At 38.1% G+C, this 144,179-nt stretch overlaps 1 protein-coding gene and 2 pseudogenes across 1 annotated transcript; 2 read left to right on the top strand and 1 right to left on the bottom strand.

The window, feature by feature from the left end:
• Positions 1 to 61,018: 61,018 nt before the first annotated feature.
• Positions 61,019 to 118,508, bottom strand: LOC129774553 (uncharacterized). Its single transcript, XM_055778313.1, has 5 exons — positions 118,396 to 118,508; positions 74,177 to 74,448; positions 64,804 to 64,809; positions 64,551 to 64,736; positions 61,019 to 63,138 (listed from the first exon to the last, which is right to left on the bottom strand). The coding sequence occupies exons 1-5, from the start codon at positions 118,506 to 118,508 to the stop codon at positions 61,019 to 61,021; spliced, it is 2,697 nt and encodes an 898-aa protein (XP_055634288.1).
• Positions 117,439 to 117,568, top strand: LOC129780769 (U4 spliceosomal RNA; annotated as a pseudogene).
• Positions 118,509 to 123,528: 5,020 nt separating the features above from the next.
• Positions 123,529 to 123,658, top strand: LOC129780768 (U4 spliceosomal RNA; annotated as a pseudogene).
• The last annotated feature ends 20,521 nt before the right edge of the window (positions 123,659 to 144,179 follow it).

Below are 144,179 nucleotides of genomic sequence, written 5' to 3'. Positions count from 1 at the left end.
TTTTGGATTTTTGGCATTACTAGAACACTTTTTTTTATTCACCACCATAGTGCGCTCATTACCGCCGGAGATTCGGATGGGTACCAAATTACCCACGGGGTACCGAATTTGTACCAGTTCCTCTACTAATATGTTCTCCCAGCGGACTCGCAACGATGTGCTTGAAGATGTTGCTTCCAATTTGCACGCACATGCTTGTCGGCGTTAAACAATTTCATCATACCAACAGCCTTCTTCATCCTTATCAGGCTCCCCCCGCTACCACTAAGCGAGCACTTTTGCTCTCTGCGTGTTGGGGCTCGCTAGCCACTTTGGTTCATGTGCTGTCAACCGCCCTCCCACGCAGGCAATCAACAATTTGCTGCCCTCCACGCAATTATCACGTCGCAATATGTGTGTAATGTTATGGGGGTCACAAATTGATGCGTTGAATAAATCTGATGCCACCTTATCGAGGGTTGTGTATACATGAGATTGAAGAATTTAGTAGCTGATGTGATACTAATAAAAAAAATGAACGGAATTTTTAAATTTAAGAAAATATCAGAAAGTGTAGATTATTAGGATTACAATTACAATCTTGATACTTTACATTATTGATTCTTATATACACCATTCCACAACAAGGGATTTGGCTTTCTCTTTGACTTCATTCTTAACACATTGACTGCCACGTCAGTCACCGGTGACTGACAGTATAACATATGATAATAAAGGTAACTAATATAAGTATATAAGTTTATAAGCATTTCCTTTCGAACAAAGAAGTCTTCCACTACTATAAGAAATGATGGCCCTAATACGTTTAAAAATTTCCATAGAGTCGCTATAAAATCGTGGCACTCAACGTGTTAAACAGAACTCCATTGTGAAGCTCATATATTTTGACGCACCAAAAGAAAGCAAAGTCATTACGATCCGAAGAATTATTTCCTTCCACACTTTCTCTTCGTTAACAATGATGTTTTATTTATATCTGTACCGAACTAGACAGCTTTTTCATTTGTGGTGTCGTCACAAAAAACGGAGGTGCTCATAGGATTCAACAAACACAAGTTGGTCTATGTTTTCACACCCAAACATTAAGACAACACGCGTTTTTTCCATTTCTACCGCCGCCCTCTCGAAGCCACTCTAAATTATCATTAAGATCCGCCCGCCAGCGGCGACAGTTATCAAAAGAACTGGCCGGCCATCCATGAAGTCATGAAGTTGAAAAATACTGCCAGTCCCTAAAGTTTTAATGAGTTTTTTTTTGCAGCTCCTTGCCATGATAAATGTTCACCCATTAAGTTGTTTTTGTCGAGATGGGTTTGGGATTGTTTAGCTTCCGGTTGTTGTTGTTATTGTTCTGTGAAATATGCTTTTCAACGGTCTGTCCGGAAGGATTTAATTTTTTGCACTCGTTCGGAAGATGGCTATAATTTTGACGAGCTTCGAATGAACTTTTACACTGCCTTCGGCAATTACCTAGTTGGAAGCACTTGTGAACTCTTATTTACAACCTACAGAGGCTGAGTCATGAAAGAAGCAGTTTTAATTTCTAGGATGTTGGGATTTCCTACAAGTAATTAAACAACTGCAGCCGTACGAACGCCACAATTGAAAAACAACCAAGAGATAAGTCACGTTTTTCATCAATTCTGATGCCATCGATGCCAACGTTTCCAGAAAAAAAAGTTATTTTCCTCTGCTTTATCTTTAGTAAGCTTGCATACTCCAACATCCGCATTTTGAGGGAAGTTTAGTTTGAGTGAGATTCCGAATTTTTTATTTCTCAAAATTCTTTTTTAAATTTTTTATGACATTCTTGCTAGTTAAATCCATTTCCGGTGCATAGATTTGTATGAAATAACTTAAAACCAATTCAGTCATTCTAGAATTGATCTTTTTCCAATCGAATTCTATTTTTGAAAAAGATTTTTCTAGCGTAATAATGATAATCTTCAACTGTATTTTTTTTCAAATATTTGATTCAAATTGAAAAAACTTTATTGAAATTACTCTGGTACACAGTTTGTTGTAGTTGCTGTTTCAAAAAGTTTTAATGAATCCTGAGAGGGTGGCGGAAAATTCATCATATACCATCCAAACCGGCTTAGGGGGGTAATCGAATGTAGGGGAAGTGGGGGCATAGTGGTCACCCTAAGGAATAATCCCATTTCCAGCGTCCACATACCGCTTCAATTCATGCTTCTCGAAGAATATTACAGTTCAACTCACGGTTTTTACTATAAAAATTCAAAATAGTACACTTTTCATCATTAGAAAAAAAAGGTAAAAAATCAAAAAAAAATTCGAGATAACACCAGACCTCGACGTTTTATGCATTTTCAAATCATTTGGCATCGAAAAAAAATCTGAAACTTTGCACATATCATTTTTTTTTGTGCCAATAAACAAAATGTACATAGTCGGTTTTTGAAATTTGGCATGACCGAGGCATACCATATACCACCAAAAATATGGAATATATGATGCTGTAAATACGCTGCTTATATTATACGATTCAATGTTTGCTGGGTTGTGCCTATTTTGAGAACCTAAAAGTAGAATAAATTGTGGAGAAACTAATTGAAAAGGTTCAAGTTGTAAGCAGATTAGTAATGACTTTGAAAACTGGACTAAAAGATATAATTTGTTTACATATGTAGAGCGATGAAATCATAGAATTAGGTAAAGTGGTACAAACACGGTTGAAAAATACAAGAGGGCTTTTTTAAATTTAGGTCATCAAATTTATTGAAAAACCATTAGTTTATGAATATAATACCGTTGGATCTTCTGCTACAAATAATTGGTTTTTCGGGCTACTTCAAATAACTTGCTGACCCGGCTAAATTTGTTCCGCCCATAATTTTGTTATGTTTTCATAAATTCATAACTTTTGAACTACTGAACCGATTTAGATGTTCGATATATCAAATTAATGAAGCCAATGGAGGAAAACGTCGATTTTTTGAACCACCTTAAAATGGAAACGGGCACCCTGATAAAAAATTTCATAAATACGGGTCTAATGTTTTACGATAAAGAAAAAAAAAATCTTTCTTTTGACGAAAATCTGAGAACCACTACTTCGGTTTGGGAAGGAACGACTGATAATTCGTATAAAACGCACAAATCAATCAATCGAATGAAAGTCGATCTATTTCAACTACTTATCCCACTTTATCTAACTTATTGGCAGATATCGAATGTCCGCGCTGAGTAATATTATACAGGGGAACTTCGATATAACGTACCCTCGTTATAACTGAGGTTAAAGGTATTGATATAATGAACGAAAACTTCAACCAAAGTCCATATGCGGAGAATCCATATGCAAGAAGGTCATTGTAATTTTTGTGCCTGCAAGCGAAAAAACAAGAGGCCAAAGGAGCACATGTACCTCGCATGTTATACAACAAGGTTTTGACGAAGTACAAAGGATGCACGCTGATGAATGACGAAATGTACGTAATGGCCTGAAATTCTAGATGGACACTGCCAGACGAGACATTCCCAGCAAGTTCATTTTCGCTGATAAATTTACCAGGAAGTTCTTAATTTGACAAAGGATTCGCTACTGTTGACAGAAAATTAAGGTTTTCGCCACAAACAAGACAATCGACTCGAAAATGTATAGGGAAGAGTGCCTGCAGAAACGTCCAGTTAAGTTTTGGCCAGAATTGGTAAGCTGCCACTGCAGTCGAGGGGTGCTTCAGTGGTCCCCCATGACAATGGGATCAATTTCATTGATTCCGCTCAGTCGAAAAATATTGGGCAATTGTGAGGCGGTATTGCACAATTTGTGCCAATGTGACTCGGATGCTGCAGACATGAAGAGATCGTGGAATCAAAAGGCCGCTGAAGTTGACCAATAGAGGGTTCAGACATTGATGGGAGGTATCCGATGAAAAGTACGCAAATTGATCAAAACTGTAGAGGAATAATTTATACAATATTGTTTCTGAACGAAGGATAATTCATCTATATGTTGATATAAAAACATGTTTTGTACTTTAAAGCTTCCCAAGATTGATTCTATGTTTCCGGATTCTAAATGAATCCAGCTTCAATCGACAGTATGATCATAATGAAGATTGGCTTCATCTTTTTGTTGATCTGTTTCATCATTAATTACTTATCTTACCCAAATAGCAACACGGAAAAGTAATATAAGCTACTAGCTGACCCGGCAAACGCTGTTTTGCCATAAACATTATTTGGTGAAAAATATACATTTGCTTTTTTCAAGATGGACGGCTAAATTTATAACTGCTAGAACCCGTTTATAAATTGGAAAACCAAAGATACGCCAGACAACTTCATTGGAGGTGATGTACCGACGAATTTGGTAGCGCATTATTCCGTCGTTGTCATTTAGTCGAGGAGAATTCACATCGGTATTCTCAATTTAAAAACAGCCATATTGCTTCATTTGTTCACGGACTTGCAATTGTATTTATTGCTCTTCATTGATTTGCAGAACTCAACATTAGTATGAGCATTGAATGTCTTGCTCAGCTGAGGCGAGTATGGTACTACCCAACGATTGTGAATGTCAGTGCTGCGTTGTTGATATTTGTGAATGGTTGTCCGCCATTATCAGTACTTCTTCGTTGGTATATTGGACATCCGTCTACGCTTGCGTTCGTGACGTTGGGAAAACGCTTTGCACATTTCTCATCAAGGCGATAAAAGTTTTAGATCAACATCGGGCCATGAATCATGTTTGTAGTGACAGCATCGTACAGTCACTCATAATCCATCATTAGCAGATTCGGAAATAATTTGAAATTGTTAAAAATTGAATGGAAATTATTACTCGATGTTGTTTACATACTATAGAGACATAGTCCTGATGCTAACTTAACTATTTTTCTATAAATTTCCTTGCATTTCTGCAAAAACTTTATTCATAATGTGAAATCATTATCAAAGACAATTTTCGTTCAAGATTTTTCCCCATTTTCAGAAAATGTGTTATTCTGTTACATAGAATTCATATTAGTGCATATTTTCCTTTTTTTCGGTAGGATCTATTTTCATTGTAATTGTTGTTTTAAAAGCGTGTTTATTTCACCCGGAATTTCTCTTCCTTTTTCGCACGGAACACGAAACACGAAACTCAATGATATCTATATCGAATTGCGTTTCAAGGTTGCTATATTTGCACAGCCTGATTATATAATATGGCGATCGGGTTGATGTTGTAACTGGTCATCGAAGGCTTCAGTTTTTATTTGAACAAACATGATGGTGATAGCGAAGGCAGGGTCGGCGTTGCTCATGATAGCGTCTCGCAAGTGAATGTATTTTTCCTCACTATTTATTGTGTCGTAGGAATCGCAGTCGTTCGCTCTCTACCTCTCTACCGTTCGATCAACAACATGCGCATTGGATCTACACACAAGTTCTTCAGTTGTTATATCAGAATTGATGATTGGTTGTCACCTTGGAATCCGAGCATGTATGATATGAAGAATTTAAATAATTGATTGTGCTCATTCAAAAAGGCATCCAGTTCGCCGACGATGCACCTGGTTTTAGCCGAACTGATGTTACTGGAACATGTATGGATGATAGTTCGATGAAGCGGACGTAGCCATCTGTCATTGAACAACGTAAGTATATATTTGTTCTGTTTGGAAAACTACGGGTCAATTATTTGGACATACTTTATACCAAAATACTAAAATCGCTATTGAAAATAGGTGATGACAGTGAAAATTGAAGGTTACATGCATTTTTATAACAAGCTTAGGAATACAAAAAAAAATATTCAGAAAAATCTTTTTTTTCTACATAGGGCAACCTTATTTGATAATCAACATACGGTAATCGGTATCCTAGCGGTATCATATATAGTTTACGACCTATTCTCATCCTTACCAAGTTTATTGAGCATAATTTCCCCACGAACATCGTGACACGAGATTTTTATATATATAGATGATCCTTAGTTCTTTATTATGCTTCGATACAACGTACATTTTGGAATGTAAAATGTACGTTAAATCGATGTTTCTCTGTATTTATATTATAAAGAGGTCACGATGCCAATAAATCCAAGAAATCACTGTCGTACGACATTACATTTTCGGAAGTTTGTTTTGATTTGTTTCCGTTCTGGAAGTCTTTCTATCGCTTCGGGATTAGCTACCACTACAGATTTGGTAAGGTGCCACTACATTCAAGGGAAAGTCCAGGAAAGATAACTAAATATTAATTTACATTTGGTCGACCGCAAGCGCTTCGAAGCGATGCGACAGTTTATCCGACAGTTCATTTTACCATATCAAAAAGAGAATGAAGCCTTGTGTATTATAAAAGAGCGTTCCTTCGTAGTACCTTCCACCTTCTCTATTAGGAACCGATATGATAGTGTACATGGTTGGAATAAATGCCTATTAAGTTAAGTGGTTTCGCAACCTTCTAGTTCGATCAAATGTCAAAAAATGTCAAAAGCACATCTCCAAATGAAGCATGAACCTATGAAAATTTGTGGCCCCCAGAGAAAAAGCCATACTATGATGTAATTTTATATTCTCTGCGATGACAGGAAGTATAAAATGTTTCCTACCGTTGTTCGCCTCAGTACGAAGCATGTTGAATTCGGTCTAATCTCTCGGGTATAATTTACAAATTTGTCCCGAGGACTGCTCTCTCAAACTGCACAAGTGTGAAACTGTGTACATATCGACAGACAGACAGTGCAACAATTCCCCAAGGACTGAGGAAGTGTTATCAATTACATCGCCTTCTTTGGACCTTTTTTTGTAAATTGCTAGGAAAATTGAAATAAGTACATGTTTTCTTCGAAGGTAAAAACCCTCTAACAGGAGTAAGAGGTGTGTTAGGAAACAAAGATACACAAAAATAGCGTGTTTTGTGTGTTTTTTATTACTCCTTCAAAAGAGGCACTTCTTAAAAGGAAACCTTTTATGTTCATACACATTGATGTTATAGCACCATTAGCAGGAGAAATCGAGAGTATAATTGTTCACAATCATCATATAAGAGATATTTGGAAAATAATTCATTTAACTGTTGTTCACAAATTATATAGTTACCCAAGATATTTCTGTGCTCCCAATAATTATCAAGTAAAAATAAAGAAGCAAGTTTTCATAAATTAAGGTTTTTCTGTCATGCAATGTCATACTACCCATCAATGTCAGTTGTTTGCTTGTGATAGTGAGGGGTACGCTATCCTTCGGATACGGTATAATACAATCCGCAAGGTACACCGTTAACATCGACTTGTTCAGAGGCGAATGAACTTTTACGTTTTAATTTGGTTCCTACCATCTTGCACAAACAGTCAATTAATAGCTAGTTTCAATGAGTTCAACATAGACCGCATTGTGCTCTTTTCCTCGGAGGTCAGATTTTAATTACCCTCATTAGCCAGTACTTGACACCACAAGCATCTCTTCGTTCATTTTCATCGCTGCTAAGTTTGCCGGCTGTGAACAGATGACCTAACAGCATTTTAATTACCAGGAGGGCCCTCCATTTTAATTTGACACGAAAGGGCAACACCCCACACTGCTGTTCTGCAATCAATCACCTGATTCATTTATATTTCGCCTACATTTATCTTCATTTTCTTTTGAACGGGCAGACGGAAAAATCGAAACCAGTCCAATCATTCAATTATTCATTTCTCCAGCTCTGCCACCTACTGGAAATCATCCTGCTATAATAATCATAACATCACCCCCATGGACACCCAATGTCCACCGCCCACCGAATATTAAATTGCTCATCGACGAAACATGGCTCTTCATGAGACACGACCCCCAGCATTCCGCCCCCTACGAACCCATTCGTTGCAGTAGCAGCAGGAGTTCATTGTACTTCGGGGCAATCCAGTTATCCTTTCGCACCATTTTTTTGCCTGCACTGACCATCCATCGCTTTATCTTCCACAGTTTTTTTTTATTCTTTCCTTCTGGCACTCAAGCACCAATTGATTCGGGTCTGGACCGGCCGGATGAATAATAAAAAATATTATACTAATCCTCCTGAATCAGGCCGTAGCCAGATTTATATGTTATTTATTTCTCGTTTCGTTTGCTTGTGTCGGCCTTCGGGAGACGCAAGGCTTGTGATATAAAATCGATAAGAGCGGTGGAATTTTATCTTGCAGATAAGGTTGCCAAACTGGATCTAGTTCTTAATTTTTGAGTATCAGTTCAGTTTGATGGTGTCCAATAAAGAATGAGAATTTCCACAGTGATATAGAAAAAAATATATATATCTAGCAATTCAGTATTTTTTGACGTAGGACTACGTCTTTCATTTCTATACTGGGGTGTAAAATCAAAGTTTCGAAAACGAAAACGTTACGCCGGAGACCGAGATTTTGAATGTTAATAGCTCCTAAACAACTGAACGAAATGGTATGATAAACACTTCGTTCGAAAGATAAAATGTCTACGCGTTATGTACTTGTTACTTTTAGATCCAAAAACTTGTTTCAATAGCTTTAAAATTGCTTTCAAAACAGGCTATTGGAATCGCCAATCGGTATATAAGCGAGTGCCGTTTGGAAATCCACTCAGTTATAAATGAACAGCGATTGGAGCATGTTGTCGCTGTTGTGGTGAAGCTAACTTCGTTTTTCATGAAAGCGCTGATGAACGGTGTCACCAAGAGGAAGAAGATAATCTGTTTGTGCACCTTAGGCCAGAAGGGAATCCATCAGAAGGAGAGTGATGCCACTGAAAAGGCGACCAAGAAAGTGCCAGCATCGAAAATTGGTTCCGCTTGAGGCAACAGAGCAGCCGCCACACACACATACACGCGCGCAACTCTTTTCGTTTGCATGCTTATCGAGCAGAATCCAGAAAGATGTGATCGTTGCTGAAAAATAATCTGCCAGTTCCCCTTGGAATTGAACATTATATTCAAGCGAAAGAGTTTATTTTAATGTTTTCTATCCATATGATACTGCGACCAAATACATTAGGTTTTGTGATTTTTCAATCAAGTGCAGTTAGCAGGAAAGCTTCTGAAAATTATTCTTCCCTATCAGTAGCATATTTTCGTATCCTATATAGGATGCGCGCGCAACGGAAAATGTTTAGAAAATCATATCATTTTCAATCGGTTATTACTCAGTCGCTGAAAGTTTCAAACTCAGAGAGTTCATTCGCCTCTAGTTTGCCACGGACAAAAAGCATACTTGAGCGATATTCTGGCGGTGAAACGCATTCAGTATGTTTCGAACTGCGAGGGGGGCAGAAGAGCCGATTATGAGGAGGAGAAGAGAACCATCCCCGACTAAGAGAGTATCAGCATCGAAAATTGGTTCCGTTTGATGCATCGAAGCAGCCGCCACACACACACATATACGCGCGCAACTCTTCGTTTGCTGGTTATCGAGAAGAATCCGGAAAGAAGTGATCGTTGCTGCAAAATAATCTGCCAGTTCCCCTTGGAATTGAAAATTACATTCAAGCGAAAGAGTTTATTTTAATGTTTTCTATCCATATAATACTGCGACCAAATACATTTGGTTTTGTGATTTGTCAATGAAGTGCATTTAGCATGAAAGCTTCTGAAGATTATTCTTCTCCATCAGTAGAATATTTTCGTATCTAATATTGGATGCATAAAACCTTGTGCCTCCAACTTAATGCTGTCGTTTTCGAAGTCCCCCAAGTATTCATTTATTCATTCATTCAGAATTGATTCAGATTCAACTTCAATCAAATGATCACTAAATCATCGATAGTCCTCCGTCACCCTTGCGGTTATACCATAGATATAACCCACTTCCTGTTTTTTATTTTTTTATTACCTTGGACTAGAGGGCGCTATATATTTTTTATATTTTTTCTTGAAAGCTGAGGATTTTTTACATAACATGTCGACGATATGAATCGGTCCAATAGTTCAAAAGTTATGAATTTTTATAGTGGGAAACATGGGAAAAAGTTGTTTTTCGAACCATCGATTAATTTAAAAAAATAATATCTCAAAAACGAAAAAAAGCATCTCTGATATCAAGATATTTTATGTAAAAAATTCCCAGCCTTCAAGAAAAAATATAAAAATATAGTGCCCCCTTGGACTAGGGGGAAACATTAAAAAACGACAACAATCAATAATTACGAAATTTTGGAAAAAGTCATTTTTGGGAAAAATGGAAAAAATGATTCTTTGGATCACCCTAAAATGGAAAAGGGCACCCTAATGAAAAAATAAAAAAACGGGTCTAATGTTTTGTGATAAAGAACAAAATTACTACTTCTGACGAAAATTTGAGAACCACTATGTCAATCTTACATCGCGATATGTACAAAGTATTAATGATCGAATATTTTCAAATCGCAAGAGTTAACATTCACGTGACTCTGACTTCGTTTGTTTTTATTTCGTTCGGAAAAACGTTATGAGGACATTAAAAACATTAAGACAATAAAAATGCATTGCTCAGTGAAAGGCTGAGATGCTCTTTCAGAGATGCAATGGTCAATTGAACAATTGACGGAAAAATGTAGTTCGTTCGTTTTATAACTTTTATTATTTTTGCCCTTGATGAAAACACCCTTTTTATAATGTTGATGATCATAAGAAAAATAACACTCTTGATCGTTGGATCTCTTTTGACATTTCAATTGGATCTTTTTTTTTTTGACAGCCGTTTTGATACAGTCCGCACTACCTAGGTTTGGTAGTTTGGCAATGACAGCTAAAATTGCAACACATCTTGGCTCGCGGATCATATCCTCTTGGCAGGGGTCTGATTGCTACCGACTCGCTGTTTAATCGTCGTTATCTGTCAATTCATTTGCTTTGTTTTTGTTTACATGATTTCGTTCGGCCAATCCGTTTAGTTCTTTGAAGTGTGGAATAAAAGTGTTCACAATCTAGTGAAACGCCCTCAGTTGAATTTATTTTTTCGTCCTAGAACTCGCTGGTTTTTGTTATCATAACCTGATAGAACTAGAAACTTTTGTAAAGGAATCCATCAAGGTAAGGAACCTGCATTCATGTGTAAAGAAAGTGCTTATAATATGAATTTTATTAATAGATCTTGAGCAGCTTTGCATTTTAGTTGGACGATGGCGATGCATTTTAGAATTATGAACCGGATGCAGCCATCGTACGAATGAAACGACGGATGGCCAGGTGTTGTTCGAACGCATTAGAAATACCCCTTCATGCGTAAATTTACTTTCGTCGGAATAAATGAATCGAAGTTTCGAAAAACACTTCTTTCTATTGTAGATTTTTGAGGTATTTTCGAGTATCGAAGGATCCGCCTTCTGAACACCGTTGAGAACGAACTGGGATCGACAGTAAATTCAGCATCTGTTCTTCCAATTATAAAGCTCGCTGTCACATAAGACTCTTAGCTGAAGGGAGCTATCGGTTAGGTGCTGCGAACAACCTTTTTTTGAGGGAATAGTACAATCTACTATTTGCAAGGCACTAACAAAAGTGATTGACATATTTATGACTAAACTATGCTCAGATGTAATAGAGTTTCATGTGGAAAAAAAGTCACAGGAGGGTTGTGTCCGAGCTATGACCGCATAGTTGACGTAGGATTCCGTTATGACATCTGTTGATTTTGGATATGTTTGAAGAATTACATCGTTACACACTTTGATAATGATTTGGTGGCTCTGAAAAGGGCCGTTTTGTTTTGTTGTTGGGTATTGTTTGTCCACTCCACCAGTGTTTACCGAGTAATTATGACAAAAGGATAGTGAACAGTCGTTGAATGGTTCGTATCAGATAAAAGATACCGAAGTGGAACGAGATATGATGAAAACCGCCCTCTGTGATCTTAGACGAGATGCCTGCTGTGTTATGTATGGATGAAATAAAGAAAAAAAACTCACCAATGTAATATAAGATAATTACCAATACCGAACACAATTCTCTTTTTTTCTCATCAGTAAAAACATGTTACTTTAATAAAGAAAAAAAAACATATTTGAAATGGAAAAGGTAATTTTCTTTTATAATTTTTACTTTCTGAGTGTTTATTCAACCCAATGCGAATTTTAATTGGACTAACAACGTCTAATACTATATGTAGAGAATATGGGAAATCAGTTTTTCTAATATTTCTTCATTTTTACAATTTTTCTCGCGGTATAAACTTTTTTTGAGTGAAAACGAACACAACAAAACAGACAGCTTAAACAGAACGACCCGTTCTCGAGCGGGAACACACCTTGGTTTTTATTTATGGAAATTGAAATAAATCGTTTCATATATCAAGTCATTTTTAACACAACTGCTACCATATACAATTTCACACTTACACTTGTGCTAAATTTTTCACAATACACGATCGATCATTGATATGAAATTTCACTTAGCAACCAACATTAGAGTTCCAAATTTAAATTTTATTTGCTAGAATTAATCGTATCACTCATCTTACTTTCAATATGAAAATGCCCCCGGCTTGCATATGTTCGCAATGCCGATTTCCTCCGGTCACCTTAGTTTAGATGTCTCTGTTAGAGACCACTTTTCGGTGGGAGCAAATACTCCCCCTACCTTCATGAATTTGCAATGTCGATTTCCCTCAGGCAGCATGTTTTTGATGTCTCTCTTAGGGACCCGCCGCATGTGTCGTCAATTCCGACCAATCAGAAGTGAGTATTTCCGTTAGGACAGGGGTTGAGATTTTTGAATTGTTCGATAGTGAGTTTCATGACATAAATAATTTTCCTCAATATAAAAAAATATTATGAAGGGCCGAAATCGATTGACGCAAAAATTTCATCAATCCATCATGAAATGACTGAAATTGGACAATTTTCATGATGTACTCGATTTTAGATATTCAATTTGTACCCCAATATGTTCCCGAAAGACGTCAGAAAGCAATAAAAAACGCGATTAAATTGGCATTAATCCAGAAGTCAGATTTTCCTGCGTCGATGGGACGCATTTAAGGTTATTCAGTCCAGCTTATGATATTCAACATTTGTATTTCAATCGGAAAGGATATCATAGTCTCTATGTATTGATTGTAAGTATAGTAATGATAAGTATAAGTATGTTAATGTATAAGTGTGTATAAGTTAATGGTATGGTATGTTGATGCAAACTAGCCAACATCTAGTAACGATAGTTTTATTTGGATTTTTTTTTAGATTTTCAAACATTCGTGATGATTATGATTGTAATGGAATAAGGAAAGAAATTATGCTTTCAGTTGTATGAACAATAAAAAAAAATATATGATAGTTTTTTTATTCGCATCCAGATTGCCCATCTTTTCCGTTTTATTGTCGAAGTTTTCTACAAATTCGGCTTTCTTTTCTTACATATATGAAAGTATCGAAGGATTTTAGAATGGAATTTAATAAAATTTATATTTATTGCTGTAGCTAGTATGCTCAATGATGAATATAATTTTTCACGATAGCTATCTTAATCTTGAGTGCTGGGTAGGTAGACGAAAAAAAAAATTAATTAATCATGCTAATAAAAATGTAAAAAATTGTTTTTATTCGTTTTCGGGTCCACTATCGTTAGACGCTATTACAAATCCATATTTTTCTACTTATACTTTAAAGCAGAGAGCCAGCTGCTTCCTTAGCATATTCGGAGCATTCAGCGGAATTGGCAGATAACTGCTTCAAATAATCGGTTTGTTGTCCAAGCATCCCAATTGTTTCATTTTATAAGAAGGTTTGAAAGCAAGATTATCGATATACTTGGGCTAGCATGTTGTAAGTTCTCAAAATTGTCCACTTCACGCTCCGTATTGGGTTCTGAAGGAGACGCCATCGGCTGACCGAAAACCTGTACCTTTAAGTACCAATCGGACTTCATTTACTAGTGTCGCAAAAACGTCATATTTAATTTTTTTTTTGGAAAACCGAGAAATCGCAGAAGTCGATTGACAAAAAAAAACATTTTGAGATGATCTCGACGCTTCATGCAATTTGAAGACATTTGGCATATTTTTGCTAAACTCCTGTTTCATATACTTTCCCCTTGGGTGATTTTTCTGGTTTTCCAAAAAACTCCAACTTACAACAGTTGTAAATAAAGTCCGATTGAGCTGAAATTTGACATACGGTGTTTTTTTCGCAGGAGATAAACATTTTACAGGAAGTGCCATTCGAAAGTCACTTTGTTCAATGCTTACATGATATGAAACCTGAAATGAAATTTATGTAAATATGTATATACTCACCTACACGATACACTCACCATATATCTAGAAAATAAAAACACAATTTCATACTTACCATTTTTGCACACCACATCCACTGTGCGAGACTCTGGACAGGAGATGACACACGCCTTGTTGACAATACACAGCCACAACAAAACAATCTTTTGTAAATAGAAACACAAGATAAAAACTGTAGACAAATAGAAACGAAACAAGTTGGATTATCAATAGTGAACGGAAAGTTTTTTGAGAAGTTTATTTAACGCGAAATAATTTTTTCGGAAATTAACTGGAGGTGTTTTAAGTTTGCCGAAAAGTGGTTAAAATTCTGAGAGAAGAAGGTGCCGCAATTTGATAAAGTGTACTGCGGCAATCAGTGCTTAAACACACTTTTTTCACATACATTCATTGTGACCCTAATGGATAGCACCAATGTTATGATTCAGCTACACTAATCAGAATGTAAAAGATTCTTTTCAGAACCAGCAAAATTTACATGAAGAATTAATTTTCCGAGACAACCTTTTCATTTTCGGGGTAGATTACTTCACACAAGTGTCACATGTCATCAAAAATAATGCCCCAAAATTGAACATTTTGGTATGGAAGAGATAAAGACATTTTTCCAAACTTTATTTTATAAGTAGCTGACCCGGCGAACTTCGTACCGCCCAAATTTACGTTTTCTTACTAAGCTGTTGAACCCATGAACTCAGTTCACAAACTATTCGTTAATAAATCTATGGTTGTTCCAACTGGAAATACGTTTCCACTTTCAAACAAAGATCAATTTCTTTAACCCAAATATCGAATGGACTAAAAGCGTTTTTCACGATGTGATTTTGGAATATATGTAAATTAACCCTTTCACGTACAACATCGAGTCTCACTAGATATGGGATGATTGTGCCAAAACGTACAACCTCGAGTCTCTCTCGTGGCGCGCTTGCATATCACAAGGCGCTAAGACGCTCAGCAGAGTAGTGAAATTACTCGATGCGTGGCCCATCGAAGCGTTTGCATTTGGTCCGCTCTTTTGAAAATTAACTCGCACGGGAAGGGGTTGAATTTTCCGTTTTTTCCGCCTTCATATATTTTGAATTTTCCAATTTTGTTTTCATTTTTTTTTTTCTCCGCTATATTGATCTATAAGGAGAAACGAATACAACAAAATGAAATCGCTTGAAATCGGACCATCCCTTCCTAGGGTTTGGCGCTTACCAACACAGTTTTACCTTCCATTTTTATTCATACAGATAGATAGAAGATATAAGAGTGCGTTATTTCGCCTGAAAACCCATTTCCACTTTTGAACAAAGATTATTTTGGTTAACGCAAACGTCGAATGGACTAACAGCACTTATCATGATGTAATTCTAAAACACATGGGAATCAATCATCCGAACTTTCGATCTTACTTCTAAGTTTTCCGATGTAAAAAAAAAAAATCTCTCCTCTATATTGATCTACAGGAAGAGACGAATACAACAAACTAAAAGCCAACATATTTGGCCTTCCATTTCAATTTATATAGATAATTTTCTCCACAACGATAATCACAACTATTAATGTTTCAGACTCAGAGATGCCAACCAAATTTTTGAAAAAGCTGGAAAAATTAGAAAAAAAACCGGAGAAAGCTGGAAAAAATTGAAAAAAACTGAAAAACAATGGAAGAATTATTTTTTTAAATTTTTTCTCAATTTTTTTATATTAACAGTGACAGTGTCATTATGTAGCATTAGTACCTACGTATTACTGTCACCGGAGCATTATTTTCAATATGACTTTTTTTTTTCTTAGTGAAATTTATTGTTCACAATTTGGGGAAACAGGTTTGCTTTCGAGAGGCCGCCGCTTCTGACAGCGAGTCGGCGGTCGACTCGAATTGCGTCACCTCGATGAATTGGGACCGTCTCTGTTCCTTATCCTCGTTAAATGGGAGCTTCACCACCCTATTACTTTACCCTCAGAATAAATTTTATAGCAAAAAATAGACTCATAAAAAACATTTTTAAATTTCCTCAATCTGTTTGAGCATTATTAACATTATACTTTTGTTTTACATTCTGTGTGATTCTTACCAACCCTGACTGTTCTTTATGCACGCTACATAATTTTTGGAAGCTAGAATTCCGCGCATAGTTTTTGTTCCTAATCTATTTCTTAGTTTTGTTTTGTTCAAATTGTATTCTGAAAACAATCGTTCAACGATTGCTGAGTAATGCGGTAAAATCAGAAATATTGAAATAATATTTTTCAACTCAGGATAAGCAAAACGATTTTCATTCCTTTTCAGTGACAAAACTTTACCCCAAAAGAAAGAAGCATCCTTGCGTTCGTTTACAGTGAAGTCAGTAAAATCCAGGTTTCCGATCTCCCCAAACTCGTTATCAATATCCTGAATTTTTCGATTTCGATCGCAAATATTCGGAAGACTTTGTAGAAGGAGAACAATTGACATATGCTTCCATTTTATGACATTAATTGGGTCTATATTCATCATGTTGATAATCAAAGGATCATTGAAATTAAATACAAGATTTTACATGCGACCAAATATTCATTGATCAACAATTCAATCGCGGCACCTACTTAAACGTCCAAAACCAAACTGACATAATTTTCCTGATCGAATTGCACGTTGTTCAGATTGACTATATTTTTCATATATGTCTCAAAAAAGTGTCCAACAGTGTCCTGAACAATCTTGAAATGCTCGAATACAAAGTAAATAGCTCCGAACATCCGCTTTGAAATATTCTGGTAATATTGTTTACCATGCTTAGAGTATGAGATAAGAAAGTTGAAAAAATTATCGTGGTAGGATTATTTAAACCGTCATAGATCGATCTTACTCGGATCTTCTCTACTTTATCACCATTCAAAATAAATCCAAAATAAATTCGGAGCGGTTCGTAACGTTCCAATATATGAATAATAAAACATGTTCTAATGAAATCCACAGCGTGGCTGACGGAGGCAGCATTTTCAACGGTTTCAACTCTAAAGGCGCGTCCACATTATGCCGAATGATGCCGACCGGCCTGTACCAGGCGGCATATTCGGTTCGTTATGTAATGTGGGGCGTCCACATCGGATGCACGAAGCCGTCACGAACACACGAAGCACAATGTCGTCAACGCTAATTCACTTCGTTTTGTTTGGTTCCACTTTCTCGAACCGGACCCACTTGTTTCGGGTTGGGTTCGGTTTGATTCGAGTCGGTTTTCGGCACGCTGGCAAGCCCGGGCGGTACGTCCACATTTAGTCGGCTTTACAGGGCGGCCGATTGGCGTAATGTGGACGCGTCTTAAGAGAGTTAGAATTTCAGCAAACTTACTGCATCGTAAAGGACTACAGCTAAGATAGGAGTAGTTATCCTTACACAGCTGCTCAATTCTCTCAGGCATGTGTTTACATGCATATATTGCACACAGAACCAATCTATGGCAAACACATTTTAGTGTGAACGAACTTGGGCAGTACTTTTCTAGATACGCTCTTTATGACTTCTCGGTACCGGTCATGGTATTAGCCCCTTCGGCAGAATATTCTACAAGAACATCCTGCTTGTATGGTATTCCGTCTCTATTAAAACAGGCAACCACTGTTTCGTAAAACGTTTCTGAGTCAGTTTCGATAACCTCAATCAAGCCGTGGAAGCAGTCTCAAGAATAAGGAGTAGAAAACTTGAAAAAATGAAAAAGCTGGATAAAACTGTGAAAATTAAAAAAAAAACTGTAGATTTGTGGCCTTTGGCTGTTTCACTGGCATGCTCAAAAAAACTGGCAATATACAGGAAAAACTGGAAGGTTGGCAACTCTGGTCAGACTTATCTATAGGCAGTTAAATACTACAGGACCAATTATAACAACAAAGGAATAATACCAATGTGATAACACGATCAAAGGAACGATTACTATATGCTATACAAATACTATTAAAATGATCATAGTGTGAATCTTTTAACACGTTGAGTGCCACGGTTTTATAGCAACTCTACGGAACTTTTTAAACGTATTAGGGCCGTAGTGGAGGGTATTTTTGTTCGAAAGGGAATGCTTATATGCTCATATGCTTATATTTATTACCTTTATTATCATATGTTATACTGTCAGTCGTGGCAGTCAACGTGTTAATATTCTCTCTCGTGCTGGAAAATGTGATTTAGCATGCATTTTCACAGTGCATCACGATTTTCATACCGATCATCATAACGATGTGTCGATTAATCAGCACATATAACACACATCGCTGATGATCGGGACAGATTCGAGCCAATATATGAAAAAAATAAACAGCAACACTCAAACCAGAATAAAAATGCCGCTCAAGTGGCTGCAGAGGAACGCAGGTGCTTCCGTTGCTGACCGAGCGGCCGAAAATTATACCTTTCGAAGGTATCGATTCCACTGGGTTGAGCAAATAAATCAAAATCGGATGGGAGATACAGGAAAATGCGTGCTTGGTCCCCAAGCGCGAGATCAAAATTATAAGTTAGCTTGACGGAAGATTATCTCTCGTCTCCATTGTGCGCTGTCAAATTTCTGTGGGGCATCTATTACATCAGATTGAATTACAAGGTGTTCGAAATGCCAGACGATAAATGACAAAGTGCGGCATGTCCACAAATTAACTGAGCTATGCCTTCAACAAGTGTTGTACAGCGATCAGAAATTACTATCGGTTTAGAGAACTGAGTAAAACACAAATTAAAGCTGCATAGAATTTCATTTCCTTCAAGTGTATCCGCCCTAGCCGGAAGCGGACTTCAACTGTTAATTTTCAGAGTTGCACACCCAATCCCAAATTGTCGTAAATGTAATACCGTTTCCTCTACTTTTTTTTGGGAGGAAAGAAAGTGAACTTCAGTTCTATCGTCAACCGCGAACTTGATACCGAAAACTAAAGTTTGTTTCATTGGTAATGGGCTTCAATAGTGGTGGTGTTATGCAATTCGTTTCCTTGACAACTCTAGATTTTTTTCAACGTTTCAAAATAAAATTAAATGTGTAAAGTAAAATAATACTTCATGGACATTCAACAAACTTTAATTTTCAGCTTTCAATACAGAATTGTTAATGGTATGGGGAAAATGAAAAATCGACATTTGAATTCCATGAACCAAAATCAGAGCAAAATTTTCTATCGATCAATCGATTGTGAAAAGTTGATTACAGTTTCGTTACAGTTTTGTGTACACATCAGTTAATTACAGCGCTCGAGGAAGTTTATGCTGCAATCGTTCGAACGGAAATCGAGCGATGAAATTTCATCAACATTGCAGTGAAAGAGAAAGTAAATAAATTTTCAGATCGCTAAAAACCAGAAGCGAAATTATTTATTATTTGAATTTCACCCCCAGGGTGAAATATAATTTTTCTAGTAATCTGATGTGAATTTTATGTTAACGTGTACTCGATAAATCACTCAGCAACGTAATATTCAGCTCAGCTGAATGACTTTAGCGCATCTAGTATTTACGTCAGACAGTCATCTTGTGGTTAACTACGTAGTGCATCGAAAGTTGGAGGGTTTCACCTTGAAATTTGAACCTGACCTGTGACAAAGTTTTTCCGTATCGACTCCGTCTTAGAGCACATTCCAGTGAAAAGGTCAGACTTGAAGTTTTTCAGCTATTTCGAGCTTAGGAACTTCAAAAATAGCGGAAGGCAGTCTGAAAGTATAAGATCGTCCCGCAAATATTCTTAGTTTATCCACACAAATTGTGCGTTAAACTGTGTTTATGGGGGAAAAAATGAACCCATCATTACTGGAAATTATGGGAGGCAACTGACTTTTAATTAAAACTTTTTTTCTCGTTGGCTATCATATTTTTGGTTTTTTTTTTCAAATCTTCCTAGAAAGGGGGAGCTCAAGTTTGTCTATAAATATTTAAGCACTTTCTCCCCCCTTGAACGCAGTCGTGTCTGCTCTCTACTGCTCACATGTTTTTTTTTCTTCAGCACACTTTACTGAGTGATTTTCTCCATTTAAATTAATACAGTGGATATTCGAGGCGGAAGGATCTCTAAAGGTGAGTTTCTCTTTTGGTTCTGCTTCCGCTCAGAAGATAACTTTCGCCGAGATCACCGAACATCCGCGAAAAACTTGCTACAGTCGAAGTTTCCAAGTGGCGTGCCGAGAAATAATTTCGAGAGCAAAATTTGAAAACTTTTTTATGCGCATATAAAATGGGACGCTTTGGAAGAAAAAAAAATCCGACCCTCCGGAAGCTGTGTTTTGACGATGCACAGCAGATAAGTACAAAGTGATGAAAAAAAATTTCTCTCTATTTCAGCAGCCAGGCTGACGTTTTTAGTTGAAAATATAATTGGTTCTTTGCACGTCCTATTCGAACAATTATGATCTTTTCATTTACCATATTTGAAAACGCAAGTTTCTGTTTCGAGCGATCGATATTGAATTTTTCATCACACGAAAATTGGTCGACAATGTTGTGGGAAGCCCATAAATTCGGCGGGTTCCTTTGAACACAGATCGGTGTTGATTTATCCAAGCGTAACAATGTCTTATTCCTCCAACGGGCACTCAGAAATAGCTAGAAATAAAATACCGGTGTTATTTGGTTCCTGAATGTTCAGTATGGGTCAAGTCTGATTCTATTTGTTTTTATTCTTTTCCCAGAGAATATCGGATGGCGCATGGTGTAATGAAAAATTGTTCATACACTTATACTGCCGTTCTACGCATATTACTTTTTGACAGTTTTCACTTTTCTTCATAAAACAATGTTTTTTATGCCTAATCTTCCAGAAAGCCACAAAAAACTAATTGTTTGATCCCAGTATTTCAATAAAAAACGACATCCAATTCTATTCTTTCATGTTGTTATTCCAGGCATAACAATCCAACCATGTATTTTTGAACCGTAATCAAGCTTGATTGATTCTAGTGAGGGGAACTTTTCAAATTTCATTAAAAAATAGTTTACTGCTTATAAAAAAAGACGGGTGGGTAATGTCGGGGACATAACCGGAGTGACGTAGGACTAGGGGGACAGCTTTCGCTAAATATATATTTTAAATATATTGTTTTATTTTCCTACGTGAATACCTACCTATCTACCTGAAAAATGGATTGGTCTACTGTTTACTCTTTATGAACATGTTGGGGGTCTGAAAAGAACCTTCGGTGTTGTGTTTTTGCTTTTCTTTACAAACTTTCTCAATTTTTTCTTACTATCTTATAGTTGATTCTAGATTTTTTGTCTGAAAGCTTTTGGCGTATGCACATATCGTACAATCAAAAAGATGGCTGTGATTGGGAATGCATAGGTGGTCATCAGCTCATTCACTATCATATATTTCACTATTGTGCACATTACCGTATCTTAAAATGTGGTTTCGGAGACGAATGAAATGTAAGATTTGTAGTCTCAGCAAACAAAGTAAATAAAAATGAAAAATAACTGAGGTTTGGAGACGAACTCTATGATCTGTCGAGAAATAAACGAGCAATAAGCGTTCTGAAAAACCAACAGTAAATACAGGGACGGATGACCTTCGGATTAAAGTCCTTTAAAATAAGAACAGAGCAGCAGGAAATACATAACTCATCATGTTGCTCCTTAGTTAATTTTCTATACAATGCGAATGTAACGTCAGTCAATTTTCAACATCAGTTATCAACCAAAGAAAGCAGTTCTTGCTACCGAGAAAATTCGTTAATGCCATCCTGCATACAATGTGTTGTAATTTGAAGCTACTTTAAATTCGGAAACCATGCATGGGTTTGTGAAAACTGAATGATCAATTTAAAAGACCCCAACCACCAATAAGTTCAAGAACAAGCATAAACAAAATAAATCAGTTTATATTATATGTCATATTATGTCACTTTAGAATGCATTGATATTGTGAAAAACGTTTAATAACTCTTATTTGAAAGTTTTAATGGCCCTGAAAAGCGCCGTGTTTTATGGAATGGTTCCAATTTAGAAAACTTAGTACTCGTGGTTTTGGAAAAAAAAACCATTTCGAACGCCCTTGATGCCGCCTTGTTCTGGATTTGCCACCAAAGCAGTTTGTATAAAGAACAAACTTTTTCCTTTTGCTACCTGCTGCCGTTTTGCGATTGCGTTTGCCACTCGCCACTCGCTGCAACTGCCTGTTGTCTTGATGTCAACCGAACCGAATGTGTTCTGTTCCGAATGCGGGTTTTCTTATCGTCGCGAGCAGCTTTGCCAGATAACTCGATCACTTCGGCGGCCGAAACTATCTAAAGGCGGCTAGGTGGACTGGTGCACTGGTACTAACGCGCTCGGCCTAGCTACCCTTGCGGAGCAATTGGCAGACCAACACGGTTCGAGCGGGATTTTGCCTCTCCCTTCACTTTTCCTCCTTTGCCATGTCCAGACATGGCTGCTTGTGTTGGTTTGTTGATGTGGTGTGATGCGAAACGATGTGGTGTACGGTTTGGATGAGAATGATCGTTACGGAAGGAAGGTAGGTATTGTATTATAGAGACTTTAAACTTTTGCAGTTCATTCGTCTCTAGCCTTGAGAAAGGCCCTTTGAAAACTCTACTCTACTCTACTCCAGCGCTACCACCTCCGCCCTCTTGTCTTGAGAAAGGCACTCGATCTCTCGCCGTCCAGCTCGTCCAGCAACGATGTTGTCCAGTCGGTGTCCACACAAAGAATGATCGTTACGGCAGCTGACTGGCTGGCTCGAGTAGTACGCATGTGTGAGACTGCGACCAATGTTTCGTTCATATTTTTTCTTTTTCCTTTCCAATCGTGCTTCATTGTATTTCGCTGCTGCTCTGGTTGCCCGTTTTGGTCGGTACGATTTGAGGAGCACAAAATGGACTAATCTAAAATTGGCACATAGTGCATTTGGACATTGCTTGATATTTCACAATTATTCAAGAAAAATGAAATGTTATTCGTTATGATAGATGCGTGGATATATTTCCTATCAATTGATGCAAAAACCTTTGCGATCTATTGAGAAATGCTCGAGTTATAAGCGTTCCAAATCTTGCATTTTTTCCTACTTGTTCAGCGACTAGATTTTCATTTCACCCCATATATATTCTGGTTAGACGTAGTCCTACGTCAAAACCCGGTGTATTGGCAAACTGAGATGTTTAAAGCTTCTGATATACAAATATGCTAGAAAACCGTTATATGATTGGTTTTTCTCAGCTGCTGATTTTGGAACATGGGACAACTATGCGTAGAACGGCAGTATAGGATAATGAGATTCAGTTAGGAGTCTTACAAATATAAAGGTATCCTTATGCCCCACTCGCAACGATCGTTGGGTATGATAATATGCTAGTTATCGATTTGTGTTTTAATTACAGACCACTTATCAGAAATAAGCCTTTCCGTTCTGGTGCCGTAATTTCGGTCGTCTTTTTCCAACAGAATTCTGTGATGAAGCAAAACCCTTTGTTGCATAAAAATAAGCATTTTCAAGTGAGAAAAATTTACTGTAACAACGCTATGAAATACAATAAATATAGTGCAATTATAGAAGTCGATGGCGATACATATAATAAAATTATGGAAGCCAAATCAGTATTTTGTGGTTTCGAAAAATGTCGGGTAGTTGATGGGTCGATGGTTCTTAGATGTTTCAAGTGTTATGGCTATAAAATTGTCGATTGCAAATCAGAGCTTAGTGTATGCCCAAAATGCGGTATAAATCATCAATTCATAGATTGTAAATCCGAAGAAATTCAATGTTCCAATTGCACCAAAATTAAAAATGAGCGAAGATTAGACATAGATACAAAGCATTTTGCTTGGAGTACTAATTGCCCTATGTTCCTCCGTAACTACGAAAGGAAAAAAGGGCAGGTGGATTTCTCCATCTAAAGGGTATGTCACATCAAATTGCATTACGGAAAAAACGCTGTAGAAATTCGCCCAGTAGACCGATCCTTTTGAAAATTTTAGACAGTAAAATAAAAACTATTAAACAACTTTTGGCATTTTCTTTTTATTCATACTTCGAGCCCAAGCCCGTATGCTCGCACCTTCCTCTTTACCCCGTCCATAAGGTTCTGTACAACGTCAGGTTGTAGTTTTTTTTAACAGAAATCCATTTTCTCTTGAAGTCCGCCTCCGATTTGACAACTTTTGGGTTCTTCCGGAGGGCCTGCTTCATAATCGCCCAATATTTCTCTATTGGGCGAAGCTCCGGCGCGTTGGGCGGGTTCATTTCCTTTGGCACGAAGGTGACCCCGTTGGCTTCGTACCACTCCAACACGTCCTTTGAATAGTGGCACGAAGCGAGATCCGGCCAGAAGATGGTCGGGCCCTCGTGCTGCTTCAATAGTGGTAGTAAGCGCTTCTGTAGGCACTCCTTAAGGTAAACCTGCCCGTTTACCGTGCCGGTCATCACGAAGGGGGCGCTCCGCTCTCCGCAAGAGCAGATCGCTTGCCACACCATGTACTTTTTGGCAAACTTGGATAGTTTCTGCTTGCGAATCTCCTCCGGAACGCTGAATTTGTCCTTTGCGGAGAAGAACAACAGGCCCAGCAGCTGACGAAAGTCCGCTTTGACGTAGGTTTCGTCGTCCATTACCAGGCAATGTGGCTTCGTCAGCATTTCGGTGTACAGTTTCCGGGATCGCGTCTTCCCCACCATGTTTTGCCTTTCGTCGCGGTTAGGAGCCTTCTGAACCTTGTATGTACGCAGGCCCTCCCGCTGCTTGGTCCGCTGGACGAATGAACTTGACAAATTCAGCTTATTGGCGACATCCCGGACTGAACTTCTCGGATCACGTCTAAACTGCTTAACTACGCGCTTGTGATCTTTTTCACCGACGGAGCATCCATTTTTGCCGTTCTTCACCTTCCGGTCGATGGTTAGGTTCTCGAAGTATCGTTTTAGTACTCTGCTGACCGTGGATTGGCCGATTCCCAGCATCTTGGTTTCTAGCTGTGGAAGTCAGAGGATGCAAAATGGCTGGGATATACGCTGGCATATACCATTCGCCTAGTAGTAGCGATAGGGACTTTTTAGAATTTCTGGAAGATTTGTGGCTGTAACACATACAAATTCCCGAACAAAAGAGAATAATCATCACTGGTGATTTTAATATTGATTGGGCCGAACGTAGGAAATCTCATGAATTGAAAGCAATCACCCAAGCCGCTGGATTCAGACAGAGAATTAATGATCACACCAAAATAACAAGGACAACTTCGACGACTATTGATTTATCTCGGATCATGAAACAATTGGTATGATCTATAACTTCTCTGATGTTGAGTTTATCGAAATAAAGGACAAGTTATATAAGTGCTGGAATAATTATTCGAAAAGCAAATTGGAATCTGTTTTACAGAACAAAATAATGTCGATTGGAGAACGATCCTCTCTTCATGATGTTTCAAAAAATCTCGAGGAAGCACTTTGCTCTTCAATGAAAAAGATATTAACCCCTAGAGGATCGGGCATTCCAGCACAATCACAAAGCGGAGACTAAGTATACCACTACGCTAGCTTCCATCAGAAGAAAACGGGATCATTACCTAATAATAGCTAAACGTACAAACAATATTGAATATTGGGACATGTACAAAGTATGGAGAAATATTTATGTACGTGAACTAAAGAATTCCAAACATAAATTAATTCAAATTGAAGTAATGGCAGTTCAACATGATCCAAACATTTGTGTAATCAAGGCGGAAGTAAAGATATCGACATTGAATTCGACGGTAATACAGAAAGTAATTTCATAACAGCTGAAAAATTGAACAAATTTTTCACGTCAAGTGTGGAGGAAATCCACAATGGTATTGTGCCTCCTACAAATCGACTAAATCTTGCTTTTCCTAGTTTGTCTTCGCAATGGAGATGCTTTAGAACCATCAGTATGGAAACACTGAGGAAGGTTGTGATGGATTTAAGAAACCGTGCGGGTGTTGATGATATCAATAAAACGGTATTAGTAGATGCATTTGATTTAATCAAAGAGAATCTACTATATATAGTAAATGAGTCGATGAATCGTGGTGAATGCCCACATAGCTGGAAGACCAAACCAGAAGACCGTAGACCAGTTAATATGTTACTAATGTACGAAAAAATCATAGAAATCGTTGTCAAAGATCAACTGTTGGAACATATAACGGAAATTGAAATACTGGTAGATGAACAGTCTGGATTTAGGAAAAACCACTCTTGTTAAACGGCTCTTAATTTGTTGCTTCTAAAATGGAAACAGGCTATAGAGGAGAAGAAAGTTATTTTGACGGTATTTATTGATTTGAGAAGGGCCTTCGAGACAGTAGACCGGTGTAAGTTGGTAAAGCTGCTTTCCAGTTATGATGTAACTAGACCTGTATTGACGTGGTTTGAAAGCTACTTAAGCGAGCGAACACAAATCACTATTTATAGGGACAGTAAATCATTGGCGGGATCAGTGAATCTGGGTGTGCCTCAAGGAAGTGTTCTGGGGCCGTTACTTTTCTTGCTTTATATCAATGACATCAAATAGGTGTTAAATGACAGCGACGTGAATTTGTTCGCTGACGACACAGCGATATTTGTTGTGGCAGATACATTGCAAGACTGTTACAGAAAAATGAATCTTGAACTACAAAACTTAGATGACTGGTTAAAATGGAAAAAAATTGAAATGAAATAAGTTAAACGAAATACATGGTAGTATCGACACGCAGTCTCGATAGTGGCAGTCTAAGTATAATTATATATGGGCAACCTGTGGAAAGAGTATCATCAATCAAATATCTTGGCGTTATTCTAGACGAAACGCTGCTTTTTGAAGAGGACAATTATACTATAAAGAAGGCAGCTCAAAAATATGGATTGCTTTGTAGAATAAATCGTTTCTTGACTTTTGAAAGCAAAATAACGATCTACAAAGCGCTGATCGCTCCACATTTTGATTATTGTGCATCTGTGCTATTTTTTGCAAATAAGAGACAGATGCAAAGAATGCAAATGTTGCAAAACAAGGCACCTGAGATTCATGCTAGAATGCCTACAATGGATGTCAGTCAGTCAGCGTATTAAATATTGCACGCTCACGTTTATATACAAAATGACTAATAATATGACGCCGAATTACCTAGGAAATACTATAATGTATGGAAGAGACATGCAACGATATAATACAAAACAAGCAAGCGACCTCAGGACCATGAACTTCCGAATGTCGTGTACCCAAAATTCAATTTTTTATAAGGGATATCGACTGTATAATACTTTACCCAATGAGGCAAAGACAGCAACAAGCCTTCGAATGTTTCGTAGTATTTGTAAAGAGTTTTTGAAGCATGATTTTTGACCTGGTGTATAATCAATGTTAGTATGTAAGATGATGAAGCTATGACGGATTATTTTTTTTGTGCTTTTGTCTTTCTTATCATTAGACTATGATGATGGTGGTATTTTATTTGTTTGTACTCGTTTTTAAATTATTTATTTTTTTTATACATTTCGAGTAGTCTACAACAGTTTGAGCATCGTGCACGTGAAACGGCATAGAGAAGCTTAAAATTGAACATTGGCTAAAAATAATGGTTCTGTTTTTAAAAAAATCATATCATTCTAAGGGATTGAAAGTGGAAATTGCGAACAAGCTAGGGATAGCTCAACCGGAATTCTTTCTGTGTTGTGGCAGATCTCATTGTAGATTCAGATTGAAGCGATTATGAATGAAGGGCCTGAAGTATCGGCTGGAATTGAGCTTAGGTTTGCTCAGTTGTCTGGTCTCGAAAACGATTAACAGATCGTTGTCGGGTATCCAGTAAAGCGGGATTTCCTTTGTAAATTCAAAGCTGATATAGATATAGGTATTAGGTTCAATTCCTGATCGGTCAAGGGTCTTCCCGGATTGGAAATTCTCTTGACATGCCTTGGAATATCTAGCGTTCATATAATGCCTTTATTTGCTCTTTCGAATGACAATCTATGTCTATGCTCTTAACTAATCTACTGGTTTTGTTTGTATTATAAAAGAAATCCATATAAATAGTTATCAAAGAAAATTCGTTCAGCTCAAATCGTTGTAGGAAAATAAAGTGGGACCGTCATCATTATTATATAATGAATAGAGTACTGTTTTAGGTGTAGGTGCATGTGTGTGTGTTTTTTTTATCTTAAGACTATGATGATGATGGTATGTTGTTTTTATTATTTTTTTTAAATTTTTAATAATTTTAGTTGTTAGATTAGTTTAAAAATAATTGTGAAGTCTACAAGAGTTTGAGCATCGCGCGCGTGGACCGGCATAGTAAAATTTGAAATTGAACATTGGCAAAAGTGAATTGTTTTTCTTTGTTTTTGTTTTGTTTAAAAAGATCGATCCATTCCATGGGGTTGAATGTGGAAACTGAAAAGAAGCTAGGGATAGCTCAACCGAAATTTTTTCTGTGTTGTGGCAGATCTCATTGCAGATTCAGATTGACGCGATTATATCCCAGGTTGAATGAAGGGCCTGAAGTATCGGCTGGAATTAGGCTTAGGTTTGCTCAGTTGTCTGGTCTCGAAAACGATTAACAGATCGTTGTCGGGTATCCAGTAAAGCGGGATTTCCTTGGTAAATTCAAGGCTGGTACTGACATAGGTATTAGGTTCAATTCCTGATCGGTCAAGGGTCTTTCCGGGTTGGAAATTCTCTTGACATGCCTTGGGAGAGTTACTGGGCCTGAAGTGTCGGCTAGAATTAGGCTTAGGGTTGCTCAGCTGTCTGGACTCGAAAGCGATCGCATTAGTAGATCGTCCTCGGGAATCTAGTAAAGCGGGAAATCCCTTGTAAATTCATGGCTAATGCTGATATAGGCATTGGGTTCGATTCCCGATTGGTCTTTCCGGATTGGAAATTCTCTTGACATGCCATGGAATATTTAGCGTTCAGATAATGCCCTTACTTGTTCTTTTGATAAACAATCTATGCCAGTGGTACAACCGGACCTTTTTTATTTTTGTTTTTAACTTGCTTACTGGTTGATTTGATATTACAAAGAAATTCCTCCATATAATTATCCACAAGATAACTCGTCCAGCTCAAACCTATGTAGGGGAAAGAGGTGGGACCATCATCATTTAAAAAAAAAAGTCTGATAAGGGCTAGTAACCCTCCTTATGGATACATTATAACGATGACCTGATTTTAAAAAAGCGCAAGAGTAGTAATTTATGGAAATATCGCCACTGTTTCCAGGAAAAACACAAATTGGTGCTCATCTCAGTATATGACCGTTTATAGCAACTGAACAGAAAGTGACCGAAATAGTGAATTAGTATCATTACGTCAAACATTCTAAATTTCTAAATAGTCGATATTATTTAAAATTCTTGAAAGAGTTTTCGCAAAACTGTTCAGAATAATTTTGGTAATAAACAAATAGATTCATCAGTAAGGATATTTTGGGCACGATTTTTATGTGCGAATAATCCAATTTCCTTGAAACAGTTATCAGTAAAACGCAAAAGTATTAAACAGAAAACTCAGGCGCACAACGCAAATGTTTGAAGCAGATTGGCGGCATCCCACGAAAAATGATACATCACCAATGGAGCTTTGCCTTGATGTGATGCATCAGGAGTCGCTAAATGCGACATCTGATTTACGACTTCACACGCAATTCGGTGGCCTGGAGTGTCACATAATTAACCCGCAATATGTTCCAAAGTTTATAGTCTCCGTGTGTGCTGCCACGAGAGCTAGCCATCCCGTCATTAGGTGAATAAAGCAATACTTATTCTTGCTTTCACTTTTATTTGACTTTTAAAAGTAATAAAAATCGAATAAAAGTTGGACCTGGAATAAAAATTGAGCTTTCGCAACTGAAATTCCAATGTTTCTTCAACAGATCATATGAAGCTAAGCTCATTAGAAGGAATGGTAAACCATTTGTTGTTGCTCTACAAACAACTTATGAAAGGGTTCCGAAAACTTGTCAATTTTTTTAATGTTTTTTTTTATTTCTTTTTAATGTTTGTTTATTTCTTTCATCCATTCACTTCTATTTGTTTGTTTTAAATATTCGACTACATAAATAAATTTTATGTATATGCTGGTCTTGGGCATCACCCGACTCAGCTGTTCCATGAGCTTCACTCGGCGAATTTTGTTTGTTTTATTTTATTCATTTATTTTTAGTATAAGTTGGCCTTGAGCTTGACCCGACTCAACTGTCCCTTGAGTTTCACTCGACGAATTTTGATTGTTTTATTTATTTATTTTTAGTATAAATTGGCCTTAGGCTTTACCCGACTCAACTGTTTTGGCCTGGAGCTAAACTCGACTCAAAACTTTTAGTACAAGTTGGCCTTGGGCTTGACCCGACTCAACTGTTTTGACCGTGATTTAAATTCAGTGTGAAACTTTTTATTTATGTGTTGGCCTTGGGCTTAACCCGACTCAACTGTTTTTCTGTTTCACGTTCCTAGCAACCTTTCTCGTCGGTCACATTAGAACCTTCAAGGCTCTTAGTGTCGGTGTATGATGTGGGGAAAAAGTCTACGATCAAGCAACGCCACTGCCTCCGAGGACTGAGAATATGACTACTTTCTGGACCTTCGCACCAGACAAATAATAACAATATAACTGTCATCCGTTGAGAAAAAATAACCAACAGTTGCAAGATTTCATGGGAAACCTGACTCAAATCAACATGAAACCGTGAGTACCTTGAACATTGCCCTGTTTCATCCATATAAAATTCACACAGAACCCAAATAATGACGACATAATATGTTGTCTACCAATACCAATATATATCGCATACTACTCCACCTCGATATATATCTGATTGATTGCATCTGTTTCTCTAATCCAGAAAAAAAATATGATTCACTTTCTTCTCTTGTTATTACTCACCAGTCTGAGAATTTGATTAAATTCATTCTCCTATCCAGCGAATCTTGTATGGCAAGATCGCCAATGTGATAACCCGTCAAACAGCCACACACAACACTCAATTCCTCAAAAACCGACATCCATCTCTCTCTGAATGTAGTAATCAATCGACTTGAACTGTCATTCCAACTACACACTAAATCTAGAATACCACAGTGACTTCTGGTTCATTTCAAACGACACTAATAAACCGGAAATGAAGTTAGGAGAGTGGAGTTAGACAAACAAAGAAAGTGTTAGAGCGTAATAGCGATAGTGAAAGAACTCGTGACAAACGGAAACGGAAACGGAAACGGAAACGGAAACCGAAACAGAAACGGAAACGGAAACGAGAACGAAAATAAATTCAACGTCAACTTAAAGGAATGAATATGATTTCGCAATAATTTATGCAGATCGCTAGTTGTTCAGTCCCTGAAAAGAAGTACAAATACAAACAGCACAAAGCAACCATACGAATAATATCAGCATCAGCAGCGACAACATCCACGGCGGCAGCATAAGCTAAAAAGGTGTTTCAATTTCCAGTCATAATGTGTTAAAAAAGTCACAGGAGGATTATGTCCGAGACACGACCGTTAGGCTATCTGTTGATTACGGATATGTTTGAAGAATTACATCGTTAAACTCTTTGATAATGATTTGATGGACCTGAAAAGATCAATTTTGTTTGGTTGTTGGGTATTGTTTGTTCAATCCACCAGTGTTTATCGAGTGATGATGACAGAAGTATGGTAACCAGTCGTTAGGTGGTGCCTATCAGATAGAAGATACCGAAGTGGAACGAGATATGATGAAAACCGTTCTCTGTGACCCTAGACGAGATGCCTCATGTGTTATGTTTGGATGAAATAAATAAAAAAAAACTCACTAATGTAATATAAGAAAATTACCAACACCGAACACAATTATCAATTTTTCTCATCAGTAAAAACATGTCGGGTCAATATAGAGAAAACATGTTTGAAATGGAAAAGATAATTTTGTTTTAAAATTTTTACTTTCAGTGTGCTTATTCAACCCAATAAAACAGATAGCTTAAACCGAACTACCCGTTCTCGAGCGGGAACATACCTTGGTTTTTATTTATGAAAATTGAAATGAATCGTTCCATGTATCAAGTCATTTTTAACACCGTTGCTACCATATACAATTTTACAATTACTCATGTGCTAAATTTTTCACAACACCATTAATATGAAATTTCACGAAGCAACCAACATTAAAGTTTCAAATTTAAATTTTATTTGCTAGAATTAATCGTAGAACTCACCCTACTTGCAATATAAAAATACCCCCGACTTGCATATATTTGCAATGCCGATTTCCCTCGGGAACCTTGGTTTTGATGTCTCTGTTAGGGAACGCGTTTCGGTGGGAACAAAAGCTCCCCCTACTTTCATGTACTTGCAATGTTGATTTCCTCCAGGCAGCTTGGTTTAGATGGCTCTGTTAGGGAACCGCCGCATGTGTCGTCAATTTCGACCAATTAGAAGTGGATATTTCCGTTAAGATAGGGGTTGAGATTTTTCGATTGTTCGATAAAGGATGTGTCACATCAAATTGCATCACGGGAAAAACGCTTTAGAAATTATTTTTTTAGGAATTATATCTTCAGCTTTCGCTTATAATCAGATAAGAGTGTATAGATCACGTTGGCCATGCTTCACTGTCAATTTTTCGTAAATTTGGAAAAATGTCGTCGAACGAAAAAGAGCGTCGTGAATTAATCCTGCGCACTCATTTCGAGAATCCGGAGTTGTCACATCGGAACATCGGTAAGATGCTGGGAATCGTCCAATCCACGGTCAGCAGAGTACTAAAACGATACTTCGAGAACCTAACCATCGACCGGAAGGTGAAGAACGGCAAAAATGGATGCTCCGTCAGTGAAAAAGATCACAAGCGCGTAGTTAAGCAGTTTAGACGTGATCCGAGAAGTTCGGTCCGGGATGTCGCCAATAAGCTGAATTTGTCAAGTTCATTCGTCCAGCGGACCAAGCAGCGGGAGGGCCTGCGTACATACAAGGTTCAGAAGGCTCCTAACCGCGACGAAAGGCAAAACATGGTGGGGAAGACGCGAGCCCGGAAGCTGTACACCGAAATGCTGACGAAGCCGCATTGCCTGGTAATGGACGACGAAACCTACGTCAAAGCGGACTTTCGTCAGCTGCCGGGCCTGTTGTTCTTCTCCGCAGAGGACAAATTCAGCGTTCCGGAGGAGATTCGCAAGCAGAAACTATCCAAGTTTGCCAAAAAGTACGAGGGCCCGACCATGTGTGGCAAGCGATCTGCTCTTAAGGAAAGCGGAGCTCCCCCTTCGTGATGACCGGCACGGTAAACGGGCAGGTTTACCTTAAGGAGTGCCTACAGAAGCGCTTACTACCACTATTGAAGCAGCACGAGGGCCCGACCATCTTCTGGCCCGATCTCGCTTCGTGCCACTATTCAGAGGACGTGTTGGAGTGGTACGAAGCCAACGGGGTCACCTTCGTGCCATAGGAAATGAACCCGCCCAACGCGCCGGAGCTTCGCCCAATAGAGAAATATTGGGCGATTATGAAGCAGGCCCTCCGGAAGAACCCAAAAGTTGTCAAATCGGAGGCGGACTTCAAGAGAAAATGGATTTCTGTTCAAAAAAAACTACAACCTGACGTTGTACAGAACCTTATGGACGGGGTAAAGAGGAAGGTGGGAGCATACGGGCTTGGGCTCGAAGTATGAATAAAAAGAAAATGCCAAAAGTTGTTTAATAGTTTTTATTTTACTGTCTAAAATTTTCAAAAGGATCGGTCTACTGGGCGAATTTCTACAGCGTTTTTTCCGTGATGCAATTTGATGTGACACACCCTTTAGTTAGTTTCATGATATATATTATTTTCTACAATATAAAAAAATGTTATGGAGTGCCGAAATCGATTGACGCAAAAATTTCTTCAATACAACATGAAATGACTGAGCAGTAAGCGTTTGAAATTGGACAATTTTCACGATGTGCTCGATTTTCGATTTTTAATTTGTACCCTAATATGTTCCAGAAAGATGTAATCCTATGTCAATAACACCACCCGTGTGTTTTATGTTCACTCGAGTTCCAACGTATTTTTTCTATCGTGTTCCGAACAATTAATTACTTTAAGAATTAGCTTCTCAGAATTAATTCCTAAATGAGTTTTATCGAAGGATTTTCAAGCGTTCATATGCAATATTTGACGAATTTCATCCCGACTCGACTGGTCAGTGGCAACATCATCTAAGATTGCAGTGTAACGTTGTGGGTGTAAAGACATAGGTCATTCAAGCAATTTCGCATACTTGAAATCTTTGAAAGAGAATTAGACAACTTTTTGAAAAAGGACAACTTTTTTTTTCTTTATTTTTAAACTCAAAAACTGTAATATCTACAAAATTCTGGTCAAAGAATAAAACGTAGAAAATTATAAAAATATTTCATTAAGAGATATTTAAAGAAAAATTCTAGTCCTCTGCAACCGATCATACATTGCAAAACGTTGAACATACATGTAAGTTACGTCCATAGTTCTTCTCTGAATTCTAATCTATATAAAGTTTCCCATTTCAGTGAGAAAAATACACATTTAATAAAGTAATTCTCCGAACATATCGAAAATCATTATGCAAAAAATAGCCTTAAATCATCTTACGTCAACTATGTGGTAGTGTCTAGGACACAACCCTCCTCTAATGTTTTATTTAAGAAACTTTTGTACAATCACTGAAATGAAATAATTTATAACAATTAAAATGGTACCTTAAAGATACCTGACTTCAGGTACAATCTAGGCATAACGTAAACAAGTTAATTATTTGTGTACCCATAACGTCCGGTCAACGTCAACGAGGTGTATTTGTATTGTTGGGATTTCAATACTACTTTTAAAACTATTCGTGTTTTGAATGTGCAACACGGATAATATATTAGGCTGTCAAAAAAGTCCTGCGGTATTTTTTTTGAATTTTCATTTGTTCATAAAATTAGTTACAATCATCTGTTTTAGGTCAAATATGCGCCGTTTTGTTCGATGTTCCCAACGAGATGCCAACTTCATAATACCCTCGCTTCCTTATTGGCAAAAAACTCGGATAGCCAATTTTCACAGGCCTCTTTTGTGGCTAACTTCTGACTACCTAGCTCATTCGCCATGGACAAAAACAGGTGGTAGTCACTTGGTGCAAGGTCCGGACTATACGGCGGATGCAAAAGAACCTCCCATCCGAGCTCCCGGAGCTTCTGGCGCGTCACCAAAGAAGTGTGTGGCCTGGCGTTGTCCTGATGGAAGACAGTGCGGCCTCTGTTTATCAAAGATGGCCTCTTCTTCATGAGATGTTTTTTTGGGTCAACGTGTGTGGCACCCATACATCGAGCTTCTTTGTGAATCCGAGCTTCTTCAAATGGTTAATAACGGTTTGATGACCTATCCCCAGCTCTTGGCCGATGCTACGGCTGCTACTATGCCGGTCTTTCTCGGATAATTCCGCGATTTTGTCGCAATTTTCGACGACAGGCCTTCCGGAGCGTGGCGCATCTTCGACGACCTCTACACCAGAACGAAAACGCTGAAACCATCGTTGTGCGGTGGAAATAGAAACTGTATCGGGTCCATAAACAGCACAAATTTTATTGGCAGCTTGAGTTGCATTTTTGCCTTTGTCATAGTAGTACTGTAAAATATGTCGGATTTTCTCTTTATTTTGCTCCATATTTGCGACACTATAACTCACGAACGACTTAACCAAACAAAACACTGTCAAGGACTATATTATACCTTTCCAACAAGCTATTGTATGACTCGATACAATGAATACAACTAGAACTACGCGCTTACAACGACACCTCGCAGAAATACCGCAGGACTTTTTTGACAGCCTAATATTTAAAGTTTGTATTAAGATAAAAAAAAATTTAATATCGCTATGCTTTGTATCAACCCACATGTCTTCAAATGTTTTTCAACGTAACTCCTAAACATATATTTTTACCATAATGATGTATTTAGAAAAGTTGTTAAAAATTATAGGCGAAATCAATAAAATTTCATGAACATGGCGGTATAACACGACAAACATATCAAAAGGGCCTATTTACCATAATAAAGGCAATAAATTAGAAATATTTTATAAATATCTCGAGAATACCTGCATTTAGAAGGAGATTGATAATGAGCTTTTTTTTAAATCACATCAGGATTCATAATTTATGGCTAAAATTGATTGTTAACATACATAAATTCTATGTTTCAAAAATTCATAAAAATTCAAAGTTCCACAAAGTTTGTCAAAAATAGTTTTACCATCTTGGGCTTATTATCTGCAATTAGCAAATTAAAGTATTTTAATAAAAAGTAAATACTAAAAATATAAAAAGGAGAGTATCAATTTTTCTTTTTCAGTGTATATTTTTTTCACGTTCAAACATTAATACCCTATGACCCTTTCTAAGACACTATTACGGTACGACTCATAATTTTTGAGATACAAATCATCAAAGTTCTTACTAAAATCGATACGCCCTTTTCAAAAGTTACACTTGAGTCAAAAAATTCCCAATTGCTATGGAAAACTCATATTCCCTCCAACCCAAACGGAATACAAACTTTCATTCGAACCAAAAATACATATGTTTTGTCATTTGTCGATTTCATTTGGAATTGCTCCAATGCCTCAGCTTCGATAATTTTCATCTTAAAAACATCGCCAAATGAACTGAAATACAGTTGTGTTGCGATGTAAACAATTCCCTGCCCATTGTTAACGTATCTTCTAGGTCCTCGTCAAGAATGGTATCGTTTAGTGTAGTATTGTTCATAGTTTTTGTGGCGCTAGTCATTCTGATGTGGTAAGTGGCCACAACCGAGCTGTTGCACAATAATCTGCTGCCATTTCGATGGTTCCTTTTTTCAGGTGGAATGATCGCCTCATGCTTCCAGTTACAGAGTAGAATCGAAACCCTGTTGCGTCCGAGAGTTTCATGTGATGGTACTTTCTGTGGATGTTGGATGAACAGTGCTTCATCTGTCTTCTGTGTTCATGATGTTTGTTGTGGAAACGGTTGAGAAACAAATTCATCGGATAATGGAAGTGCTTAATAGGAAACGGTTTTTGTGGCAATAAATCAACAATTAACTAACAATCTGTTGAACTTTTGTCGATTGTATTGTGATGATCTTTCGTTTAAAAATAATTCATTTATATTATGACATTTAAATTGTGATCCTTACATGTACATGGCACATCAGAATAACCTGTAAATGTGTAGTTGATAGAATACCATAATTTGAGAAAATCGATGAGGATGTTAAATCCATAAATCTTATCTAGGTAAATCTATAGATTGAATTACAGTTGAAGCTCTCTATATCGACGTCTCAAGAAACTGTCGTTATAGAGGATTATGACTTTTAAATCTGTCATTATAAAGAATTTTAATGTCGTAACATGGAGAGACTCAGAGGCGAATGCCAAATCAGGCATTTTTTATAAAAATTAATTATATAAAATATGGAGAGACACTCTTAGTTACCTGCGAAACAATCAAGTTATAGTCTACAGTATAATGCAAATGATTTCTAACGAGTTAAAGCATGAAAAGCATTGAATAGTAAATTGAAATATCTGCTCATTATTCCCATAAAACATTCATATTCAAATGAAAATATATATAGTAATGCTATCCTTCGGTAGATTTTATTAATCTAATAAATCAGAAAATATTGTCAGGAAAGCATCTGTTAGCTAGTTTTAAGATGGTTGGCTTATATTGTTCAAATTCCGTTTTGGTAATTATTTATGATTCTTTCCATGATGCATAGCTATACAAACTAGGTATTTTGTAATTCGCACATGTAACGATTTGCACGTGGGGTCTCGTGCAAGTGTAGCGTTTTTTTTATCTCTTCCGACATTCTCTTATGCAGAATTAAAAAATGGTTTGCGTGGTTTTTTTCGCAATTTCCTCGTAGTCTTTAAAAAGTAAATTTGATAACTTAAACTCCTCTACTTTAATTTTCGATTCTAATATTCAACTTTCCAGAGCAGTATCCCCTCTTGAATATCACAAAGTTTGTAGCGAGGATTGTTTCATAAATTTAGGTAAAATAGAAAAAAAAATCAATATTGTATTTTAATTCGTTTTTAAGACATAACTTTTCTTGTTTTAGATTGTGTCACATTTACCCGAAACCCACTCACCCGAATGACAGTTACCCGAAAGACATTCAACCGAATTCCACTCATCCGAATGTAACAAATACCCGAAAGCGACAGCTACCCGAATGTAACATCTAATCGAATTGACACTTACCCGAATGCGACATCTATCCGAATGCACCAAATTACCCAAATGTAACATTTACCCGAATGCGACAGTTACCCTAATGTAACAATTACCCGAATGTAACATCTACCCGAAAGCGACACTTACCCAAAAGAAGGATATATTCAAATAATACATAAATTTTACTATATTTGTATTTGTATTTGTATATTTAATTCTTTGTATATTTAATTTCCATACAATTCGAGAAATACTGGCATTGAATAAAATCTTTTTCAAAATAATGAAAAGTGAAAGAATGCAGCTTTATAACGTATTATTAAGTCCATCCAGCCCGTTTACGAGCGTCGGACGCCATACGTTTATCTGGTGCATTACGTTTGCCACCAGGCAATCAAAATGCATGACATGCATAATTAACCGGGCAAACGTAGTGCACCAGGTAAACGTATGCAGACTAAAGGATCGTTTCCTATGTTTCAAACAAACCGGGCAATCGGTGGAACACAGGTTTGCTTGCGAGAGGCCGCCGCTTCCGACGGTCTACTCGGATTGCGTCACCTCGGCGGATTGGTGCCGCCTCGATTCCTTATCCTCGTTAAATGGGGACTTCGCCCCCATTACATTGATCTCAAAATAAATTTCATCACGAAATAATAAACTCTATAAATCTATTCTTTTCACATTTTCATAAAAAAAATTATGTTAAATTTACCTGTTTAATTTTCGGAATATTTCATAACCCATGCTCATTTCTGAATGATCTCTTGGTCTTAAAGAGTAATACGGATAGGAAAGAACACAGCATGTCAGTTGTTCCTACACTAATTTCTAAAAATGACACAGCGAAGTCTTCAACATCTTTTTCGAATTTCCTCATTACAATTTCTCAGTTTACTTCGTAACTTCCTAACAGCAGACACGACGAAACTCATAAACTGATTTGTCCGAATTTTTCCTTCTTCATTCGGGTAAACATCCCATTCGGGTAAATGTCGCATTCGGGTAAACGTTGCATTCGGGTAAATGTCCGTTCGGGTGTATGTTGCATTCGGGTATTTGTTACATTCGGGTGAATGTCATTCGATTATGCGTTACATTCGGGTAAATGTGCTTCTGGTAAACGTGTTTCGGGTGAATGGGACACAACCCTTGTTTTAACCATTATTTTCTTCTTCGAGGGTGATTCTTTCATAAACTCTTTGTCTACATACTGTGGATTTGAGTGGTGCGTATTTTTTTTATAAATCGTTCATTTGTACAAGCTCAGTTACATAAGTTTAAAGGAGCCAAATTCTACACTCTGTCCAACTTCTATAAGACCAGATGATGATCTTGCTGCTTTGTGTCATTGTAAACAAACAATTATTCAACTTGTATTCTAGTGTGTAAGTATTGGTGACCATCTTACACTGCATGATTTTCATATGTGTGTATGCAAGCGCTGAGGGTAAACGAATGTTTTCGTATTTTTCAACTGTCAAGTTTCTATAAGACCAGTTACATTTTCCGTTTTCCGAAAATGCCGAAGGGAAAAGTGTTCACGGAGAGAGAAGAGAGACAAATCGATGCATTTCACTAAGAAAATGTTGATATCAGAGAAATTGCTTGTCGGATTGGGCGATCTCATCTAGTAGAGTTCAATTATTTGGCGAATTCTCGAGGATACGGATAAGAAGAAGAGAGCTCCACGTAAATCGAAGCTCTCTGACCGGGATAAGCGGGAAATAGTTAGTATCGCTTCGAATACCTCAAAATCACTTATGCAAATAAGGCAATATTTCAACTTCTCTACTACTCGAGTGAGAACTCGTCAAATTTTGGTAAAAAATCCTTATATGAAGAGGGTTTAAATGGGTAAAGCTCCTCATTTAACACCATCTCACATCGGAAGACGTCTGAGTTTTGCCAAAACACACATGAACCGACAGTGGGTCATGGTATGTTGTGACGAAGAATGTTTCCAAAAGAATACATTTTGCTATATACCATAACGAAAAGTTCTTCAATGTATAGGCTATCTTCACTGACGAAAAAAAATAAATTTGGATGGTCTTCATGGTTTCAACGAGTAACGGCGTGGTTTACGGAAAAGGGAACAGTATTTTTCAACCCTGAATTTTGGTGGAGGCTCGTGCATGGTTTGGGCGGGGTTCTGTGGAATCGAAAAGTTCAAGATAACTTTCACATCATTCAAGGATTACACACATGTTCTGAAATCTTCTCTCCTACCGTTTTTGCGTGGATATATCGGATATATCGGGATAATCAAGTGAAACCATCGGCCCAATTTATCTTCGTTCCATTTGCGTTGCCAATCGGCGATGGTGTTTTTACGGACTAAAAATATAATACGTTGAAATCGATTTGACGCTGATAAATTCAATAGTAGCTACCTTTACTGATCAGTCAGTCTTCTCATTACCCGGAATCGAGTAATGTGAAAGGACCCAGACAAAGAAATTTTGAGTGTTTTATCCAGACGCTGTTATCTGGATAAAACACTCAAAATTTCTTGTATTCTCTCAAGGAAATACGGTGAATGATTTTCCGGCCTCACTGAACGGATAGCTTCGACAGATCTAAGACTATCCGTTACAATGTGATACTGTTCAACAGATCGTGAGGCGACGCTGTCCAGCGCCCAATGAATTGCTGCCAATTCAGCAATATACACTGAGCAAGGATACAGAATACTGTGGGAGGTGCTAAAAATTCGTTGAACGCTCCAAATCCTGAGGACTCGTTCAGAGAGGACTAGAGTGTTGTGTTATTTGGGCCAAAAAAATCACCTAAGCATATGTTAACCATTTTAAAGAGATTACTGGTGTGAATATTCTTCCGCCGGATCCGGTGGTCGATCTCGCTGATGAAAAGAATTTAGTTGACGATTATGATTCACTGAATAACAATCTCCAAGCTCTCAATGTCATTTTTTTTGAGATGGGTAATCGAAAAAAAGATAGTTCATGAGAATTTACATTTCTCCGCCGTCAACAATAAAAATAATAGCAATAGTTTTCGTCTGAATGAAAAAGCTGGGCGTAATAAGTAAAATAATATAAAATACGGAAGGTCACATCCCACCAAAGCTGGATGAATTCATGTTTTTTTTTCATCGATACTATCATCCTCTTGTGTTTATCTATCTGTGAGTGTGAAATCAATTTCGTCAATATTTTTTCTATGATTGATCGCTAATGGGTTAATGTCTCGTCCGACAGTGATTCCATCTTCATTTCTTTATTTAAGTATGATTTTAATTTGTTAATAATGGCCAATTGAAAATCAACTTTCTTTTCAATCAACAACGTTTCACACATAAAATTGATTTTGAGGTCGAATTGACCATCGTATCGACTGATTCCACCAGGTGTTAATTCATCCATAATGCATTGGGGAGCACTTTTTACCATCATATGCTCAGATCACGCCAATTACCATAATTGTATGTATCGCTGATGACACTGACAAGCATTCCTGTATGCTCCTTTAGGGCACACGCAAGCATCCGCTCAAATTTGCTGCTGGGTGACCCATTTATGTTCACCGCATGCGATTCTTAAGGTAATATTATACTATCAGGCACGTAACGTAACCGGCACGGCACGTTTCAGGCAAGACAAATATTATTGCGTGTGTTTTAAGTGTGTATGCGTACATATAGCGGATCGGTGCCGGGCATACACAGCGCGTTTCAGACAAATGCATGAAGGAATTCTCGAAAAGAATATTTTGCCGGTGCCGGGTACGAACTACACGGGCGAGTAGCACCATACATACAAATCAAACGTCGAAGTTCGTGGTATAGGTGCGTTCGTCGCTCTTCGGTACCGCATCGGTTCAATCACCAGTAGCTACGCTTGGCTACAGTGTTGACATCTGGTGACAATATTCATTTAGGGAGGTAGATTAATCTAAATCTAATCAGAAGGCCCGAAGGCAGTTTTAAACTGTTGAATTTTGAATGAAAATTCTTTCTTCATATTGTTTGATTTTTCAAAACATATAGTACTAAGCTTTACTCGATCATTTTTATGTACATTGGAAAATGATGTTTCAATTGAAACACATGAACAAAATTTTCTTCATACGTAATTTTGTAGAAGATTTTTCCCCACCTGCAACAAAATGTGGTTTTCGTGTAAACAAAATACATATTCGATATAAAAAAGGATTTTTTCATTCATAATTTGAATTTTGAAGCATGTTCATTCCACATCGAAATCCATTATAGTAATTGTCGCTTCCCAAAATCGTGATACGAAACTCAATTCCGTCAACGCGAATTTACTCTCCCGCCCCGAAAACAAATTCCTCCGCTCCGTCTGCGCTGCCGGTCCGTACAGAGTTGCCGCTATGCCTGATAATATAAATACATCACGTATTTGTCTGTCCGTGTCGGTACGTGCCGTTTACGCTACATGCTGTCTAATATAAAACGACCTTTATAATCAAATTGGTTCCGTATGTAAAGTTGTTCTCACATTCCTTCCACACGGCATGGGCTCTGGAGATTACGGTATAATGGTGAGAGGGAGACCTTGTTTGGGATGAAGCTTGGCTGAGACAAGTAGTGGCTTCTGCGGTGAGAATCGCATATGTACACCGTTCTGTAAGTTATGATAGGTGTACCACTTGAAGTAGCAAAAGGAGAAGGAAGTGAATTTCGAAACAAGACTGACAGCCAAGGACTGTTGTATCTTATCAGTTGGAGATCATCTGTTTGCTCTGATTGATAATGCGACACAAATCGATAGTTGTGATTTGTTTTGTGATGTTACAATGCTCATCAGTTTTAGAGTGTATAATTCAACCGATAATGTTTCCTTGTTCAGTAAATTCAAGCATTTTTGACGTAGGATTACGTCTTTCGGGAACATATTGGGGTACAAATTGAAAAACTAAAATCGAGCACATTGTGAAAATTGTCCAATTTCGAAAGCTTATTGCTCAGTCATTTCATGATGGATTGATACAATTTTTGCATCAATTGATTTCGGCACTCCATACCTTTTTTTTATATTGAAGAAAATAATATATGTCATGAAACTAATTATCGAACAATTGAAAATTCTCAACCCCTTTCCTTAAGAAAATACCCACTTCTGATTGGTCGAAATTGACGACACATGCGGCGGGTCCCTAACAGAGACATCAAAATCAAGCAGCCTGGGGGAATTTATTTAAATTTTCATAAATAAGAACCAAGGTCCCGCTCGAGAACGGGTCGTTCGATTTAAGCTTTCTGTTTTGTTGTGTTCATTTTCACCCAAGGAAAGTTCATGCAGCGAGAAAAAATTGGAAAAGTGAAGAAATATTCGAAAAAGTGATTTTCTATATGCTCTACATATAGTATTAGGTGTTGTTAGTCCAATTAAAATTCGCATTGGGTTGAATAAACGCTCAGAAAGTAAAAATTATAAAACAAAATTACCTTTTCCATTTCAAATATGTTTTCTCTATATTAGAGTAACATGTTTTAATGATGAGAAAAAATGATAATTGTGTTCGGTATTGGTAATTATCTTATATTACATTGGTGAGTATTTTTTTTCTTTATTTCATCCATACATAACATAGGAGGCATCTCGTCTAGGGTCACAGAAGGCGGCTTTCATCATATCTCATTCCACTTCGGCATCTTCTATCTGATACGCATCACCCAACGACTATTTACCATACTTCTGTCATCATCACTCGGTAAACACTGGTGGAGTGAATAAGCAATACTCAACTACCAAACAAAATTGCCCTTCTCATGGCCACAAAATCAATTAGTTAACAAAGAGTTAACGATGTAATTCTTTAAACATTTTCAAAATCAACAGATAGTCTGACGGAATCCTACGTCAACTAAGCGGTCGTGTCTCGGATACAACCCTCCTGTGACTTTTTTGACGTAGGACTACGTGTTTCATTTCTATACCGGGGTGTAAAATCAAAGTTTCGAAAACGAAAACGTTACGCCGGAGACCGAGATTTTGAGCGTTAATAGCTCCTAAACAACTGAACGAAATGGTATGATAAACACTTCATTCGAAAGATAAAATGTCTACGCGTTCTATACTTGTTACTTTTTGATCCAAAAACTTGTTTCAATAGTCTTAAAATTGCTTTCAAAACAGGCTATTGAAATCACCAATCGGTATATAAGCGAGCGCCGCTGGGAAATCCACTCAGTTCTAATTGAACAGCGATTGGAGCATGTTGTCGCTGTTGTGGTGAAGCTCTTCGTTTATCATGAAAGCGCGGATGAACGGTGTCACCAAGAGCCTGTTTGTGCACCTTAGGCCAGACATGAATCCATCAGGAATTCTTTCCGTTTGGATACCATTCAGCATCGAGAAATATCCGGAAAATAATCTGCCAGTTCCTCTGGGAATTTAAAAATACATTCATGTGGAAGAGTTTATTTGAATGTTTTCTATCCATGTAACACTGTGACCAAATACATTTGGTTTTGTGATTTTTCAATCAATCGCAATTAACAGGATAGCTTCTGAAGATTATTCTTCCCCATCAGTAGGATATTTTCGTATCCAATATTGGATGCATAAAACCTTGTACCTCCAACGTAACGCTCTCGTTTTCGATGTCCCCCAAATATTCATTTATTCATTCATTCAGAATGGATTCAGATTCAACTTCAAACAAAGGATCACTGAATCAACGATAGTCCTACATCACCATTGCGGTTATACCATAGATATAACCCACTTTCTGTTTTTTGACGTGGGACTACGTCTAACCGGAGTATATGGGGGGTAAAAAGAAAACCTAAACACAGAACATGCAAGAAAAAATGAAAGATTCCGAATGCTTATAACTCGAACATTTCTTACTGGATCGGAAAGATGTTTGCATCAATTGATAGGGAATATTTCTACGCTTCTATCGCAATTAATAAAATGTTATTTTTCATTAGATAAACAATTGAATAACTGTAAAATGTTAAGCGTTATCTAAACGGCATAACTGCCTCATTTTGATTGGCCCGATCTACGATTTCCCTAACACAGCCATCAAAACCAAGCAGCCTTGGGTAAATCAGCATTGCAAATACATGAAAGTCGGGGGTATTTTTGTTCCGACTGAAATGTGTTTCCCTAACACAAACTTTAAAACATGGAGCTTAGGGAAATTGGCATTGCAAATACATGTAAGTCGGGGGTATTTTTGGTCCGACTGAAATGTGTTTCCCTAACACAGAGTTCAAATCCATGTAGCGTGGGGAAATCAACATTGCAAATACATGAAAGTCGGTGGAATTTTTGTTCCGACTGAAATGTGTTTCCCCAACACAGACTTCAGAACCAAGGTGTCTGAGGAAATTGGCATTGTAAATTCATGCAAGTCAGTGGCATTTTTGTTCCGACTGAAATGTGTTTGCTTAACACAGACTTAAAAACCAAAATGTCTGGGAAAATCGGCTCTGCAAATAAATACAAGCTTCGAGTACTTTTGTACTCGCTTGCCTTTGTGCAAACTAGAATATGTTTCTTTAACACGGTCTCCTAAACTTAGGAACCTGGGAAAATCGTGCAGACACTAGAGACGAATGAACTTTCAAGTTTAAATCCTTTATAGTATAAAAAGTAGAAGTTGAAGTTTTTGATTCATGCAAGTCGGGGGTATCTCTGCACCCGCATTTTTTTGCACTCCGCAAAGTGTTTTCCTAGCACGGATTACAAAAGCGGGTACGAACACAATGCTTTGGCTCGGTTATTCATTATTGTAATGAAGAATATAGCTTCATATATTCCGCTCATTGAATTTCTACGCATACCATTTGATGATTAGGCAAAATGTTGTTAACCATTTGCTGCAATAACGCCTATTCATTAAACAATATGCGTTCGACATACATGTCAAAATCGGAACTGAGTGCCTGAGGTTCATATAATCAAGCGAATTCGCGGTTCAATAAGTACGTACACTTGAGAGAAGCAAACTTCAGAAGCAAATGTAAAATAAAATAATCGTTTGAAAATTCTCCCGTTCACAAACCGTAAAAGGACTGTCATTAAATTTACTATCACAATGCATGAATTGACCTTACATGACATTTCACAATCTTTTTACTTACAAATCAAATATATTGAATTCAATTGAATTCGGGAATTGTTGCATTCCATCAAAAATTTAATCAATACAAACAAATGATTGATAAGCTAAGGTAGTCCCACGTCAACCTTGCGGTTATATCATAGATATAACCCACCCATTTTTTTCATTGACTCGTTGCTGGACTATAAAGAATTGCACAGCAATATTTGCCAGTATCAAACTAGCTGCTCTTATAAATACAAATTAACAATGTTCTGGAGTGTGTACAAACACGGTTTGTTTAATGTGTTTGCTTTACTCACAAAAAGTTCTGGATTCCAACCTCGATGCTCCTTCTTCCCTCGTAAATTATGCAATAAAACATACACAAGCTCCCAGTCCTGTCTTTGCAAAGGACAGTCCACGTCTGACCCACATTCGTTATCTGGCGATAACTATCATCAATCACGGGTTGAAGCAGTATAAAGACAGCCCATCAGTGAAAGCCTTTTCCCGGGGATCCTTTTTTGGGAGGGAAATTATTAATGAATTTTTATGTTATGTCCGGTGCCGTTTTGGGTTACCATAAACATCTGAAGTATGCACGACAGAAATAGATATAATGTACATTTGCTGAAAATGAAGACTTATGCACTTATGTACAGACACAGCACTCACATCGATCCAGAATAGGGGGAAAACTTCTGCTTCTGATATGGTACGAACCAACCTAGGGAAACTCCGTCTTTTTTATGTAGTGTTATGATCCATCAATCGGTTCCCTTCATTTTTGGACAATAATTTTATATAATTTTGAAACCTCATATTTGCAAACGAGAAAAACTAAACTTGGCAAAAAAAAAGTTTTTAGTTTGGACATAACCTTCTCCCATTTTATTTTTGTTTGTTCATGTTAATAATTTTTCTTTTTTCATAGTTTTCTTCGACTCATACTATATAATTCTAATCAAATCAAAACGAAACGAATAACCCCAATTATCTATCTATATTTGCCTAGAATTTTTCAGTAGGAAACCATTCTTTCGCCACTCAGTAATATATAGTGGAACTTACTCTGACTTATTTATTCTTTACTCTGATTGTGATTGTGATTCTCGTTGCCAGCTCATGTGATTGTCTCTATCAAAGTCACTTCCATCGCAATCACACTCAAACATCAGGTGAGACGTTCTATTCAGTGAACATTTCCGCGAGTTCTACGTCCGTTTCTGAATATTGTTGACTGCAGTTTTACAACAACGAGCCCCGAAACACCAGCAATCGATGTTCCGATTCAAGTCCACACACCTCCGTAACCAGCTTTCATAACTCGATGAATTATTCATGACCATCCTCGTCGACTGCTAATTGTATCGGTCCATATGCTGACGCTTGGTTTACGATCGTGACGTTTGGCCTGGATATGACTGCACTCAATTTGCTGTCCAAACTAATTACTCCCACATACCATGGTTCCCGCGTTCGGCCGAGGGTCGGATGTGATGTGTTGTATCCAGAAATTGACGGAATTGAATGTCGTGCTCATTTGAAGTTGGCATACCATTGTCGCGTTTCAATTCGCTTTCCAACATGGTAAACATGGTCGATTCGTACCTGTGTCACTGTTCGTGCTTCAGTCCTCCAATACTGTAATGACAATAGCAACTGCATTGCCATCCAAAGGCCTGACTTGAAATGTCACATCTGATCCCAAAGCCGCGTGAATAAATAATGAGTTCATACCATAAATAGGTTCTGGGTTGCACGATTTCTGGTAAAAAATTCGTTCGCACGCCTGGAAGCGTTAACATGTTGTGGGTGTTCATTAACGTGGATAACAGCGGACAGCGATGATCGAGAGGATGTGTAAATTAATTTTTCAAAAACGGTGTAAAAGTTTGATTCGATGCCAACGGGTTATGTAGGTAGCTGGAATAGTTGGTAGCTGCTGGACGTGTGATAGTGGTAAACGTTATCTGTGAATTCTCTATGGTTGCATTTTTGGATTGAACTTTTGTCATATGCGTTTTATGTTTTTTTTTTCTTCCTATTATTGTAATAATTATATTATTGTATTATCCAGAGGATAACTAATTCAAAATACTTGGTTTGATGAGAATATGACAATGCAGGGTTCATTACCAAATAAAATTGAGGGGCTCAGAAGGAAAGGAGTATAAGTACCATGATCGATTTCGCTTCATCAACTTTTTCTTTAGTTTATAACTCATCCGCAAAACGTTCCAATTTGAGTTTGCTATAGAATCCGATAGAAGAGATTCTGACCTATCTTCCACATTGTCAAATACAGCTGGTGATGTGTTTGCAGCAGGGCTTGGAAAAATAGAGCTTGTTAAGTAATATTGAAAATATATTTGTATTTCGTGTATTTAGCTTGTCGATGCTGCTGTCATTCATTCGACGGCAAACAAATTTACAACTGTGTTCATTCATATTCAATCTGTGCTATCTGAGCATTCCTTAAAGCTCGAGTCATGAGAATTCATTCACATTTATTCATTACCATTGAATTGTCAGGAATGTTGTGACTGTTCATTTTCAATATCCCGACTTGTGTGTGATTTTCTCATTGAGTCAGTGCCTTGCTTATTCAGTTATTTTTGAAGTTACTCCGAAAGGGCAACGCAAATCGGTGCCAAATGTGGATGCCAAATGTTATGCCAATGCCGACAGTTATCTCGAAAAAAAAATTTCGTCAAAAAAATGTTTTTTTTTGCACTTGGTCGTTTTTCCGTCTGAAAAATTGATTTTTGAAAAAAAAATGTTTGAGATAACTGTAGATCTCGAAGAGTAAATGCAATAATCGTTTTCTAAAAAAACTAAATTTTTTGCGTCTCTGACACTAATAAATGAAATTCGAATGAACTAATATTTTGTATAGGGTATATTATTGTGCAAATCAACATTTCATAGCAAGTTTCGAATGAAAAATCGAGATAACTATTTTTATTGGCACCCAAAGCCATACTTCTCGTTTCGCATGCCGAAAAAAGTCCCAGAGCGCCGATTTTTGACAAAAAAAATTTTTTTTTCGAGATGACACTAGATCTCAACGTTTTATCCAATTTTAAGACATTTGGCATCAACAATTTTTTTTCGAAAACCCCGATTTCCTTTATTCCCCCCTTGGGTGATTTTTCGATTTTCAAAAAACTCAAATTTTGACCGCTTTGCGCCACTCTCCCTTAAGTCCGATTGAGCTGAAATTTAGCATAGGGTGTTTTTTCAAGGTGGCAACATTTTGTATAGGGTAACTTTTTGAAATTTTAGGGTCGATTTTTTCCATACATTCATTGGCACCCTAATGCACACTCACAGCTAAGGATTGCATGGACTTGGACGGCGAGGAGTTTGCAAAAGGAAGCACGAAATATTCCCATTGCGGTCGTGTCTTGGACACCACCATTTTATGTTCGTCTGTTCGGAATTTGACTCAAAAACTAAATGTTTGAAATTTGAGTCAAGACATCGAAATTGAAGTCTTTTGAAGCATTTCAGACAAATGGAATGGGAAGTGAATATTCTGTATGTAAAATGAAAGCATTTTAACTGAGACGGAAACCTTGCATGCTTGAACAATTTAATTTCTTGCCACTATTATGAGCATTCTGTACTTCATTATCTTCCTCAATGAATTTCTTCGTTTCGTCAGTGTCCGAGACGATGCTGATAGTGAATAAACTGGTATATTAATATCAATGAATGACGAAACTAGGGATATTTTCTTTTGCTCACATTCCGTGAACGCAGAACAGTACGAAGAGGAGAATGAACATAACTGGATGAATCAACTGTGAGGAGCTTGCTGTGATTGTGAGGTTTAGCGTTGGTTCATTTTCGGTATCCCGAATGCAATGGTATAATGATCGAATGTGGTCGGAAATTCAGCTGAAAAGATTGATGTGATACAGATATTTCCAAGCACTGGTTTGCAGCTAATTTATGATCAAAAGAGAGAGAGTCGATGTGAAGAAATCACATCATCGATTTCTTTACATCGACTTTACATCGACTCTTACACCTCTTTCATTTCGAGCCACTCAATTATATTCCAAACCATTTTGAAAGTCCATTAGATCGGGCGGAAACATGAGGACTAATTCTAAATTGATTAACATCAGATTGAGGATAAATATACATTGTGTTTCCGGTAGGCTTACGTATTTCTTGTTAAGTATTGATCAACAATTTCAGATTGAAGCTCCTTATTCAAACAATACTTTGATCGTTTCTTTTTGGTCCATTCAGTTGTAATTACCAGGGTAAAAATTGAAATCAACAAAGAGAAAATTAGAAATATTTCACAGTTTATCTCTGATAGTGGCGAAAATGAAAACCTGGCGGCTGAAATCATGAATTATGTTAATGTTTTTTTTTTTTATTTAAATCGTTTATTTTTACAGGCTCAGTATAGCTCACATAGGTTTAAAGGAGCCGAACTCCTTACTGTATTGTTACTAGTATATATACATTTTTCCTTAATTCTAATGTTAATAATATAGGAAACCGATTACTCGCGGTCAACTCGAGTTTAGAAGGGTGACATATTTTCTTCAGGAAAAGGAGGGGATATGAGGATATGTTGACAATGATCACACTCACACTCTCAATCACACTCATCACACTCAATTCTTAAACCTATCTTATATCTAATATGTATTTACATTTCATCTTATTCTTAAGAAGGGATCCGATCTCTCACAAAGGAAAAGGAAAAGGAAAAACTAAGGGTATAAGGACAATCACACACGAAGATCGATAGCTTTAAGGAATACATATATTTGGGACATGTAATCAAGGTCTAACCGAGCCAACACGTCTCTCACCGGCATCATGGGCTGCCTTCCTCGGGCCCGAAGGGAGTTTTCTAAATTCGATCTGGCGACAAGATACAACTCGCACGACCAAACAACGTGCTCGATGTCGTGGTAACCTTGGCCACAAACACAAAGATTGCTGTCGGCAAGATTAATACGAAAGAGTAGCGCATCTAACGAACAGTGATTGGACATGAGTCGGGAGAAGGAGCGAATAAAGTCCCGACTCAAGACCAGACTTTTGAACCATGGTTTGAGGCTAACCTTAGGGATAATCGAGTGGAGCCACCGGCCCAATTCATCTTCGTTCCATTTGCGTTGCCAGTTAACTATGGTATTTTTGCGGACTAAAGAATAAAATTCATTGAAGGCGATTTGACGCTGATAAATATCGCCTTCAATTGCACCTACCTTTGCTAATGAGTCAGCCCTCTCATTACCCGGAATTGAGCAATGTGAAGGGACCCAGACAAAGGTAATGACATAACAGCGTCTGGATAAAGCACTCAAAATTTCTCGTATTCTCTCAAGGAAGTACGGCGAGTGCTTTTCCGGCCTCACTGAACGGATAGCTTCGACAGAGCTAAGACTATCCGTTACAATGTAATAGTGTTCAACAGGTCGTGAGGCGACGCTGTCCAGCGCCCAATGAATTGCTGCCAATTCAGCAATATACACTGAGCAAGGATTCTGAAGACTGTGTGAGGTGCTAAAAAATTCGTTGAACACTCCAAATCCTGTGGACTCATTCATAGAGGACCCATCAGTAAAGTACATATTATCACAATTGATATCCCCATACTTTGCATCGAAGATCGTTGGAACGATCCTCGATCGAAGATAGTCTGATGTTCCATGGATATCCTGCTTCATGGACAGATCAAAATGCATAGAGGAATTGATGTAGTCAGGAAAACAAACACGGTTGGGAATATACGAAGAAGGAACAACCTGCATAGAGGTGAATTCATGATATGAATTCATGAATCCAGAATGAAAATTGCTCAAAATTTCCGATCACCAATGGATTCATAACCTTACACCGGATGAGGAACCGAAGAGATAATAAATTGAAGCGATCTTTTAGTGGGAGTACGCCTGCCAAAACCTCGAGACTCATGGTATGCGTTGAGGGCATACATCCCAACGTAATACGGAGACAAAGATACTGAATTCGCTCGAGTTTAATGAGGTGTGTTTTGGCAGCTGATTGAAAACAGAAACTGCCATACTCCATCACTGAGAAAATAGTTGTTCGATACAACATTATAAGATCTTCGGGATGGGCTCCCCACCAGGTGCCGGTAATTGTACGGAGAAAGTTTATTCTTTGTTGACATTTTTTACTCAGATACCTAATATGGGCCCCCCAAGTACATTTAGAGTCGAACCAGACCCCAAGATACTTGAATGACATAGCATGAGTGATCGGTTCACCCAAAAGTTGAAGCTTTGGTTTTGCTGGTTTATGCTTCCTAGAAAAAACCACCATCTCTGTTTTCTCCGTGGAGAATTCGATCCCTAGCCCAATGGCCCAGGTTGAAAAATTGTTCAAAGTATCTTGTAAGGGTCCTTGCAGGTCGGATTCGTTTGATCCTACGACAGACACCACTCCATCATCTGCAAGTTGTCTTAGGCTGCAATTTTGTGTAAGGCAATTGTCGATGTCGCTTACATAGAAGTTGTACAAAAGGGGGCTTAAACATGAGCCCTGGGGGAGGCCCATGTAAGAGACTCGACTTACTGACGAATCTCCGTGAGAAAAGTTCAAATGTTTCTCACAAAGCAAGTTATATAACATATTATTCAATAGAGGCGGCAGACCCCGAGAGTGTAATTTGTCTGACAAAACCTCTATCAAAGAATCAAAGGCCCCCTTTATGTCCAAGAATACTGAAGCCATTTGTTTTTTTTCGGCGTAAGTCATTTGAATTTCTGAAGAAAGCAACGCAAGACAATCATTCGTCCCCTTGCCCCTGCGGAACCCATATTGTGTATCTGAGAGTAGGCCATTCGTTTCAACCCATCGATCAAGGCGAAACAAGATCATTTTCTCCAACAATTTCCGTATACAAGACAGCATTGCTATTGGGCGGTACGAATTGAAGTCGGACGCGGGTTTTCCGGGTTTTTGAATAGCTATAACTCGTACTTGTCTCCAATCATCTGGAACAATATTATGCTCCAGAAACCGATTGAATATGTTCAACAAGCGATGTTTCGCCACATCAGGGAGATTTTTCAGCAAGTTGAACTTAATTCTATCCGATCCCGGAGCAGAATTGTTACATGAAAGGAGAGCAAGAGAGAATTCTACCATCGAAAACTCGGAATCAAGATCGCACCTATCTTGTGGTATATCTCGAACAATTCTTTGCACTGGAGCGGAATCGGGACAAACCTTTCGTGCAAAATTGAAAATCCATCGATGTGAATATTCCTCGCTTTCATTGGATGAAGAGCGATTTCTCATGTTTCGAGCCACTTTCCATAATTTTTAATTGACGTTTCTCGTGATAAACCTCCCACGAAATTTCGCCAATAAGCACGTTTTTTCCCTTTGATCAAGTTTTTAAATTGATTTTCAAGGTCCAAATACGTTTGAAAATTCTCAATGGTTCCACGTTTCCGAAAAGCTTTAAATGCATTCGATTTATCTCCATAAAGCTTGGAACACTGGCCATCCCACCATGGATTGGGAGGCTTTCGACGAATAGTGGAACCTGGGATGGGTTTCGTTTGAGCGCGAACCGCGCTGTCATAGATCAAACGAGAAATGAAGTTATACTCCTCCAATGGAGGCAAACCATCTCTGGAATTGATGGCTAGAGCAATCGCGTCCGCATATTTTTTCCAGTCAATGTGTCTTGTGAGGTCGTATGCCATGTTTATTGATTCAGAAGAATTCAACCCATTGGTGATAGAAATTTTGATTGGCAAGTGGTCACTACCGTTGGGATCCTGGATTACATTCCACTTGCAATCTAACGATAGTGAATTCGAGCAAAGCGAGAGGTCAAGAGCACTTGGGTTAGCAGGAGGTTTAGGTACACGTGTTGTTTCCCCAGTGTTCAAAACGGTCATATTGAAGCTGTTACAAAGGTCATATATCAACGATGAACGATTATCGTCGTACGGTTCCCCCCAGGCAGTTCCGTGAGAGTTGAAGTCTCCCAAGATTAATCGTGGCTCAGGAAGGAGTGAGCACATGTCAACAAGTTGCTTGCGGCTAACCGCAGCTCTCGGAGGCCAATACAAGCTGACTATACAGAGGTCTTTGCCTCTGATGTTTGCATGACAAGCAACAGCTTCGATCCCTCCAATAGGTGGAAGGTCAATTCTAAAAAATGAGTGACACTTATTGATCCCCAATAGTAGCCCTCCGTATCTGTCATCGCGGTCCAAGCGTATTATATTAAAATCGTGGAAAGAGAGATCATTTTGCGAAGAGAGCCAGGTTTCGGACAGAGCAAAAACATCACAATTGAGTTTATGAATTAGAAATTTGAATGTATCCAATTTAGGCATAAGACTACGACAATTCCACTGTAAAACAGTGATATCTCCGACCTCTCTATTTAAATTAGACATCAAGAGAGATAATCATTGCAATGAGGGGCCATGTTTGCATCAATTGTTGCAAAATTGTCTTTAATACTGGAAGCATTGAAATGACAATGGTTCTGATGGAGTCGGAAACATTAAAACACGTGAAGATTTGATCCACAAGGTCAGACAACTTTATAAATCCCGATTGGGAAGTTGAACTTGACGGAAAAACAGGGACAGTTGGGGTTTTTGATGTCCCCTCGAGTGCTGGGTCGTTCGAAGGTGAACTATTACCACGGAGGCCAGGAGGGACCTGATTTTGCTTATCCGCTGCACTCGATTTTTTGGGCAAGCTAACAGGGGGTATCACCGGAGGGACTTGTCCTTGAACTTTGGGAGTGGTCACATTTTTGCGCCGGGGATTCCCTTGAGAAATAAACGGCGTGCCCCCGTTAGCTGTATCCGCTTCCATTTCGTAAACTGGCAACGTAGCGAAGACATTGTGTGTATTGATTGGTTGTTGTTCTTGAGCCAGTGGAGAAGCGCCCTTCAAAATTTTTGCGAAAGTGCGTTTAGAGCGTTCCCTCAAAGAGCGCTTCTGTTTCTCCCAGCGAGCCTTGTATGTTTCACAAGCTGAGAGCACGTGTGGTGATCCCCCGCAATATGGACACTTATGCTCAGTCGCACTGCAGGATTTCCCCTCATGTTGTTCTCCGCAAGTGGCACATCGTTCTTTATTGGCACAATAAGCAGCCGTGTGACCAACTGACTTGCACTTTAGACAAGTCATTGACTTTGGAATAAAAAGTCGCACGGCTAACCTCAATTTATCTACCATCACGTAGTCAGGGAGAGCTGAACCAGCGAAGGTGACTCGAAACGAGTTGGACGGCGTAAATTTCTTTTCTTCTCCTTCATGGGAGACTGTTCCGAGCTGGCGGCAACCCAAGATCTTAACAGTCGTCGAGGGCAGTTTTTTAAAACGGCCGGTACCTTCACTCGTAATGTATTCGCACGTCAAGCCCGTTTCGGTTATCACACCCTCAATTTCGACTATGTGAGAGGGAATGTAGACCCGATACTCAATTGTAAAATGCTGATCGACAACAATCTTGTTTGCGTCTTTTCGATCATTCACGACAACTCGCAATTTGTTTGGTCTAACCTTCGAAATTTCCGAAACGGAGGTATACCTTGCCAGATCTTTCGCGATCTGCATGACTCTCAACGCCTTTCCATTTGGCTTAGGCCTGAAGAAAACAACCCAGGGACCAGTTCCGGGCGCATCTTCTGGATAGACCTTTACACGGGGAGTGGGAATAACAGGGGGGGAAGGCGTGGACGGGGATTGAGAGTGGGAAGACGAAGGTTGAGAAGGAGCGGGAAGAACAGAGGGAGAAGACGAGGTTGAAGGTAGAGTGGGATCGTTAAGGGCAGATGGGAGATTTGCTAGTTTTTTGGAGGGAGGCTTGGTAGGGTTAGCTGACTCGTCCCCAGAAGAATTATCTTCCGTATTTGGTACGCGTTTGAGTGACTTTTTTTTATCCGTTAGGAGGGAACTAGAGTCAGAGACCTCCATATCCGAAGGTCCCCCACTCTCTGCCATTTTAAATTTTCACTTATATTCTAAGTATTTTTTTAAACAATATTTCACAATAAAATAATTCACAAAAACAAAAAAAAAATAAACTTATAATTATTAAATATTTTCTCTCAGTATATTTAATGTTATTCACCTATGAACGCACTCCAGTGCAGATGAACGGGAGCGTGCTGAAAGCTCGTTGGTGGTGGTAATGTGCCTACGACACCACTACACACAGTCGTCGGTGAAAGCTTACCCGCACTGTCACTGTTGGCTCGGCGATGACTCGGCGAAATCTCCAATGTCGGCGAAGCAGCGACAAAACAAAAACCAAAGCTTGGCTTTCCGAGGATGAAAGCCTCTATCCACTTGCAGGCAGGGCACTTCACTCACTATCCAGATAGCGAAATGAACTCTTCAGCGGCAAAAAAAACATCAATCACGCGGTAACCGATAACGGAACTTGGACGCGACTTTCCTTCGTCTGGTTACTTCGGGCAATCGGCGAAGAATGTATGTTAATGTTGTAACAACCAATTTTTAATTTCGAGTTTGTAGATTCTGTACCGGTATTTTTCATGTTAAAGACGCGCTCAAGACGCTCATGTAGACTAGTACTTGGAAATGCGATAACTTTACAAGAATGATCCAAGTTGACCGACGGTCGGATTAGACTACATTTTGAAAAGAGCCAAAGTTTTTTTTTTAATTTTTTATAAACGTTTATAACTGAAAAACTATAATACCTACAAAGTTCTGGTCGAAATAGAAATGCAGGAAGTTGTATGGAAAGAAAAAAATTGTAAAATATAGCAAACTTTTTTAAACTCATTTTTCATGAAAACGTGTTTTTATGAAATCACCAAAATAACCCTTACAGTTTCCAACAAGTCACCCATACTTCGGAAGATGGACACTTTTACAAGAAAAAAGATTTCCTAACAAAAACTTTTTCATGTTTTCCTCGAAAAATTACCACTAATGTTTAACTCGTAACATTTTTGTGTGTATATCATGGCGATTGACATGTTCTGTAAACTTTTTTCTATTTAAAAACATGTCAAGAGCATGTCAAACGCGAAAATTCACACACAAAAATATTACGAGTGAACCATATTCATTTCAGGAGTCTCCATACAAACAAAACTATAAAAGATTGAAAAAGTTAATATTTTAATAAGATCAAAAACATTGTCGAATACACTGAATCGCTATCTTGGCTTTGCACAAATGAATTGAATTTAAACAATTTCCTACATTTCATCCTTTGACCTGTATTTTATGGATACTATAGTTTTTGAACTAGATTTTTTTTTGAAAAATAAGAAAAAAAAACATTTCAAATCCCTTCCCACTCCCTTTTCAAAAAGTAATCTAATTCTTTTTGAAGATTTCAAATATGTTAAATTGCTTAAATGGAAAATGTCTTTACACAAGGGAAATGCATTTTGCATTTCCCCGGAGAAGCGCAACATGATCGTGCAAAATGGTGTAAAAATTTTAAAAATATACTGAAGGTGCATCATATTATTGTGTATCGTGAAATATCGTCAATAAAAATTTTCATCGATTTTTTTTCCGGATTTTGTGATCCAGTACTGCTCTATTGTGCACTCCAATGTTTTCCTACGTATTGTTTTTTTTTATTGTTCGGTACAATTTTTAACATTTTTTGGCGTTTCGAAATTTAGAAAAAAAAAAAGAATTTAGCCAGTAGAGCTCTAACTTATATTTAAGTTTGCTCGTTCGTTTTTTTTTCCGATATGTAAAAATGTTTTCAGAATTTTTAAGAGGTACAAATGGCATTTACAAGAAGTACAAGAATATTTTTTCCATTTGTTCACTGTCTGCATTTTTTTCCAAAACATATGGTTTTATTCTTTTCATGCATTTCAAGACCTGGGTGGGTAAGCATGTAAGAAGTGCCCCCAAACCTTACAAAATCCTCATCCCTATCTATATATGTTCCAAAATAAGAGCTATGGTGAAAACGTTTTTTTTTGTTTTTTCACTCCATTTTCAATAAATTGGAAATCAAAATGTGGAAAAATAATCTCAGTGCTTCTTATTATACTGTATCGCGCCAAATCGTTTGAAAAAACTATCAAAATTTCAATTTCTTAATGTTTTGAACTTAATGTCACTTTTCACGCGGGGAAAACCGCATGAATTCCAAAATCCGCGTAAAAACAAACTGCGTAAATTTCAAAATCCGTGTAAAAATCTAACAAACAGTGAATGTTTCATCAGGTTACAATTTATTACGGGCTTAAGAATTCACATAATCACGACAGTTTGTAATTTTTCACAATTTAATTCACTAGTATATTTCCTTCAACAATTCCAAATTTATTTAAATAGGCGACCGGTTCGTCCACCATAATTCCTTTCACGAAGTAAAAGCTACGTGTACTTCCTTCGATTGTTCAAAGCCAAGAGAGCCTTTTTTATATTCAATGCTATAACAACTCTTTCTAAACTCAACTATAATCATACTCTTTTTCGATCATTACACGGTTTAACGTAAGACAGGCATAATATTCAGCGTTGCCAGACTTCTACCTTCCTACTTCTAACTATAACATAAACCGGCCACCTGAAATAGCTATTTCACTACTACATAAAGCTAAATTCATATACAAGGTATTTCACACAAATTCATCAATTAGTAAATATTGGTTTAGGCTGACGGTAGAAGGCACAACTTCGTCGCTGGTCGCTTCAAGAATCCAGTGGACGTCCGTAGTGTCACAACACGCACGATATTGTCAGGTCCGGGATGCAGTTCTACAATTCGTGCGAGAGGCCAGCGAGTAGGTGGTAGCGATTGGTCCTGCAGAACAACTATTTGACCAACGTGGAGGTCGGTTTTCGATGGATTAACTGCTGCCTGACGTTGAAGCTCCTTGAGATACTCGTTCTTCCACTGTTGCCAAAATTGTTGAACCTGAGAAGTATGTATCACTAAGCTATGCGTTTTACGTTCCAGCTCTTCATCGGAGGCTTCAATGTTTATGTCATTCTTCGGCCAATCATCCTCTCCCTTCCTCAACCAATAAGGACCGCGTTTCCACAGATCGCTTGTCAGTAACTGTTCTACTGTCATACCTCTGGAAAGCAGATCTGCAGGGTTACTTGCTCCTGGTACATGTTTCCAACTTCCGTGATGCGTCAACATTTGAATATCGGCTACCCGATTCGCTATAAATGTCCTCCAGTTTTGTGACGAGGAACGAAGCCAATGAATTACCACCATTGAGTCAGACCAGAAATGAATTGATGAAAACTCCATATCTAGTGCGGCTTCAACTTTGGTGAACAGATGCGCAGCTATTTGAGCAGCACATAATTCCAATCTGGGGATGCTGCGTTTTTTGAGCGGTGCCACTCTTGATTTAGACGTCAATAATTCAATCCTTATGCTACCATCCATTGCTTCCGATTGGGCATAAACACATGCGCCATTCTCTGTATCAGCTGAAATCTGTTCAGCCGGTTGAGTGGTACTTCTCCTTCATCAGAATCGGGAACGGCTTGCAAAGATGATCCCACAATAAAGTGCCCTGGTGTGAGAGCTTGCAAATCATTGGGATCCTCCGAAAGAGGAACTAACGGACGAGAATTCATACAACCTTCTATCTGTGCCAGAATGGTTTCAAGATCTTCCCTCAGTAGTATTGTGCTTCCAAGTTGGCGTACAAGGTGACGTTTAGCCACCTTGACTGCGGACTCCCACAATCCGCCAAAATTAGGTGCGCGTGGCGGTATTGTGTGCCATTGAATTCCCTCCGTTGCGAGGCTAGTTGCAATACGTACGTTTTCATTGCGGTCGTTCAGCATTCGATAAAGTGCATTTAATTCGTTCTTCGCACCGATAAAATTCGTGCCGTTATCGGAATAGATGTGTTCCGAGCATCCTCTCCTAGCCACGAAACGACGTAGTGCACTTAGAAATGAGAAAGTCGATAAATCTCCTACTAACTCTATGTGTACCGCTTTTGTGCAGAAACACACAAACAGTGCAATGTACGCCTTCGTGGGAGCTGTTCGACGATTCGGAGACTTCACAAAAATCGGCCCACAATAATCAATTCCCGTAGTTGAAAAAGGTCGACTCGGGGAGATGTGGGCGGGGGGAAGTTGACCAACTGGCTGGTTGACTAGTTTCGGGTCAACGCGAAAACATCGATAGCATGTTCGGATTACGCTTCGAACAGCTCTTCTGCCGTTTAATGGCCAATACTCGTTACGAACTGTTGCGAGTGTAAGTGATATTCCTCCATGGATAAGCTTTAGATATGTGGATATCAAGAGCAATCGTGTAAAGTGGTGGAAATCTGGTATCAAAATAGGATGTTTCAAAGTGTATGGTTGACTTGACAGTCTTAGCCGACCACCGACTCTTATAATGCCAGTAGAATCTAGGAAAGGATTCAACAGTTTCAGAGATGATCGATTCGATACCGCATTATCCCTTTCCAGTTGCCGAATTTCCGTACTAAAACATTCACACTGTACTGATTTGATCAGAGTTATCTTCGATGTGTGTAATTCTCGGAGTGAGAGTACATCAGTTGTTTCCCTTTCCTTTCCTCGTGCATTATTTATGAATCGTAAACAATATGCAATCGTGCGAATCATTTTTTGATACGATGAAAATCGAGTTATCAGTGGATTTGGTGGCTGAGAAGTATCACTAAGCTATGCGTTTTACGTTCCAGCTCTTCATCGGAGGCTTCAATGTTTATGTCATTCTTCGGCCAATCATCCTCTCCCTTCCTCAACCAATAAGGACCGCGTTTCCACAGATCGCTTGTCAGTAACTGTTCTACTGTCATACTTCTGGAAAGCAGATCTGCAGGGTTACTTGCTCCTGGTACATGTTTCCAACTTCCGTGATGCGTCAACATTTGAATATCGGCTACCCGATTCGCTATAAATGTCCTCCAGTTTTGTGACGGGGAACGAAGCCAATGAAGTACCACCATTGAGTCAGACCAGAAATGAATTGATGAAAACTCCATATCTAGTGCGGCTTTAACTTTGGTGAACAGATGCGCAGCTATTTGAGCAGCACATAATTCCAATCTGGGGATGCTGCGTTTTTTGAGCGGTGCCACTCTTGATTTAGACATCAATAATTCAATCCTTATGCTACCATCCATTGCTTCCGATCGGGCATAAACACATGCGCCATAGGCAAGTTCTGATGCATCTGCAAAGCAGTGTAATTGCACCTTTCCGGGCATAAATGCATATCGGTCGATACGAAAATTTGTCAAGTTTGGAAATTCTTCAATTAATCTTCTCCACTTCTTTCGGATTTCAAGTGGAACCTCTTCATCCCAACACAGTGAAATCGCCCATAGTTGTTGTAGCAATATTTTTGCACGTACTAATATTGGTGCAATCAATCCTAGAGGATCATACAAGCGTGCGATACTCGACAGTATTTTGCGTTTCGTTATTGGTTCATTGTTAACGCTTGGATCAATGTCAAATTGAAATTGGTCGGACTTTGGATCCCAACATATCCCCAGAGTTTTTATCATTTCCTTCGAATCGAACGTTTGGCAAGATTGTGTAGCCAGATTCTCTTCTGGGATGCCATCCACAACCTCCGGATGATTAGAACACCATTTCCTCAAAGTGAAACCACCATGCTTAAGAAGATCATCCATTTGTTCGCGAAGTTTGATAGCATTCTCTATACTGTCTTCGCCTCGAATAAAGTCGTCTACGTAAAAATCTCTTTTCAAGGCTCTCGCAGCGAGAGTAAACAATTCGCCCTCATCTTCGGCTAGCTGGTGTAGTGTTCGTGTCGCTAGAAATGATGATGACGACAGGCCATACGTCACAGTGGTCAGTTCATATTCACTGATCGGATCATCTTTATTAAACCGCCACAACAAACGCTGTAGAGGACGATCATCTGGATGTATAGAAATTTGGCGATACATCTTCTCGATGTCTGCTGTTAGTGCCACTTTATATTTGCGGAATCTGAGGATTAAACTCAATAATTCGTGCTGGACTACAGGACCGACTAACAGTGCGTCGTTTAAGGCATAACCTGTGCTAGTTTTCATTGAAGCATCGAATACGCTGCGTACCTTCGTTGTGGTACTAGAATCCTTCAGTACAGGATGGTGCGGGAGATAATAGACCACCGGTGGAATCGTTTCGTTCGTTGATACCTTTCGCATATGTCCCAACTCGATAAATTCAGCGATAAAATTATGATAATTCGTCTTCAGTTCGTGAGTTTTATCCAACCTTCGCTCAAGGCCTTCCATTCGTTGCAGGGCGTGGGAATATGATTCACCAATCAATTTGGTTATATTGTCTTTCTTAGGATATTTGACTATATATCTACCAGTAGTATCTCTGGTGGTTGTTTCTCGGTAAAACTGCTCACAAATTTGTTCGTTCGGGGATGGGATAGTAGCATCAATGTCCTCAATCTGCCAGAATTTCTCTAAATTGCTGGCAATTGATTCGATCGTGGAAAAACAAAATGTTTGGCATGCGACAACAGGATTGGGATTTGCATTAACATTTCCTGTAGCAAACCATCCGAACACGCTTTCAACTAATACGGGTGAAGGATTACCAATTTGTATCCGGCCACCTTTCAGGAACGAGAAAAAATGTTCGGCTCCGAGGATAAGTTCAATGCCTTTGGACACGTGGAATTCGGGATCGGCCAGGTTAATATTCCTTGGGATCATCCACTCATTCGATGGTATAGTATGAGTGGGTAAATTCGTGGTGATTTGGCGTAGTACTAAAAACTCAAGTGGGATAGAGAAATTGCTACATCTTGAACGTATGTTGGTGGATACACTTCCGAGAGTTTGTGTTTGTGACGCTCCGATACCGAAAATAGGTTGATTTGTTCGTTTTCGAGCTAATCGTAATCTTCGACAAAGTTGCTCGCTCATCAGGTTGCATTGCGAACCCGAGTCCAGTAGTGCCCGAGCCAAATGTTCTTTACCATAACCGTCTTGTATCATTAGTAGAACTGTTGATAGCAGTACATTAGCGCCAGTTGATATCGTCTCGGGATTAGTTGATCGGATAGAATTCGCTGTCATGACATTCAAATCATCATTGAAACATGTCACATTAGAGCTTGTGTTATGTGTCATTTGGGGCATTGTCGGCTCAAACCCAGGATGGAGCATAGAATGATGTCGTTTTTGACAGATTCGACAAGTGAATTTTGACGTGCATTTTCGAGCAAAATTATCATTTCTGAAACAATTGCTGCATATTTTCTTCACGTTAACTAGGTTGAGACGATCATTCAGTTGCATCTTCTCGAAAGTGGGACATTTTACTAAAAGGTGACGTTGATTACAAGCCAAACACTCTGGCGGAGTGTAGTCTGTTGATGCATAACTATTCACTCGTGAATTTGTAGGTGTGGAAATCCGCTTCAGTTGATTAGATTGTTTGATAGGCGACGACAGCTGCGCACGTTCCGAAGTTATTGATAACGATTCGAGTGTGCGTATTTTCCTGGTTAAATATTTAATTAGATTTTCGTAGGAGGGCTCTTCATCTCGGACAAAAAATCTTCCCACTCTTTCAGAGTTATTTAATCGATTCGACTGCTGAGTAATTGCACAAGCAAGCTACTCCATTGGTGGGTAGGTTCACATAGTATTTTGACGTGGCGTTGGAAATCATCTACTATGTTCCTTATCATCAGTACGAACTTTGCGGCATATTTTGGAGGAGTTATCAATGCTTGTAAATGTTTCTTCTTGAGAATGTATTTATTAGCATATCTGTTCAATAAAGCTTCCCATGCAACAGGATAATTGTTGGAAGTAATTGTCAATGATTCTATGACCTTCAGGGCTTCACCCTTCAAAGCAGATCGTAAGTATTGAAACTTTTGGATATTGGGAATTTCCCTCGATGTGTGAATGAGAGAGGTAAACGAATCATGGAAAGTTAGCCATTCATTGAGATCACCATCAAAATGGGGTAACGCTATTGTTGGGAGTTTTATTCCAGGGTTGGGAATAGCCGCCGATGGTGATTGAGGTTGTATTGGAATTGGATTGGAGGGAGGGATTTTCGAAACCAGACCACTTTTAACACGATAAAATTGCTCTTCCACTCTTGCTCTGATATCCAGATTAGCAGCGACAAATGCTTCGGTATCATCGAATGTTTCATATTCACCTTGTATTGATTCGAAGTTTTCCATCAGTAAATCCAGTCTACTCATACGTATCGCTACCTCGTTTATGTCTCGATTTGGATCGTAGTTCTCGATGAAATCCTCGATGCGTTGGATTGAATCGATTATATTGCGTCGCTTGAGCTCCTTCTGTCGAATCTTTTTCTCCGACATTTCGACACGGATTGCTGAAAGAATCGAAGAGACCCAGGAAGCACCACTTGTTGAATTTGAGGGGATTGGAAAGACACTCACCTGTGCCTACCAATAAATAGGCCTTGTATAAATGTAACAGCTTCACCGATTGAATGCAGTCGCTTTCGATATCATCAATCGATAACCTTTAATCCTTGGTCGAATGGGAAATGTGCCCTTGATGCAGGATGAGAATCCGGGAATCTATGTTAGTCCTGGATATGGATGCGTCCCTCGATTTGGCCAGTATGTCGTCGGTATTGGGAACCGAGTCGATTTTTCCACATGTATTTTCAGCGGTAACAGGGAATTTCCGTTCTCTTCGAATCCAATATGGAGTTAGATTTCACATAAAACGTCGCGATGGCTACCAGTGAAATTATCAGCACCCGCAATCCTGGTCACGGCACCATGTTTCATCAGGTTACAATTTATTACGGGCTTAAGAATTCACATAATCACGACAGTTTGTAATTTTTCACAATTTAATTCACTAGTATATTTCCTTCAACAATTCCAAATTTATTTAAATAGGCGACCGGTTCGTCCACCATAATTCCTTTCACGAAGTAAAAGCTACGTGTACTTCCTTCGATTGTTCAAAGCCAAGAGAGCCTTTTTTATATTCAATGCTATAACAACTCTTTCTAAACTCAACTATAATCATACTCTTTTTCGATCATTACACGGTTTAACGTAAGACAGGCATAATATTCAGCGTTGCCAGACTTCTACCTTTGTGCTCCCGTGGCCGAGTGGTTAGCGTCAAACCTAACATGCCGGGGGTTCGGGTTCGATTCCCGTTCTGGTCGGGGAAATTTTTCTTCAAAGAAATTTCCTCTGACTTGCACTGTGATCACGCGTATTCTAGAGCTTGCCACTCAGAATGCATTCAAGGCGTGTTATTTGGCATAAAAATCTTAACTAAGTACTAATAAAAATGACGCAAGTAATACTACGTTGAGACGGCGGAGTTCCTCTAGGAACGTTAGTGCCATATAAGAAGAAGAAGAAGACTTCTACCTTCCTACTTCTAACTATAACAGTGAAAATTTAAAATTCAACTCATATTCTAACAATTAATTAACTGAATTGATTACATTAAATGAGCCTAAAAAGTAACAAAAAAATGTGCTACAATCCCATACTGGTACAGCATTTGTATAATATATATGTTATAGCAATATAAGAGCAATATTATCGGGCGAAACAAGAGACACATTACAAATAATCACGTATTAAAGCTTTTCGCATACTTTACAACATGCACGGCCTAGACCGTAAAGCTTTATGTTCTGCTTTTTACTCTTAGAAAAAAAATTCCAACTTCATTTTATAATGTGGTGTAATTTTCACGATTGTTTCTGCCGAAGATGAAATGTTTTCTGCCAACACTAGTTTGGGTGTATTGAAAATGACCTAAAAAAGATGCAAAAGTGCAGGGAACGTTTATGTAAAGGTAGTCTGGACTGACTAGTGCATCGGTAACGTTGAGGCTGTGACGTGTTAGATTTGCAAGTATCATGGAGCGGCATAATAAATTTGTCTAAACAAGTTTATTTCTATTGTAGTTTAGCTTAATGTACACATTTATTCATTGCAGCGTAAAGATATTCTATTTAGATTTTCTTCCTAATCAAAACCTAGAGGAAATTGTGGACGGTAATTCGGATTTTAGCTTCCTGAAGCTCTTGGTTCAACTCGTGGTTGATGTCAATCAAGACCTTTCGGCGAGCCATTCGGTTTTGATTTCCTGAGGCATGAGAATCGTTTGCCTTTCTGACACTGGGAACAGCTAAAGATGAACTGTTTTGTGTACTATATGTATAATTTGGATTTGTTCAAATTCACCTATTGGTATCAGTTTTCGACGATGTTGTATGGTCCAACGCTCACGCTTCCGGGTGCCACACATCGAGCCATAAAGTTGTCTGAAAATGGAAATATTTTATATATATATATATATATATATATATATATATATATATATATATATATATATATATATATATATATATATATATATATATATATATATATATATATATATATATATATATATATATATATATATATATATATATATATATATATATATATATATATATATATATATATATATATATATATATATATATATATATATATATATATATATTCCTTCGCGGTCAAGCCGCCGTGAAAATACCAGTTTCAAAAAGCAGCACAGAAACAACACATCCTGGGTACTAGTTCCGTTATTTTGACTTTAATGGTTCACTAACTCCTTCATCTCACTTATTATTGACATATTTTCAGAAAAAAAGTAGCAGAGCACGTAATATTCGCAACAAAAAAAAACAATTGTAATGAATTGCTTTGCGATCGCTGCTTTCCGTCAAAGCTAAGATGTCATAGTTGAGAGTGTATAAGTGAATCGTGTCGTTGTGTGTTTTTCACCATAGATCCTATAAAATGCCAAAAAAATTATCACGAAATAATAAATTCATAATTTTTATGTTAAAATTACCTGCTTAATTTTCGAAATAATTCATAACCCATGCTCATTTTTTGAATGATCTCAGGGCCTTAAAGATCAATACGGAAATGAAGACGGCATTTCAATTGTGCCTACACTTGTTTGAAAAAATGACACCGCGAAGTCTTCAAAATCATTTCCTAATTTCCTCATTACAATTTTTCATTTCACTTCGTATTTTTGTTGCGTTTTCATGTTGTTTTGATTTAATCTTATTTGTCAACGGGAGATTCGACGAAGCTCATAATCTGATTTGTCGGAATCTTTCCTTCTCATTCGGGTAAACATTTCATAAATGTCACATTCGAGTAAATGTCGCATTGTTACATTCGAGTATTGAGTGTGTTTCGGGTAAACTTGTTTCGGGTGAATGGGACACAAACCCTTGAATGGAATCAATTTTGGTGTGAAATACAAAATTCGCTCTCGTTCAATTGGATTGGAAGTCATTCTCTCATTCTAATGTATTGCAACCATAAAATAGCTGATACCGTAAAATAGTATGAAATAATTGGACCCACAGTAAACATTATATTTGCGCTAACCAATTCATTATTACACGAATTCGAAATCAGCAGAGTGCTGCCCCCGCATGCAGGTTATGCCATAGAGTCATAATTTCGGATTAGCGTTTCAGTTTGCGGCGCCTCCACAGCCGTACCGAATGGTAATGTGGCGATAATTACGGCGCGATATCATTAGTCCAAGTCCTTCCGCCCTTGGAGCGTTCGAATCGTTTGGCAAACAAATAACAGTGGGCAGAACGCGTTGTTTTTTTTGTTTTTTTGTCCAAAATATATATTTTATTAAGGCACATGTGGCGTTAGCCTGACGGGGCCGGGAGTCCAATATTTTGACAATTTTTATCTTACAACTATGTTAGTAATATGTAACCGATTATTCGCGGTTGGCTCGAGGTTAGTATTACAAGTGTTCACATAATTGGTATGTTGCAGTCTTCGATGCTCTGTACGTGTGCCCGACACGGGCTACTTCCTATTGGGATGCAGCTGGCCATTAATCAGCAACGCTCCCTAGTCTGTACCCCATATCTAGCGTGGTGCGTCTTTCTCGACTCGAGGAATCCAGGATAGAATGGTCACTAGCCGGCGCAATCATCAGCTCGTGTAGAGTTGTCATGAGCGGTACAACCTTTGGCTCTTGATGAATGATCAGTGGACTGCACAACCTTCGGCCCGTGCATCTGTAAATAGTGTGTGTATGTATTGCCGCGACTAAGTAAAAGTTTATCGATCGGATAGGAGGGATATGAAACGGGGACACAACGAAGGAAACATCATTAAACGTTGACATCGGCGTTTCTGAGGAACAGGTATAGATGAAACAGAAGATCAGGATCCCGGCTACCTAAGATATCCCGGACGGGGATATCCGATTGTCTGCCTTGTGCTCTCAGTGCTCTAGAGAGCTGAGAGCGAGCAGCATGGAACCGGATACACGACCAGACAACATGCTCGATGTCGTGGTAGCCATCGCCACAATCACAAAGATTTATTTTTTTTATCCCATCCGTTTATTAGGCTCATTTAGCAATTCAGCTGTCACAGAGCCGAATTTATTCGTATACATTTTTATGTTAAGATAACTATTGTTGTATATTATTTAGGCTTAAGATTCCTATCCATCGATAAACATTTGTTTTTTTTTATGTATAACACAGTAGCTGTTTAGGCCTAAGAATATTCCAATTCTATCGATACACAACACATGCCGCCTTTTTCGGCGTTAGAATATTCCTATTGTTCGAATGTTCACAGTTGGACTGTTCACAACGGGACTGCTGATATGAGGCTTCCATTGCTGTGTTAGAATTAGCACCAATTACCGATGCAGCAGATCGTAATGTGAGCGGTAAGGGACTGGGATTACCGACACATGATGATTGTTGCGTGGACGTAGTAGCTAGAATAACACACAAAGATGGTCAGTTGAGGGGCCCTGAGTTATTAGCTCATGATCGTTCGCTTAGTAGCGGACACGCAACCAATTAGGCTACGAAGACCCCCAATCACAAAGATTGTTTGCTGCGAGCCCAATGCGATAGAGTTGCGCGTTTATGTTGTAGTGATTGGACATAAGCCGAGATATCACGCGAATGAAATCACGACCTACATTCAATCCCTTGAACCATGCACTCGTCGAGACCTTAGGGATAATCGTGTGTAACCAACGACGATGGGCAATGTTTCAATGATCCCTAATGCGTAATATATCGCACCCAGTTCAGCGACATACACGGAACAAGGATCTTTGAGTTTGAAAGAGGCACTGGAATTTTCATTGAAGATGCCGAAGCCAGTGGACCCGTTTATGAATGAACCGTCAGTAAAGAACATTTTATCAGATCTAACTTTCCCATATTCTGCCAAAAATATCGGCGGAATAGAATCGGAGCGTAGGTGATCTGGGATTCCATGGATTTTTTGTCGCATGGACAGATCAAAAATGACAGAGGAATTGCAGAAGTAAGGGAAGCAAACTTGGTTGGAGATGCCTGGGGAAGGGTGCACGTCGTGGGTAAGGTACTCATGGTATAAAGACATAAAACTTGACTGAGGAGTCAGTTGGAGTAGATTTTCGAAGTTATCAATCACCAATGGATTCATGATCTTGCAACGGATGAGAAATCTGTAGAATAATTCTGTGAACCGAAGAGTAAGCTGGGGTACTCCTGCCAAAACTTCGAGACTCATCGTATGTGTCGAATGCAAACACCCCATGGCTAAACGCAAGCAACGATATTGTATTCTCTCCAGCTTGAGTATATGAATCCTGGCAGCTGATCGGAAGCAAAAACTGCCATATTCTAACACTGATAATATCGTTGTTTTGTACAACTGGATGAGGTCTCCTGGATGGGCACCCCACCATGTTCCGGTAATTGTTTGGAGAAAATTGATTCTTTGCTGGCATTTCTGTTTCAAATACGCAATGTGTCTCCCCCAGGTACATTTAGAATCAAAATATACACCCAGGTATTTGAAAAACATAGAGTGTTGGATCGTTTTGCCGGATAGGTAAAGCTGGAATTGGGCGGGTTCGTGCTTCCTAGAAAAAACGACCATTTCAGTTTTCTCCGTAGAGAATTCGATACCCAGCTTGAGGGCCCACGTGAACAGATTGTTCAGGGTATCTTGCAACGACTTTTGCAGAACGACGGGATTAGTACCCGTGATGTAAATAACTCCATCGTCTGCAAGTTGTCTCAGCGTGCAGTCTCTAGTTAGACAATCATCCATATCATTGACGTAAAAACTGTACAAGAGGGGGCTTAGGCAGGAGCCTTGCGGTAGGCCCATAAAACTGTAACGAGAAGATTTTGAGTTGCCATGAGAGAAATTCATGTGCTTTTCTGACAGTAAATTGTACAGGAAATTATTCTGAATTGGTGAAAGTCCACGATTATGAAGTTTCTCTGAGAGAATTTCCATGGAAACTGAATCAAATGCCCCTTTGATATCGAGAAAAACGGAAGTTATTTGTTCTTTGCGAGCAAATGCGATTTGGATTTCAGAAGATAGCAGCGCGAGACAATCATTCGTCCCTTTACCTCGGCGGAAGCCAAACTGCGTATTTGACAGCAAATTGTTCGTTTCGACCCACTTGTCTAAACGAAGTAGAATCATTTTCTCTAACAATTTGCGAATACAGGATAACATTGCAATCGGCCTATACGAGTTGTGATCGCAAGCCGGCTTGTTGGGTTTTCGTATGGCTATCACTCTCACTTGTCTCCAGTCATGCGGGACAATATTCAGCTCCAGAAACTTGTTGAACAAGTTCAGCAAACGCTGTTTTGCCAAGTCGGGAAGATTCTTCAACAAGTTGAATTTAATTGCGAACGCGTTGCTTTAGTTGGGATTAATCTTGGCTTTGTTCTTCATCCGGCTGATCCGGTACAATCATTTTTTTTTATCCCATTTATTTATTTAAGGCTCATTAGCATTTCAGCTGTTACAGAGCCGAATTTTAATCGTGTACATGTCACATGGTTATTATATCTATAATTAGCACATTACACAGTAGTTGTCATTCGCCAGTATTCCTTCTATACCATTACATATGGTACATTCACACAGTAGCCATTTAGGCGTAAGAGTATTCTTTCTGTTCTTCCATTATCCAGTTAGACCGGACAGCGGAGACAGTTGATTGTTCATTGTTGAGTTATTTATAGAACAGCAGCCCGATGTGTCTTGCAGAGCAGAGCAGTTGTATGGATGAATCGATCTTATTTCGACCGTGGATCGATCTCCATCGCTGATGATTGTTGCGTGGACGAAGCTATTCTGTAACAACACAAAGATAGTCAATGAGGGTCCTGAGTTTTGAACTCAGGATCGATCGCTTACTAAGCGATCGCGCAACCAATGTGGCTACGGAGACCCCCCCCTACAATCATTGATTGTAATGATTTTGTGGTCGGAAACGGCTGTCCTTGTGCAACATTTCGAATGTTGCCGAGAGATATATTAGGCTGTCAAAAAAGTCCTGCGGTATTTCCGCGAGGTGTCGTTGTAAGCGCGTAGTTCTAGTTGTATTCATTGTATCGAGTCATACTATAGCTTGTTGGAAAGGTATTTTAATATAGCGCTATAATATAGTCCTTGACAGTGTTTTGTTTGGTTAAGTCGTTCGTGAGTTATAGTGTCGCAAATATGGAGCAAAATAAAGAAAAAATCAGACATATTTTACAGTACTACTATGACAAAGGCAAAAATGCATCTCAAGCTGCCAATAAAATTTGTGCAGTTTATGGACCCGATACAGCTTCCATTTCCACCGCACAACGATGGTTTCAACGTTTTCGTTCTGGTGTAGAGGTCGTCGAAGATGCGCCACGCTCCGGAAGGCCTGTCGTTGAAAATTGCGACAAAATCGCTGAATTAGCCGAGAAAGACCGGCATAGTAGCAGCCGTAGCATCGGCCAAGAGCTGGGGATAAATCATCAAACCGTTATTAACCATTTGAAGAAGCTTTGATTCACAAAGAAGCTCGATGTATGGGTGCCACACACGTTGACGCAAAAAAACATCTTTGACCGTATCGACGCATGTGAATCGCTGCTGAATCGCAACAAAATCGACCCGTTTGCGTGAAGCGGATGGTGACTGGCGATGAAAAGTGGATCACTTACGACAACGTGAAGCGCAAACGGTCGTGGTCGAAGACCGCTGAAGCGGCTCAGACGGTGGCCAAGCCCTCATTAACGGCCAGGAAGGTTCTGCTGTGTGTTTGGTGGGATTGTCAAGGAATAATCTATTATGAGCTGCTTCCCTATGGCCAAACGCTCAATTCGGACCTGTACTGCCAACAACTGGACCGCTTGAAGGTAGCACTCATGAAGAAGAGGCCATCTTTGATAAACAGAGGCCGCATCGTCTGCCATCAGGACAACGCCAGGCCACACACTTCTTTGGTGACGCGACAGAAGCTCCGGGAGCTCGGATGGGAGGTTCTTTTGCATCCGCCGTATAGTCCGGACCTTGCACCAAGTGACTACCACCTGTGTTTGTCCATGGCGAACGAGCTAGGTAGTCAAAAGTTAGCCACAAAAGAGGCCTGTGAAAATTGGCTATCCGAGTTTTTTGCCAATAAGGAAGCGAGCTTCTATAACAGGGGTATTATGAAGTTGGCATCTCGTTGGGAACAAGTCATCGAACAAAACGGCGCATATTTGACTTAAAACAGATGATTGTAATTAATTTTATGAACAAATGAAAATTCAAAAAAAAACCGTAGGACTTTTTTGACAGCCTAATATTTGCATTGATAACATTGATAACAATATAAAAGCAGGTTCTAATTCCGGTTTAACTATTGAAACATAATTTAAGCAAATGGGTCTTTGTCGCTAATTTTTACCTCGTGTATAGTCTCAATTGTCATTACAAGACAGATGGAGCAGCCTTGAACAATTTATACTCTGCAATATAATGAACCACCATATCTCATTGACATTCTCCGCCTAATTTTCCATTGTACTCATCTCCACCCATTGCTTGACGCTCCCCCGAAGCCGAAATGTCGACGCGTTGAACACTTTTAATCAACCCGTTTAACAATTCGAATGAGCTTACAATGGAAAGAAACGATAAGATTCTGAGTCTTGTTAATTATGCATGGCAAGTTAGTCTCGCATCTGTCTCCTCCGGGTAAGTCCAGAATTAACGATAGCGCTTCAACTTGCGCGAGTTTTTGAGCCTTCGCACGGCAATGAATGAGTGGAGATTTCTGAAAAGACCCCACGGATAAGATGTGCGATAATTATATGGAAGTTTATGATCCGTTTCGCGAATTGAAGCTGAAACGTCAGCAATATTCAACCTTAGCTTGAAGGCATGTTAGACAAATCAGCCTTTAAAGAAAAGAATTAAAAAAAATCAGGCATGTTTTGACACCTTGTTACAATACATTCTCATTTTTCTATTTTCAAATTCACATATAATTTTTTTTTTTCATTCGAAGAATTGAAATGAAGAATTTTTCCCATCGAGATGTGATGGATAAGCAAGTCATTAAAGGGGTGAGATACAACTGTAGTTATAAATATTTTGAAGGTTGATTTTTAATACCCAGAAATTACAAAATTATGAAGTATTTCTCAAAAACCAAAGTGAAGTGTGCCCAAAACGCTACTTCCAAAACTCTTCCGAGATTCCCACCATCTCCATTCCGGTTATCAAGCATTAAGATAAGCTATGCTTAATTCAACCTTTTGCGTGCAACATGCTATCGCATACCTCCCAAAGGCTCGCAACCAACAAGAAAGCACCGACTTCATAAATTAAGTGCAAGTGAAACCAAAAGGCACCGCGCTTCCCCGACTTCGAAACAAGACAACGCTGGTTCACTTCTTCGCTAGCCGCACAGTCCGCCCCGAAACGCACCCACCCGTGGGCAAACGCGACTTGGCAGGCCGAACAACATGGAGCTGTTTTTCGTAAACCACAGCCCACAGTAAGTCCATCAGTGGATACAAGACTCTCGGAAAAGAACCGCCCGGCACTGCTTTAATTCTCCAAACTGACACCCGTCTTGGCGGATGCCTGTGGAAACCGCAGATGTAGTTGAGCCGGGATAATTTATCTTCCGGCCGCACAGAAACACTGGGTGGGACCGATCGGAGTTTCGGTATCAGATACACAATCTCTTCAGAGCGGAAGCTGCCGAGGGCAGATATGATGAATGCAGAAGAATGATCGGCTCGATCGAGGAAAAAAGACACAGATGCGATAACTGGTATTCTTAACCCGGATGCACAAAAAATGTTTCATGCGGTACACTGAAATCCAATCTCGTGACATTCCTCATTGTTACTTCCATCAATATCTTGGAGAAAACGAATGGATGGATAGAAACCGTTCATTTGAAAAATTTAATTATGATAATTTCATCGATTCCAATATGAATCCGCCATTTGTTGACGGTATCCGATATAGTACCGATATGGCTTTCTCGAGGCGATGGAAAGCCTAGGTATTAATTTCCATTTAAAAATCCTTCCGCGAAAAGCCTTCATTACTACTCAATAATTATTCGGTTGGGGAGGAAAGTAGCGAATAGAAAAGCTCGTTATCAAGTCGCATATTAAATGCTCATTTTCCAATTTTACAAATTCGGCTGTTTGGTACAGTTCTGTTTCCTTTCTCGACTGGTGTCAAGAGTTTATAGAATGGTCAGCTATTAAAAATTAAAGAAATCATTAAACTCCCAACTAATTTATTTAGAAAAAGAGTTTTCCCCAAACCAACCAGAAAACGAATTGCGTTTCGTTTGTCGGTATATTGCTCTGTCAACAATTTGTTATGAAATGAAAATTATACATGAAAATCTATTTCACACAGATCAACAGACCGAGCAGGAGGAAGAGGAGTTGATAAGCTATGTTTGTAACGCTTTCGTAAGCGTCATTGTCTCGTCTCAAATAATCCTAGCTACTTTATTCGGAGGAACATATTTTCACTGTACGGAACAACAATTTCTCTTTGGATCTTTTTTTTTGTTCGATTTCTTTGCTCCGTGGCACTGAAATACCGACAAAAATCTTACACGTAAATACAATAAATTCGTGGCACACCTCCACATCGAACGGATGCATATACAGTTTCTCATCGGAAAACGAATAATGTCAATTGAGATTTAGTGGTTAGTGGGAAAACTTGGAAGCTGCGTGCTACAGATGATTTCCTAACGACGGCGTTCATATGAATGTGATTTTTCATATCGATCATTCAGGGCACACAAAATCAATCTATAACAAATTTGGGTTTGAAATTGGTAAACCTCAACCCATAGCATAATGAAAAATTGAATACAACGTATATTCAAACCCTCCTAAACTAAGTATAGCGAAGCAAAAGCTTTTAGAAATTAGATGTTTTAGATACAAATTATGATGGAAATTCGTTTAAACTCATTGTGATATTTGGACTCTATTCTACACTCGACAAAAAAATTACAGGAACAGAATGTGAAGTCAAAAATTTTAAGTGATTTTTGGCATTCTGTAACTTTGTGAAAAATGAACGCATATCGATGGGATGCACATCATTTTGAAGCTACAACTTTCAGGTATTAGAGTATTTGTCGTACATACTTTTATCTTGGGGTGTGTAGGTGTAGTGGGGTTCCAAGAACGTTCCTGTAGGACCTTCCCACACCGAGATATTTCAGTTTGAATGAAAAATTGCCCCTTGTTTTTGATTATGAATAATTCAATAAACAATCATCGTACCGTAAATCAAAAGGCAGTTTTGAAATCTCCAATAAATTCTGCACAAGGATATTTTGTTACTTTGACGGAAAAAAAAATATTTCAATTTTTTACATTGACTTCCAAAAAGTGCCAAAAACAGGATTTTCATAGTGCTTTACAAAATCCACTGTAGTTCTGCAAATATCGCAGTAAGTTCTAATGTTTCCAGGTTAATTTTTAGCCTAGTGTATACGCTAAACATCTGTGAATGTTTCATATTGATACGTTCAGCCGTTTTTTCTAGCCGATTTTTTAAAGTTTGGAATAAATTAGAGGAGCATTTAATCGCAAATCGTACCAGAAGTATAAAATCATACGCGACTCTCAGATTGAACAATTCGTAACTTTCGTCTTTATGAGTTTGTGGATAAAGAGAGCGTGTATGTGTGGAAATGCGTATGAATATATGTCAGCTTCATCACTCCTTACAATATTTGTACCTACAAACTCATGAAAACGAATGTTACGAATCGTTTGTTCTGAGAGTCGCGTAGGATTTTGTACTTCTGATACGATTGCGGTTAAACGCTCCTCTAATTTACTCCAAACTTTGAAAAATCGGCTGGAAAAAACGGTTCAACGTATCAATATGAAACATTCACAGATGTTTAGCGAATACACTAGGCTTAAAATTTGCCTGGAAACATTAGAACTTACTGCGATATTTGCAGAACTACAGTGGATTTTGTAAAGCACTATGAAAATCCTGTTTATGGCACTTTTTTGAAATCAATGTAAAAAATTTAATTTTTTTTTTTTCGTCAAAGTAACAAACTATCCTTGTGCAGAATTTATTGGAGTTTTCAAAACTGCCTTTCGATTTGCGGTGTGATGGTTGTTATATTCATTGAATTATTCATCATCAAAGACGAAGCGATAATTTTTCATTCAATCTGAAATATCTCGGTGTGGGAAAGTCCTACATGAACGAACCAAAAAAAAAAAGCTGATTGATAAGGTTATATGGATTTGCTGTTGAGTTGGTTGTCAAAAAATTGTGTTTGTTGAAAAACAAAGAAAAAATGATTTTTCATTTCTTCCCAATATTATTGCCTACTACACCTACACACACCAAAATAAAAATACGTACGTAGAATATTCCAATACCTGAAAGTTGTAGCTTCAAAATGATGCGCCTCCCATCGATATGCGTTGATTCACTTAAAATTTCCGACTTCGCACTCTGTTCCTCTAATTTTTTTATCGAGTGTATATCAGAAGCTGAGCAAGCTAATTCGAATCCATCCTTTGTTTATATTGAACGGAAACCGGCATAACGAAAAACAACTGTCATGAAAAGATGTGAAAACTCCATCAAATTCCAATCAATCTATAGCTTTTTCTCAGTGAAAAATATTGAGAGCACAGCAAAAGACAAAATTATAGGTGGTTCCCGTATTTTTTTATTTTTTCATTAGGGTGTCCATTTCCATTTTAGGGTGTTTCGAAAAATAATTTTTGTCCCGGACCGATTCAACATGACGATGATTGACATATCAAATTGAACCCAATGCGAAATTTTATTACACCTTTGAAAAGTCGTAATTCAAAAACGAAAGAAACACAACTCTGATTGGATATGTTATGTAAAAAAAAAACTCAGCTCTCAATGAAAAAATAAAAGATATAGCGCCCTCTATCATTAGCTATGTAAACTATAAAAAAAACATTAATTACGATAAAAAAACCAATTGCAATTATAATTTTTTTCAAAAAATACCAGCTTATTGGCTTCAATTTGATATGTTGAATCAGTCCAGCAGTTCAAAAGTTATGAATCATAAAAAAAGTCATTTTTAGAAAAAAAAAAAAAGGAAAACAAATTTTTCGCGCTACCCTAAAATTGAAATGGGCACCCTAATGAAAAAATAAAAAAAGTCAAACATTTTGCGATAAGTTACAAAACTTTTTTTACCATATCGGTTTGACATGGAATGGCTGGAATGGAATAATCAAAACCATGAAAACTTGGCTTTTATCCAACACTTTTTGTTAATTTTTATTTCGGATGGTTTGTACTAATGTTCCTTACTAAAACTAGTTTTACTATTATTATCTTACTAAAAATATTATCTCTATTAAATTATAATCAAACTCCAGCTTTTTCTCAGTGAAAAAATATTGAGAGCACAGCAAAGACAATATTGCACGTGGTTCACGTATTTATTTATTTATTAACATTTTAGGGTGTTCCGAAAAATCATTTTTGGCCCATTTTTCCAAAAATGTCTTTTTTCGAAAATTCGCCACTTTTGAACTTCGACATGACGATGAGCGACACATCAAATTGAAGCCAATGCGAAATGTTATTACACCTTTGAAAAGTCATAAATCAAAAACGAGAAAAAAACACATCTCTGATTGGATATGTCATGTTAAAAAAAAATCAGCACTCAATAAAAAAATAAAAGATATAACGCCCTCTATCATTAACTATGTAAACTATAAAAAAAATCAATGATTACGATAAAAAACCAATTGCAATTATAATTAAAAAAAAAAAAAAGACTAGCTCATTTACCTCAATTTGATATGTCGAATCGGTCCAGCAGTTCAAAAGTTATGAACTACTAAAAAAAGTCATTTTTAGAAAAAAAAAAAAAACGGAAAACAAGTTTTTCGCGCTACCCTAAAATTGAAATGGGCACTCGAATGAAAAAAAATTAAAAAATACAGGTCTAACATTTCGCTATAAGGAACAAAACTACAAATTTTCACGAAAATCTGAGAATTACCACATCGGTTTGGTATGGAATGGCTGGAATGGAATAATCATGGTTTTTGGTTTTTATCCAACACTTTTTATTAATTTTTATTTCGGATGGTTTGTACTAATGTTTCTTGCTAAAACTATTTTTACTATTATTATCTAACTAAAATATTATGTGACGAAAGGCGTAGTATATGAAATTGTGTTTGTGTCAGTTTCAATTATGTAAAAAGTCACAGGAGGGTTGTGCCTGAGACACGACTGCATAGTTGACGTAGGATTCCGTTAGACTATCTGTTGATTTTGGATATGTTTAAAGAATTGAACTCTTTGATAATGATTTGGTGGCCCTGAAAAGGGCCGTTTTGTTTGGTTGTTGGGTATTGTTTGTTGACTCCACCAGTGTTTGCAAACGAGTGATGAAAGAAAGATGGTAACTAGTCGTTAGATAGTGCGTATCAGATAGAAGATGCCGAAGTGGATACCGAATACAATTATCAATTTTTCTCATCGGTAAAAACATGTTACTTTAATATAAAGAATACATATTTGAAATGGAGAAGGTATTATAATTTTTACTTTCTGAGTGTTTATTCAACCCAATGTGAATTTTAATTGGACTAACAAAACGAAATACTATATGTAGAGAACATGGGAAATCACTTTTTTGAATATTTCTTCACTTTTCCAACTTTTCTCGCCGTATAAACATTCCTTGGGTGAAAATGAACACAACAAAACAGACAACTTGAACCGAACGACCCGTTCTCGAGCGGGAATACACCTTGGATTTTATTTATGAAAATAGAAATAAAAAGTTTCATATATCAAGTCATTTTTAACACAACTGCTACCATATACACTTTTACACTTACACTTGTGCTAAATTTTTCACAATAGACGATCGGTCATTGATATGAAATTTAACGGAGCAATCAACATTAACATTAACATTAAAGTTCCAAATTTAAATTTCATTTCAATTAATCGTATCACTCACCTTACTTGCAATATAAAAATGACTCCGACTTGCATATATTTGCAATGCCGATTTCCTCCGAGCACCTTGGTTTTGATGTCTCTATTAGGGAACACATTTCGGTGAGAACAAAAGCTCCCCCTGCTTTCATGTATTTGCAATGCTGATTTCCCCCAGACAGCTTGGTTTTGATGTCTCTGCTAGGGAACACATTTCGATTAGAGCAAAAGCTCCCTCTACTTTCAAGTATTTGCAATGTAGATTTCCCCCTGGTAGCTTGGTTTTGACGTCTCTGTGATTCTGTGATTTTGTGAAATCGATTGACGCAAAAATTGTATCGATCCATCATGAAATGAATAAGCAATAAGCGTTTGTCCCATTTATTTATTTTATGCTCATTGGCATTTTAGCTGTAATAGAGCCAAATTTTAATGGTGTACATGTCACATATTTATCATATCTATAATTAGCACATTACATAGTTGCCATTTTTCGGCGTTAGAGTATTTCCTTCTATACCATTCCATATGGTACACATTTACACAGTAGCAGCCATTTAGGCGTAAGAGTTTTCTATCTGTTCTTCCATTTATCCAGTTAGACCGGACAGCGGAGACAGTTGATTGATCATTGTTGAGTTATTTATAGAACAGCAGCCCGATGTGTCTTGCAGAGCAGAGCAGTTGTATGGATGAATCGATCTTATTTCGACATTGGATCGATCTCCATCGCTGATGATTGTTGCGTGGACGTAGTTATTCTGTAACAACACAAATATGGTCAATGAGGGCCCTGAGTTTCGAACTCACGATCGATCGCTTACTAAGCGAACGCGCAACCAATGTGACTACGGAGGCCCCCCCCAATAAGCGTTTGAAATTGGACAATTTTCACGATATGCTCGATTTTACGATTTTCAATTTGTATCCCAATATGTTCCCGAAAGACGTAATCCTACGTCAAAACAAAATATCGATAGAACATGAAAAAATTGCCTACTAAGTTAGATTTTCATTTGACCCGCAAGCTATGCCCCGTAAGAAACTCAGCCTGATCTACCGAAGGTTATTTGTGGCTATATTGAGGTCAAATTTTGATAGAGGCGTGATTTTTTTTATTTAAAAAGAGAAAATTATACCTAGTTTTGTTCGGAGGCTGTCCTCCCATTTCTGATACGCTTTTGAATAGCTCTAATGTGTAAGGAACTTGTATGTCAAGTTTGGTGAATATCGGTCAAGGCGTACGTCAGTATTGGGATTTGGTATCGGGATGGGGAAGGGAAGGGGGAGACATATTTTTCTTATCCTTTATCTTCTTGTTTTTACTTAATCACAAGTTTTTCGGAAAGCATAATCAATAATCTTTATAACAATATAACATACTTATAGATTTTTCTGTTATTATTATAAAAAAAATGTTGAGAGCGTCACACGGTGGTGATTCCGGGAACTTTTTGATCAAGGTAATGACCGGTAATTTGAAGTAAAAGTTTTTAAAGAAAATACTTTATTTATCATTTAAATTTATATGATCGCCTTCAAAATAGGCCCCTTTTGAAGCAATATACTTTTTCCAACGAACAATCCAGTTATCGAAACACTTTTCATAGTTGTATCGATAGCCTTTCGGCCGCAGTTCTGTCCGCATGGTATCTTAGGAATTTCTCGTGAAATTAAGTTTATTCAATCTGATATGTTGGACAAATCATCAGTTTGGACGACTGTTTTAATTAGCGATAAATTAGCATAGAAATCACCTTGATGTTTGGGGGCAAAGTGGTCATAGGTGAATAACGACTTACAATGTTCTGTTTACTAAAGCTGGTATACCTCATCACATTCTGCTCTTGAAGAGGTTCCTTTTGTGGCTTTGACTCTAGGAAAATATGCCACTCCAACTAAAGCAAGACTAATTATGCGGAATATTATGTGTTTCTTACTACGTTTTTGTATGTATGAGAAAATTTAAATGGAGACTCTAGGTGAATAGGCCAAGCTTATTTCATACATGTATCTACTATATCAAATATGTTTTGAACAAATTTGGACGAAAAAAACGCATAACTCTATCCTATTTTGCTTGATATGTACGAGTGACCACTTTACCTCCAAGCAAAAAAAAAAGTTCGATTTTTCCCCTTTTTTTCAAATGATGAAAAGTGTACTATTTTGAATTTTTATAGTTAAAGCCGTTTGCTATCTTGGAGAACAATGAGTTGAACTACAATATTCTTCGAGAAACGGGAATTGAATCGATATGTGGACGCTGGAAATGGACATATTCCTTAGGGTGACCACTATGCCCCCACTTCCTCTACTGGTTAGCCTAACTTTTTTCAAGACGCATTTTCATTGGCAGAGTAGCGGAAGCATCAGAAAACGAAAACGCATTGAAGCTGATTTTCCTCACTGCATAATTGAAATTAGGGATTGCATTACCGAGCCAAAATTTCAACAACCGGTAATGAAAATTTCATTACAAAAAAAAACTGGTAAATTACCGGTAAAAAACATACTTAAAAATAAACCATTTTCTTGTACAAACGGCTTTTATTTATAATGATTGGTTTACAAAAAAACATTTTGCAAGTTTTTGCTGGTTAAAGTCATATACTTAGGGACACAGAGAATGTTCATTTTGTCGTAGATCGGATCTCATTAACAAAATTTCCAGAAGAGGAAAACGCTTGGTTGGTTGATGGTTTTTATCAATGCGTTTATAGACGTTGAGCTTGGGCTGGACGTTGATATCTTTGACTGTTGCAATTGTCGTTCAAGTTTGATGCTCCTGCAGGTTTCCCATCGTCCAGTGAATTTTTTTTCCTCCTGTTGTCCTCCTACTGAATCAATATCATCATCGTCAAAGTTGATCAAGTCAGGAACAATTTCAAATGCCTGCTTGATCAATGCAGTCCGCGACGTTTGATAGAAAACACCAAAGCCTCCATAATTGTGTCACGACCGCAAGCCGAGTGATTATTCATATACGGGAACAAATCTGCATGTACGAAACGTCCTTCTGCAATCTTTCCAATCAGGCCTTTAAGCAGCAGATTCGAAATTTTAAATGGTTACTCCGATAGCTGTTCTAGCATAGATTTCAATCTGACGTCAGCTTCGAAAAGGGCCAATGCCAGTTCATCAGCGACCAGAATTGGTTCGAAGGCATCAACCAATTCCTTTATTGCTGTCAGTTCTTCATCGCTGAAGCTTATCTTGTGTTTCGTTTTCAGGTCTAGCAGCGATTTTTGAAGTGAAGTTTTGAGGTCGTAGAATCGGCGCTACACTACCAGTTATGTTTTTTCGATCTTATTTGATTTTCGAGCAATATTTCAAAGCGGCATAAAGGCAAATATTATTTATGGTGTAAAAATAAAAATTACCGAAATTACCGGTTATTGATTGTAAACATACCGGTGATTCGGTAATGGAAAATGGCCCGGTATTACCGGTAAAACCGATAACGGTAAAATCGGTTAACAATCCCTAATTGAAATGTTTCATTTGGTTTCTGAATTTGAAGCAAATACTAATGAGAATGAGCCAAATAATATTACCTTGAAGAGACAAATTTTATGTATATGAAATAAATAAATAAATAATAAGTTTTTATTTTTGTCTATTTAATTTCCATTCTAATTTTCTTAAAGGTTGTGCGTTTCGTACTCTCGAATAACTACCGAGAAAATAGAAAAAAAAATGCTCCTGTTGCCTTCATGAATGAAGCTGCCAGATATGTTTGTGGCATGAATCACTAATCTAAAGCAAGCACCACCTACCAGGGAGGTAGATTCTTCATTCCTTTTATGGCGCCATTTTTTCTATCCTTCCGTTCAAGCAAATGCAACTTACTAATTCTTGAAGTTTACTAATTACTGTAGAAGAGCATCATTATGTTAACGTGTGAGCAGAACGGTTCTCGTTTTTGGACACTCTCTTGGCGTGATACAATGTTTTCGTTTTACCATTTCTCAAAACTGTCCCGAATCTTCAAAAAGGGACCCTCGTCTCTGCTGCTTGCAAAATTAACGCAAACTCACTTTCCATAATAATTCCAGCAGAGTATTCATCAACCTAATCAAGCTTCATTAGTCGAAAATTTTTGCGCTACCATAATGCTGCTGATGTCAATCACATCAGGCGACATGTTTCTCTTTTTGTATCCACGGACTGACGATGCATTGAGGTGTTGCATAACTCAACAGCGTCTAATTTGCGGTTGACTGACGTGTCTATTTTCTTTGAGTGTTTGCTGTTTTCCTTGATATGGGATAATGCCGACGACAGTTTTAATTGGCCAAGCGCAATCCCAGCGATTCTTTCAAACGTGCCGTTAACTCGGAAGTCAAACATTACAGATCCAACAAACTACTGGGAAATAAATAAATTAGGTCCAAACGTCCAAAAAGGTCGGCAGCATTCTTTTTCTCTTAACTTTCGTTGATGAGATATGAAAACAGTACCCTGTTTCCATCGGACAGATAAAGCAAAACTTCCAATCCCATTCCAAATCCGCAAAACCAAAAATAATTGTGTTTCCTGAAAATAACTAGCCAACTTTTTATCGCTAATTTGTTCGTTCCCAACTCTGACAAACAAACTGAGACAGACGACGTTTGAGTGACATGGAACATAAATTAATATACACGTGGGAGTTGGGAATAAACTCTGTACAAAATGATTGATTAACATACTTTCCACTGTTCTCTAATCGATCGTGGATCGGCGTTGATTATAATCAAACTTCGAACGTGACACATTCGCAAACAGCAGAACCCCAAATGCAAAGGATAAGTTGATTAGTGGAAACCAAACGTGAAGACGAGCGCTCGTGATTAGTTTGACTTGTTCCGGAACCCGTCGGAGTGACAAACAAGTCAAAATTTCGTCGTATATCCAATGCGGCAGGTCTTACGGACACAGATGCAGAGGACAATGTTTATTCGACATTCAATGGCGATCAGAGTAGAGAGAAAATGTAAATCAGCAGCAGTATGATAAACTGTTTAATGAAATTGTGGAATTGTTACATAAGTTTGCTGCAGACAAACAAACGTGATTTTGAAACACTTGAACCACGTGAATACTGTTTCGATGTGACACAATGAATCACCGAGGACTTTCATCAACAAAATGAGCAATACAACTATAACCTAACAAAATGAAATGCAAATTGCCGAAATATTGTATTTCGGAGCCTTTTGGGTTACGGCTTGAAATAATTGAATGAGAGTCTTTAACCCCCTTCTGCAAAAGGGAATCCATTTTAGGTTATATCAAAACATACTTTTTCACAACATTCGGAAAATATCACTGCATCGACGCTTGTCGTGAAAGATATAGCTCAGGATACTTCGACAAACACATAAAGCCACAGTTCGGAACTTCCCCAGGCCAGTTTCCAAAAAAACTTTTCGCACGGTGATGAATTAAATATTTTCTACAAGCAGGAGAAAATTACGCCCTTTTTACCTTTCCAGTTGCCTCGTAGCCCACAATGATGATGACGATAATGCAAAGACGGGAAAAGCTATGGTGTAACTTTTGCGCTACACATTTTTCAGACAATTAGTGCCAACTGTTACGATATAAGTTGGTGACTTTGTAGACACCATCCAATTAGTGTTTGACTGTGTAATTCGAATTCGAAGGTTTTCTTCCAGAGGGAGAAAGGGAAGATGTGTGGAATATAAACTTTGAACGGAATGTTTCAGAGGACTTCTTGTTATATGTTACTAGAAGATTTACCATAGATAACAGATTTTGTAGTTTTAGTATTGTTTATGTTATGGTTTTGCCGGTTGATTCACTTCGTCGATTTTTAAAATTTCACAATTGTTTTTAAAATTTGGTATCCGTGTAAACATATTGAAATATGGGATCTGAAATCGGGAATAGGCAATGGAATTTTTACATTAGGGAATCACATATTGCTATCGAAGTTTTACAACCTGAATATGTTTAAGTTGATAATCATTTATCTAACTGCAGATGAGACAAAGTCCGACAGACAATGTAGAAAACTTTTTTTTTTTTAATAATTCGTTTATTTTTACAGGCTCATTTAATGCAGACATCTCACAACAACTAATTTTCGATTAAACGTGAATCTAATTTATTTGTATTCATCATCCACTTCAGGTGCATCACGAGAACTTAGGATGAAAATGGTAAGTTCTTCTTACCTAACGGTACATTTATCTTGTTAAGCAAGCTGGCGAGGTTTCTTTAATGTGGCCCCAGAAGCTGCTGCTAAAGGTAAGCACACACGCACAAAACTAATTTCGGGAGCAAAGCCGTTTCAATAATGATGTGGGAAATTCGCAGTGCGTGATGAACGTGCCTAATTCGAGTTTCCGGTAAACAGACGACAGAAAGACGCTCAGATGGAATACTTACATCAGTCAGTGCTCCAGTCGAACCGATAAGATAAACATTACCCGAAGAATCTGCGCCAAGGAAACGTTTCCAGTTCGTGGTAAAGTTTACCATCTAAACATACTCTGAGGGCGAATCATTTGGGCTTCCTACAACTACTTCGGGCATGTTTGATGAGCGCAAGACTTTCACTGTAAACTATAAGCATCAACATACAGCATTCGTGCGTTAATAACACTGAATGCAGTATCTGATCAAAAGTTCATGGAGCGCTTGATGTTTCTGCCTGTCTGAATTTCAACAATCGCCCAAACTAATGAACATCCGGGGAAGCCCCCGTTCTCTGGATGAGGAAGTCTTTTTCGCTTGTTCGTGAAACATGCATAACGATGGTTACATTTCATCACTCGCAATCGTTTATCACCGCATCACTGGTAGAACAAATATCCCGAGGTCACTCTTTAAAATGTTCTCTGTTTGTACCTGTTATATATATATTTTTTACATTTTCCATCCATTTTCGCTGCATTATTGTGTTTATTTTTCGTTGCTTTGAATTCTTGGTTAATGTGTGCTCGCCGAACAAACAAAAAAATACATAACACCTATTAGGGTGGTGGCGAATAATTATTGCAATTTGCACGTATCAGAAGCCTCTATTCGATGGACCATTATCGTGTTTGAATCGATTAAATGCACGCAGATGATGGCCAATGATTGTACTAATAGAGGGGAAGTCCCAGGACCTATTTTTTTCAAAGTGATTCAATTTCTTCGTTCGCCCTTGGGCTGACATTTGTATCGAGATTCCCAGGATTTTGTCAAACAAATTGAAATGCAATATTTTGTGGTGATAGCTATTGGAAAACTTTCTCAATAATTTAACCAGAATAGTTGGGGTTACGAGAAAACTGACAAAATGGTTTAATACCATTACTTCCCTTATTCTACCTTCCATAACATAATAAATAAAAACTGTCAAATTTGTGAGAAAAAGACAAATAACAGGGTTTTTATTATTGATCTTTGTGATCTGGCTTGAAGCATCAATGATACGTTTGCGTTCACGATTAGGAAAAGTTTTTTTAGTTGTTGAATATAAATAAGAAATATAAATTTATATGAATGAATTCAATTCAATTTTAATAGGAGAAATATTGATACCCTTGAAAAAAAAGGTATTTGTGAAAATATTCGATATTAAAAAAGTAACGTTCCTTTTTTTTTATCCAGGAGAATGTTTTCTCAGTGCTATTTTCAATTATCATCGCGAACAACTAAATTCAACGAATTAAAAACAATTCATTTACAAGGCAACTACACGTTGCAAGCTTCTATAAATGTTGTAAAATGGGCAATCGATGTGATCTTATTGCAGAGGCATATCAGATTTTGAGGGATGCTATACAACTTGAAAACAGGAAAGATATTTATGACACTCCTACCAATCGTTAGACTGCGTTAAAGATACAATACACTGGAGTCGCTTTTTACGCGGGAGATACGTGCCGCGGAAAAGAAAACCGCGTAAATTCCGAAATCCGCATAAAAAAAACCGCGTAAATTCCAAAATCCGCGTAAAAATAAACCGGGTAAATTTCAAAATCAGAATAAAAATCTAACATCTTCTTCTATTTCTCAGCTACTAATCAGAGATACAATACCAAGTTATTTCGTGAAAAGTCTCATTGAATTTGTTGGCGGTTGATACGTGTTGCGTAAAAAAAACCGCGTAAATTTCGAAATCCACGTAAATTCCGAAATCCGCGTAAAAAAAACCGCGTAAATTCCGAAATACGCGTAAAAATAAACCGCGTAAATTCCAGAAACCACGTAAAAAAAAGCAGCGTAAAATAAAACCGCATAAAAACCGACTTCGGTGTACAGTGTACATTCAAATACTACAAATACTGTCCATAATCGATCAGCTCTTTCAACTGTTTCCATAGAAATTTTTGAAGATCCATACGGATTTTTATAAATGAGAAACAGAAATGATTGGCAGGTTTGCTATGGATTATTTACACAAACCGTTTGAAGCTGGTCAAAAAAGTTAAAGGCGGTGTTATACCGAGACATATGCTGTAATGATGAACATAATATTATTTTCCATCCAAGCAATGACAAATAATATCCTAATGTGCTATGTAAAATAATCGTAGTTTGAATTTGTATGAGAATATATTGGACACGGCGTAATACAGTTTGAATAATGAACATTACTATGAATAAATTAATAAAATATCCACATATTGACTATTTTTTCCTCTGCAATTTTTTCCGTTTTTTCTTATATTCTTTCATCTTATTGTTATCATGAAGTAATACTCTTTTGGACTTTGCTGTACTTTCCGTACGATAGAATCATTTTATCTTTATCGAATATGTTGAGAAGAAAGTTTGATCTCTTTGTGGGATAAGTCGTAGGGTAAGTCATTTGGTATCAAGCAGAATTATTTTAAAATTTTATTTTGCTCACATCCACTCGTGCCTGAACTACCTCGTTATAGCCTGGGGTCGAGCTTGCAAATCTCACTTGAGAAAACATCAGAATCTTCAAAATAGATGCTTGAAAACAATATTAAAAAACCAGCTTTGTTCCGTACTCTGCAATTATCTTCAGACTGTTCCCATAATCAGGTTTGTCAACTATAATTTTGAAAAATCAGGGAGAATGAAAATAAAAATCAGTATAACTCAGGATAGCTCATATTGGGTTGTCCGAAAAGTTAATGTCGATTTTCGGGGAAATAAAAACATCAGTTTCAATCAAAGCATTATAATTTAATTTTATATCCTCAGTTCTGTTTCACAATATTTCGCCATCTTTCACACAGTTTAAACATTCTATCCTCCCAGAACATGTTTGCTCCCTCGTCGAAGACTGCTACGAGTCATACTTATGAGAAACAGGTTGTTTGGTAGTAGCTCATAAGACACAATTCATTCCAAATCTCACCAGAAACAGAGTATATATTCCTTCGGACGAAGACCGGCTATGTAAAAGAATTGATAATCATGGTATAAATCCTCGCATAAGCGGAAATGCTAGTGTTGCACCTTACTTTTTGATCGTTTATATTTTTTCCGAAAATCCTACAGCATCACTTCCGTCAATTGCAGAGAAATCAAAATTAAAATTTTCACTGAATTCATCATCCATGCTTTGGAATGAATCTTTACTCAACAAATGAGGAAAGCATATCAGCAGTGGAAGACTTGTTGATTTTTTCCTAATTTTTATGATATTTAGTACTGTTATAGATATATTTACCATAGTCCCATCATGAAAGTTGATTTTACTTCGAATCAGACGAACAAATTATATATAAAATCTTTTTATATTGACAGTGGATTCAAAATTTTTCTCTTGAGTAATTTTGGAAAACCACGAAACAATTGAGGGTAGAGATAAAACAAGTTAATTATAGATTTGCGCCTAGAGAATTTAAATTAATGTATGATATATACAAGTGCGAACCGGAGAACTATCATGACAAAAATCTTTGGCATGGAAACCAGTATATTTATTACGAATAATGTAAGGAGTACAAAAATCAGGAAAAATCAGGATCATTTAAAAAAAATCAGGATAAATTGAGTGTTCGTCAGGATATCAAGGAGCGTGCTAAAAAGTCTGGGAAATCCTGAAAAATCAGGAAGGTAGGCATCTCTGCCCATAATATTCTTCCAATAACCAGTCTTGACGACATGAAAACAATCATTTTTGTTCACGACACTCTTCATAATAATAATTTCCATTACTCTATCCAACTACCTTCCAGTAACCATAACTATCCGACCAGGATTAGTAGGATTTCAATCGTTGGTGCCAAAAATTATAACCTAGTGCCTACTGGATTAAAACAAATTAGCAATCGCAGCATATTTGAAATTAAACTTTAAAAAATTCTTATGGAAAATTTACACGACATTCTTGGTTGAGTGACATTAGTGTGATCTACCAGAAAACTTGACAAGTTAATAAAATAAATGCAAATTTAGAGCTTTTATTATGTTTTATAGCAACGAGTCCCTTCAAAGAAATTTTATTCCACTAAGACTTCACACCCATTTCAATTTGATCATTTTAGCTGTCAAATATATATATATATATATATATATATATATATATATATATATATATATATATATATATATATATATATATATATATATATATATATATATATATACATATCTTTTTGTTTTATATTCTTAGCTCATTTTTATTAGTATACATATTGACTTTTTCCTAAATGTTTAGCTTCCACTACCAGGGGGCTCTTTCAAGCTCTTTGGTTTGGGGGATAGCCGTGTGTAAACAAAATGATTTCAGCGTTTAAATGTCCATTATTGTTTCTAGAAATTTCATCATCATTGCCATATAATATTGCATCCTCTTCAAATTTCTTGAAATGATGTGTTTTTGCTCTTACTATTGCTTTTTGGAATTTATTTTATCATCATTAGATTTTTGAGACTTCTTGCAGTCAATGTTGAGTTTCCATTATTTTTCTGTAACCTATTCTCTTTTCTACTTTTTAAAAGATTCATTTAATGTTTGTTTTATTATTTCGTACTTTGCCTTTTTTCATTCAGTTTTTTTTCAACTTCTCTTTGTTTTTTTTTTATTTCTGCTCTTGCTTTTGCTGAAACACAATACAAAAAGGAGAAATGAAAAACAGAAGGAAAAAACATCAAAACAATCAGTGAGCGTAAACAGCGCGAACTCGATTATATACAGTCTCGGATTTCTTTTTTTTTTAATTTTGTTTCGTTTTTTATGCATATATGTTACGTTTTTTAATATGTTCTTTTCTCGTTTTCATGCTTCCTTGAATTTTCTTTTTTCGTTTTCTTTATGCATTATCTCTTCGGTTGTTTTCTTCTGTTTTTGTTTTATCTTTCTTATTTTCGAAGAATTAGTATCGTTTTCATATTTCGATTTTTTTTTCGAATTTTAATTTTTTCGATTTCAATAACATATTTGTGAACTAAATTAATCTATTCTGTTGTTCTCTGTATTTTGTACATGCTTCGTCGTGTTAATTTTTCATGTTCCTTTTCCTTGTTATTTCATTGGTCATTTATTTGGTGCCAATGCCAATGAATTTGGTCATTTATTTGGTGCCAATGAAAATTCAGTTTCTATATTAAATTCCTTTTCAATGTCAATTCTTTTCTTGACACTTTCTACATTCACAATTATTATCTACAAATTATACACATCATACAGAAACAAATCAAAAAACATCCAATACTGTCAAACGAAGAAAACTTAAAAAAAAGCTCACACGTTCTAGAATTCGTACAGTCATTCAGAGTCATTCATTTAACCTCAAAGACATTTGGCATCAAGAATTTTATTTTCAGAAAATTTAAATTTTGACATTTGCGACAACAGTAAATGAAATCCGAATGAGCTAATATTTTGCATAGGGTATTTTATCGTGCAAATCAACATTTCGCAGGAAGTCCCGTATGAAAAATCAATATGACGATTTTCATTGGCACCCTGAACCATGCGTTTTTCAGCGTAGTGTCACTAGATCTCGACGTTTCATGCAATTTTAAGACATTTAGCATCTTTTTTTTTAAACCCCGATTTCCCCCCTTGGATGATATTTCAATTTTCAAATAACTCAAATCAGGACCGCTTTGCGCCACTTTTCTTGAAGTCCGATTGAGCTAATATTTTGCATAGGGTGTTTTTTGGAGGTGGTGAACATTTTTTATGGGGTAACCTTTCGGAATTCGAGATGACCATTTTCATTGACACCCTAGTGTACATGTTACATATTTTAATGGTTTCTTTGAATTTTCAATTACACAGTAGTAGCCACTTAGGCGTAGGAGTATTCTTTCTGTTCTTCCATTATTCAGCAGACCGAACAGCGATCTGCTGAACCGATCATGATTGTTGCGTGGACGTAGTTATTCAATAACAACACAAAGATGGTCCATTGAGAGCCCTGAGTTTTGAACTCACGATCGATCGCTTAGTAAGCGAACGCGCAACCAGTGTGGCTACGAAGACCCCTATGTGGGTTCGTTTCTAATAAAACTTTTTTTAGTATTTTAGTATTTTAGTATTTTAGTATTTTAGTATTTTAGTATTTTAGTATTTTAGTATTTTAGTATTTTAGTATTTTAGTATTTTAGTATTTTAGTATTTTAGTATTTTAGTATTTTAGTATTTTAGTATTTTAGTATTTTAGTATTTTAGTATTTTAGTATTTTAGTATTTTAGTATTTTAGTATTTTAGTATTTTAGTATTTTAGTATTTTAGTATTTTAGTATTTTAGTATTTTAGTATTTTAGTATTTTAGTATTTTAGTTTTTATGTACTTTTGTGAAAGTTTAAAGTTTCATAAGCAAGAGCGTTACGTTTGAGGTTCAAGGTTTTTTTTCATGACTTAAAACATTGTCCTTCTGATATTTTTTTTATTTCCTCATTATTAGAAAACTCATTCAATTTGACAACAAAATACAAATACGTCAATAGTGGTGTCTTATTGGACACATCAAAATGCAGTTACACACTTTCAAAAAAATATGAAATTTCATTATATTGGCAAAAAGTTACCAATTAAGAAAAGAAATGTAAAATGGAATATAAGTGCGATTCTACAGCACTTTAAGTCCAAATTTTTTGTAAGATTATTTAATGTTGTACTTAAAATGATATTTTCAAGAAATGGGTTATTTTTATTCCAACAAATTTGCTACGCATCATACTTTGATCAGAAATCTGAATCTGAAGTTACGATTTTTCGAAAAAAAAGCTAAATGATTTTGAACAAGCCTTCATTAAAAATCAATCGTAATTTAAATTGGTGGAATTCCTCCACATGTAAATAAAATATTTATATTTTGAAAATGTACGCATTTGTATTTTTTAAATCAAATCATCGTGCATTAAGTTACTTTCAACGTGGGACTTTTTTTTATGCGGCCTCTGTTCACCGCATTTTTGGACGATTTTTTTATTTTTTTTTTTATTAAATTCGTTTATTTTTACAGGCTCAGTTACATAAGTTTAAAAGAACCGAATTCTTAACTTTATTTTTATAACTATACATAAACATTTCATTAAATCTAAGGCTAGTAAGGTAGAAAACTGATTACTCGCGATCTATTCGAGTTCAGAAGGGTGACAAATTTTTTTCAGGAAAAGGATGGGATATAAGGAAATAGTTACAATAATGATAATCTCACACGCTCAATTCTTAAATCTATTTGTATATCTATTGTACGTATATATATTGTAACATTTCAACTTATTCAATTTTTTTTATTCTATTTTCTTTGTTTATGGCAAGGGGACCAATTGATTGTACGATTTTGTATGCGTTTATTTTTGTGTATTTTTTATCCACCGCACAAAAACAGGTTCACTTGTGATTGGTTGAATCAACAGAAAATAATATTCCATGTGCAGCAAAAAAAAATTTTAATAAACGGTGTGTCACATCAAATTGCATCACGGAAAAAACGCTGTAGAAATTTAATTTTTAGGAATTATATCTTCAGCTTTCGCTTATAATCAGATAAGAGTGTATAGATCACGTTGGCCATGCTTCACTGTCAATTTTTCGTAAATTTGGAAAAATGTCGTCGAACGAAAAAGAGCGTCGTGAATTAATCCTGTGCACTCATTTCGAGAATCCGGAGTTGTCACATCGGGACATCGGTAAGATGCTGGGAATCGTCCAATCCACGGTCAGCAGAGTACTAAAACGATACTTCGAGAACCTAACCATCGACCGAGCCATCGAAGAACGGCAAAAATGGATGCTCCGTCAGTGAAAAAGATCACAAGCGCGTAGTTAAGCAGTTTAGACGTGATCCGAGAAGTTCGGTCCGGGATGTCGCCAATAAGCTGAATTTGTCAATTTCATTCGTCCAGCGGACCAAGAAGCGGGAGGGCCTGCTTACATACAAGGTTCAGAAGGCTCCTAACCGCGACGAAAGGCAAAACATGGTGGGGAAGACGCGAGCCCGGAAGCTGTACACCGAAATGCTGACGAAGCCGCATTGCCTGGTAATGGACGACGAAACCTACGTCAAAGCGGACTTTCGTCAGCTGCCGGGCCTGTTGTTCTTCTCCGCAGAGGACAAATTCAGCGTTCCGGAGGAGATTCGCAAGCAGAAACTATCCAAGTTTGCCAAAAAGTACATGGTGTGGCAAGCGATCTGCTCTTGCGGAAAGCGGAGCGCCCCCTTCGTGATGACCGGCACGGTAAACGGGCAGGTTTACCTTAAGGAGTGCCTACAGAAGCGCTTACTACCACTATTGAAGCAGCACGAGGGCCCGACCATCTTCTGGCCGGATCTCGCTTCGTGCCACTATTCAAAGGACGTGTTGGAGTGGTACGAAGCCAACGAGTTCACCTTCGTGCCAAAGGAAATGAACCCGCCCAACGCGCCGGAGCTTCGCCCAATAGAGAAATATTGGGCGATTATGAAGCAGGCCCTCCGGAAGAACCCAAAAGTTGTCAAATCAGAGGCGGACTTCAAGAGAAAATGGATTTCTAAAATTTTCAAAAGGATCGGTCTACTGGGCAAATTTCTACAGCGTTTTTTCCGTGATGCAATTTGATGTGACACACCCTTTATAGTTGACGTGGCCTTTTGAAGGGTTAAAATCAGCTGTTGACTGTTCCCTATCTAGAGCGAACAATGCAATGAAAATTACAGAAAAATATATGTTAAATACTCGTGACATTACTTGATCGTTTTTTGAATGTGGAGCTGTTGAAGCACAAGTTGGCATCGGAACCATCAGAGCGTGGAATTTTCGTTTGAATAATGCTAGACATTTTTCATTTGTTCAACCGTTAGTTTTAACCCTTCATAAGGCCGTGGCAACAATATTGCCACCCACAAAAAATATTTTTTTCGCTGCACTTGGAATATTAGTTCAATATATTGATTTTAACCAAAGATTTCTAGATGGCAATTCTCCATTTTTGTTGGATGATAAAATGTAGGATATTAATTTGGGGATCATTTTCATGTAAAAAACCGCGATTTTAGAGCACCGACAGAAAATTCTGTTTAATTTCGTTGAAAAAGCAACAATCTATGATCTACTGTGTAAGATCATGCGGTTTTTAAAAAAAAAGTAAATAGTGAATTTGACGGAAAATCCTAATTTTCAATTCTCCTTTTGTAGGTCTATATAAAATTTGCTTTGTTTTTTTTTATTTTTTGTTCGAAAGGTAAATATGTGTTCTTCCTCACGTAAGGGCTTTGTTCTCTAAAGTTGGAATTAATTACTTGCTTAGTTTACACGGCCTTATAAAGGGTTAACGAACATATATTATTCTACATTTTTATAGGTGCGTAGAAATATTTCCAATCGATTGATGCAAGTAGCATCCCTGCGATTCGTCAAGAAATGTCGAATTATAAGCGTTCGAAATCTTTCTTTTTTCGTTATATGCTTAAATGTTCTAGTTTTAATTATTCACCCTACAAGTATCTGTTGAACGTTGTACTACATAAAAAAATCTTCACCTTAATTCTCCTGAAAAGGACATCTTTTCTGAAAACAGAAAAAACCCCGAGCACTCATCAGATTCGCTCTTCTAAGGAAAAGAAGAGCAAACAGAACCAAATTTTCTTTACTTTCACTGTAAACATCCGCACAACGGGTTGTGATTGGCCAGCTGGAAACAATGGCGTGGAACGAAATTTCAATCTGAAAGGAAGCTTGTGCTCGTCACGGTTCAACGCGTGGGGGATTCCCACTTACACAAAGGCTGCTCAAAAAGGGCGGACCAGAGGACCATGCCGTTGATGACTTGCATTGGAGCGCCGTTGCGTTTGCCTTTCATCATCGGGTGTTCAAACATACAGCGAGTGCCGGATCACGTCTGCTTCTTGAAATTCAGTAAAATTGGAACGGTTTGCCCTCTAGAAAACTATTGCTTTAATGGAGCTTATGGAGAAGAAGGAACAGCGTTTCTTTGTGTACCGCCTGGATGTTATCGTACTCGGAAGATTGGAAAAGTTCTAATTTCAGAAAGTATTTATTAAAATAAGTAAACTTCCGAGCACTTGCTCTGACTAAATTGTACGAAATTAATAAGAAAAACATCATCTTCAGGACGAATAAATAAATATGCCAAACACCATATTGTTCAAATAGAAATTTATGTAACAAAACCAAAGATAATTAACATTGGCTGAAAATCAACAGTTGTGCACACCGAATTTGTTTTTGTGGCAAAATCAAATTCCAATTTCAATTCAAGAAAAAAATTAACATTAAAAGGCCAACATATATAGGCAAGTGTAGACTGTCGTAAGTGGGACATTGAAGGCTTTGATGAGGATAAACAAATTTTATTCGCAAGCTGTTGTTAGTCAACTTATTTAATATGTAACAATATCTACAAATAACACCATGGTGAATGCATACTCTTGTCCAACCCGAGCCAAAGCAGTGCTCTCTCAGTATGATCTATTTTGAGATCTCCATCGGTTTTGTTATCCCCAGCGTGCATTCGTAAAAAAAGGAGTTTTACATGATCTGAGTGTGAATCTTAAGGCTACTTCTTAAGTTCGCGCTCGAACTCAAACATGTGCTGAATGCAATCCAACTTCAGGTTATTTTCCCGATGTGATTCCCTTCTTAGATGAGAGATCTCTAAAAAGCAATCATTTCACATCAATTTGACTCCAGACAAGCAAAAAGAGCACTCGCAGAATACGGCATAATTGAGGCAAATCTTGATAAATTGAGGATCGCTGATTCGTACCACACTATCGAAACTGATTCTCGAGGGAAAGTGGTTAAGGAGTCTGGCGTTTAGGAAATCCACTTGAAAAAGGAAGATCCTTATCATCAAGATGTTCTGGAAAAATCTTTTTTCAGCTCACCACCGAACACGGTTACGAATTTCATGAAAATGACTTTCCGGGAGTCAATAAGGAGCCGAAGGAGTTCGTTCTGAGTGGCTCGAGATAGGGATACGTGTCGCTGCTGCCATCGCAGAAGTGGGAAAGTGGAGAAATATCATAATATTTTATGGACATCTGAAACGGTTACAAAGGAATCGTCCACTGACGGTGCTTCATTGATCGTGTTTGAACGGAAGTGTGGGTTTTTTTGTGTCATCTGAAATGATTGGAAATTGCGAAAAGATACCCTTCAGCGGTATGTCGAAGCCGCAATGTCTGTTTACATTATTTGAAAATATTGTTGCTATTAAAAGATGATTGAAATTTTTTGCAGATGATAACATATTCACTCTTTGAGTTAATTGCTATCATTATTTTTTTGGAGTTTTTTGATGATTTTGACTCCACGAGGACTATTGAAAATAACAATTCACCTTTCCCAACCAAACTTACCCTTGGATTTTTCGTTATATCGAAGATTCAGACATAACACACGCAAACCCAATGAATTCGATCACCTGTCCTCTACTAAATAGTATTGAAACCTAGTTTAGAACAAAAACCCAACGAATCCTCACAACAAACATCCACTGCCAATTTATTTATTTTGCATTTATAAAGTCAACAATCCAACAACACTGCAGCTGCAAAATGGAATTTTCAACTAAGTCCCTGATTCGATGTTGAGCAATCCGTAGCTCCGCCTTCGCCAGGGCACCCTTCCCATCTGCCTTCATCGTATTTTATTTGCACATAAACGGGAAAATAATTGAATTTTAGATTATTCTCAAATTTCGCTCGCCCCGCTTGGTTGCGACTCTGCTGGTGCTGGTAACTGGTGCGGTTTTTGTACCAATTTGGCAAACTGGTTCATGTGTTGTGGGTGTCAGAGAGCAACAGGCGAGGTTTGCTTCCTATGCTGCCTTCGCCTCTGCTTGGCCATCCTGATTTCCATAACCAACTATTTGCATAAATGTTTTGAACATGTTCGATGATGGCTCTCTGGCAAGCCAGGCTAACACTAATAATTGCACGGGTTAAATAGACAGAAGGACTGACGCAGCTTAAATCGGGACAAATTTGGAGATTATATTTAATTTTATTAGCGCTGGGATTAATTTCTTAGGATGCGAAAACATTGTCGTGAGAGCAGTGGGAAACCGTTCCAAAAGCTATTGTTTCTGTATGGGGCATAAGTTTCATAATCAATAAAGCAAATTCGATTTCGCGTATACTTCAATATCTATACTATGACCAATCAAATGTATCGTTATTCTAGTTGAGAAAAAAATCTTTCACACCACACTTGCAAACGATTTTGTATTAAATTACCACTCTTGACGTGATGAAACGAATCTGTCCCGCATAAAGAACTGAATCACGGATGATTTTCTAATCTAACCTTTAAAATTACCTATTACTATAAAATTCTTAGTAATTCTACCAAAACTCGTTATTATTATATCAGATTATTTTCAGACACAGTCTCGTTCAAGATTTTTGAACCAGTTGCAAATAACATGTTTTTACGTTACATGGAATAAATGTTTTATACAGAAAATATAATAGAATGAAGACAGCCCTAAATCGGACAATTCCTTTCTCGAGTTTTGCTTTCATCAAAACATTTGGTGACTCATTTTTATTAATATAGATAGAAGAAGATAAAGGAGTACGTTTTATCACATAAAAAAAATCAATTGTCATGTTTGGTTGGAATATATTTGGTTGAAATATGTGTATTATTTTAACTGGACCCCACTCCATTTAAGAGGAGAGAGGTGTTCAAAATATATATATTCAAAAACCTTCACATGCCAAATTTGATTGATTAGTTTTGAAGTTATGTAGAAATTGGTGTTTCATTTGTATGGTAGCCTCCCCTTAGCGAGGTGGGAGGAGTGTTGAACCACCTTAGAAACGTTTCTTGCCCCCTAAAACCTCCACATTCCAAATTTAGTTAATTCATTTTAACATACTGATAAAAAATTCCAGCCGAATCGGTCGAGTAGATCCGAAGATATTGATACCACCAGTTGAAAAAACAGAGTTTCGAGAAAAACGCGTTCAGAAATTCGTACAGCAGTACTATATCCCTTGAGGTGACTTCATACTTTTGGCTGTAACTTTGGTCTGCCAAGAATCTAACAAGGCCTACCAATGGCTCGCCTTCGTCTCATCCACGTCGAAAGAAACGATCTCATTCGTGGAATCCGAACAAATGAAGCTAAAGGGCGGGCATTTAGCCTAGAAGAGGAGGTCCTCCTCCTCTTCTAGGCTAAATGCCCGCACTTTAGGAGGAGGACCTCCTCTTCTAGGCTAAATGCCCGCACTTTAGAGTTAACACATTAAGGACCGCATGTTTTGGGGCAAACTTGTAAGCTTCATTTGTTCGGATTCCACGAATGAGATCGTTTCTTTCGACGTGGATGAGACGAAGGCGAGCCATTGGTAGGCCTTGTTAGATTCTTGGCAGACCAAAGTTTTAACCATCAAGTGAAGAGAAAACACGGTTTATTTCGTGATCCATCCGTAATATACGGAATGCGAAACTTGAGAAATCTCGTGAGCGGTCCACAATATGTGAGGAGGGGACCCCGGTCTGGAAAACCGATAAAATCGGATTTAGCATGGCAAAAACAAAGTTAATATGTGTTTATTTATTCCATAAGAGTTTGAAAAATATCCGACATAAAATAATTTTATGGTGATTTTTTTTGTCTGTTGATTTTTTTTTCGAGTATGGTCTTTAAAAAATCATAAAAAATATAAATAGTAAAAAATATACGTTTGGATTAATATATTTCCGCCGTGAGAATTTCAACAGAAATTTCAATTTACGGTAAACAATCGTTCAGTGTAGGAAAGTCCTATACATTTTGCAACAGCAAACAAATTTCATCTCAAATAATATAAAGTAAGCATCCGCAAGTGGATGCTCTATCGAAACATGTTTGCTTACATTCATACTTTACCTAAAACTGCCCAATAGTAAACGTTTCCTCTTGACGAAAAGCCGCCAGTCATATTAAAACCAAGCATCCATTCATAGGTCCGGCCTTTCTGGACTTACGCAAATAAACTTCGAGCTGGAAAAAAAACAGAAAAAAAATCATTCGAAAGTTTGATTTGCAGTACTTGGAATGAGCCATCGAAATATTACAAAGAACAAACACAGCTCGATTTCAACCAATATGATGATATGTTGATTCGTTTACTTTCCGGAATAGTCACAGATTGCGTTGTAATAAAAATGGATGATTTGTCAAAAAAACAGAATCCTGTATTGATTCGTTCAACAAAATTGCAACATCTGTTCGCACTCTTATTCTTTCCGACAGTCTGGTTGTAAAACATTCTTCTGCAATCGGAGGATGCTTCCACACAGCATTTTTTTTATATTTTCATTCCATTCAAAGTAAACGGCGGCAGAATGAAACCGGTGCGAATCCGAGAAAACGGTCATTCACGTTCGAAAAATTCTCAAATCCTTCGCTCGGCGAACTTTCCCGCTTAAAGGCCAGTGAAGACCAGCAAGGAAAAAATTTCATTCGACGTTTTGTTTTGTAGCCCATGAATAGTTTGGATTCGATCATCCAATCAAGAATTTCGCCTGCTATCGATTCACTGAGCACCACCGGAGAGAAAAGTTCATTAGTATGCTTGACTTTCGCTATTGCCATAATTATTTCCCAAGAATCATCACGTTAACGACTGTCGGCAAACGATATTGTTGTTTTTATTTTCAATTTTTTCAGAATAAGATAGAGTCCAATCGAATCAAATACACTCGAAGATACTGCATTGTATAATTATTATGGGAGACCGGAGAAAACCTTGGTAACAAATCGCAGACACGTGCGATGAGGGCCGTGAGAAGTTAATGCTGTTTGCTGGATAATCCGACTTCCCATCACCAATTATCATCTTAGCTCGGGTAAGTTACCCCAGCCAGCTGTAAACTTGCGAAGGAAAGTTTCAAACGCCATTTTACACAATATAATCTCGATCTTACTTACTGGCAACTGCTCATCCGTCGCTTCCCACACTTCCCAACTGCTTTCGGAAACTTAATCTCGTTTTCACAACTCGCCTCTTCCTGACTGCATCGAACTGTCAGAAAGTAAGCTCATTATCTGCTGGGTTGGGAAGTTTTTCACTGGAAGAGCAAGTGTGGAAATGCGCCTGCCAGCGTCACCTGAAGGTACGTTTGATTCAGCGGTCAATTGATAGGGAAGTGCATCGGAAAGTATGAAACCTAATACATGTCCACAGTGGAATGTTTCTCCTTCCGATTTGAAACTAGAGTTTTAAGCTTGTTTTAAATTCTTGTGCTGTAAAAATAACATAAATTGGATCGATTCACTATACCGAATTCCATATCAGGAGTACATTTGAACTTTTCCCTGCCGTCCAAAATTTGTGAATAGTGGAATACTCGCGTAACTTTTGAAAAGGTCCAATGTAACATTTTCGTCAACTCGAGAGAAACGAAGTTGAAGACCCGAACATTATTTCGCGAATTGTCTTAAAAGCTATCGATCTTTATCGCTGCTTTCACCACTAGCTGTCAAGAATAATTCCGTAAAACCAATCGTAACTGTTGTTCCTTGATTTGAAATTGAAGTTGAAGCCTCGGAGCGAAAAATGTTACATTGGACGTTTTGACTGCCCGTGTTTGCACATTGGACATATTACGTTGCACGATAAGAATTTGAAACTAACTAATAAACAACAATCCAAATATCAGCATTTCGTTCTAAAGACAGATTATTATTGTTATCACTCGTTTAATTGCACTGAAATCGATAACATCACCTGTAAGAAACAAATACTCAAAACGACCGAAGTACGACTTCGTCTTGTTCTGACTGCTTTGTTAGTTCGGACGTTTCGGGCGTCGGAGGAAAGTGGCGTCCGAAGTAACAGCCGGGTGCTTAAAATCCGAATCTGTACATTGAATATTTTTTGTATCTGCGATAAAATGATGAAGAAGATAGATACGTGAACGATTGTTTTTGTAATGCATTCAATGATTGAAAACTAATAACGTGCATCCATTAACTCGATTTGTTTACATTTGTTACATAGGACCTTTTCAAAAGTTACGCGAGAATACATTTATCAAATTTCAGCAATTCCAAATGAAATCGTCCTAAAAAAGCAAATTTTAAAAAACCTGTATTTTTGATTCCAATGAAAGTGTGTATTCCGTTTGGGTAAGAGGAAATATGAGTTTTCCACAGCAATTGGGAATTTTTTGACTCAAGCGTAACTTTTGAAAAGGGCGTATCGATTTGAGTAAGAGAAATCTTTGATAATTTATATCTCAAAAACTATGAGTCGTATTACAAGAAAATTCATAAAATTTCATGAACATGACAGTATAACACGACAAACAAATTAAAAAAGATCATTTACTATAAAAAAAAAATTAAATATCTCGAGAATGGTTACATTTAGAAGGAGATTGATAATAACGTTTTTTGTTTTAAATCACATCAGGATTCATAATTTGTGGCTAAAAATGATTATTAACATACAAAAATTCGAAGTCTCGAAATTCCTAAAAATTCGATGTTCCACAAATTTCGTCAAAAATAGTTTTACCATCTTGGGCTCATTTTTTAAATTTTCTACATGACTTCTATTTTATATGAAAAAATTGAAAAAAATATAAAAAAATACATATTTTTTGATATTGCAAATTAAAATTTTATTTTGTAAATAAAAAAAAGAGTACTAATTTTTCTTCTCAGTGTATATTTTTTTCAAATTAAGCAAACAATACTCTATATCTCTTTCTAACACACTATTTCGGTACGACTCATATTTTTTGAGACATAAATTATCAAAGATTTCTCTTACTCAAATCGATACGCCCTTTTCAAAAGTTACGCTTGAGTCAAAAAATGAACCATGATGATGTATTTGGAAAAGTTGTTGGAAATTGTAAGCAAATTCATAAAATTTCATGAACATGACGGTATAACACGACAAACATATTAAAAGGGATTATTTACTATAAAAAAGACAATAAATTAGAAATATTTTTTTAAATATTTCGAGAATGGTTACATTTAGAAGGAGATTGATAATAACCTTTTTTGTTTTAAATCACATTAAGATTCATAATTTGTGGCTAAAAATGATTATTAACATACAAAAATTCGAAGTCTCGAAATTCCTAAAAATTCGATGTTCCACAAAGTCCGTCAAAAATAGTTTTACCATCTTGGGCCCATTTTTAAAATTTTCTGCATACCTTCTATTTTGTATGGAAAAATAAAAAAAAAATAAAAAATATGTATTTTGGATATTGCAAATTGAATTTTTAATTGTAAATAAAAAAAAGAGTACTAATTTGTTTTCTCAATGTACATTTTTTCATATTCAACCAACAATACTTTATAACTCTTTCTAAGACACTATTTCGGTACGACTCATAGTTTTTGAGATATAAATTATCAAAGATTTCTCTTACTCGAATCGATACGCCCTTTTCAAAAGTTACGCTTGAGTCAAAAAATTCCCAAATGCTGTGGAAAACTCATATTTCCTCTAACCCAAACGGAATACACACTTTCATTCGAATCAAAAATACTCATGTTTTGTCATTTGTCGATTTCATTTGGAATTGCTCATTTATCGAATCAACTTGCAGGAATTGCATGGAATGATGATTGGTTGGTTGCAGACTATAGCGAACCCGATTTTTCAGTAAACTCAGTAAACTCAAGAACTGATTAATGATGAAAAATAAAAAAAAAGATTTGCGTACGCCTATTCCCGCAAGGATTCAATTTAGTGTTTGTTTACATCCGAAACGGAAATGAATACTTATTCATGGAAAGATTTTTTTCATTGCCGTTTAATAACTATCCATGGAACAGAAAAGGAATTCCAATTTATTTCTCCATCCATTCGTTATATTCGACTGACCATCCGACCACCGATTTCTGAGGGTTCATATAAGCCCACACAAGAAACTGAAAAGAAATCTCAACAATCTAGGGCATGTGAGGGTGTGACATATGTCAAATATAATCCTTTACCCCATGCTCGCAGTTCTGTGCCTCTTAAGACGGAAGGGTGCTCCTGATGGAAACCTTGTACTGGTGAAGGAAGCAGAAGTTTCTTCCTCAATTGATCCAGCTGTTCCAGTAACAGCTGTGTTGATGTGAAATTTAATCAAAGTTTAATTGAAAATATCTTGTAAAAACATCCGAAAGACGAAGCTTGAAAGCTCCAACAGAATAATCGATTGGAAGTAATCAAGAGTCGAGTGATGCAATAAGTTACAATAGAAACATTGGTTTCTCATTGCGTCAGGTTTCACTACTATAAACTACATGTGAAAGCCGAACAGGTATGACATAATATTCATTCCACTTGGTTATCACACTGTGCATCGGAAATGCAGAGGATTCCTCGTTCGATACACCAGATTAGAATTCATCACACGACCAATATACTGCACACAGTCCTACTGACTGTGGTCCGTTAGCAGTCCTTCGTCTCAAACGATTACATTCATCTCATCTTGCAAGCATTGCCCGCATAGTGATTTCAATCACGTCGATCTGGAGCTTGGGAGGTAAATAATTACATACCCGTAGTCTACCCTTGCATCACCAATTTTCCTCAACTGCAAGCTTTTCGACTTGTGACATCAATTTTCTGCCTTCACTGCATGAATTTCGTCTTGTTACTGTCATCCTTTACTCGCATGCAGTTATGTTAAAACTACAAAGTTTATGTTTGCTCAATAAGCAACGGTTCTAATTCTAATTTCTAATTTAAAATCTTCCCTTTAAAAAAACTGTTATCTATTTTGTTTAAATTGGTACTACTGTCAGTGGTATTAATATGTATTTTTATCGTTATTTAGTTTTTTACAGTGTCATTACGAACAAGTTATTCAGCGATTTTTAATATGATGTTGTCCATTCGGAATTCATTCCGGAGGGCCAAAAGTCAATGAAAGGTATTACCATTGCGTTATGAGGCGTTTGAGAGACCAATATTTCGCAAAATATTTGATCCGTATTTTTCATTTTTTCGTTAGGGCGTTCCGAAAATCATATTTTCGATTTTTTTCCAATATTGGCTTATCTCAAAAATTTATATTTTTTGAGCGCCTAAGCCTATTCATATGATCGACATATTAATTTGGTTTCAATTTTATATATCGATCGTCTAAACCGGCTCAGTATCTCAAAAGTTATGAATTTTTGAGAATAGGAATGAAAATTTTTTTCTCCGATTTTGAAATATTTTATGTAAAAAAATCCTCAGCTTTCAAGAATATATAGCGTCCTTGGTCTCGAAACCATGTAAACTATAAAAAAATGGATATAATCAATAATTACGAAAACAATATCCAATTTTTTTGCAAGTGTAGAATTTTTTCAAAGAAGACTACAGAAGCTATTGACTTCAATTCAATATGTCGATTATCTGAATCGGTCCAGTAGTTCAAAAGTTATGAATTTTTTAAAAAAGGGGAAAAAAATTTTCTAAATATTTATTTTTTATAATAACTATAAAAAATCTTAATTCAAAAAGAAAAAGAACACATCTATGATTTTTAGATATGTAATGTAAAAAAATAATACTACATTTGCAAAAAATTTTCTATTTTGTTTCCGTTATTATTGTATTTGTTTTTTTTATGGTTTTTATGGAACAAGGGCGCTAATTTTTTTCTATTTGTTCTAGTAAGCTGAGAATTTTTCACATAAAATATCTCAATATATGAGAAGTGCCCTTTTTCTTTTTTAAGTTATGGTTTTCAAAGTTAACCGATAGTTCGGGATATCAATTTTTTCTCCTTTTCCCTGTTCTCAAAAGTTCATAACTTTTGAGCTACAAGACCAATTCAGGTGATCGATTTATCAAATTAAAGCCAAAGCTAAACGAAGAAAAAGAATGTTGTTTTCGTGATCATTGGTTGTATTTGTTTTTCATAGTTTCACAAGGTTTCGGGACCAAGGCGTTTTTTTTCTTGAAAGCTGAGATTTTTTCACATAACATATCCAAATATCAGAGAAGTGTTTTTTTTTTCGTTTTTAAGTTATGATTCGTCAAAGTTAACATGTTTTTAGTTTTCGTTCAATATTTCTATGCGACTGTACTGGATCTATGCAACAAGAATCCAATTCATTATGATATTTTTTCAAAGTCAACAAGACGAAGTGCCTTTTTTGGTATGTCAAATGTCAAAATACCATCTTTGGGATATAGGGGAAAAACGATTTCTTGAACCATCGGTTAAATTTGAAAAATCATAACCTAAAAACAAGGTACACATCTCTAATTTTCGGATATGTTATGTAAAAACCACCAGCTTTTGAAAAAAATATGAAAAATATAGCGCCCTTGGTTCCGAGACCTAAAAAACCATAGAATAATAAATACAATCAATAATAACGGAAACAAAATTTAATTTTCTGCAACTGTAGTATATTTCATAAAAAAAACAGCTAATTGCCTTTAATTTTATGTGTTGATCATCAGAATCGGTCCAGTAGTTCAAATGTTATGAACATATATAAAGTCAATTAAATAGAGTCATTTTTGGAAAAAAAAATTAAAAAAAGTGATTTTTCGAACCACCCTAGAATGGAAATGACCACCCTAAAAGCAATTCCAAATGAAATAGATCAATAATTTTGAAGACATGTGGGTTAATACAAGTGAAAGTGCTCCTGTGGCCGAGTGGTTAGCGTCAAACCTAACATGCCGGGGGTTCGGGTTCGATTCCCGTCTAAATTCGGGCGTTAGCTCATAATGTGAGTTGCATTCATTCTCCATTTACCGATAACAGGTATTAATTTTATATAGGGTTGGGGAAAACGAAATGTCGTACTTCTGGTCGAAATTTGACGCTTTATTTAACATACTTAAAATTATCCAATTTAAGTCAAATATGCGCCGTTTTGTTCGCAAACTTGTTGCCATTTAGAAGGCAACTTCATTATCCCCCCCTTATAAAACCCCCCTCCTTATTTGCAAAAAACTCAGACAGCCAGTTTTCTCAAGCCTCTTTTGAGGCCAACTTTGTATCACCAAGAGCGTTTTGCATGGACCGGAAGAGATGATAATCACTTAGAGCCAGGTCCGGACTATACGGTGGGTGCAATAGGACATCCCATCCGATCTTCTTCTGCATGATTGAATAAACAGAAGAAGAGGGTAGTAATGGCTTTTATGGTATTTTAGTGGACATTTTTGACAAAATGCAGTACCGAATTCAATCACGTTATGTCATCTAACCCGTTTAAAAGATACAAGTATATGCAGAAAACGGCTTTTCCAGGGCAATCATTTGAGGTATCAAAAGAGAAAAAAATACAGATTTTGAACAATGAACAACTCAATTCAAATGCAATAACTACACACAATCACAGTCCTATGTCAAGATCCCGTCCGTGCCCATAGGCTCAGACCCATCAACTTTTCAACGTAACTTCTAAACATATAGTTCTACTATAATGATATATTTGTAAAAGTTGTTCACATCAGAGTTTATAATATGTGGCTAAAAATAATTGTTAGGATACAAAAATTCCAAGTTTCGAAAATTCATAAAAATTCGATGTTCCGTCAAGTTTGTCAAAAATAGTGTTACCATCTTGGACTTATTTTTTAAATTTTCTACATGACTCCTATTTTATATGAAAAAAAAATTTAAATAAAATAAAAAATACATGCATAAATTTGAAAAAAATTAAATTGAAGAAGACAATGAATAACAATTTTTTTTCGTATTGAGAATGGCTGAGTTTAGAAGGAGATTGATAAAGAGCCATTTTCATTTTAAATCATATCAGGATTCATAATTAATGGCTAAAAATGATTGTTAACATACAAAAATTCGATGTTACGAAAGTTCATAAAATTCGATGTTCCACAAAATTCGTCAAAATCAGTTTTACCATCTTGTACCCATTTTTCAAATGTTCTACATGACATCATTTTTATATGATTTTTTTTTTAAATGTATCAAAAATAAAATATATTTAAAATTATGTATTTTAGATATGGAAAATGATTTTTTTTGCAAATAAAAAAAACAGTACCAATTTTTTTTCTTAGTGTATATTATTTTCACGTTTTAACATCAATACTCTATAACTCTTTCCAAGACACTATTTCGATACGACTCATAGTTTTCGAGATATAAATTATCAAAAATATCTCTTACGAAAATCGATGCGCCCTTTTCAAAAGTTACACTTGAGTCAAAAAATTCTCAAATGCTGTGGAAAACTCATATTTCCTCCAACCCAAACGGAATAAAAACTTTCGTTCGATTTTTTTTTATTTTTGGAGTTGGCCGGTTTTACAACTAGGCGACACAATTATTTGCGATAAAGAACAAATCTACCATTTTTCACGAAAATCTGAGAACCATCAGTTTGGCATGGAATGGCTGTAAACGTAGATGTTTTCAACAAATAAAGGACGCTAACTTTCTGCTATTTTTCGGTACCGATCTTCTACTCTGTACATGCAGTCGGACTGCAAGCGTTGTTCAGAACGCAACTATTTTCTATTCATTCATTTATATCGACAGTGATCCAGATATTGAAGGCGGAGTACCCTAATTCAAATCTCCTCGGGTGATTTTGATTCGTGATAATATTACACCTCATTATAAAACGAAGGCCGTGTGTGTGTCAAAAGATGCGAAAGCTTTAATGCGTTCTTATTTGCAATGAGTATCTTGTTTCGCCTCTCAAATCGCTCTTATATTGCTATATCATATGTATTATACAAATGATATAACATTTGTCGGAGGCGATCTGGCGTAGTGGTAACATCCATACCTCTCACGCAGAGATCACGAGTTCAATTCTCACTCCCGACATTCTTCCAAAAATGGAAGTAAAAGTGACAAATCAGCCGAAATGTGTTGAGAGTCACTATAAAAGAGGAAAAAAATGATATAACAGTATGGGGATGTAGCGCATTTTCTGTTATTTTTAGGCTCATTTAAAGTAATAAATCGGGATGCCAAAATATGTACTAAAATTAATTTGGGTATACTTTTATACATTCAGAATCAACAAATGTGGGTTATTAAGTGTACCGGTAAATTTATTCGGTTTTACAACAGATGGCGTAACTTGATGATTATTCCAGTGAATCAAATTTCCAGACATTCGTTGGAAAGCTACTGTCATTGCGCGTCTTTTTCAGTTGAAGCGTAAAAGACATAGCTTTTTGCCACTTCGAATATGTCGAATTTCGTACCAACGATAGTGTTTTTGCGGGGAGTGTTACTTCATTACTTCTATATGAAGGAAAAAGCTTCGGAAAGTCATCGCATTTTGGTAGAAGTTTATGGTGACCATGCTCCAACTGAGCGAACGTGTCAGACGTGGTTTGCACGATTTAAAAGTGATTATTTTGACTTGGAAGACGAAGAACGTTCCGGACCGCCAAAAAAGTTTGAAGATGAAGAATTGGAGGCTTTACTCGAGCAAGATCCGTCACAAACGCATCTAGCCACTAAAACCGAATGAAACCATTACGGGGAACTTCTACCGACGATAATTGATGCGTTTGAGGAGAGCACTGAACGAAAAACGGCCACAATACGAGCAAAGACACGATACAGTTATTTTGCAGCACGACAATGCGCGGCCGCATGTCGCGAAACCGGCCAAAACATACTTGGAAACGCAGAAATGGGAGGTCCTATCCCACCCGCCGTATTCTCCAGACATTGCTTCCTCCGATTACTACCTTTTTCGATTGATGCTTGATGTTTTGATGAAGTCAAAAATTGGATCAATTCGTGGTTAGCCGACAAACCGGCCGATTATTTCCGCAAAGGGATCCGTGAATTTCCAGAAAGATTGGAAAAAGTTGTGACTAGCGGTGGGCAACACTTTGAATATTAAATTTGTACCCATTTTTGCAGAATAAAGCATTATTTTTGAAAGAAAACCCAATAAACTTACCGGTACTCCTATTATTATGAGTGACTTTCTCTATGATTGTGTGGAATGAGATGCACGATTTAATTGTTTCCCAAGTTTGACTCGTGTAAGGGGTGAGGTGTTTTATTTCGTCAACTGGTGAAGCTCTATTTCAAGGTATATTCGCTTAGGCTATGAGTTGAAGTTTGTGTTCATTCATTATGGCTACAAAAAATCCTGTTAATATTTTCAATTGTTTTATCATTTTGTATCGGAGCTCGTCAATTTCTAACCATAAAAATTCCTAAAGATTTATTATAGCCAACTGCTACAGGGTGGGCCATTTAAAGTGGAAGCATCTGGCAACCCCATAACTTTTGACAGAGATGTCAGATTAACAAATGTCATACCGCGTTGGAAGCGTCATTTCAGTACAATTTTAACCATGGAACAATACACACCTAAACAACGCGCTGAAATTGTTCAGCTGTACATTCAAAATAACTTCTCAATTGTGTTAACTAAACGTGCGTGGAAAAATAAAAATAAAGTTAAAACATCGCCTGGAGACAACACTATACGTCGATTATATGCCAAATTTATATCGTCTGGTAGTGTTGGTAATGCCAGTCATCTGTCCAGACAACGACCAAGACGTTTCGACGAGAATATTGATGCCGTTCGAGCCAGTGTTGCAGAGACTCCATCGACATCAGGTCGCCATCGTTCGCAAGAGTTAGGCATCTTTTCATTGCCATTTGTTCGTGAAAATGAATTGGACAATTACTGGTTCCAGCAGGACGGCGCTACATGCCATACAGCGGCTGCCACGACCAAATTATTGCGCGAAATGTTCCCCGGAAGATTAATATCGAAAAACGGCGATTATGACTGGCCACCGATATCACCTGATTTGACGCCTCCTGACTTTTTTTATGGGGATATTTAAAATCCAAGGTATACACTGGTAAACCAAGGACCCTGGCTGCGCTGAAAGACAATATCCGACAAGAAATTGCTGCCATATCGGCCGAAACATTGGGCAAAGTGATGGAAAATGCCGAAAAAAGGGCACATTTTGCGGTCAAGGCCAGAGGCGGTCATTTACGAGATATCATAATCAAAAAGTAGTTAGAACAAATCTCCTTGGACCAAAATAAATGAATTTCAAAAATTTGTTTTTTAAATTCCGCTTCTTTACTTTGCTATTGCAAAAACAAATCCTTCCACTTTAAATGGCCCACCCTGTATTACTCCACGGTCCACGGAATAGTTCAATATAGAAAACTAATACCGAGAAGAAATTAAAATGAAAATCACGCTAATTTCTGAAACAATGAACAAAACGCTTGAAAAAAAGGAAAGATATAATGTTTTTAATGAATACAAAATATCTCTGTCAACCTTGTTTCTGATACCTGATCCTAATATTTAAATAGTGGTACCGAGACGCGAAGAACAAATAATATATCACATGTTATAAGTTTAGCAAATGGGCAATCAGTAAGGAATGAAGATAGTGATTTTGTGAAAAATTAAGATAAAGAAGAAAATGAATTGATACAGGTAACAACCAGAAAAGCTAACTCTAAAATATTCGATCTAATAGCATCAATAGAAGGAAATTCACACAGAATGACAGTTGAAAGTTTGAATGAATTGGCAGAACAGAATATTTTTTTGGCTCGCTGATTTCAAGAAAATTCATACTTATTGAAAATCAATACCACTTTCCGACGTCGTCCTCCATCACTTTGGTGGGACAAGGAATGTTCAAAGGTCTACCTTGAAAAATCATCCGCTTTCAAAAAATTCAGGAAAACTGGATTAGTGGAATGGTTTCGAAAGTACCAAGCTCTAGAAGCCAAACTAAAAGGTCTGATTAAAGCAAAAAAGCGTGGATATTGGCGGAAATTCGTCAATGGTTTGTCAAGGGAGACCGCTATGAGTACTCTTTGGAATACGGCTAGGAGAATGCGTGGCTGGAACCATACCAATGAAAGTGAGGAATACTCTGACCGTTGGATTTTCAAATTTGCAAGGAAGGTTTGTCCCGATTCTGTTCCTGCACAAAGCGTCGTACGCGATATTCCGCTCCAATGCGATTATGAGAATTTTTCGATGGTAGAATTCTCAATTGCCCTCCTCTCATGTAACAATTCAGCTCCGGGGTCGGACAAGATTAAATTCAACTTGTTGAAGAATCTTCCCGACTTGGCAAAACAGCGTTTGCTGAACTTGTTCAACAAGTTTCTGGAGCTGAATATTGTCCCGCATGACTGGAGACAAGTGAGAGTGATAGCCATACGAAAACCCAACAAGCCGGCTTGCGATCACAACTCGTATAGGCCGATTGCAATGTTATCCTGTATTCGCAAATTGTTAGAGAAAATGATTCTACTTCGTTTGGACAAGTGGGTCGAAACAAACAATTTGCTGTCAAATACGCAGTTTGGCTTCCGCCGAGGTAAAGGGACGAATGATTGTCTCGCGCTGCTTCTGAAATCCAAATCGCATTTGCTCGCAAAGAACAAATGGCTTCCGTTTTTCTCGATATCAAAGGGGCATTTGATTCAGTTTCCATGGAAATTCTCTCAGAGAAGCTTCATAATCGTGGACTTTCACCAATTCTGAATAATTTCCTGTACAATTTACTGTCAGAAAAGCACATGAATTTCTCTCATGGCAACTCAAAATCTTCTCGTTACAGTTTTATGGGCCTACCGCAAGGCTCCTGCCTAAGCCCCCTCTTGTACAGTTTTTACGTCAATGATATGGATGATTGTCTAACTAGAGACTGCACGCTGAGACAACTTGCAGACGATGGAGTTATTTACATCACGGGTACTAATCCCGTCGTTCTGCAAAAGTCGTTGCAAAATACCCTGAACAATCTGTTCACGTGGGCCCTCAAGCTGGGTATCGAATTCTCTACGGAGAAAACTGAATTGGTCGTTTTTTCTAGGAAGCACGAACCCGCCCAATTCCAGCTTTACCTATCCGGCAAAACGATCCAACACTCTATGTTTTTCAAATACCTGGGTGTATATTTTGATTCTAAATGTACCTGGGGGAGACACATTGCGTATTTGAAACAGAAATGCCAGCAAAGAATCAATTTTCTCCACACAATAACCGGAACATGGTGGGGCGCCCATCCAGGAGACCTCATTCAGTTGTACAAAACAACGATATTATCAGTGTTAGAATATGGCAGTTTTTGCTTCCGATCAGCTGCCAGGATTCATATTCTCAAGCTGGAGAGAATACAATATCGTTGCTTGCGTATAGCCCTGGGGTGTTTGCATTCGACACATACGATGAGTCTCGAAGTTTTGGCAGGAGTACCCCCGCTTACTCTTCGGTTCACAGAATTATCCTACAGATTTCTCATCCGTTGCAAGATCATGAATCCATTGGTGATTGATAACTTCGAAAATCTACTCCAACTGACTCCTCAGTCAAGTTTTATGTCTTTATACCATGAGTACCTTACCCACGACGTGCACCCTTCACCAGGCATCTCCAACCAAGTTTGCTTCCCATACCTTTGCAATTCCTCTATCATTTTTGATCTGTCCATGCGACAAAAAATCCTTGGAATACCAGATCACCTACGCTCCAATGTTATTCCGTCGATATTTTCGGAAAAATATGGGAAAGTTGGATCTGATAAAATGTTCTTTACTGACGGTTCATTCATAAACGGGTCCACTGGCTTCGGCATCTTCAATGAAAATTCCAGTGCCTCTTTCAAACTCAAAGATCCTTGTTCCGTGTATGTCGCTGAACTGGGTGCGATATACTACGCACTAGGGATCATTGAAACACTGCCCATCGACCACTATTTTATTTTTTCAGACAGTCTCAGCTCAATAGAGGCAATCCGCTCAATGAAAGTTGATAAACGCTCATCTTATTCCCTAACAAGAATAAGACAACTATTGAGTGTTTTGGTCGAAAAATTATTCAAGATTACCTTAGCATGGGTTCCCTCTCATTGCTCGGTTCCGGGGAATGAGAAAGCGGACTCGCTAGCTAAGGTGGGCGCTTCAGAAGGCACACTTTTTGAAAGGCAAATTGCCTATAATGAATTTTTTCACATTCTTCGTCAGGACACACTCGTTAGTTGGCAGCGCATGTGGAGTGAAGATGAGTTCGGTCGTTGGTTACACACGATTATCCCTAAGGTCTCGACGAGGGCATGGTTCAAGGGATTGAATGTAGGTCGTGATTTCATTCGCGTGATATCTCGGCTCATGTCCAATCACTACAACCTAAACGCGCATCTCTATCGCATTGGGCTCGCAGCAAACAATCTTTGTGATTGTGGCGATGGCTACCACGACATCGAGCATGTTGTCTGGTCGTGTATCCGGTTCCATGCTGCTCGCTCTCAGCTCTCTAGAGCACTGAGAGCACAAGGCAGACAATCGGAGATCCCCGTCCGGGATATCTTAGGTAGCCGTGATCCTGATCTTCTGCTTCATCTATACCTGTTCCTCAGAAACGCCGATGTCAACGTTTAATGATGTTTCCTTCGTTGTGTCCCCGTTTCATATCCCTCCTATCCGATCGATAAACTTTTACTTAGTCGCGGCAATACATACACACACTCTTTACAGATGCACGGGCCGAAGGTTGTGCAGTCCACTGTTCATTCAACAAGAGCCAAAGGTTGTACCGCTCATGACAACTCTACACGAGCTGATGATTGCGCCGGCTAGTGACCATTCTATCCTGGATTCCTCGAGTCGAGAAAGAGGCACCACGCTAGATATGGGGTACAGACTAGGGAGCGTTGCTGATTAATGGTCAGCTGCATCCCAATAGGATGTAGCCCGTGTCGGGCACACGTACAGAGCATCGAAGACTGCAACATACCAATTATGAGAACACTTGTAATACTAACCTCGAGCCAACCGCGAGTAATCGGTTACATATTACTAACATAGTTGTAAGACAAAAATTGTCAAAATATTGGACTCCCGGCCCCGTCAGGCTAACGCCACATGTGCCTTAATAAAAAATATATTTTGGGAAAAAAAACACCATTTTTTTCATTAAAGTAAAAACAATTTCCCGATAACGTTTCAAGTATAATAACGTGAACATTTTTGGGCGTAATATAATCGAGACGTGCTTGTGTTTGTTCATTAAACATGAACACATCAAATCAAAAATATTCAAGAAAGACATTCCAAATGTAAAAATTGCAGCTTTGGAATGATATAAAATTCATTTTCAGATGTTCATTTATTCACAAAGTTACAGCCTTTCATAAGACATTATAGAATTTTGATATTGAACCTGACAAAAAATAGAGTATTGTCGGCAATGAACACTCGAATCCTTGTTTTCGAATTTTCGCAAATAAAAATTGGGAATCTCCAAATTTATTTAAGCATAATATGTTCTTTGCGAACACTAGTTAGACTAACTCATGACAACTACATCTATTGGTTCTACTTTTAACTCAGAGATGTTAAATGCTCACAACCGTTACAAGGCAGATTATAACGCTTGAGCAAAACATGACTCCGTGGTTTACCCCTAGCCTCCACCTACCCTACCGAACAAAGCCCACTGTATGTCATTGAAATCCAAAACAGGCGAAATTTCATAACGAAATTGAATGAGCTTGCTCTTTTTCAGTGGATAAGCGGACAACTTTTCAACCTGAAACTACTATTCCACAAATGCGGTGAGCGCTCGTAGCCCATCCGAACGGACCGTGCCCAGTTTGCGGGTGGGTGCTTTCATGCGTGTCGGAAAAGTTATCCTTCTAGAATGGATGCCGTGAGCACGTTTGCGTTTTGTCTCCCTGTAAACCGGAAATGGAGATCTCCCAGCACAGTTCAGGTGCATGTTTCATGCGAAATGCCGTACACTACATTTGGGGTTGGTGGGAGGTAGCAATACCACATTATGATGATCATTTTTTTCCACCACACATTTTAACACTGTCGAATGAGCTTTACACAAAGTGTGTATGACATCGGGTTCAAATGTGTCCCACACCAACGAGAGAAGCAATAACAATCACAACAGTGATGATAACAGGTGGAAAATCATATGTACAAAACTTTATGCTGGGCATTCGACCCGGGAACTTTGCATTAATTCCTAAAACGATCCTGCAAAAGCATTTGATCTGGAAAATTCAGCTTACCGTCGTTTCCGCTTCTGACCGGTCTGTCAAAAGCTGCACTGTCGTGCCGTGGCCAAACAATGAGCGATGGGAGCGGCGGACAAATTTTTCTAATTTATATTCAAACTGGATTCGGTCCAGTGCCCACAAAAGAGTGGGTGCCCGGTTGGGTTTATGTAATCTAGCCATACCAGGAAACAATTTCACACGATACTGATGGTGGGTGCTGTTCATACTTGATGTCAGTTGCCTTGGTGTTATTGTTCTCGGTCTCGGACTCTCTAACCTATCCCACCTCTGTGGTCCAATGAATAAATTTAATTAAAACTCGTAAACTGTGTTGTTTCTCAATTACGAACGGAATCCGAAAACTGTGTTTTCATCCGTTTCCATGTATATGGGAGAAACTTATTGACAACAAAACTTTCAATCATTCACAAATGGTGTGGTACCTTTTCGGCTGGACCTGGGTGGAGGCAGCGCGCAAGAAATTAATTAAATAATATTTTGTTATGAGAAGTTCAGATTTTTCTTGTTGATTTTTGGCTGTCATTTTTCAAAACATTTTCGTTTGCAGTGGACCGTCCACATAGCATAGGTAAGCGGTTGTGTAACATTCTCAAGACCCGAATGCCGTTCATTCATTTATCCAAATTCCGTTCACTCGAACTCAATTCCAATGATGATCAAATTGCTAGAAATTAGATTATGATGTTGACTTATGACTTATGGCTTGTCAAGGCTTCTGATAATAAATTATAATAATTCAATACAACGTTGAAGAGCAGTCATCATACAATAAGAAACTGAAATTATGAAATTGAGCAATTCCAAATGAAATCGACAAATGAAAAAACATGAGATTGATTCGAATGGAAGTTTGCATTCCATTTGGGTTGGAGGAAATATGAGTTTTCCACAGCAATTGAGAATTTTTTGACTCAAGTGTATCGATTTTAATAGGGAAAATCTTCCACAAAACTCGTCAAAAATAGTTTCACCATCTTGGACTCATTTTTTTAAATTTTCTACATGACTTCTATTTTATATAAAAAAGAAATAAAAAAAATCAACAAATACATAGTTTAGATATTGCAAATTAAAGATTGTTTATCGTAAAAAAAGTGCACAAAGGGCCTGGCCGAGTAAGGGAGTAAAAAGTGCCCCCAAACCCAATCACCAGCTGTATGGAAAATATTGTATAGGATATTAAATAAGAAGTTTTGGCGGTTTATTTGAACCTGTCGCCGCACGGATCATGCCTTTAGAGCGTGATTCATGGCGAGAACGATAGAGCGGATGCTTAGATCGCGCTCTATCCTAAATACACAGAATAGCTTGCGCAGTGGCTTTATCGTAACTAATGAGGTTTTTTCCGAAGTGCGATTATTGCTAGCTGAAAACCTAAATATCATAAAACTCCTCCGGCCAGCGATAACCCGCCGGGAAGGAGAACAAAACAAAAATAAGCAAAACGACGTAATGTGTTTACGATCAGAGCCTATCTCCGATCGTAAATACCGAAGGACGGGAGAAATCCCAAAAAGAGAGCACTATGGGTGCTATAAACGGAGCCTATCTCCGAGCTAGGACAATAAGTAATAAAACGGAGAGGAAAAGATAACACGCCTGCGAGCGTGTTAATAATCATCCCTCGTTCGCCCGTCTGGCTTAGAATAAATAATTGTAATTTTCTCTCTCTTATGCTACGCCCTTCTGGGGTAGATAAGAAGGCAATGTCTGTATATAAGAGAAAACTTGAACAGAATAAACGCACTCTCAACTGGACACTCTCAACCATACCACGGACGTAGGAGCGTCGTGGCGAAGTACCGAACCCCTCTTTTTTGTCATAAACGTATCACAACCCTGGACATCGCCCGAGCATCCTGGACACCATCGGGAGCACCCTGGACATCATCGCCGGCAGATCCCAGCGCAACAAGCGCTGGTAAGTATTGAACACCCCTCCTCCAAAGATCCGAAATTCCAACCACCCTTCCTCTCCCTTTTCCTTCCCTTGGCTCCGCCCGGCCAAACTCCCAAGTGACGCGGTACTACCGGATCGCACCAGTAGGCGCATACTCGTTATGCGCTCTACGTGATCTGGCCTACCACATAGCGTCCAGTAAAGGGCTTTCCCTTCGTGTCATCAGCACGATCTCGAACTGCAGCCACATTTGGTGGCTCCAGAGAGGATCTTTCCTCCAGCGTAATCAGCACGATACCCTGCAGCCACATTTGGTGGCTCCAGAGAGGAGTCTTTTCCTAAAGACACTGTACGAACTCACAACACGCTCGGTTGAGTTGAGAATCCTGTTAAATTGATTTGCGCCCGTCGTTGAACGGAGAGGTTCGGTCTTGTAAAGACGAACAAGGTGAGGTTGTCTGTGGACATCACCATTTAGCCAAGAGGCAAATTGCGCATTTCAAGAAACAGAAATTAGGTCCTGAAAGACGGACAAATTAGGCCGTAGAAATCGGCATCTTGTTGAAACAAGTCCAGCTTTATAAACAGACCGATCGCCAGTCAGGCATAGTTGGACGAAGGCAACCAGGCGCCTCGTCAACATCAACTGTAATCCGGTCACGAGGGCCGGAAGACGAATATTGTGCAACGTTTGAAATCAGCGTAGGCAACAAGGCGCCACGCTTGGTTTAAGACAAGGCGAAGGCAACCAGGCGCCTCGCCACTTGCGCATTATAACACAGTTTAAACATCGAGTGACGGCAACCAGGCTCCTCACTCAGGAATAATGATATCAAGCTTTACGAGATCATCACGCCCGTGCTGTGATGCATGTGGCAAGAAAATTGAACTAGACAATCTGGTCCAATGCAGACAGTGCAAAAGGAATTATCATCATTCCTGTGTAGGACATACACCCACTGAAGAGGAAACCTATTTAGTATGCTCGCTTTGTTCCCCTACCAAAACAAACGAAAGTGAGGGAAAGGCACAGGCACCTGCAGCGTCTCATCCCTCAACTAATTCGAGGGAACAAAAACAGATAGAGGAGCTGACGAATCTAGTTACACAACTAGCTGAGATGCATGTTAGCGAACGCAACAACATAACCACATTAAAAAAGGAAATAGTAACAATGCAGGCATCACTCAACGCTTTAGTCGTGGGCGCAACGACAATAGCAACACAGCGACAAACAGAATTACCATGCTCTCCGGCGCAAGCGCAGTCAACTGAACCCCTAATCAATATCTCCGGGCAACAACGTGACCGAGCAACGATTCAAACACCACTACCAATGAGATCCGGTCCATCAATTGGCTGGGAGCAGAGTGCAATGATGCCAGCTCCACAGCATGGAGATTTTACGATTCTAATGAAGAGGCAAGCTTTGACTCCCTTGCCAAAATTCAGCGGGTCGCCCAAAGATTGGGCTAAATTCAAAAGGATCTACGAAGTCAGCACGAGAGAATGTTCGTTTTCCAATCATGAAAATCTCTCCAGACTTGAAGCTGCCCTTGAAGGACGCGCAGCTAGAAGCGTGCAGCAACTATTTATAAACTCGGAAAATGTTCCGAGTATAATAGAGAGACTAGAGGAAAATTTCGGAAACCCTAAATTCATATATGAGGAACTACTGCACGATCTACAGAAGCTTAAAAGAGAAAGTAGATCAATAATAATCGAAATGTCAGATGCTTTAGAAAATATGGTGGCAAACATGACGATCATAAATCAAAGAGGTTACCTACTAGATGCGAGGTTAATAGAAGACCTAGTTAAGAGACTACCTTATAACCTGCAAATAGAATGGACACGCCATAGAACGACGACTGGTGATGCCCCATCTTTAGAAGAAATGAGTAACTGGCTGAAACCTCACGCCAAAATAATGAGGAATATGGCTTCTCCTCTACCTTCTACAGTTAGAAGCCAGATACATGTCCATCAAGAGATGCCACGCATGAAATGTCCGGTTTGCTCGAATAACCATAAAATCTTCGATTGCACGGAATTTAAGAACTCCAACATCCAAAAAAGATGTCGATTGGCAGTACAATGTAAAATATGTTTCGGATGTCTAGGCACCGGACATATGGTTAAAGATTGCAGACGATCTAGGAGGTGCGGCTTGAGTGGATGTAACAAGCACCACCACAGAATGTTACACTCGAATCCAGACATGGAACCAACACCTCGTAATACGTCCGCTACAGTTCCGCTTGAAGCCAACTGCAATATTCACAAGTCCTCAGCAAACGAGATATACTACCAGGTGATTCCAGTAACACTTCAACACGGAAGGCATTCAGTCGATACATATGCCTTCCTAGACACAGGGTCTTCCCTGACATTGCTAGATGAGGAAATGGCAAACTCCTTGGACCTATACGGCAGAGAAGAACCACTACAATTAAAATGGACACAGGACGTGTCTCGAAACGAGCTGAACAGTAGAAAAGTACAAGTTCGCATTCAGGGGTCGTCCAGAAGGTCGTACCGACTTGACGGTGTAAGAACCATTAAAAACTTACAACTTCCGACTCAGACAATGAACTACAAAGCAATGGCTACAAAATATCCGCATTTGGAAAACCTTCCGATCGAAAGCTACGAGCTTGCAAGGCCAACAATTCTCATAGGGCTGAATCAAAGCCATTTGCTTACCGCCATGGAAACAAGAAGGGGAAGTGACAATGACCCAATAGCAGTCCGAAGTAAGCTTGGATGGTTTATTTTCGGTAATGTCAGATCAATTTATCAAAACGATCATGAACTATTGCAACACGATAAAGAACTACGAGATATGATGGCTGCGCACTTCTCAATCGATGAATTTAGCATCAGACAACCAATAAGAGTCAACGACAACCCCTTGCCCTTAGAACCGGTCAACAAGTATACCACCGCGAGTTCTAACAACGTAATGCTGATAACCTCGACCGAAGATAAATCAAAAAAATCAACGCGAAAAAAAAGACGTAGAAATAAGACTACAACAAAAGGCATTTCTAAATCTTGGTTCAACATCTCACGTATATTGAAAATAATGATGTTGTTCGTAATGTCGTTCACGTTGATCAACGCTATATCCATAAAACCCGTTGACAAAGACGGTCTAATGTTCGACCACGAAGGAACGTGCTTATTACATAGAGGCATATGGCAAACAAATATACAAACCAACGTAGTGCCCGATGAAGACATTGAAGTAATTAACTCGATACGGAATAATGTGACAGTAGCGATGAAAGACATGGAGTTTGTCATCGAAGACTCTCTCCTAGAGCAAATTGCAACATCTGTTGAACGTTTATGCGATGATGCGATTGATGAGATCAAGCAGACAACGAGAACTAAACGAAGCAAAGGGTTCTTCGGTTTTTTGGCGGACTTAATATTTGGTAGCGACGATATGGAAAACGAGCTACAGGCAATGAGGGTTCATGAAGACGAAAAAATTCACCAAATATCGGAGTCAATGGTAAAAATGAATACCAAGGCGTCCAAAATGGGAGAACAGCTTAACGAGAGATACTATAAATTGTACAAAGACATGACTCAATTAAAACAATTATATTCTGCGGATAAGGTTCAAAGGTTACGAACAACGATGTTAGAAACCACGATATTGGCACGAGAAGTTATCGATGGAACGTTGAATAGATATAGGAAAGTTCGAACGTTTCCTTTGTCCGTCGACGAACTAGCCCAAACCAGAAAAAACATTTCACAAGCGTTGCCAACTGGTTACATTGTCCTGGATCACCCATCAGCCGTAAAATACAACACGCGTGTAGTCAACGGCTCCCTCATAATTACCATGACGAGTGTTGTCATCAACAAAGTTGAGTTCGAGGTATTTAAGATAATACCGATCCCACGGGCTGAGAATGGCTCAATTATTGTAACAGAACATGATCGCATCGCGGTAGGCCACAACCAAGACTTCTTCTACCCATCGATCGAACTAACAAAACTGAATGATACGCATTTAATTACGGTTCAACCAGAACTGAGTAAGGAAGTGGATTGCGTAGCGGCTGTCATACTGCATATCGCAAGTACCCGCAAATGTGCAACAAAACTGTTAACCACGCCTTACGCTATGATGGAGACACTGTCCACTCCTAATACCGTTTTATACTATGCATCCGATACAAAGGCAATAGTTATACATTGCGACAACGTGGTAATGTCACCACCTTATGAGGCAGCAGTAGTAACTCTCCAGCCAGATTGCCGTATACAATCCAACAACAAAACGATACATGCAAGTTTAAATGGCATGAACAAGAAGATTGCAACATACTTCAAATCTAAATACCAGGTGGCCGATCACCTATTGGACGAATTCAATGACACCGTAAAAGATGTGGTGGAGCCGAAGCCCGATAATCCCTACGATAACAACGCTATGATAACCGTGTACAACAGTTTGGATCCCTTCCATCCGAAATCGAAGTATCTTTGGAGGAACGCCGCCCTTTTCGTAAGCATACTAATGATTATAATCGGGATCATTTATCTACGTTGCTGCAGACGAAGATGCTGCACCAGATCCAGAGCCACAGCAGGACCCGATGTCCATATCCGAATGGACAACCTATTGAACCGGCAACAATTAGAAGACACAGCGCTTTAAAACCAAGCATTGGAGGGACGTTCAATGAAGCAAGGCGGCATGCCGAAGAATTGAAGAGAAAAAGTGATTTAAAACTCTGTTAGACCATAAGTACACAAAATGTAAAATAGAAGAAAATAATTGAATATGAAATAATTGTAGTCAAAATGAGGAATCTGACAATGAATAAGAAATATAAGCAACAAAGGGTTGCATAAACTGACGAGAAGATATGTCGTCTAATGTAATAGTGAAAAAAATATAATTTGTTCAGTGAAAGAAGCAATTAGGCGCCGTTGTATGGCTATTAAAGTACATAAAGTTGAAGACTCTTTTATGGATAGAAGAAGTATTGAATTTGAAAATTGAATACTCCTGCGAGAGTAAAATGAAGTGTAACACAAAGCTAAAATGAATAGGATTTGCATTGTAAATGAATCTGAAGGCAAAGTGGCTAATAAATTGTAACGAAGCAAAGAATGAATTTATAACACACCATGTATGAAGAATAAACGGAAGTCATCCGCTCATAGCAAACGAATTGCATTGTATAACTTCAGGTTAGGAAATTGAATGTAAGAAAAACATAATATTGAAAAGAGAATATAAGATGAAACAATTGCGAATTATACAGTAATAAAAGATACAGCATCAGAAGCATAGAAGAAAAAATTATTAGAAACAGATGCGGCGTAGCTCAATTGGTAAATCTGCCTTACGCGATTTACGAGGGCCGGTATGTCGCCGCACGGATCATGCCTTTAGAGCGTGATTCATGGCGAGAACGATAGAGCGGATGCTTAGATCGCGCTCTATCCTAAATACACAGAATAGCTTGCGCAGTGGCTTTATCGTAACTAATGAGGTTTTTTCCGAAGTGCGATTATTGCTAGCTGAAAACCTAAATATCATAAAACTCCTCCGGCCAGCGATAACCCGCCGGGAAGGAGAACAAAACAAAAATAAGCAAAACGACGTAATGTGTTTACGATCAGAGCCTATCTCCGATCGTAAATACCGAAGGACGGGAGAAATCCCAAAAAGAGAGCACTATGGGTGCTATAAACGGAGCCTATCTCCGAGCTAGGACAATAAGTAATAAAACGGAGAGGAAAAGATAACACGCCTGCGAGCGTGTTAATAATCATCCCTCGTTCGCCCGTCTGGCTTAGAATAAATAATTGTAATTTTCTCTCTCTTATGCTACGCCCTTCTGGGGTAGATAAGAAGGCAATGTCTGTATATAAGAGAAAACTTGAACAGAATAAACGCACTCTCAACTGGACACTCTCAACCATACCACGGACGTAGGAGCGTCGTGGCGAAGTACCGAACCCCTCTTTTTTGTCATAAACGTATCACAACCCTGGACATCGCCCGAGCATCCTGGACACCATCGGGAGCACCCTGGACATCATCGCCGGCAGATCCCAGCGCAACAAGCGCTGGTAAGTATTGAACACCCCTCCTCCAAAGATCCGAAATTCCAACCACCCTTCCTCTCCCTTTTCCTTCCCTTGGCTCCGCCCGGCCAAACTCCCAAGTGACGCGGTACTACCGGATCGCACCAGTAGGCGCATACTCGTTATGCGCTCTACGTGATCTGGCCTACCACATAGCGTCCAGTAAAGGGCTTTCCCTTCGTGTCATCAGCACGATCTCGAACTGCAGCCACATTTGGTGGCTCCAGAGAGGATCTTTCCTCCAGCGTAATCAGCACGATACCCTGCAGCCACAGAACCCCTATGTGGTTTAACATAGGATCTATAGTTTGAAGTACTAAAAAAATATTGAGATTTACTCTAATTCATATTTAAATGTGTTCTTAAAGCTTTTCTAGATATGTGTGATTTTTATCAGTGTTGCGCGGTTCAAAATTTTTTTTTTATATTTCTAAAGGGTCTGGCCGGGTAAGGGAGTAAAAAGTACCCCTAAACCAAATCACCTGCTCTATGTAAAATATTGTATAGGATACTGAATAAAACATTTTGGCTGTTGTACCATATATTTGAGTCCTTATATGGTACACCATAGGATCTATGGTGAAAAATGCACCTTTCCGTTTTTTTCACGTCATGCTCAATAGCTTTGAAACAAAAATGTAAAAAAAAATGCTAAAAGTACATCTTACTAAGGAGTATCGATAAATATCTTCAAACTATTTTTTCATCAAAACATCTAATAATAAAAAAAAATTAAATACGCAGTACAAAATAATTTTATATATTTTCTGGCATTTCGAAATTTTGAAAAAAAAAATATTTGAGACCCACTTCTGTTCTAATTTTTATTTAAATGCGTTCGTATGTGTCTTTTTTTCTACGTGTGGCGTAATTTTTCCTGAAGAATTTTTAAGAGCATTGCGAGACGCAAAAATAATTTTATTTTATTGTATTCGTGGTTTTCAATTGTAAGATTAAAAAAAACAATTCGGATTTTTTTTAAGTGTTCTTCTCATTAATCCGAATGATATTTCCACAAGGACTTTATTTTTTCTCACAGAGCTCTATCGTACTGCTGACTCCTATGAATTTGGTAAACCATCTAAATACAGTATAACGATAATCTCATATATTTTAGAATACAAGAAAAATAATTGTACAGCGCAATGCTCTAAATATACCGACAAAATTAAGATACATGAAAAACAAAATGTGACAATATTAGAACAGTAATGGGTCTCTTAATTCAAAATAAATTAAAAATGCCCAAAGGCCAAAAAAAACAATTTTTTTACGCAATCCTCTTAAATCGCGCAATCCAAGTAAAATTGGGTCTCAAAGTATTTTTTTTATTATCGAAATGCCTGAGAATATATATTTTTTTTGTACCGCGAAAAACACTCTAAAAATTCTGAAAAAAATCACATATACATAAAATAGACGTAGGAAGAAATTTGAAAACAAACTAGAGTAGCACTGAATGTCAAAATAAAAAAAAAATAATTTCAAATAAAAATAAAAATTAATTTAAAATTTGTTTGTTTGTTTTAGTGTTTGATTTTTGGATGAAAAAATTGTTTGAAAATATTTATTGATACACCTAAGTAAGATGTACTTTCAGTATTTTTTTTTATATTTTTGTCTCAAACCTATTGAGTATGGCGTGAAAACAACGAAAAAAGCATTTTTCATCATAGATCAGTGATATAAGGACTCAAATATATGGTACTACTGCCAAAATGTTTTATTTAGTACCCTATACAATATTTTCCATACAACTAGTGATTTGGTTTGCGGAACTTTTCACTCCCTTAACCAGTCAGACTCTTGGAAAATATAAAAAAAAATATTTTTTGTACGGCGCAACACTGAAAAAAATCTGAAAAAAATCACAAATGTCTAAAAAAGCCGTAAAACACATTCGAATATGAATTAAAGTACATGTCGGACTCGATTATCCGGGATTCGATTATTCGGAATTTTAGATTCGATTATCCGGAGTATTTTATTTTTGATTTTCGGAAATTTTGAATAATTTGTATAATAACTCCACATTGAATAGCTAATATGGGTATCAAATGAAAAGGCTTGACTAGTAGAACACAGTTATTTATGAAAAATGCCCAAAAATGTATCAAACGAATGTTCTCGGCTAGTAGAACATAGCAGATAATGAAAAATCCAATTTCAAGATGGCCGCTGTCCCCAAACATCTAATTACTTTTTGAATGGTTTCATTCAGTTTGAGCTGTTTCTTTGTATGTTTGAATGTTTGTTGGGTTGTCCCACATTAATAGAAAATTGACCCCGTACCTGTTGAATGATTGATCTGAATTTTGGAACATACATTTAATTCTACTGTCATTATAAAACTGTATTCCATTTCAAGATCATGGAATACAATTCAATTTGGCCGCCGCAAAAAAATGGCTGAATGGCTTGATTTGTACAATACACTACACTATGAACAACATAAATTCGAAAAGGTCACCGCCACAAAATGGTCGACTATGTATTTTTTGCAATCCCCTCAATATTGGTATCAAATGAAATGATTTGACTAATAGAATACAGTACAGGTCGGACTCGATTATATACAGACTCGATTATATGTGTTTCGATTATATACAATTTTGGACTTTGTAACATTCGTGGCGCTTTTGTCAGCATAAAAACAAAATATTTAGTAATAAATAGCACACACAACACAGCACCCCCGTACTGTATAACACTTATATGACAGTAAATGTCATCACCTACCGTGCACATAGAACAGTCGCACAACAAAGCGGCTGTCAAGCATCACTTCCGTGGAGGAAGAACAAAAGCGGTATTCGTCCTCTTTTTGCGACTGACGCTCTAAGCAAACGGACGCTTTTTTCGGAGGGTATATTTTTTGAGTCGAACTCTGCCACGTGGCATTTCGGTAAGGTTCGTCAGTTTTGATAGCGGCCGAACCGCTAGTGAAAATAGTGGCGGATCGAAACACCGGAAAAGGTGCGCGCGAGTGATTCACCATTGATAGTTGAAAGTCGCGCTGGTCTCGCGGCACCAGTGACTTCGCAGGAAGTTTGTTAATGGCTTTGGGTGCTCGTTGAGCACGCCATTTTGCGCAGTGTGCCACGTTTGGCAGCGTTTTTCCTTTTGTGGGCCGCATTAAGCGGCGTTTGGTCGGGCCAGTGAACGAGGTGGCAGAGTTTCCACGGAGGAAGTGAAAACCCCATAGTCACGTGCCACGTTTGGCAGTGTTTTTTTTTTGTGGGCCGCATTTAGCGGCGTTTGGTCGGGCCAGTGCACGAGGTTGCAGAGTTTCCGCGGAGGAAGTGAAAAGCCCATAGTCGCGTGCCACGTTTGGCAGTGTTCCTCCGTCGGGTCAGTGCACTAAGTGGCCCAATTCCCGCGTGCGCACTGAAAATCAGAGTCCCGCCGCATTCGCGACACAAGCACGCTGCGGAAAGCAATTTGGTGGCTTTTAGTGTGCGTCGAAGCACGTCCCTTTGCCAGTTCGCCACGTTTGGTAGTGTTTCTTAGTCCGTGCAGCAGTGAGTGCCAGCCGAGTCGCATGGTATTGCGGTCACAGAGCGTCGCGAGAGTTTACCCGGTGAAAGGCGACCGCGGGTCGTCCCGGGCGACGCAGTAGAAGCAGCAGGGAGTTCCCCCAGGATTAGACGCCCCTGGTGGCTTCGGGCGGAGCGAGCGGCGGTGCGGCACGACGGGAGCGTCGTGGAGGATTTTCGGCTCGTGGTTATTTGATGACATCCTACTCCAGCAACGAAACACGGTGAGTACGGGGAGACCCGGTGCTGTATTTATTTGGTTTTGTGTGTGCCCAGATTCTTGAGGTATTACTTATGCTGACGTTAGGAGATGACGAGAGTCCCATTCCTATCAGTGAGAAAGGAACTCGTCACAACTTGATTATATTCATTTTGGTAATTTTTTTTTTTATATTTCAAATATGGCTTAATTCATGAAGAAATATAACCTTTCAACGTTAAGGTGAAGATTAAGTGGCTGTTACATGTACAGTGTTTTACCCCTCGTGAGTTTTGAAAGTTTTGCTTGAATTTTCACCAGGAATTGTTTATATCGATATTGCAGCCAAATTAAGAAAGATAGAAGTTGTGTTTCAAAGAACAAATTGTGGAGCGGTTAAAGAACTTCATTTCAATTGATAGAAACAATCTAGTTTGATATAAATTTTTAGGATAAAATTAATAATAACACCTTAAAAATTATTAACTTTGAAGTGTTTCACTTCCAAAATGTAATTAAAATTCACTAATTTAGTTGTTCCACTACTATATCCTGTACTAAATTTTCTCATCTTTCAAATGAAAGAATCAGAATCGTATTCTGTAGCGCACTTTTTAATGTAGAGCCAATTTGGAGCAACAGAGTCCGAAACAAAAAAAAATGCTGTAACTCTGTCGTTGTTGAAATTCGATCATATACGTAGGAGAATTTTTTTCATCAAATATGACGTCTATTACCTCCTGAGAGTATCTGGATAATTTTTTTTTTTTCATGTGAGAAAGGTGTTTTCTGACTTTAAGGGGATGAATCAAAAATCAAATTCCTCTTTTATTTTCAAAAAACGTTAAATACATGCAAAAAAAAAACAAATAAAGAAAAAAAAAATTGTTTTGACTCGGTTATCCGGAGTAAAAAAAATACAAGACTCCGGATAATCGACTCTGACCTGTAGGACTGAATCTCCAAATCCCAAAAAAAAAATTCCAAATTTCATTATTTTTTTTGTACTAAAATTTTCGATGGATTTTTTTTTTGATAATTTTTCTTGATACACCGTAGTAATATGAACAAGTACGTTTTTCACTATAGATCCTATGTTGAACCACATAGGGGTTCAAATAAACCGTCAAAATTTCTTATTTAATATCCTATACAATATTTTCCATACAGCTGATTTGGTTTGGGGGCACTTTTTACTCTCTTATCCGGCCATGCCCTTTTTTCAAGTTTGAACATCAATATCTGTAGCTCTTTCAAAGTTTATTTTTCGGTACGATTCATAGTTTTTGAGATATAAATTATCAAGCATTTATCTTAACGGGTGTTTAATAAAAAATGAGATTTTTTTCAATCAAATATAAAAAAAAAATTTTTTTCATCGATTTCAGTATTTTTTATTAATAACATAATGTATTTCCTTCAAAAAAATGTCAGTGAATGTTTGAGCAAGGGCCGTGGTCTGCTGTTCGACGCAACTTTGTCGCGATGCTCTCACAAGAACGTTGTACGGCACTTACGTCCATTTTCCGGATACAATTCCGGATTCTTGTAGTCAGTTGCTTCGTGTCCTTGGCCCTCCAATTGTTTTTATACACTAGGGCACTGAGTGAGCCAAAGAAATCCTCTATTGGGCGGCACTGGGGCAAGTTTGTTGGGTTACGATCTTTCGGCACGAACGGTATCTTTTTCTCCTCAAGATACGCCAGCGTCTTCTTGGCGTAATGGGAAGACGCCTTGTCCGGCCAAAAGACGTACTTCCCATCCGCGTGATGCTCGTTCAGGAACGGCAGCAGGATTTCATCGAGGCACTCTTCTCGATAGATTTGTTGGTTGATGGCCAGACCGCTCGGCTCAAACCAAGGCTTTGAAATGCCCCGGTCGGAAATGGCGATGTACAACATAACCTGTTTTTCAAACTTGTGTTTGAACTTGTATTTCACTTCAGGCGGTGTGAATGACTTGTCGCTGGAGTAGTAATTATCATTTCCTGGAATATGCGTTTTGGACAGCGGAAAATAGCTTTCGTCGTCCAGAACGAAAGACGTCCCGCGGTATTTTTTGGTCATCCACCGACACTGTGATTTAACCGTCTCAATCTGCTCCTCCGTGTACTCCGGCGACCTCGTCTTCTTCCTGCAGACGATTCCTTCCATCTTGAGGGTCCGATGGATCAATACGTGGGAGCAGCCATATTTCCGACCGGTGTCACGCAGGCTGGTTGCGTCCTTGTTGTCAAACAGCTTCTTTAACTATGTCTTCCTCTGCTTCGTCATTATCGTCACCGGACGACCTCTTCCGACCTTCCGCTCTACGTTCAGGGAACCCAGGATACGATATACCGTACTGACAGGTACATTTTCTTCCTTAAAATGTGCCACCGTGAACTTTTTTCCTTGCTGGAAATGCGTTTCGTAGAACCGTACAATGCGTTCGCGGATCACGTGCTGTTTCAACGCCATCTTTGCTTTGACTAAATTCAAACTAGCAAAACCAAACACGCCTACTATTTCTAGGGAGCCCAAAGAGCAATTTTCTTGGAGAAAGAAAATTTTACGCTCTTTATTTGAGTTACTGAAAGGTATTGAAAAAATTCTCATTTTTTATTTAACACCCGTTATTATAATCGATGCGGCCTATTGAAAAGTTACATTTGAGTCAAAATATTCCCAATCGTTGTGGAAAACTCATATTTCCTCCAACCCAAACGAAATACAAATTTTCATTCAAATCAAAAATACATGTGTCATTCGCTATCCAACTCTTGACGAGTAAAGTTCAGTGTCGGTATTGTGCGTTGCCACTTTTGCTATTGTGCTATTGGTACGAGTGAATCGTGTACGAGTGAAGGTCATTGCTGTCCGCTTTCGACCTGACCTTTTGTTAAGTGGAACGAAGGAACAAAGGAACCAGCGCTCTTGCAGCGAGCCGGATTGCGGCTGTTGAACTGATTCGGCATAACGGGATCGCCATCGCGTGACTGTCGCAAACGGGATTCATCATCACGTGGCTGCGGAAGCTATTCTTGCGCTATTGTGTTGTCTCCGTAGCGCGTAGCCTCTGTCTCTCCCTGATTAGGGCAGTCGAGCGCATTATTGGAACAACTTTTATATTAAGGTACACATATTTATTATTAATATTATTATTCAATTCGTTTGTTCATTGTTTGATATTATTATCATAATTTTTTTTTTCTATTTTTTTTAAGATTATTGTTAAAATCAATAATAATTTAGAAATAAGACAGAAATTTTTGTAAAATGGAGAATAGTGGAGGATCTCCAGAGATGGAGATCTCCGATAATGAATCTCATACAAGATCTGGGAAAAAACATAAACGAGTCCCTCATAAGGAAGATGATTCTTCTGGGGACGAATCCGCTCATCCTACCAAGCCCCCCTCTAAGAAAATAGCAAGCCTCCCTTCTCAACCCACTGTTACTTCCACTCCCCCTCTCCCATCATCGATTTCGCTTCCCCCTTCTGATGCTTCCGATCCAACCCAATCCTCGTCCTCGTCCTCATCCTCATCCTCGTCCTCGTCCTCGTCCTCGTCTTCCCCCTCTGTTGTCTCCGCTCCACGTGTCAGAGTTTATCCAGAAGATGCACCTGGAACTGGCCCTTGGGTTGTTTTCCTCCGGCCAAAACCGAAAGGAAAAAACCTTAACGTGATTCAGATCATGAAAGATCTGGCCAGATACACTTCTGTATCTGAAATTCGCAGGGTTAGACCGAACAAATTGCGAGTTGTCGTGAATGAACGGAAACACGCAAACGAGATTGTTGCTGATCAACATTTCACTCTCGAATATCGAACATTTATACCCTCCCATAACGTAGAAATTGAGGGGGTGATAACTGAAACGGGTCTGACGAGCGAACAAATAAAAGCAGAAGGAAAAGGCAAGTTCAAGAAGCTCCCCTCAATGGAAGTGAAAATCTTGGACTGTCGCCAACTCGGGAAACTTTCCCATGATGGGGACCAAACTAAATTTACGCCGTCCGACTCGTTTCGAGTCACCTTTGCTGGTGCCGCCCTCCCTGACTACGTTATGGTGGACAAATTGAGACTACCTGTGCGACTCTTCGTGCCAAAGCCCATGACTTGCAACAAATGCAAGTCAGTTGGTCACACTTCGGATTATTGTGCCAACAAGGAGCGCTGTGCCACTTGCGGAGAGCAACATGAGGGGAAATCCTGCAGTGCGACTGAGCATAAATGTCCATATTGCGGGGGATCCCCACACGAGCTCTCAGTTTGTGAAAATTACAAGAGTCACTGGGAGAAACAGAAGCGCTCTTTGAAGGAACGCCCGAAACGCACTTTTGCGGATATTTTAAAGGGCGCTTCTCCACTGGCCCAACAACAACAACCAATCAACACACAAAATGTCTTCGCCACGTTGCCCGTTGACGAAATAGAAGCGGACACAGCTAACGGGGGCACACCGTTCATTTTCCAAGGGAATCCCCGGCGCAAAAATGTGACCACTCCCAAAGTTCAAGGACAAGCCCCTCCGGTGATACCCCCTGTTAGCATGCCTAAAAAATCGAGTGCAGCGGACAAGCAAAATCAGGTTCCTCCTGGTTTCCGTGGGAATAATTCACCTTCGAATGGCCCAGCACTCGAGGGGACATCAAAAACCCCAACTGTCCCTGTTATTCCGTCCAGTTCAACTTCCCAATCGGGATTTATAAAGTTGTCTGACCTTTTGGACCAAATCTTCAAGTGTTTTAATGTTTCCGACTCCATCAGAACCCTTGTCATCTCAATGCTTCCAGTATTAAAGACAATTTTGCAGCAATTGATGCAAACATGGCCCCTCCTTGCAATGATTATCTCTCTTGATGTCTAATTCAAATAGAGAGGTCGGAGATATCATTGTTTTACAGTGGAATTGTCGTAGTCTTATCCCTAAATTGGATACATTCAAAATTTTAATTCATAACTACAATTGTGATGTTTTTGCTCTGTCCGAAACTTGGCTTTCTTCGCGAGATGATATCTCTTTCCACGATTTTAATATTATACGCTTGGACCGTGATGATAGATACGGAGGGGTGCTTTTGGGGATCAATAAGTGCCACTCATTTTTTAGAATTGACTTTCCACCTATTGGAGGGATCGAAGCTGTTGCTTGTCATGCAAACATCAGAGGCAAAGACCTCTGTATTGTCAGCTTGTATTGGCCTCCGAGAGCTGCGGTTAGCCGCAAACAACTTGATGACATGTGCTCACTCCTTCCTGAGCCACGATTGATCTTGGGAGACTTCAACTCTCACGGAACTGCCTGGGGGGAACAGTACGACGACAATCGTTCATTGTTGATATATGACCTTTGTAACAGCTTCAATATGACCGTTTTGAACACTGGGGAAACAACACGTGTTCCTAAACCTCCTGCTAAACCAAGTGCTCTTGACCTCTCGCTTTGCTCGAATTCACTATCGTTAGATTGCAAGTGGAATGTAATCCAGAACCCCAACGGTAGTGATCACTTGCCAATCAAAATTTCCATCACCATTGGGTCGAATTCTTCTGAATCTATAAACATGGCATATGACCTCACAAGACACATTGACTGGAAAAAATATGCGGACGCGATTGCTCTAGCCATCAATTCCAGAGATGGTTTACCTCCATTGGAGGAGTATAACTTCCTTTCTCGTTTGATCTATGACAGCGCGGTTCGCGCTCAAACGAAACCCATCCCAGGTTCCACCATTTCCCGAAGGCCTCCCAATCTATGGTGGGATAGCCAATGTTCCAAGCTTTATGTAGAAAAATCGAATGCATTTAAAGCTTTTCGGAAACGTGGAACCCCTGAAAATTTTCAAACGTATTTAGCCCTTGAAGATCAATTTAAAAACTTAATCAAAGGGAAAAAACGTGCTTATTGGCGAAATTTCGTGGGAGGTTTGTCACGAGAAACGTCAATGAAAAAATTATGGAAAGTGGCTCGAAACATGAGAAATCGCTCTTCAACGAATGAAAGCGAAGAATATTCACATCGATGGATTTTTAATTTTGCACGGAAGGTTTGTCCTGATTCCGCTCCTGTGCAAAAAATTGTTCGAGATATACCACAAGATAGGTGCGATCTTGATTCCGAGTTTTCGATGGTAGAATTCTCTCTTGCTCTGCTTTCATGTAACAATTCTGCTCCGGGATCGGATAGAATTAAGTTCAACTTACTGAAAAACCTCCCTGATGTGGCGAAACATCGCTTGTTGAATTTATTCAATCGGTTTCTGGAACATAATATTGTTCCAGATGATTGGAGACAAGTACGAGTTATAGCTATTCAAAAACCCGGAAAACCCGCGTCCGACTTCAATTCTTACCGCCCAATAGCAATGCTGTCTTGTATACGGAAATTGTTGGAGAAAATGATCTTGTTTCGCCTTGATCGATGGGTTGAAACGAATGGCCTACTCTCAGATACACAATATGGGTTCCGCAGGGGCAAGGGGACGAATGATTGTCTTGCGTTGCTTTCTTCAGAAATTCAAATGGCTTACGCCGAAAAAAAACAAATGGCTTCAGTATTCTTGGACAAAAAGGGTGCCTTCGATTCTGTTTCAATAGAGGTTTTGTCGGACAAATTACACTCTCGGGGTCTGCCGCCTCTATTGAATAATATATTATATAACTTGCTTTGTGAGAAACATTTGAACTTTTCTCACGGAGATTCGGCAGTAAGTCGGGTCTCTTACATGGGCCTCCCCCAGGGCTCATGTTTAAGCCCCCTTTTGTACAACTTCTATGTAAGCGACATCGACAATTGCCTTACACAAAATTACAGCCTAAGACAACTTGCAGATGATGGAGTGGTGTCTGTCGTAGGACCAAACGAATCCGACCTGCAAGGACCCTTACAAGATACTTTGAACAATTTTTCAACCTGGGCCATTGGGCTAGGGATCGAATTCTCCACGGAGAAAACAGAGATGGTGGTTTTTTCTAGGAAGCATAGACCAGCAAAACCAAAGCTTCAACTTTTGGGTAAACCGATCACTCATGCTATGTCATTCAAGTATCTTGGGGTCTGGTTCGACTCCAAATGTACTTGGGGGGCCCATATTAGGTATCTGAGTAAAAAATGCCAACAAAGAATAAACTTTCTCCGTACAATTACCGGCACCTGGTGGGGAGCCCACCCCGAAGATCTTATAATGTTGTATCGAACAACTATTCTCTCAGTGATGGAGTATGGCAGTTTCTGTTTTCAATCAGCTGCCAAAACACACCTCATTAAACTCGAGCGAATTCAGTATCTTTGTCTCCGTATCGCGTTGGGATGTATGCCCTCAACGCATACCATGAGTCTCGAGGTTTTGGCAGGCCTACTCCCACTAAAAGATCGCTTCAATTTATTATCTCTTCGGTTCTTCATCCGGTGTAAGGTCATGAACCCATTGGTGATCGGAATTTTTGAGCAGCTGATCGAGCTAAATTTTCACTCCGGATTCATGAGTTCATATCATGAATTCATCTCCATGCAGGTTGATCCTTCTTCGTATATTCCCAACCGTGTTTGTTTCCCTGACTACATCAATTCCTCTGTGCATTTTGATCTGTCCATGAAGCAAGATATCCATGGATATTCAGATTACCAACGATCGAGGATCGCTCCAACGATCTTCGATGAAAAGTATGGGGGTATCAATTGTGATAATATGTACTTTACTGATGGGTCCAATATAAACGAGTCCACAGGATTTGGAGTGTTCAACGAATTTTTTAGCACCTCACACAGTCTTCAGAATCCTTGCTCAGTGTATATTGCTGAATTGGCAGCAATTCATTGGGCGCTGGACAGCGTCGCCTCACGACCTGTTGAACACTATTACATTGTAACGGATAGTCTTAGCTCTGTCGAAGCTATCCGTTCAGTGAGGCCGGAAAAGCACTCGCCGTACTTCCTTGAGAGAATACGAGAAATTTTGAGTGCTTTATCCAGACGCTGTTATGTCATTACCTTTATCTGGGTCCCTTCACATTGCTCCATTCCGGGTAATGAGAGGGCTGACTCATTAGCAAAGGTAGGTGCATTTGAAGGCGATATTTATCAGCGTCAAATCGCCTTCAATGAATTTTATTCTTTAGTCCGCAAAAATATCATCGCTAACTGGCAACGCAAGTGGAATGAAGATGAATTGGGCCGGTGGTTTCACTCGATTATCCCTAAGGTTAGCCTCAAACCGTGGTTCAAAAGTCTGGACTTGAGTCGGGACTTTATTCGCACCTTCTCCCGACTCATGTCCAATCACTGTTCGTTAGATGCACTACTCTTCCGTTTCAATCTTGCCAGCAGCAATCTCTGCGTTTGTGGCCAAGGTTATCACGACATCGAGCACATTGTTTGGTCGTGCGAGGTGTATCTGGTCGCCAGATCGAATTTAAAAAACTCCCTTCGGGCCCGAGGAAGACAGCCCAATGTGCCGGTGAGAGATGTGTTGGCTAGGTTAGACCTTGATTACATGTCCCATATATATGTTTTCCTTAAAGCTATAGATCTTCGTGTGTGATTGCCCCTACATCCTTATACCCTCCTTTCCTTCCTTTGCGGGTAATTCGTCCCCTTGCTATAAATAGTAGAATAAGTTGAAATGTAAATACACTATAGATATACGAATAGATTTATAAATTGAGTGTTCATCAACATTGTTACAATTTCCTTATATCCCATCCTCCTAAAAATATGTCACCCTCCTAAACTCGAGTACACCGCGAGTAATCGGTTTTCCACCTTACTAACCATAGATGTAAGAAAATTGTTTATATATATAGTTTTAAAATTATATTTAAGAATTCGGCTCCTTTAAACTTAAGTAACTGAGCCTGTAAAAATAAACGAATTAAAAAAAAAAAATACATGTTTTTGAAATCTGCATTTTTAGGACGATATTGCTCAAATTAAAAAAAGAATCTTTAGATTTTTGATAATTTTTGGTTTGTTTCATATTTTTGAAAACTCTTTCGGTCGGAGAGTAGTAAGATTTTAATTTCATGTTTGTCAAAAAAACGTATCTCCTAGGATTACTTTAGTGTTTGTGATTGCCTTTTGTCAGTTTTTTTAAGAATATAGCTGATCTAGATCATCCATTCCTTTACTCAGAATTCACACAGATTTCTCTAACTCACTTTTTTCCTCTAACCGTTTATTAAATTTTCATTTGATAAAAAAATTTATAAAGATGAAATCAACTCTATTCTAGAATAGTTTTGAAGGAATGAAAATGCTGTCAAAATGGATGTTTTAGAAACGTTATATTTTGGAGAAATATAGAGAGTTTTCTGAACTCACAAAATTTATTTCAGAGATTGCTGTCAGCGAAATTTATAAAAATTGATTTGTTCTCATGAAATTGAATGCGAAATGTTTTCCAAAGTAATTTACCCATCAGCAACAAACGAAAATCATTTGATGTATTTATCAAGCGGGAATACCAGAGTAATTCAGTTCTAAGATTTTTGTTTTTTCAATTAACTATTGTTTCTTTAGATACAGAACGAAAAGAATGAAATCCGTTTACCCAAAACTGAACTACTTCAATGCCACCGAAACTCTAACAAACTTAGAACCCTGAAATTAAATTAGGATTGGTTATTGTGTCTAAGAGAAAGAATAAAAACATAATGGCTTCAGTCCAAGCTCTATTAATAAAGAATAATATTTCATTGAAAGTCACAATCTATCCGGCACTATTCTCATACTCATTCCACCCGAATGTTTCTCATAGATCCAATACTTGCAGACCTGAGTATGAAATAGGTCATCTAGAAAAAGAAACGTTATTATTCATTTCTACCTATGAACACCTTTCGCACAAAACATATTTTCCGAATTCAATGCGATAGACTCCCACAATCAGGAGGAAAGAAACCTTCCGGCCTCGCAGTCCTTTGGTCTGGAGCAATGTGGGAAAATAAAAAACCTGAGCATCATTGATTATGGTTTCTCTCGGCATCCTAGGACGGATCTCATCCAAAATCGAAACGGGACACCGAGGATGAAGGTAACGAAAATTATCTTTCTACTGGGTTGGTTCCACCCGAATGAGACGCACGCATATGCTCGACAATTTGGCATGCTCCAGAACTCTGATGTTGGGGAAACACAAACCAAACAGGGAGGAAATTGTCACATAATCTATGTTGTTCCATGCGGTGTCGGTGTGAACTGTGAATTTGTTTCTACCAGTGACCGGCAGGCAAGTCCTATTTTTGGAATGACCACTGCAAGACGGCAATCCGTATACGTCGGAAAGGAGAGTATTCGGTATTTTCAGTGCGATTTAGAACACACGTTTTCGAATGCTCCAGGAAGGGTCGATTCCGATGAAAAAGTTTGGGTATTCATGGAATGGAAATAAGGAGAATAAACTTTCAGAAGTAATCAATCTAACTGGAAATTGAATCTGTAAATTGAGCTCTGGAACATAAATAAAGGGTGTGTCACATCAAATTGCATCACGGAAAAAACGCTGTAGAAATTCGCCCAGTAGACCGATCCTTTTGAAAATTTTAGACAGTAAAATAAAAACTATTAAACAACTTTTGGCATTGTCTTTTTATTCATACTTCGAGCCCAATCCCGTATGCTCGCACCTTCCTCTTTACCCCGTCCATAAGGTTCTGTACAACGTCAGGTTGTAGTTTTTTTTAACAGAAATCCATTTTCTCTTGAAGTCCGCCTCCGATTTGACAACTTTTGGGTTCTTCCGGAGGGCCTGCTTCATAATCGCCCAATATTTCTCTATTGGGCGAAGCTCCGGCGCGTTGGGCGGGTTCATTTCCTTTGGCACGAAGGTGACCCCGTTGGCTTCGTACCACTCCAACACGTCCCTTGAATAGTGGCACGAAGTGAGATCCGGCCAGAAGATGGTCGGGCCCTCGTGCTGCTTCAATAGTGGTAGTAAGCGCTTCTGTAGGCACTCCTTAAGGTAAACCTGCCCGTTTAACGTGCCGGTCATCACGAAGGGGGCGCTCCGCTTTCCGCAAGAGCAGATCGCTTGCCACACCATGTACTTTTTGGCAAACTTGGATAGTTTCTGCTTGTGAATCTCCTCCGGAACGCTGAATTTGTCCTCTGCGGAGAAGAACAACAGGCCCGGCAGCTGACGAAAGTCCGCTTTGACGTAGGTTTCGTCGTCCATTACCAGGCAATGCGGCTTCGTCAGCATTTCGGTGTACAGCTTCCGGGCTCGCGTCTTCCCCACCATGTTTTGCCTTTCGTCGCGGTTAAGAGCCTTCTGAACCTTGTATATACGCAGGCCCTTCCGCTGCTTGGTCCGCTGGACGAATGAACTTGACAAATTCAGCTTATTGGCGACATCCCGGACCGAACTTCTCGGATCACGTCTAAACTGCTTAACTACGCGCTTGTGATCTTTTTCACTGACGGAGCATCCATTTTTGCCGTTCTTCACCTTCCGGTCGATGGTTAGGTTCTCGAAGTATCGTTTTAGTACTCTGCTGACCGTAGATTGGACGATTCCCAGCATCTTACCGATGTCCCGATGTGACAACTCCGGATTCTCGAAATGAGTGCACAGGATTAATTCACGACGCTCTTTTTCGTTCGACGACATTTTTCCAAATTTACGAAAAATTGACAGTGAAGCATGGCCAACGTGATCTATACACTCTTATCTGAATATAAGCGAAAGCTGAAGATATAATTCCTAAAAATTAAATTTCTACAGCGTTTTTTCCGTGATGCAATTTGATGTGACACACCCTTTAATTGGTCAACCGTGGAGGAAATACTGATATACAGCTTCAATTCGACAACCATTTTGTTAATTCAATTCAACACAATCCACGATTAAGAATCCAATTCACAGTCAGTGAACACTGAATGTATTTACTGGAAACGGTTGTTCAGTTTCCACCGAATTCCGGTGAAGTTTTTCGTTCGTATTTTATGTTAGCTTGACATCCTTCTACGAAACAGCAACATTGAGCAACACAACTCCAAAGCTCCAGAAAGTCATTGTCTATCTGAGAAAATTATATAATGCGGGTGTGCTTACAAACGTGCTTCGCATATGTTATATTCGGCGAGGATATCATCATCATCCGGTAGGAAAACACTAGCGTAAGCAGCAGTATGAGGGCAAATCAAACTGAAGAATCTGTCAGTTGAATATTTATTTCTAGAAATTAAGAGGTATCATATTTTGTCATGAAACTGAAAATGTGACACTTTCCGATGTTTTGATAAAAAATAATAAAGCGAAAGACAAAAGTATTTAGCGTAAAAACAATCTATATATATCAAAATGGATTTCTGTCTGTCTGTCTGTCTGATTCTTATAGACTCCGAAACTACTGAACCGATCGGCATAAACATTAGTATGTAGGGGTTTTTGGGGCCGGGGAAGGTTTACATGATAGTTTGAGACTCCACCCCCTCTCAAAGGGGGGGGGGGGGTGGTCTGCCATACAAATGAAACACAAATTCCTACATTACTCGATAATTATCCAAGCAAACGAAATCAAATTTGGCATGTGAAGGTTTTAGGGTACAATAAATGTTTTTACGGTGATTAGATACTCCTCCCCCCTCTCTTAGGGGGGGCTGCTATACAAATGAAACACAAATTTCTGCATTACTCGAGAATAATTCACGCAAATGAAACCAAATTACGCGTACGGAGATTTTAGGGTGCAATAAATGTTTCTATGGTGGTTAGACACTCCACCCCCCCCCCCCCCCCTCTGAAGAGGGACTGCCATACAAATTAAACACAAATTTCTGCATTACTCGAGAATTTATCAACCTAACGAAACCAAATTTCGCATGTGGAGGTTTCAGAATGCAGTAAATGTTTCTATGGTGGATCGACACTCCTCTCCTCTCTTAGGGATGGCTGTCATACAAATGAAAAACAAATTTTTGCATAATTCGAAAACTTATCAAGAAAATGGAGCCAAATTTGGCATGTGAAGATTTTAGGGGGCACGAACCGTTTGTATGGTGAATGAACTGTCCTCCCCCTCTCTAAGGAGAGAAGAGGGGAGGGTCTGTCTTTATACTATCATATTTTCTGTATCAAACATTCATTCCATGTAACGAAGAAACACGTTATTTGCAAGTGGTTGGAAAATCTTGAACGAGAATTGTGTCTGAAAATAATCTTATATTATAATGATGAGTTTTGGTAGAAGTGCTAGGATTTTTTTAGTAAGAAAACACGAATGTTATGACGTATTGATAACAAAAACAAATTTTGGGCGCGATGAAGTTTGCCGGGTCAGCTAGTATCAAATAATTATATTTGGTTGGGGAAAAATTAATCAATTATTTTTGGGTGAAATTCAAAACTATTTCAATATGCTTCGGATTGTCTGATTTGGGTCAAATATGCACCGTTTTGTTGTAAATGTTGTTACCATAATAAAGGTAGCTTTTTAATGTCTCTATCACAGAAGTCTTGATCCTTATTGGTGAAAAACTCTAGCTATATATTTTTACAATCTTCTCTTGATCCCAATTTCTTATCGCTTTGGAAATTTTGCAATGCGAGAAAAAGGTGGTAATCGCTTGGTGCCAGGTCCGGACTATATGATAGATGCATTAAAGCATCCCAATCAAGCTCTCGGAATTGTGTGGTCTTGCGTTGTCAATTACTAGCTTCAAACGGTTCATTTGTTGACAGTACAGATCTTAATTTAGTGTATTGCATAAAAAAATTGAAAAAATAATTAAATTGCACGTATTTTACTGTTGCAGTATCGTTGCACCATAAATACCATTCACAATTTCAGCGGCCTGGCTTGCATTTTCGCATTTATAACATAAAAAATGTAAAATGTACCGAGTTTTCTTTTTGTTGACCTCCATTGTTAACACCTTGTAAACTCACAACTGAGCGGAACAAACAAAAAACAACAAAAGATTTTTTTTCACCACCTTTACAACGAGCCTAAACTTGAAATCGTATGATCGATATTACGCGAGATGTTGATTACTTTTTCCCAACCTAATATAATGGAAATTCCATTAGTTGAAGGTTTAGACCCGGATCAACCTACGCAGCATCACGCTTAGTAGACAAAAGTTGCATGAAAAAAAACAACAAAAATATATCATCATAACCAGCTTAGTAGCACCGAAAACGCACATTGTGCACAATGATGGAGCACAGAGCTCTCTGAGCCCGGAACGTGACTACAAGTGCTAGCGGTGAAACCGCAAAGCGACGGCCAATTTGGTTACTCGATGGCGTGACTTACCCGGGACGTAGCAGCGCGGAGCGGGCAGAGTCTGAGATTTGACACGGAAACCGCTGGGAGCCGTACCCTGGACATTAAAGGGTGTGATCTGCAAGGTGAAGTTGGCACTAGATAGCATGACACACGGGAGAAAAAGTCGGTAAGTTTCAGATGTAAGACGTATCATCCGTTATTCTACAGTTTGGAGATGGAAAGAAGCGGAAGCACTTTTCACTTAGCTTTACGATGAAGCTGATATCACTCGGAAGCTTCTCAGCCTTTTTCATCATGAATCTTTCTCGTATGCTGGCTCATAGAAAACACGGGTGGGTTTGGAGTGAAAAATGACACCAGGTTAATTTGAAAGTCTGCTTGCGAATTCAGGATATGATGCGGTGCTAATCCAGTAAAATCAGTGACATGTTTAACTTCTTCGACGCAATGAAAACACGGATGTAATTCAATCAAAAAAGGTTTTTACAGTGACTGAGACTTAATTGCAATGAAACAAAAAGTCATTATGTAAAAATTTAAAATAACCGAAAAACGCACTGAACACATGCTCCTTATAGGAGATCGTGTTAGATGTTGACTTTCAACATTTATTAAGCGAACAATTTGAAATGGATTAGATTAGTCACGTGTAGGCTGGTTTCTTATGATAAATTTAGATGGGGCGAATCTATAGTATGGTTGTAAAGCATTATGTTTTGCTTCCATAAGATAGGTAGTATGTCGGATAATAATTTCACAGAACAGGTTATACTGAATTATATACAGACTCGATTATAAATATTTGATTCTATTCAATTCAATTATAGAAAGTATATAATCCAGTTTGAAAAAATATTTATATTTATGTTGCAAATATGACTTATTTCGAGGAAAATGAAATATTTCAACGTTATGGTGAAAGCTGGCTAGTATAAATACAGTCGATTAAAAATTATGATTTCTGAAGATTCTAACCAAGAATTGTTTAAAATGATATTGCAGCGAACTAGAAAAAATCAAAAAACAAATTTTAGAGCAGTTTTAAAAAGAGTTTTAATTTGGTTGCTAGAAACAATTAGGTTTATTATACATTTTTTGGATTACATAATTAATAACGCCTTAACACATCTAAGTTTTTAACTTCCAAAATACACCCAGGTTTTTTTTTACATGGTTTTTTTTGCGCGGTTTTTTTACGAGGTTTTTTTTACGCGAATTTTTCAATTAACGCGGTTTTTTTCACGCGGATTTTCCGATTAACGCGGTTTTTTTCACGCGGATTTTCCGACTAACGCGGTTTTTTTTACGCGGATTTTCCAATTAACGCGGGTTTTTTTACGCGGTACCCGCGTAAAAAAAGACCAGTGCAATATCACATCTCTCCCTCAGCTCACATTTTTCTCTCGTGTTCCCTCAGAGCAAATTACGATAATTAGTGCTTGTAACGGAGTTTAGCGCTTAGTGCCGCACCTAATCACGATTCTTACGTGGATTTTAGGTGTTGGGTAACGGGGAGCTCGCCGGGCGGTACCACGGGACGGGGTTTTTACGGGCAGCTATTCGTGAATGTCTTTCCCTGTCTACATAGCTAGGTCCAACAGTGGTACTGTATGTGCCTCGGCAGAAGAGTGTACAAATTACTTCTACGTAAAGATAGTTCCATTTGATATCTATCATTAGGGGACATGGTTTTTTTTTACGCGGATTTTCCAATTAACGCGGTTTTTTTTACACGGATTTTCGGATGAACGCGGTTTTTTTACGCGGATTTTTCAATTAACGCGGTTTTTTTACGAGGTACGTATCCCCCGCGTAAAAAAAAACCTGGGTGTATTTCTTAAATCCAAAAAATTCAGATGTTTCAGAATTGTATCCTATATGAAATGTACTTATATTCTAAATGAAATAAACAGGATGGTCCTACATAGCGTTCTTTTTACAGTAGAGTCAGTTTCAGGCAAAGAAAGCCAGAAACAGAAATAGTTCAAGAGCTCTTTCATTGTTGAAATTCGAACATATGCGTAAAAGGATTTTTTCATCAAATATAATCCTCTATTACCTCATGG

The sequence above is a fragment of the Toxorhynchites rutilus genome, chromosome 3, assembly GCF_029784135.1.
Source record: "Toxorhynchites rutilus septentrionalis strain SRP chromosome 3, ASM2978413v1, whole genome shotgun sequence".
Lineage (NCBI taxonomy): Eukaryota > Metazoa > Arthropoda > Insecta > Diptera > Culicidae > Toxorhynchites > Toxorhynchites rutilus.
This window is presented reverse-complemented; position numbering and strand designations above follow the sequence as displayed.

What these genes read in the sequence shown, in the direction of transcription:
- LOC129774553 (XM_055778313.1), bottom strand. Translation starts at nt 118,508, where the DNA reads ATGGTGATGTCCACAGACAACCTCACCTTGTTCGTCTTTACAAGACCG. An exon ending in TCAACTCAACCGAGCGTGTT is followed by an intron (nt 74,449 to 118,395) that starts GTGAGTTCGTAC and finishes TGCCCTCGGCAG; the next exon opens with CTTCCGCTCTGAAGAGATTG. An exon ending in AAACTTCGAATCAATACAAG is followed by an intron (nt 63,139 to 64,550) that starts GTGAATATGAAA and finishes TTGAGTTTTTAG; the next exon opens with TACTACGCCAAATCACCACG.